This window comes from Lemur catta, chromosome 10, assembly GCF_020740605.2.
Source record: "Lemur catta isolate mLemCat1 chromosome 10, mLemCat1.pri, whole genome shotgun sequence".
Taxonomy (NCBI): Eukaryota; Metazoa; Chordata; class Mammalia; order Primates; family Lemuridae; genus Lemur; species Lemur catta.
The window spans coordinates 52,202,611-52,334,129 of NC_059137.1; the positions used below are offsets into that span (position 1 = coordinate 52,202,611).

The 131,519-nt window shown below is 39.5% G+C and overlaps 1 protein-coding gene across 2 annotated transcripts; it reads left to right on the top strand.

Annotated features, from left to right (window-relative positions):
- Nucleotides 1-4,347: 4,347 nt before the first annotated feature.
- On the top strand, nt 4,348-103,478 carry TTC39B (tetratricopeptide repeat domain 39B). 2 transcript variants are annotated; one of them, XM_045562173.1, is made up of 20 exons: nt 4,348-4,596; nt 30,945-30,979; nt 52,864-52,956; nt 58,490-58,600; nt 61,430-61,561; nt 62,553-62,629; nt 67,519-67,586; nt 70,484-70,548; nt 77,775-77,880; nt 79,316-79,381; nt 80,936-81,044; nt 81,620-81,687; nt 81,778-81,837; nt 83,295-83,456; nt 84,079-84,170; nt 87,981-88,107; nt 90,914-91,022; nt 97,395-97,512; nt 99,785-99,901; nt 102,808-103,478. In XM_045562173.1, exons 1-20 carry the CDS (start codon nt 4,555-4,557, stop codon nt 102,896-102,898), a joined length of 1,848 nt encoding a protein of 615 aa, XP_045418129.1. In that variant the 5' UTR covers nt 4,348-4,554; the 3' UTR covers nt 102,899-103,478. The 2 variants fall into 2 exon arrangements, with proteins under 2 accessions (XP_045418129.1, XP_045418130.1); XM_045562174.1 differs by lacking the exons at nt 97,395-97,512; nt 99,785-99,901; nt 102,808-103,478 and adding an exon at nt 92,677-92,922 and having other exon boundaries at nt 4,429-4,596.
- Nucleotides 103,479-131,519: the final 28,041 nt, after the last annotated feature.

A 131,519-nucleotide genomic window follows, 5' to 3' on the forward strand; every position in this document is an offset into this window, starting at 1 on the left:
ATGAAGTGAGCACATGCTGTTGAAGAAATGGCACAGGTAGACTCATTCAACACAGTGTTGACACAAACCTTCAATCTGTAAAAAACACAGTATCTGTAAAGCACAATAAAGCAAAGTGCAATAATATGAGGTATGCTCGTAGTTGCATAGTTGTTCCAAGTCAGCTGTTTGTTCTGGTCCAACATTGATCAGAAGTTCTAAAATGATTTTGCTCGAGTGAGTGGGGGCGGGGTGTATGAGAACCCAGAATATCTAATAACATGTAATAGAAATCTGGAGGTTGGTACTTCAAGTATTTTGTGGGAGCACCACAGATATTAGGAATCCAGACTTCATTTGCCTTTGTTCTACTCTTCTAGCTTAAGGCTTCTATTCTCAAGGTATTACCTCATGGTCCAAGAGGGCTGCAGCAGCTACAATCACCACGTTTTAGGCAGTGGGAAGGAGGAAGGGCAAAAGGGGAAAGGGGCACATGCCCCCAGTTGAGTTATTTCCCTTCCAATGTATTTCCTAGAAGTGAAATATATTTCACTGGCCAGAATTCAGTTACACCAGCCATTCCTAATTATGCAAGAGTCCTTTGAAATTAGTCTTTTAGCTAGGCAGTATGCTGCTCTTTATAAAATTAGGTTATCTTACTAATGAAGCTAGGGGAGAATGAACAGGGGGTGATAATGAGCTGCCTCTGCCATAGATAACCTATTTATTCGTATTGGTCTTGTTTTTAAATCTTCAGTGCTCTGCCCTGAGATTGCATGTTGGCAAAGTTACTCTTTGTGTTGTTGCTCTCTTTCTTCTTTGGGTCTCACTTTCCTCATCTGAAAAAACAGTGTTACTCTAAAAAGATGTTGTGAAAATAAATAGGAAAGCAACTGGAAAGATTTTATATATATGAAAAAAGTGAATAAACAACTGTTAGGTAGAGCAAAATTGATGTTTACCCAGCTCCCAGTCCCTGGGACAGGGATATTCTGAAGGGAAGATTTCAGCCTCCATTAAGGGATGAGGTTTTTTTTCCCCCTAATATGGAAGCCTCTGCTAGGGACGTGGATATTTCTCTTTAGATCACTGAGGGACTTCTAAGTGCTTAGCGCTTATATAATTTTGAAAAAATGAGTAGGTATTAAAGATAGTCATCATGCCTGCCACATTACCCTAGAAAACAGTATTTACATTTTAGACTACATGTAATTTACATTCTTTAAATCTCCCTCATTATTACTGGATTATGCTAAAACATTGGCATTTCTAGGTCTAAACAATAATGCTTAACATACTATGAGCTTTTCATACTTTCATGCATTCATTCAATAGCCATTTATTACTTATCATGTGTTGGGCACCGGCGTTTTTGTTATAGACACAAAACACAAGGTTCCTCCACTCCTGGAGCTTATATTACAGTGTGTGTGTGTGTGTGTGTGTGTGTGTGTGTGCACGTGCTGTTGTTGCGGGACACAGACCATCAACAAATAAACGAACGAGAGTTCCAGGTAATGATGAGTGCTCTGAATACAGCAGGAGGTTGTGACAGAGCCTGGCTGAGAGGGAGGAGTTGTTTTGAAGGGGAAGTTTTCCTTGAGGAGCTAAACATGAATGTGAGACAAAGCCATTGACAAACACGAGTTACAATGAGCACTTATTTCATGGATTTGAGCTTCTCGTACTAAACAAATCATGAAGATTCAATTTTTATTTAAATCAAGCATCAGCAAAAAACTCTACATCAGCTAAGGGTAACAGTTCAGGAACATTAAAGATTAGATTGTGTGCAACATTAGATTTATTTTGAAACCCAAACAGCTCCTAGTAGGTGTGGCTTCAAAATGAACCAATTCACACATCCTCTTGCTTAGTCTCTATGCTAGTTGCTTCTGGGAAATGGAAAATCTGAGTAATCTCACTTGACTGTTAGAGTATAATGTTATCAGTGAACTGGCAAGGGGGAATTCTGTTATGAAAACAAATTCTAATTTCTCTTTGAAAAAAGCTGTTTTATATTTGTGATTCATGATCTTGTAAAATCACACGTGTAGGAAAAGAAAGCTGACATCTTTCTGGAGCAAAGCAAATTTGATTAGATGTTCCAGTGGCCAGAACACATTTATTCATTCGGTATTTATAATTGAAACATAAGTGGTGTTCATCCTGTGACATGAATTTAAAACATAAAGCGTTTTAGATTAGATTCTTCATATAAAAAATTAGCAAAAAATCCCATCAAATTTCATCAATAAGTATAGACTTTTGAAAAATTAGACTTGATTCTCATTATAACATAATCATGTCACTAGTTAGAGCCAAGTTCTAAAATTTGAAGAGTTGAAATTCATAAGACAGAATAACAAAACATTTGGGATAAGAAGAAGCCACTAACAAGATGGTTTTATGTCAAAAAAATGTGGTATTAATTTAGGAACCGATGAACTTTAAAAAACAGAATCATGTGTGAGTAATACAGAGTAGAATCTGGACCCAGACAGGAAATCAAACCTCAAAAAGTGAAACATAAATAGGAGGAGGTAGGAGTGGGGTGGGGGGTGGGGGAAAGAGTGGAAACTTTTAGGGTTATTGAAATTAAATGACATCTAGGTCCCTTCTAGTCCATCTGATTCTAAATATCCAAAGAATATGTTAACCAGTTTTTAAAAACAGCTTTATTAAGATATAATATACATAATCATAAAGTTCAACCATTGTAAGTATACAGTTCAATTATTTTTAGTAAATTCAGAGAGTTGAGTAACCATCACCACAACCTAACCCATTGTTTTGTGGTTTTGGGGGTAGAAACCGTTTTATTTTTCTATTATAAAGGTACATAGTGATTCATTAAAATTGTAGAGCATGTATCAAGGATGCAAAGGTGACTTACTGCAAATGTGTGTAATGGACATGTACAGGCAGCTGCTCTACTGAAACAAAAAGGGAAAAAGGGAGGGAGGGTGGCTGAAGGCAGTACAGAGCAATGGTTATCCGCCAGGCCCTAGATCAGACTGCTGGGATTCAGATTTTAGCATTCCTTCTTACTTAATAGCTGTGTGGTCTCAGGCAAGCTACTTAAACTCTCTGAGCCTCAGTTTATTTATCTGAAAGATAATACTACCTTATTTTATGGGGTTATGAAGAATAAATGAGATAATATATTAAAGGGATTCAGCATAGTCCTAGCATATAGTCAGAACTCAATAACAGCTATTTTAATAATGATCACTGGATGAGTATTAAATAGCCTTTCGTGAGCCAGACATAAAAGATCACATGCTCTATGATTCGATTTCTGTGAAATTCTAGAAAAGGCAAAATGATGGCAATAGAAAGCAGATTAGTAGTTTCCAGAGCCCAGGGAGTGGGCGTAGGAAATTGACAGCAAAGGGTCACAGGGAACTTTTTGGAATATTCTATATTATGATTAAGATAGTGTTTTGTAAATACTTGTCATTGAATTTACACACTTAAACTTGGTGAATTTTTTTGCATGTAAAATAAAGCTGACCTCCCCCCAAATTCTTAAAAATGTAGCTTTTAATTTTCCAGTTAAATAGTTCAATTGTTTTACATGTCAAAAGGAAGATTCAATTTCTGAACTCAGCCAGCAAATATATGTGGAGCACTTGTTATGTGCAAGGTACTGTTCTAGGTGCTGGGGATGCAACCTTGAAGCAGACAGACACCATCCTACCCTCATGGAGTTTATAGTTCAAGCACAAATTATACACATGTTTGGAGCTACAAAGGGGTCAGTGCAGGATGCTATGGAGAGGATAAACGGGACCGGGTGGGGGAGGTAGAGGAGCTCTAAGTTGTATAAATCTCTGTCCTGTGGTTTTTCTATTTATAAACATACATATGAGCAAACACAGCATCCCTGTATCTGAAGACGATGCTCTCAACCTACTGTCTGGGCAGGTGGCGTGTCAGAGGCCTCTAGGTGACCATGACCCAAGGCTGCCCTCTGGCCACACCATCTGCGAGATGCGCTTCCCACCTGGCGAGGGAAATGGCCCGGCACCGGACCAAGGATCAGGTGGATGGGAGCGCAGCTTTGACCTTGGCCTCATCAACTTGGCACTCTCGGGGTTCTAGGCGCGCTCCAGTCTCCGCAGAGCACAGGCAGCGGTAACCTTGGAGAACCTCCCCAGAGCGGGGGCCAGGCCTAGTCCCTCCAAGACTCCATCTGCAAGGCGACTCCGCCCGCGTTAGGGGGGTCGCCGGCTGGGGGCGGAGGCGCGTTTCGGGAACCTGGTTGGCTGCTCCCGCGGGAGCGCGTGGGGGGCGGGGCCAGGCCAGAGGGGCAGGGCAACCGGGGCGGGGCCAGCGGGGGGCGGGGCGCCCGGCGACCGCTCGGGAAATGGATGCTCGGCGGGTCCGCCCACGCGGGGGGCGGGGAAAGCGCTCGCTGAGCCGCGCTCGAGCCCCGCCCGGGACCCGGCGGGAGCGCGGGGCGGACTTTTTCGTCCCTCACTAGCGCTGGGCTGAGCCCGCGGCGGAGGCAACGGAGTCGTTTCTGAGTTCCCCGCTCGGTTTCGGGGCGGCAGCGGCCGGAGGAGGAATATGGCGCTCGTAGGCAGCCGAGCGGAGCTGGAAGCCGACGAGGTACTATCTGATGGGGCGTGCGGGCACGTCCCCTGGGGCCCGGGACGGGAGTCCGGGAGGGATGAGAGAGCTCGGCTGGGGCGGCCGAGGTCCCGCCCCCGTGGTCCCCTGCCTGGGACAGGCTACGGGTGGGGGTACCCGGCCTTGGCAGGTCTGTCCCGGCTGGAGCGCGGAGGGGCCCTGCGGCGCGCCGAGCGGGGAGGCTGCCAAGGTCGGGGCGCCAGCCCCGGGGGGTCGTGGGCTTGGAGGACCCCGCGCCCGGCGGGTGCGAGCGAGCGGGACCCGACGACCGCAGCTCGGAGCTGTTCAGAGTCTCTCCAGGGACTCCTGGGCTTTACGAGGTCTGACCCTGAAGTCCCAGCTCTGGCCCTCCGGGGTTTTATGGAATCGTCTCCCGATATGAGAATCTCACCATCTTTGGAAGTTTCCTGGTGGCAGGACCAACAGGTTCACGATCTGTGAAAAGAGGGGGACAGCGGAGGGAGAAGGAGTCGAGGGGTATCTTCCCGGACGGCAGGGCCGGGCCGGACTGCTGAGAGGCTGGAGGGCTGGAGGGCAGAGCGGCAGCCCGGGCTGTGGGGCTTCTCCCTCCCCGGCGCCGGGCCCGGGCGCTTCCCAAGCAGGTCCCCAGTGTCCGTAGTTGACGGAGGGAAGGAGCTTTGAGATGCGAGTCCGGCCTCCGGTGCTCTCGACTGTATTTAAATAATTAGCTACTTCCTTCCGTCGCCGCGCGCCCGGGTCTGAGCACCTTGGGGCGGGCGCGCTAGACCTGTTGATGTACGGACTGCGCCTTTCAGCACTTGGCGGCTGCGGAGAGAGCGCGCTCTCTGGCGCTTGAAGTTGAGGCCGCTCCGGCGGTTGTAGCAGCACCCACGGCGGCCGCTGCCGCTGCTGCTGCCATTTTACCTGACTTGAATTTTACAAGTCGCTGTCTTTAGAAGGCTTTGATTTCAAATGATGCAATAGTGGATGATCTGGAGGAGGCAGTTACGATTCCTGCCCATCTCTTTAATGCCAGGAAACTCTTGACAGCGAACACTATGCTTGAAATGTGGACCTTAAAATAAAAAGAAAACAGAAGGTGAACTACAGCTCCTATACATGACTGGCAGACAAGAGGCCGGGCTGTCCAGAACCTTTCTGATAGCCTATCCCTTGTATTGAGGGCCACCCCAAGACCACAGACCAGTGAACTAGAGTTTGTTCAGCTGCATCTATTTATTGTTGAAACTTTTAAACTACACATAAAGGCAAATGATGAAATAGTAGATCTGTAGCTATTTTCATCTGTGACAACCTTTATTTATAGCTTTAGGCTATCTTTTTGGTATGACCTGGAGCCAGCCGTTTTCATTCGTGTTCTTCCTGTCCTAGTTCTCTGCAATCAAAGTAGTAATGCTTTCCTGGTGCTTTGACCATACATTCTCTTCCTTCCTCGAAAGTTTTTATGGGTCCTTTTGTATGTTAAATTAAATAGTCACGTTTGTAGCATGCAAGGCTCTCTACAGTATGGTCTTCATCTCATATACCCAGCTTGTCCCCAACAATTCCCTATGTAAAACTATTTAGCTTAATCATATTATAAATGAGGAAATGAGACTGTAGAGTGAAATATTTAAATCCTGGTCTGCTTGTCAGAAAAAATTTGCTATGCCTAGGGCTATATAATTGCCAGACCAGGGCATTGTTGAGGGGCTGCTATAGTAATAATTAACACGGGGACAATAGGGAACAATAGATGTAAACTGGGACTGTTGCAGACACACTAAGACATATTGTCACCCAAGCTATGCCCATTACCTATAAGTTGAACCAAAGTATTGACATGCATTAGCTGATGAGGAAGGCTCTAGCTCTGTGTGGGAAGTTAGGTTTTAGAGCAGCAGATAGCCTGGCACACAGATCCTTGGTAAGTATATATTTGTTGAATGAATGAATGACTGCAAAAAAGATGTTGCTTAAAAACTTCTCAGTTTTTGCTATATCCTTTATTTTTTTTTCATTCAATAACTGTTAGGCTTCTATTACATGCTAGGTACTGTAACAGTCCTAGTAGATAAGCAAAGTACAAGCAGAATTCTTTGTTCATCCCAAATTCACTTTTGTCCTTCATGGTGTACCATTTCCATTGGTATGGATTTAGCAAGCATTTATTGAGCATTTGCCCTGTGCTCAAACTTGGTAGGTGCCTTAGAAGATACAGTTTTGGCCCTCTAGGGTTCTCAGTCTGAGTAGGGAGCTATGACATGTCCACAAGAACTCTAGAAAAGAGCTCAAGTCAGGGTAAGCAAATAAGAAGTAGTGTATTGTAGACTGGGTACCTTGGATTTATTTGTAGAAAGTCCCTAACTTTCTGTAAATGGACTGAAGAACCCTACTCATGAGTTAATAAGAACTTTGTTCTTTAATTTTACTGGATGTGTAAATAGCATATTTCAGCTAGGAAGATTTTCATACACTTAAGAGAGAGAGTCTAGTAGTCTTTGTAGCCACATTTGATATTGATAGTATTTGTAGTTATTATTCGATAGTCTTGGGAAGTAAATAGGGACAAAGGAGTATAGATGGAAAAGTACTAGGCTGGGAATTAGGAAATCTGTCTCTCTGCTCTCTTTGCCCTACAGTCATTCATCATTTATTTGTGGAAACATCTGCCTATCTTAGGTGCCAAGCCCTGTGCTAGCCTGGTGATACAATAGTGAACAAGACAGACAAGGTCCTGTCCATGACTAGTGACCTTGATTGAGCAAGTCTCTTAACCTCTGAGGGCCCTTTCTGTTTCCTCATCTGAAGAAGGAGTGGCTGGATGAGCCCTAAGTATACTTCTAGCTCTAAAGGTGTCTGCTTTTGTAGGGGAAAAAAGGAGGTCCTTTTTCAGAGAAGAACTAATAATATGGGAATCCTTTTTCTTTCAAAGTACCCAAGGAATGATAGTAGAAGCTTTCATGGTAGCTATGGGATGGATGTTTTCTTGGGTAAACTGATTTTTTTAAAGGTGCTAGGACAATAAATGTGGGAGCACAGATGTTAGGACTTGTATCCTCAATGTAGGCAAAAATTGGTTCTTGGGGGAAAAAGCATCTTAGATATTATAATGGTTTGTGGCCTCCAAAGCTCAATTAACAAAATCTTATTTCTTAACATTGAGATTTCTCTCGTTGGGTTTTCTTGGGTATTGCATGAGCAACATTGACATTGAGTTCGTGGAAGATGTACAGAATTTTTGCAAGGTCAATACAACAATTTATGGCAAATATTAAATAGATGTCTATAGTTAGAGGACTTTCTCTCTTATTAGTTGCTTGATCTTGAAGTCATATCTTGATTGGTGACCTCTGCGTACTTATGGGCTGCCTTTGGCTGCCTTGTGGGTGTGCCTTGCTTACATTCGGCCCTCTGTGTTTTTGTGTGTGTGACCTGGGATTTGAGAATTAAATGAGAATAGTTTATATTTTATTATTTAATTGTATTAAAGTTATTTAACCTGCTGATAATTATGTCAAGTGGTGAAAAGGAAAATATTGATAATATCTGAATATCTTGCAGCTAGTTAAGTTGAAAATTGTTTTCTCATATGAAACAAAAACTTAATTAGAAATAACTCTAATTTTTTCAATTGTCTTACTTTTGCTGGAAAAATAACAGTTTTGAATGTTTTTCAAAAATTTGGTTACACTGCTATTATATAGTTATAGAAATTGATAATTTACATATACAACTTGATGCATTATATTTTATATTATAATTACATTAGAATACTCAGCCAATACAGTTATAAGGTTAAATGTTAATAGCCTTAAATTTTTAAATTTTACTTTTAACTTAAAATTTTTATTGCATCATTCTGAACCTATTATTGAATAAAAATAGTAAGCTTTATACTTAGGCTCCCTAAGGGGGTGATAATGAAAAAAAGTTGAGACATACTGAGTTAGGAAAAGAAATGGTTTATGTGACAGATGCTTTCACGGCCTGCTTTTTGGCCCAGGAATTTTTAGATCTAGTTCTTATTTAGAAAATTTCCCCTTGGAAGTTTAGATGAAGTTTTGATAAAATTGATTACCACAATTTTCTTAGAATCAGAGTCATTCTTTCATTCCACCAGTGTTCATTGAACACCACTCAGGTGTCAACAGTCTTTAGATGCTGGATATACACACGAAAACAAGACAGTTGTTGCCCTGGCAGAATACACAGTCTAGTAAAATAGTGACATAGGTAAGTAGTTATATTTTTGTGTCAGGGTAGGTTTTGGGTAGGAGGGCAGTATGGCTTATCATCCAAAGCATCCAAAGCAGTGTGATTTATCACCCTATGAAAGTAAATGGGGTGCTTTCAGTAGTTACCCCGGGACAACAGGTGCAGTCAGGGATGGCTGGCCTCCCTCGTATAGGGGCTGCCAAAGGCCTGAAAGGAGAGATGGTGTTTGAACTGGATTTCGAAGGGTGAGCAGGGTTGTGTTGGACAGAGCCGGTGGGATAAGGTGCAGGCCTTGGAGGAAGTTGAGATGGGCTGGAATGAGAGCAGCACGTTTGGCACAATGGGAAGGGGAACTGCTGAGGGCTGAGATCAGAAAGGCGGGCTTGGATCACGTGATGCCGTGTCTGGAATGTCAAGCAAAGGAGTTTGGGTTATATCTCTTAAACAATGGGAATCTGGAAGGTTTTTAACTAGGCAAGTGTGATAAGATTATTTTAGGAAGATAAATCTTTAGGAAGGGGATGTAGCCAGGTTGTGGAGGTGGCAGCAGGAAGGGCAGGAGGCTGTTGCAACAGTTAGTGTGGGAGGTGGTGAGGACTGAAGTGGGGCAGAGGCTGTGGGTTTGGAGAGAAGAGGCCAGATGTGAGGAACTGCTCGATGAGAACATGAAGGAGGACTTGGCTTGGTGACTTGTGCCCCAGTTTGAGGGTCAGTGATGCCGGGAGGGACGTAGGGAGGAGTTAGTTGTTCAGTGATAATTTTGGGTTCCTTGTGTGGCTGGGCGGGGTGCTTTCACCTATGGAGGAGGAGTAGGGTTAAATCTCATCCCCTTTCAGGGTGCAGAGGATGGGGAAGGATGAAAAGCAGAATAAATAACCCTTGTGGCTCATGGCGAATGTTCTTACTGAGGAGCATGTGCCATTTGTTCATGACAGAATGCATTTGGAAAATGTGAAGGAAGGATGTTTGTAAATTGGTAATGCAGGTTAGTGGAAGGAAACAGCATCACTTTACCATCAGTCCCAACTCCAGCTCAGGTTAACAAACAGGCAATTTCCCCAAAATGTTTGATTTTGAATCTCTCAGAATCACATCTATTCTTTGAATGCTGCTTTCCCCAGTGAAACTTTCCCTCAGTTTCTATTCTCCTGCCCTGTACCTGGGTAACCCCCTTCCTTCCTTTCAAGTCCGGTAACACAGTCATGCTTCTGTGGGTAGTGTCAGTTCTTCCCTGTGTTAGCTGTTTGTCTTATCTCAGTTGCCTGCCCAGGGTGCTGTTACTAATTATCCACAGTGTGAATCTGATACTGCCCATTCTGTGAGACTCAGGGTTTCCATCTAGCCATCTGTTGACAGCCCCCAGCCCCCACTGGCCATCTCAGGCGGAAGAGTCTACTGAAGTTACTTTGTGCGTACTTCCCAAGATGTGTACCCGGGGACTCCCATGGGTGCTTTTAAGGCTTCCTGGAGGGGGGGGGATTTCCTTTTTCAGGCCTGTCACCAGGCTCTGACTGTGTCAGAACTCTCCTCCTCTACCCCTGTGCTTACTGCTCCCTCCTAATGTACCACATCTCTTCACATGCAGAGCCACCATGGGCAGCCAGCTGCATTGGTAGGGTCATCACACCTCTCTTAGGGGACTCCTGCAGTGTGGAACACCTGGCAGTTCCTAATGCCATCATGCATGTTAAGTTCTTTATTAAAAGATTGTGGGTGTGCTTTTTTCCTGTGTTCTGTGGACACATCCGTTGGCGTTGCTGATATCATGCTGACATATAGATAGGGCCTACGTGTTTTGAAATATTTCAGTAAAATGATACATTGTATATATTTGTTGGGTCTAAAGGTAGCTAGTAAGTGGGAATGATTCAGTCTGACCTGAGGTGTTGAGAATTGTGCTGGGCACTGGAGAAGCAAGCACAGCTCCTGCCCTGGGTTCTGGTCCAGTGCGGGGTAGGGGCAGCTGTATGCTGAGAACCACAGAGGAGGGTACCTCACCTGGGGGGAAGGGTAGTCAGAAGTGGCTTCCTGGAGGAGGCCATTTCTTAGAGATTCTGAGTCTTGTAGGGGTTAGCCATGTAGAAGTGATTTGGGGATGAGGAGAGCTCTTGAAGTATGTTGCAGGGAGAGGGAATAGCAGGATTGGGTATGGAGGTGAGGGAGAGCCTGTGGTGCTCTGGGTGGCTGGAGTGGCAAGGGACGAGGCTGGGGGGTAGTGTTACTAGTCAGGGTTCTCCAGAGAAACAGAATGAGTAAGATATGTAAATATATAGATGGATAGCTGAGAGGGGATTTATTAGGGGAATTGGTTCACATGATTATGGAGGCTGAGAAGTCCCACGGTGTGCCATCTGCAAGCTGGAGAACAAGGGAAGCTGGTAGTGTGGCTCAGTCCAAGTCCAAAGTCTTCAGAACCAGGGAAACCAATGGTGTAATTCTCAGTTTGAGGCCAAAAACCTGAGAACCTGGGGGACCGCTGGTGCAAGTTCTGGAGTCCAAAGGCTGGAGACCTGGAGTTCTGATGTCCATGGGCAGGACAAAAAGGGTTTCCCAGCTCCAGGAAGGGGGAGGGGAGGGAGAGAGAGAAAGAAAGGAAGAGAGAGGATGCAAACTCACTTTCTTCTGCCTTTCTGTTCTATCCAGGCTCTCAGGCAATTGGATGGTGTCCACCCACTTTGGGTGAGAGCAGATCTTCCCTACTCAATCCATTGATTCACATGCCAATCTCTTCTGGAAACACCCTCACAGACATACTCGAAATACACAGAATAATGCTTTACCAGCTGTCTGGGTATCCCTGATCCAGTAAAGTTGACCTAAAGTTAAGCATCAGAGGGAGGAAGGGCCATTCAGAGTCTTTCATGCCAGATTGTCCAGATCATGGTGTGCACTTAAGGCTTTCAGCCAAGGTGTGGCGTGGAGAGATTAGCACTGTAGGTGGCTCTTTGACAGGGCATGGAGGCTGATTGGAGGCAGGTGATTTTCTGGTGTTATGTTTGTTAGTTGAATGACAGTTGTAGCCCTCTGAAGGCGCACTATATGCAAGGGTAGCTGTGTTCTAGGATAAGACTATAAGTAAGATACGGTTTGAGCCTCTGTGGAGCAGACAGTCAGGAATGTGGACACAAACAACTCTAACCTGGAATGTAGCAGAGAGTTTAGAGAGAGTTCAAGTGGCCTTGTGCTCCCAGAAGAGAAGAGGGCTCTTACAGAGCGGTCGATGGGGACATTTACCCTGCCCACCCCACCTGCCTGGGAGTCAGCTGACTTGGTTTCCAGACCAGCCGTGTGACTTAGAGCAAGTCCCTTAACCCTTTTGGGCCTTGGTTTCCTCAAAGGCAACATGAAGTTGATGATCTGTCTGTAAAGTTCCTTTCAGCTTTGACATCTGTCAGCTAGAAGGTGACACTTGATCTGGGTTTGGAGGGGTGGAATTTCAGCAGGCAGTGAGGGAGAAGATCACCTTCATTCTCTGAGGCTGAGGAAGTAGCAGGGTAGCATGCCCAGGCCTGGCTGTAGTGGGCTGGAGGCCTTGTGGCCCGAGCAGAGGACCTGCAAGAGTTAAGTGATTAAGGCAGGAGAGCTGCAGTGGGTGTGTCCCAGCCAGATTTTGATAGGCCTTGTATGCTTAGCCGAGGAGTTTGGCTTTTTGTTTTGTTTTGTTTTGTTTTGACAGTGTGTGTGTACTCTCCTGTATTTGGGGAATATTTTTCCTTTTCTTCTCTTTTTCCTCTTTTTTTTTTTGTGATAAAGGAGGCAACGATGATCCCATTTCTTTGGTTTCGCTTTCCCTTTCCTGACCCCATTTCTAAAGTGCAGTTTTAAACTGATGACTCTAAGCCGAGACGCAGCGGTTAAGGAGACAGACAGGGTCAGACACGTTTGAGCAATTCCACAGGCTTATGTGTCATCACATAGACTCGCCCTCGGCTTAGTTCTGAGCTACAGAGCCAGCCTGACCCAACACCCTGGTGTGGCCAGCAGACCACTCACGGTTTCTTTGCGGGTGTGTTTGGTCCTCCCTTCCTCCCTCCCTTCTCAGACCACTTTGTCCTGGAGTTCTGGGGCTCCTGGTTTTTTTCAATGCATGAGTCATAGTCCTTCCACTCAGAACTGAAGGAAACAATGCTCAGATTTCCACATTGTTTTTCAGGTCAAATGGGGTATGATCTTTTTGAGAGGAGGTGGACAAGACAGATGAGCACAGAGAGGGAAAGTGAGACCTGCCTCCAGAAGTACTTATATGTCATCGTCTCTGCAAAATCATTGATCAAGTGCTCTTTGACCAAGACCAGCCACCTCTGTGCAGGGCAGTGTTGAGGCTCTGAGGGAGCAGCTAGCTTGGGTTCAGATCCTGACTTCCCGTTGCTGTCGGGCCTCGGGCATGTTATTTAACTTCTCCAATGCTCCTCATTTATGAAGGATGAAATTGCCTTATACTTTGCAAAGCATCCGGCACATAAAAGTCCTCCTAAAATGCCAGTTCTCATTTCCCTTATGCTTTTACTTTAAGGTATTGTTGCCACTGTTCATGTTATTTATGGATTTGATGAAGAATTCACAGCTAACCTTTTGGTGTGTTAAAATATATTTTTACCTTACTTTTGCAGTCAATTGAGAAGAAAATTCTGCAGAAGTACACATCTTAGAAACAGGAGGGAAATGATTGGCCCAAGGTCACTCAGCTAGCTTAGGCACAGAAGGATTAGAAGCTAGGTGCCCTGACTTTAAATGCAGTGCCCTTTCCACTAGGTCAGGGGGCCACAAACTTCACCAGAAGGCCAAATGCAGCTTGCACCTTTCCTGCCTAGTTTTGTAAATAAAGTTTTATTGGAACACAACCATGCCCATTTGTTCAGGTGTTGTAATACCTATGGCTGCTTTCCCACTGCAATGTATAGTTGAGTAGTTGGGAAACACACTGTATGGCTTACACAGCCTAAATATTTAGAGGTCCTTTATGGAAAAAGTTTGCTGACACCTGCTAGGTGATTTCTAGGCGTATATGTGAGTTTGTTCCTAATGTGCTGTAAGCTTTATCAATTAAATTTGCTTATTTCCTTCATACTCATTAGGCATCAAAAACTGGGAAAACTAGAAGTTGATTTGACACATCCCCTGAAGTGGTGTGGTGCCAGTTCTGCAGTCAGATAGACGTAGGTTTGCGTTCCTGCTTCTCTATGTACAGCCTTGGATAAACTAGCTAATCTCTCAAAGCTTCAGTTTCTTTATCAGAAAAATGGGACTAATAGAACCTACTTTATAGGGTTATTGTGGGGATTAAAGGTCGATGCAGCGCTTAGCAAATGGGGCTCAAACCTTGGCTCTCAGCACTATTTTTGTGAAGGCTACACTCTGTGGCCACTTGACATTGTTTTACCAACACTGTAAGGAACCGGTATTGTATAAAGGTTGGCCCATCCAGGGTCCTGCACAACAATCCTCCACGCTGGGTTCCCGTGGATTCCTGTAGGATAAATACAGTTACCTCTCAGGCTAACCCAGGACTCCAGCTGGGTAAATTCTGCAAGTTTACAGTCCTTTCCTTTCCTGAGGGGAGAAGGGAAACCACTTAACACAAAAGAGTAGTAAACAGGGCTCAAAGGGCCATCTGTTCTAGCTCCCTCTAAAGCTGAACACTGTTAATATTTGTCAGGGAGGGAGGTGGCAATGTCAGTGATATTTTGGGAATGACATTTGCTGACACATAAATGGTGTTGTAACCTCTGGTTTCTCCAAACATTTAGTTGTGTTGTCCCTTCTTTCCACTGGTAAATGTCATGAAGTTCTTGCAGGGTTTTCGTGTAGCTCCTAGATGTTCGTAGGAGACTATGGCATATGAAAGGTATGTTTGTGCTCAGTTACTGAGTATAAGACTTTAAAAGGTAATGGGAGGTGGCAGTTGCAAGCACTTCTGGGGGCCTGGAGGGACTCTAGGGTTCTTGCTCTGTCCCAAAGCAATCTGCTGGCTCCCACTGCTCTTAAGTGCAAGTCCATTCTCACCTTGCATCTGAAAATCTGTCTACAGCTTCTCATTGCCTTTGAGGTAAGATGCAAACACTTTAGCATGGCATATAAGGCTTTACTTGCAATCTTGCTCAGTGGTTTTCATAAAAATCACGGGGCTGGGGAGCAGGTGGCTTGTGAAAATGCACATCCCTGCGTCCTGCCACCAGCGATTCTTCCTCAGTAGGTCTGCAGTGGGTCCTGGGCTCGTGTTCCTAATGCAGACCTTTAACATTAGCCGTTCTGATGTGCGATGTGCTTGTAGTTCCTCTTCTCATGCCTCGTTTCCCAAAAGGTCTTCCTTTCTTACTTCGCACCCTTTTCATTTGCTGTTTCCTCACCTGGCCAATTCTTCTTCTTCTTCTTCTTCTTTTTTTTTTAAACATTTCAGACCTCCCTTAGGTACCACTCCTCTTCCAGCCTTTCCAGATACTACTTCTTTCCTTCCCGTCACATACTCAGTAACTACAGTCATGCCTCGTTAAACGTGGATATGTTCTCTGGGAAATGAGTCATTGGGCAGTTTTGTCATTGCGCAGACATCGTAGAGTGTCCTTACAGAATCTAGGTGGTATAGCCTACTACACACCTCAGCTATATGGTGTAGCTTATTGCTCCGAGGCTGCAAACTGTGCAGCATGTTACTGTACTTCATACTGTAGGCAATTGTAACATGCTTACAAGTATTTGTGTGTCTAACCATATCTAAACCTAGAAAAGATGCAGTAAAAATATGGTATAAAAGATACAAAATGGTACTCGTATATAGGGCACTTATCATGAATAGAGCTTGCAGGACTGAAAGTTGTTCTGCGTAAGTCAGCGAGTGAGTGGTAAGTGAGTATAAAGGCCTAGGGCATTACTATACAGTTACTATACACAACTGTAGACTCTATACACCGTACACTTAGGCTATACTAAATTTATAAAAAATTTTTTTTCTTTCTTCAGCCTTAGCTTACTGTAGCTTTTTTACTTTATAAACTTTTTAATTTTTAAAAACTTTTGGCTCTTGTGTAATAACACAGCCTAAAACACAAATATGTTGTACAGCTATACAAAAATATTTTCTTTCTTTATATCCTTATTCAAGCTATTTTCTATTTTAGAATTTTTTTATTTTTAGTTTTTACTTTTGAGACAGGATCTTGCTCTGTCACATTTTTTTACTTTTTAAATTTTTTTGTTAAAAACTAAGACACTAACACACACATTAGCTCAGGCCTACACAGGGTCAGGATCATCAGTATCACTGTCTTCCACCTCCACATTTTGGGGGCAGTAACACACATGGAGCTGTCATCTCCTCTAATAACAATGCCTTCCCATGGAATACCTCCCGAGGGACCTGCCTGAGGCTGTTTTACAGTTAACTAATTTTTTTAATAAGTAGAAGAAATACACTCTAAAATAATAAAAAGTATAGTATAGTAAATACATAAACCAGTAACATAGTCATTTATCATTATAAAGTATTATATACTATACATAATCATATGTGCTATACTTTTATATGACTGGCAGCAAAGTAGGTTTGTTTACACCAGCATCACTACAACCGCATGAGTAATGTCTTGCACTATGACCTTACGATGGCTACAACAATGTCACTAGGTGATAGGAATTTTTCAGCTCCCCTGTAATCTTGTGGGACCACCATCATATGTGTCTGGCACATGAACCATAGCTATGTGGCACATGATTGTATTTAGCATTTCTGGCTGCCTTGAAGAACTGTTTCCTCTTCGGCATACATGCTGTGGCATTCAGCAGGGATGGGATATAGGTGCTCCTGTGTTCTGGCAGGAAACCGTGGCCCTTCTCCTCTGTAGAAAGTAGCAAAGAAACTGCTTTTAGTGCTTTTTTAAATCCTTTCAATCTGGACGGAGAATTACCTCCAGGTAATCCATTAGCATTAGAGTAATCTATTAGCATTATCTTAAGACACTTAAAAACACCCAGCTTGGCATGGATGCAAAGAGAAAGGAACACTTACACACCCTTGGTGGGACTGCAAACTAGTACAACCTCTGTGGAAAGCAATATGGAGATACCTCAAAGAACTAAAAGTACATCTACCAATCCCACTATTGGGCATTTACCCAAAGAAGAAAAAGTCATTTTATAAAAAAGACAACTTGCACTCAAATGTTTATTGCAGCACAATTCACAATCGCAAAAGTGTGGAATCAACTCAAGTGCCCATAAATACATGAGTGGATTTATAAAATGTGTTGTATGTATACCATGGAGCACTACTCAGCCATAAAAAAAAATGGGGAACTAATACCTTTTATAACAACCTGGATGGAACTGAAGACCATTCTTCTAAGTGAAGTATTGCAAGAATGGAAAAACAAACACCATATGTACATACTATTAAACTGCAACTAAACTGGAACTAAACTGGATCAAAACTTATATGCACATATGTAAGTAAAACTCAACGGAAATCAAGCAGGTGGGAAAGGGGAGGAGGAGTTGGGTAAATTCACACCTAACGGGTACAATGCACACTATCTGGGTGAGGGCACACTTATAACGTTGACTCAAACTGTACAGAAGCAGTACATGTAACCAAAACGTTTGTACCCCCTTAACATTCTGAAATAAAAACAAATAAAAACCACCTAGCTTTATTGAGGTGTGATTTACGTATCATAAAATTTGCTCCTTTTAAGTGTTCAGTGATATTTAGTAAATTTACACAGTTGTGTAGCCATCACCACAATCCAATTTAAGAAAATTTCTTTCACCCCATAAAGATTTGTCATACCCATTTCCTCTCACCTCAGTACTCTGTGAACACTTAACACAATTGAAAAATTAAAATCACCAGGAGAAAACAAAATTTCCCAGGCAGAAATAAAAATGAGCAGGCATTATATATGATGAGGTTACAAGTGTTAGGCATCAGAAAACAAAACTGGAGAGTAGAGTGCATTAGTAGGAGTCAGTGGTTGGCTTTGCTCTCACAGTGTGACACTGTCATCAGAAGAGAGGGCTGAGAGCTATATGAATTACCCTTGCCCACGTGAGAGAATTCATTCCATTTGCAAGAAAGCAGACGAGGTATGTGTAGTTCATATGGATGATGGTTTTTCCTGATTTTCTAGTTCAGTCCTTAAAGCAGGTACTATGTGTCCAACATGTTTAAATTCATGCTGGGAGGATACACAAATATTTGCACTTCTGAGCCATTACCAGTTGAATAAAAGGGACTGTCATTGTATCCAAAGTCTCAAGTAGGACAAAGAATGTAACAAAATCAGCCTCTTTTCTTGCACACCTGAATTTCAGATTTGTTGTGCCTGTTCCTAGCAGGGCATGGATGGGCTTGCAGACATGAGTGGAGTTCTGCCCCTTGCTGGCAGTATGACCTTGAGCAGCTTACCTACCTGCTCTGTGAGCCTCAGTCTCCTCATCAAACAGGGATTCTCATGCTCATCCCATGGCTGCTGTGTGCAGCTGTGACATGGCACTCAGTGCCTGGCATACTGTAAGTACTTGTTTGCAGCCATGAATTTAATTGGCAATTATGTATAAATTTTGCTGTATGTTCATATAGCTAGAATTTTACAGAGCAGGGAAGAATCATAGTAAGATTGTTTTAAATACTGCAACTAGCCGTATTGAAATCTTGGTATTAAATATTCATTTACTGATAGAAATTTTAAGATCCACTTTTAGGAGAAAAGGTTTTGTTTTTGTTTTTATTTTTAAATACAAACAGCAGTAATTGTCCTTTTGGAGGACTGGCGCAAGCCAGGTAACCAAGGTACTTAGAACCACAGTCTCCTCATTCACACAGTGGTGCTAAATGATACAATGTGTGGGACTTTCTACCTGGGGCAGATAGGGAACACTCACAAAATGAAGATAATTATAATGTAAAAGCATATAATAAAAGGTTTTAGAAGCCTGAGGCGTTCACGTTTCTAACAACTTGCTCATTTAGTAATAATAGCATATGTACACATATGGTATTTCTCGTAAGTTTGATAAAAAATACTGAGGTTCTTGAAATTCTTTGTGTCTGACATAAAGCAAACCTAGTTTGATTTCATAAATGGTAGGGATGACTTTGCTAAGGTGTGGAGCTCTGTAAGTCTAATCGTATAGCTATTATATTGAAATTTAAAAAGTAAAGCCTCTTACCAGCTTAGAAAGAATCGTTTGTTCTAAAGGTTTTCCTTTCTTTACCTCCCTTTGTGGTTCATGGCGGAGGTTACATTTTAACTGAAAGGAGAGTGCCCTGTGTGATGCGTGCGGGCCCAGTCCAAGTGGGGCTTCAGGGCTGTGAGCTTGGGGAAACAGGTACCACACGGCAGTGGATCAGGCTCTGACATTGAAGACTGAGGGGCATGTGACGTCGCTTTGTTAAAGACCGCAGAGTGTTCCATTTCAATTGTGGCAGTTGGAGATCATCCTTTTGTAACTTTTAGGAGCAAATACAGGGCTTTGGGGAGCGATTTAAAATAGCATTGCTCAGCCAACAATAATACCCTTTCCATGCCTCATCCTCGATTCTCCCTTTCCGCTGCCCTCTACCTGCCCTTCCTCCACCACCACATCTCTACCATCAGCTAGTCCTGTCCAGTCCGCCACCCAGCCAGTCCACTCCACCAGCTTCTCATGCCTACGCTCCTGGGAGAGCGTCCCGCTGGTCTCCCAGCTTCCTCTCTGCCCTCTGTAATCTGCTCTCCACTCTGCAGCCCAAGTGCTGTTTTTCAGATGTTAATCACATGTTACTCCCTCACTGAAAAATGTTAGTGGCTTTCCGTGGCATTTAGAAGAAAACCCATGTTCCTTCTGTGCCCTGCACGGTCTGGCTCTGACCTTCCTCCTCCAGCACACCTGCGGCCCTTCTCCCCCTCGTTCCCTCTGCTGTAGCCACTCTAGCTTCCATTTGATTTCCCGAACATGCCGAATTCTCCCCCACCCTGGTGCTCTGGCGTGGCTGCTTCCCAGCCTGGCTGACGCAGCCTGACCAACTCCTCGCCTTCCCATCCTCACTGTGAAGGTCAAGTTCTGAGTAAGCCTCTCCTTGGGTCCCGTCTTCAAAGCCTCCCTTCTCTTTGCTCTGCTCTGCATCCTGTTTATCTCTTCTCAGCTATGATCACAATCGTGTGATCTTGTGTTTATTTTCTTCCCTGTCATCTATCTTGTTCTTGGCAAGTTTCAGTTGCAGGAAACAGAGACTGCTCTAGGTAGTTTAAGAAAGAAGAGTTAAGAGAATCAGGTGCTTACAAAATGCGAGGAGGGGCTGAAGGAGTGGTTGGTTCTAGGCTGGTATCCAGGAGTGACCCTCAGTTGATCTAGAACTAACCCACGCAGGGGAGGTGCTGATACTCTGTGGCCAATGATTATAGAGGTAAGAGTTCACCGCACTCCACAGGAGCTGTGATCCAGGGACTGGGAAGCCCAAGTCAAGAGACTTCTGTTGCCACTGCCTTGCACACACAGGAAGCTGGAGATGCTGCTGCTGAAACAACCTCAGTTTGCCCACCCCTGCAGGACAGCAGAAAATGTCAGAAAGGGGCAGGAAAATGACCTCAGTCCTCCAGATCTTGCACAGGGAACCTCATTCACGGCGAGTCAGTTCACTTCCACAGCCACAAATCTGTAAGGCTCTCAGGAGCTACTGTTTGTGATTTTTACAGAGTTCCTCAAATTTCTGTTTTATCTCCAGGACTCTGTTATGATTGACTTGTTCTGTTGTCTCTAGCTATTTCTCAGCTTTCTTAATTTTGTCAGTTCTTTGTTTTCAGATTGGCTGTGCATCTTTGCCAGTTATTACTATAGATCTCTCTCTCTCCTTCTCTTTCTCTCTCTCTCTTAATTAAAAATAAATGATTTTAAGAGACTGGGTTTTAGAGGTCTGCATTATGATTCTCATACAAATGCTGATGGCCCTTGAGGTTCCCCTCTAAGCATTAGAGCAATGAGTAAACAGATCAGAATTATAATAGTAAGGAAACTCAGTTTCAGACAGCAGCACATCATTTAATATCCCCATCTTAATAAAGTCCACTTTGGTGTGTCAAGTATGTAAGTCAGTGGCTACATACCTCAGTTTTCATTAGGAGAATTGGAAAAATAATTGAGTCTTACTGTTGACATTTATCTGTGCCTTAACCTTATAAGATTACTTGATAAACCAGAATTCTGTTAGTAAGCAAAGTCTGTGTATTAGAATTTTCCGAGGGGATAAACCGAAAAATTTAAAAGTTGGCTAGGCCAAATTTAGGACAAGTTGAGCACCAAGATACTTAAGGACAGTCATATATTATAGACCATTGAAAATAATAGGAATCCTTGCACACATATGAATGATAAATAAATAACTAGATAGATAAATGGAGGAGACAGAAGCTTTTGCTTTAGTAGAATGCCAGAGGCAGATTGGTAGAAGTGGAGGGAATGTTGTTGGAAACCCAGTTTTCAGCTGTCATCATAAAGATTGAGTTAGGCAGGCGTCACCCTAGGTGCTAAATCTAGGGGCACAATTGAGTGAGAAGCATGATGTTTACCTGATTTTACACTACTACCTCACCACAGACTCCTTATTAATTCAAGAAGGAAATAGTTGACTATGCAGTGGAGAAATAGAACAATGCCTTGACCCCAGATGACCAAAATTAACATCACAGGTGGGGGTATGTGAACATCTGTGCCTGGGGATATAAATATCCCTTCTGTAGTAGGCTAAGCTGACTCCAATCACAAGGAAACATTAGAGGAACTTCATTTTTTAATTTTTGTTTTTGAGACGGCATCTTACTTTGTCCCCCTGACTAGAGTGCAGTGGCCAGATTACAGCTTACTGCAACCTCAAATTCCTGGGCTCAAGTGATCCTCTCACCTCAGCCTCCTGTGTAGCTGGGACTACAAGCACATGCCACCATGCCTGGCTAATTTTTGTATATTTTGTAGAAATGGGGTCTTGCTCCTGCTCAGGCTGGTTTTGAACTCCTGGCCTCAAGCGATCCCTCCCACCTTGGCCTCGTAGAGTGCTAGGATTACAGGCATGAGCCACCGTGCCTGGCCAAGATTGACATCCAAATAGACTGTAGCATCAGACAGAATAGGCTCATTTTCCAGCATCTCTGCCAACTGTGGATATTATCAATCTTGTAAAGTTTTGCCAGTTGTAGGGGCAAAAATAATACTTTTAAAGTGCACATTTCTAAATTTATTGACTACTGGATTTTTTCTTTGTGCTGTGAAGAGTATACTTCACACCGTTTATCTGTTTGTTTTGGTTGTCTATTTCTTATTTTCCTGTAAGAGTTCTTTTTATATTCTGGATGATAGTTTTTTGCCTGTTAAAGATGCCTTAATTACTTTCTTCTACCCAGTTGCTTGTCTTGGAAGTTTTAAATTTTTATGTAGTCTTATCTTTTTACTTTATGGCCCTGGTTTTTGTGTCTTGCTTAGAAAGATTGTCTCTGTTTCAATATTGTAAAAACATTACCCATACTTTTTTTATTTTTATATATATCTCTTTAATCTATCTGAAAATTTATATGTGGGTTTAATTTAATTTTTGCCACAATAGGTAACCAATATGCTCAGCATCATTTATTAAATAATTCATTGTTGTTTCTTCAGTGTAAAATCTTAACTGAATAATAAAATAAATTCCTATATGTACAGGAATCTGTGTCTGTATTCTTTATTATGTTCTGTTGCTCTACTTTTAAAAATTAAAAGAAAATTTATTTTATTATTGTTTCTGCTGAATATGTGGAACTCCTAGTCTTTTCTCTCTTAGACTGCCCCAGAGAACAAATTTCAGTTTTCAGCATTTCTGCTAGGTACTTTGCTAGTACCTGCAATCTCTATGAGGATCGGTACCATGAGAGGGAAGGAAGGTACTGTACGAGTGGTCCAATATTTGGACACACAACTTTTCCCTGCAGTAATTATGATGAAAGTTGTAATTTAATGAAAGCTGACATTATTGAGTACTACTGTGGACTAGGCATCATGTAAAGCCTACATACATTTCATTTAATGCTTTCAACTCCATGAGTTTGGTCCTATTGTTATTCCTGTTTTACAGAGGATGAATATGAATCTTGGAGCATCTAAGTAACTTGCCCAAGGCCACATATAGTTGATCAGTGATGGAACTGATGGTGGGACTCTACATTCCATGATCTTAGCATTATTTCTCCCTTGAATTTAAAGCTTGAAGGCAGTGGGTTTTTTTGGACAAAGAATTTTTTATATCTGCCAACCCTTTACACTTTGTTTTATAGATTTTTCATATTTTTTTCTCACTCTATCCTCAAAGAATCCAATGGGTTGGGAAATTTGATGTTTTATCCACTTGTGCAAAGGTGGGCAAACTTTCTCTATAAAGGGACAGATAGTAAATATTTTCGGCTTTGAGGACCATGTGGTCTCATTGCAACCTATTCAACTCTGTGATGAGTACAGGAAAGCAGCCTTAGACAATATGTAAATTGTTGTGCTGTGACCCAATAGAACTTGATTTACAAAAACAGGCAGCAGGTGGAATTTGGCTCAGGCTGTAGTTTGCTGACTCCTGCAGTAGTAGACATGTCAGCCACAGGGAGGCACAACCTGGATTCTTAGTGCTAAGTATTGTGCCTTGTCCACTTCCTAACCTTCTCTGCGTTGCAGCGCTAGTACTACTCAGCAGTGCCTTTAGAGATTCAAGTTGCAATGATAATCGTGATAACAACTAATGTTTATGCTGGATACATTGTTGTAAATGCTTTTCACATGTGACATTTAATCTGTGGACAAGCCAGTCAGATGGGAAACTGAGGCACAAAGAAGGAAAATAGTTTCTTCAGGATCACAGAGCTAGTGGGTGGTGAAACTGGGGTTTGAACCCAGGCAGGATGATTCCAAGCCTGGAAAGCTTGAGTTCCCTTACTTTCTCCTGCATTAGGGGGTTTCTCAGTTTGAGGTCACCTTTGAAGCCTTATTCTTTGGGAACTGCTTCTTATGGGCACTCATATTAAGTGACAAGGTTCTGTGTTCTCTGACATTTCCTGTGCAGTAGAACTACAGGTGAGGGAATGCTAACTGCCACTATTATAGCTGGAAAGTTCAAGGATGGAGCAAAATAGTGTAAGTTTTTTTTTTTTGCTCATCCCTGGGCTGCATAGAAGACTTTCAGCTGTAGAACCACTTTAATAACAGTAGAGATTATTTATAGAGTGTCTGTTGTGTCAATAGTGTGCTAGGCGCATTAAATATTATATGTTATCTCAATTAAATCTCACAACAATGCTGTAAATTAAATGGCATTATTCCCACTGCACAGAGGGAAAAACTGAAGTTCAGTTATGGATAAGTTAACTAAATCTCTGAGTCTTAGTTTCCTCATTTGAGCATTATAATAGCTCTATCTTATAGAGTCATTATGAAGATACTATGAAGATTAAATGAGTTAATGCACATTAAGGATTTAGAGCTGTGCTTGGCACTTAATAGTGTTACCTGTTATTGTTTGTTGCTATTATTATTATTAGAACATAGTAGTAGTAATTGTAGAGGTGAAATGCTCACTTTTTATGATTATTTGTGAATTGGAAATAAGCTTATAAATATCCAACTTAGTGCCTGGGTATTAATAGATGGAATTTATGATCATTTTTCATAGGAAGAAGCTATATAAAGCTCTATACTTTTAATTTAGAAATACCGCTACTAGTGATTATTTCAAAATTAAGTAGTTTAAAATGTTAAAACTCAGTCTCTTTTTCTGTTTGTTGTTTGTTTTGTGGAAAATTACTCCCCTGCAAAAATAGTATGCCCTAGTTATTTCTCTGTTTATAGTAAATTAGGCAGATAACGTAGGGTTGGCAGTAGAGGACAGGAGTGCTGGATATATTAAGTAATTTACAGGGTGCATTTTATAGCCATAAAAATAGTAACTGAAGACTCTGTACAAGGGAGTAAAATAATTTGCTCATTTATATTAAACAAATTCAATATGCAATTGTAAAAAAACTTATTTTATGTATGCACTTATATACTGTACATTACTGTGCACATTTTATGTTTGTATGTACTCATTTGTCTATGGGTTATGTCCAGAACTATGGGTATTCCTATTATAATGGCAATTTAAAGTATTTGTTCAGTGTTAATTTTGACTATACGTACATGATTTTTCTTTTAGGTACTGACCTTAGAAAAGACCTTAATTGAGGTACAGATTAACCCCTGCCTTAAGCTGTACCTCATCTCTGTATAATGAAATGCAGAAAGGGAAGATTTTTTTTCCCCCTTTCATGAACATTTTTTAACACACTAATTCATGTGTTAGAGACTAAAGCAATGCTATCCATTTCCAATTTTTTTGTGAGAGCGACATCTGGTGGTTCTTTTTTAATTCTCATGGTTGGAAATTCCAAAGAATCAGGTGTGAATGGCTTTGCTTGGTCCTCAACACCAGCTAGCTATTGAGGATCAAGTTAGTACCACTGATGGGGCTAACCTTTGAAAAGCCCAGCGGTCCATTTGGGTGAAGACCTTCCCTGAAGGAATTTAGTTTTAGCGTGTGTGATGGACAAATAGTTGCCTTGCAGAAGATTTCTGTTTAATTCAGAGAATTTAGGATTTTGATTAAGAGATGGCATCTATGCTAACCTTTCTGCTTTATTCATGAGAAGGCTGGAGCCATGAGAGGTTGAGTATGTTGGCCAAGGTCTCACTGTGTTGGCCAGTGTCACCTGTTCCATGCCTTCAGAGAACATTGATGCTCTCTCATGCAATAAGAATTTAAAAAATGTAGCACTGCATATAAGATGTTACTGGTGGTAGCCCTCAGGATCCAGTTGAGGAGTTTAAATGCTCCAGAAGGCCATGGGCTACTTTTTGAACTTGACAAATAGATTACAGAGAATTGAATGGCAGATATGAACAGAATGGAACATTATTCCTGACAGATGAGCTCAGGGTACATATATTTTTTTAAAAAAATGTTTTCTGCCCAGTCTTTCTTCTGAAAGTCATTCACAAAGACATAATAAATGTATGTTTTAAATTAATTTATCCTGATTTAGAAAAACAAATACTTCACTTGTTATTATAGGGAGTGATATCACTTAAGTGTACATGTTTCTCATATGATTCCTTTAGCAATGTTCTCTTTCTCTTTATGTGTGAGAAGATTTACCGTCAATATTTGAAGAATACTCCTGGTGTGTCACTATGGTAATCGTTATAATAACTGCTGTCAGTCTGGTTTCCCATTGTGGACATCGTGACTCACAGAGGTGAATGCCATGTGGAGTGGTGGCAGTCCTTAGGACCCTGACACCCATGGTGCCTACTCCTTGCCCTAATCTGGGGTGGGTAGGGGAAGCTGGGGCATCCTCTTCATGTCTCACCTCTGTGGGAATGGTCCAGATGTGCCCCAAAGCCAATCGTAGAATCTGTGACTTGTCAGAGTTCCCAACAGCTCTAGAGTTCTTTGAGTCCGTGGTACCACATGCACAGCTTCATTGGTCAATAGATAGAATGTTGGGTGAAAGTTCCAGTGAGGAGTGGTCTGGTTCTGGGGGAGTGGGTGGGTGGGTGGTTCTCATTGAGGAGGAAGGTGTCTGCAAGCCCCAGCAAACCTCATCAGCTCTGCTAAAGGGTAATGGTTCAGTGAGCACACGGTAGCATCTGCCCTTAGGCCCATGACATTATCCATATGAAAAGGAGGGAAAAATAGAGGATGGGGCTGAGGAGGAGGAGGAAGAAGAGGAGGAGGAGGAGGAGGAAGAAGAGAAGGAGGAGGTAAGGGGAGAGGAAGAGGATGTTCTAGAGAAGTGATTCCACTTCATTGATTTGCAGTTCCTAATTTTAATTTTTGTCATGTTATTTCCTACCTCCTTTTCCTTCTTGGAGTAATATTTGTCACACATTCCTTTTCATACCACAAAGTGAATTAAATTTCTGATGGGGAAGCCTGAAAATTTGTAAATCTACTTGGTCCCTTTGGAAATTAATATGGAGTATTGAAATTATTACCGTTAACAGCATATCTGTCATCTTTACTGCTTGGTTCTCCTCCCGACAGATAAAAATAATGTAAACATTTTATCATTAGTATCTTCATTATTTAAGATTCTTAAATGAAATAAACATTTATTAAGAACCTACTGTCACTTAAATGTACTTGTATGCTGGGTACATAAACAAGGCCCTTAAAATGTGCATTTGCATGCATTTGTGCTACTCAGAATATGACAAAATTAACAAGTTAAGATGGAAATTTTTTGGAAAAGCCCAAATAGTTGGTGCAGCACTCTGTCAGCTTTGCTCACTCTGTGTCAGTTCCTTGCGTGAGGAAGGAACTGTTTGAGGGCAGGGGTAGGTTGCAGGCTATCCTCCCAGCAGGGAGCAGCCTTATGTCTGTCAGCTCATCTAGGGAATCCTTCACCTGACAGGTTAGCCCATTTGCTAATATGCAACATGAAACTGCTCAAGGTGAGGACCTTCCACCTCAAGACAAGGGTATTCAGCCAGCCAGTTTGTGAACAATTATCTGCCAGGAGTCTGCGATCTACAAAGTACTCTGCTGGGCTATAAAGTAGATTCAAAAAGAGTTTAATGGGCCCTTGACTCCAGCTAGGGAGAAAAGGTAGGCTCTTTGAGAAACTAGGTACCGTTGTGAGGCAGCGTAGGATTAGGAGCCAGGTGTGGTTCAATTAAAACATTGTTACACCATGCCCAATGGTAGTAGCCCCTGAGGGTTGGTCCCAGCCATTGGCATGGGGGATGCAAACGCAGCTGCCTTCAAGGAAGGAACTAAACACTGAGGGTTTCCTGTGAACACATCGTATCTGCCAGCAGCGTAAGCTTTCCTATCTTAATTTCCTTAAACTGGTAGTAATCTGTATGCTTCTCTGACTGTGCCTGTTTTAACTTGAGTACCCATGGCTAGCCTACCAGTCCTGGGGGACTTAAGGGAAACCAGCTTATGGAAATCACTAGGGAATGGAAACCAATGTGGCGTGGCTCTGGGAAGTTGGTGATGAGTGTGGAGAAGCAGACTATAGGTAGAAACACCGAGTTATGGTCCTGAAGAATATACTTGGGAATACTTAGTGCTGGGAGGGAGACATGGACTAGGCTGTTGGAGATGAAGCGCCAAGCCTAAGGGTCCTGTTGGGAATCCCGCAGAGGAAAGGAGCTTCCTGAGGCAGCAGCAGGAAGGAAAAGGAAAGCCATTGTCCTTGGGGCTGTGGTGAGGGAGGCGTGAGCAGAGGGTCTCTTTGCCTGCTGGCATTTCGTCACCCGAAGGATGAAATCCACATCAGTTTTCCCAAGGACCTGGGAACCTTAATCGCAGGGACCCAGGGAGAGAGTGGGTTGTTGCTATTCATGTCCAATTATAATTTCCCCAAATTGGAAATATGACTCTCGTAGAGACAAAATGAACATGTCAAAATTTAATTTCACCCACCAATGAGGAAACCAGCGAGAGGGTAAACTGATTCAAAGGGTATTTGAGGAACTAGTTATTTATGGGCTTAAAAAAGAATGTTAGATTAAGATTGCCAGGCTGGAAATAAAGCTGGGTAATGGCGTGCAGGGCAACAAAGCCATAACCTTCGAGGTAATCTTTTCTACCATTCAGAAGTCTGTAAGTTAGCATGTAACTTCACAGTGTCTGGGCTCTGATCAGAGAGCAAACAGCAAAATCAAACACAAGTAAGTCCTGCTGGAGTGGCAGCCAGTCCTGGGGGTGGGGGGCTTGCTAACAATGCGCAGTATGACATTGAGAGCATGTGCTACCCCTCATCTCCCACCCCCAACCCCTCCCCATCCCACTCAACTGTCTCATCTCCACGCTTTGGGTAGTTTTTATGAACATAAAAAATGCTTTGAAGTTCAAGAAACCTGAGATTGAACCCCAGTTCCTTCACTCACCAGCTGTGTAATGTTGGGCAGGTAATTACATGCAACTGGGTTTACTTGCTGTAAATTGGGAGGAGCAAATGAGGAAGCTTTTGTTAAGTGCCTGGCATGTGATAGGTTCTCAGTAAATCTTAGTTCTTCTCTTTACCATTCCCCTTTTAAGAACTGAAAAATCTTCACTGTTTGGCCTTTGTGGACAAAGTATGCTTTAGTGAGAGAACTCTCTGCATTTGTTTCAACAAAATGGAGAGATGTTGCTTAAATGAAGACAATTTCTTACTTGATTTTTTTTTTTTTTTGAGGGTGGGGATGGGAGTATTTCTTGTTTAAATGGAAATAGTAGCCTGGTCTCCTTTACTTGGGCACCGGGCTTCCCATGTCATCCCTTGTGAGCCCCCTCAGTGAGTACTTTGGTGTCTCTGCGTTGAGGTTTGTGAGGAGTGGGGAGAACGCACGGGGGCCCTCCAGGAGCGCACGGTTCCCGACCCCCTTACTTGGTCAAGGGAGGTGCAGGTGGGGTCAGCAGAGATGCCAGAGGGATTGTGAGCTGGTCTCTGGCACAGGGGCTCAGTTAGGACAGCCAGATTTGGGTTTCTGGAGAGCACATTCTCTCCCCTTCTCCGTAATTCTTCACATGATAACCTGCGAGCTGGCCTGGATTTTATCTTCCTTGCAGAGTGTGATATTAATGTAGATTAGTAGGCCTGGGATTCCGAATTCTAAACTCAGTTCTGCCACTCTCTGTAACTTTGCTTCTTCTTTTTAATATTTAGGTCTAAATTGTTCATTATTAATGGTCACACAAGGAAAAAAATCTCTAACTCTGTTTCCTCATTTCTGCATCATAACTCTAAAGGAGGTGTGATATCGTAAGTCTCTTCACAGTCCAAGCCCAATTCATTCATTCATCAGGCCGTAGGTATTGAGCAACAACTCCGTGTCACGCCCCCGCAATTTTTCTGTGTGCGTGATAAGCGAGAGCCTGCTCTGATGGAGACAGATAGTAACCCAGTAAACAAGGACGATGATTGGAGATTACAGTAAGTGATATGAGTGAAATAAATCAGAGGATGAGAAACTATAAGCAAGCTGCTATTCTTAATAATTAGGGGGATCAGAAATGGTCTCCTTGAGGGGGAGGCTTTCTAAGCTGAAAACTGAAGGATAGGAAGGAGTCTGCCATGGGAGGAATGGGATGAAGAGTATGCTGAGAAAGGGGACGATGCAGAGAGCTGTGGGATGAGTTTGCCCTGTGCAAGGAGCACAAAGAAAGGCGGGTGGGTGGAGATGTGGTCAGGCTGGTGAGGCCGTTTGGGGCTGTGTAGATGGTGGGAAGCAGTGGGGGTTTATTCTGAGGGCAATGGAAAGCTCTGGAAGAGGGCTAGGGCCCTGGGATGATGTGTGCTTATTCAAAGAATAACTCTGGCTGTGGTGTGGAGGATTGAAGGGAGGGTGCCAAGCATGGGAGTAGGGAGCCCAGTGAGGTGGCTTTTGCAGAGGTCCTTGGTCATGATGGTGGTGGGGATGCTTTGAGGATTAGGCTGGGTTATGGTGGACCCCAAATTTGGATGAGGAAGTTTGGTTTTTGTAGCTATGAGGGAGCTGTTGTGTATTTGTGAGTTTTTGAGTGAGTGCATGTGTGCTTGTGGGCATGTGTGTGACTGTGAGATTGTGAGTCTATGTGAGTGGAGAGTTTGTGTGTGGGGTTCTGAGTGCATAGGAGTGTGTGTGTTTCTCCTGTTGCAGCTTGTGATGAGGCCAGTGGCCTGAAGGACAGGGCTGTCCTATGTGCACAGAGGAAGCTGGGGGAAGGCCGGTGGCAGGAAGAACAGCTGGGAGGGTGGTGCAGTTCCATGAGAAAAGGCGGCCCAGAGGAGGCTCACTTGTCTAGCTGTGGAGAAAAAGAAGACTAAGTTGGGCAGATCCTGTTATATATTATTTTATTCTATATCTGGGATGAATGAGACTGAGGAGTGAGAGATAACGCAATTAAAGAAGTCAGACCCTAAATTAGCCCAGCTGGATTGCCCACTGAGTATTTTACCAGTCTTAATTAAAAAAAATTAACTTCATATGCTTGATTTCTGTGAACAGAATTCTGTTAATCAGGGTTAAGTTGAGTGATTCTACTGCAGGGTCTACCCTCCCACCATATTGTTCCTCCTCATACACATAATTCATTTTCTCTTTTACATTTAGAACTCTTGAGAAACTCATTGTATTTTTTATTTCCCCCTCAGGACATCTTTGAGGATGCCTTGGAAACCATCTCTATGTAAGTAATATAATAAGAAGTATACAGTAAAGAAAAATTGATCATTTTCTTACATGAAATATAAATATTTCATTCTTGTTTTTTTGAGTACTATGGTGGCTACTGTCAGAGAAAAATCCCTTCTCTGTAATCGAAGAGTTAGGATGTGATTATGCTTAAGAAAAGATCTGTCTAATGTTACTCTCATACATTTTGGAGTATTTTTTCTTGTAACATTAATTAAATTAAAACGTTTTCCAACTAATTATTTTGTTTATAACCCTTTTAATACTTTATTTACATTATAGCCTCATACTGTAGATTTTTGCTTTTGATTTGTACTTAATTTTATTACAAGCATTTACTATAACCCAATATAGTTTTTGTAATAGTTTTACATGACTAAATCATATTAAATCAAGTGGAATACCACAATTTACTGATCTACTTCTCCATTGTTAGACATTTAGGTTGTTACTGGTTTAAAATCTTAAAACTAAGTAATGAATATTTTCATGTGTATAGCTTTGTCATATTTTTGAATTATTTCCAAAGGTTAATGTTACAAATGTAGGATTACTGCATTAAAGGAGAGGAATATGTTTATTACTCTTTATATATCTCAAATTACCTTTTTGTATTAGTCATTTTTAGCTACTGTAACAAAATACAGTAGACCGAGTTACTTAAACAACAGAAATTTATTTTCTCACAGTTTTGGAGGCTAGAAGTCTGAGACAGGGGTGCTAGCATGGTTGGGGCTCTCTTACTGGCTTGCAGACTGCCACCTTCTTGCTCTGTCCTCACGTGGGAGAGAGAGCGCAAGACAGCCAGTGCAGGCACAAGCTCTGTGGTGTCTTTTTTTATAACGGTGGTAATCCGATCATAAGGGCCCTACTCTCTGACCTCATCTAAACCTAATTGTTTCCTAAAGGTCCCACTTTAAATATCATAACATTGGGAGTTAGAGTAGGGGTAGGGGGAACACACAATGCAGTTTCCAGCACTTTCAAAAGAGGTTTATCAGTTTACTTGACTACCAATACTATATAAGAGAAATGGTTTAAACTCTAGCATTACCATCACTGGGTATTATTTGAAAAAAGTTTTGCAGCTTAAATGATACCTGTTCTAACATTTAAATTTTTTCTTTACTACCATTATTTAATATGTTGCATTTCCTTTTGTATGACTTGTAGTCTTCTTTTGCCTGCTTAACTTTTTTTCTCAATGTTTTCCTTATGTACTTTAAATTATATGTACCCTAACCTTTTGTCATATTTGCTACAGATATTTTCCCCGAACTGCTATTTTTCTTTATGTTAGAATTAAAATTTTTATTTTGTCCAAAAATTTTTCGTGTTTATATTGTTGAACGTTCATATGATTTTTTAAAAAACCTAATTGTGATTAAGATTTTAAAAAAACGACCTTTTTACTTCGGAACAGTTTCAGATTTATAGATTTATTGTGAAGGCAATACAGAGAGTTCCTGTCTACCCTACACCTGTTTTTCCCTATTATTAATTTTTTAAGTTAGCATGGTACATCTGTCACAATTAATGATCTAAATTCATACATTATTAACTAAAGTCCATACATTATTCAGATTTATTTAGTTTTTGCTTAGTGTCCTTTTTCTGTCTGAGGATCCAAGCTAGGATACCATTTTACATTTAGTAGTCATGTCTCCTGAGGATCTTCTTGATTGTGACAGTCTCTCAGACTTTCCTTGCTTTTGATGACCTTGACAGTTATTTTGCAGAATGTCTCTTAATCGAAAATTTGGTTTTTTCCTCATGATGTGACTGAAGTCATGTGTTTTTGGCAGCAAGACCACAGATGTAAGGGCCGTTCTTATCACATCACAGCATAGGTCCATGATATCAATGTGACTTACCACTGTTGAAGTTGAACTTGGTCAGCTGGCTTGAGGTGGTGTTTGCCAGGGTTTTCCACTACAAAGTTAGTCTTTTCCCTCTTGCCTTTTCACACTGTACTGTTTGGAAGACAGCCTGTTTATATGATTATTTAAAAATTGCTTTTAAGGTTAGCAAGTTAGCACCATCTAGAAATCCTATAATTGTTCAACGCTGCCCCACCCTGGCTGTTGCTCCACCCTGGGTGTGGACAGGAACCGAGCTTGGGCCATGATGGGAGACTGCAGTCCAGGTGACGTGCCGTGGGGCCAGTGATTGGAGTTCCCCAGTGGAGGGACTGCTGTCCCCAATGAGGATCTAGAATGCCAGACACACACCAGAAAGGGGCTCAGGCCTCACAGAGAAGAGCAGGTCTGGCCGACATGAGCAACAAGACTCATGAGCAGTGCGCATTAACACTTATGTCTCTCCAAGCTCTCACTGGCTCCAGCAGGCTGGCAGTGGCTTTACCTTTGGGATGTCTGGAAGGCACTGCGAGTAGTTTCTAACATCTATTAGTTTTTAAAAAAATCAAATCCTAGGAAAACACCCCAACAAAACAGAGCCCTGAATTTGACCCAGCTGGAGTTAGTTTAGATTCCTATCTCACACCAGGCCTAGAATTGCTAGCCCACAATTCCAACACCATCTGCTAAGTCCATGAAGGAAACAATTTATGTATGATATCTCCTTTATTGAATAAGTTCATTAAAATAACACTCTGTTTCTGGGCTTCCTATTCTGTTCCTTTGATCTATATGTCTGTGTTGGTATAAAATTGACTCTTGTTCAACTGTTTCAGAGGTTTTAATGTTAGCATGATTGGTTCTTACAAGAATAGCATCCAAAAATGACTCCTGTGATGGAGATGCTTTTGATTCATGACTATCAGAAACCTCTTCATGTAACTTTTTTTGTTTTTTATTTTTTTAAGTAAATTTTATTGTGTACATTTAAGGTATACAATGTGGTATTATAAGAAAAAATAGTAAAATAGTTACTATAGTGGGACAAATGAACATATCCATCATCTCACATACATACCCATTTTTTCCTCCTGTGACTAGAGTAGCTGTAATCTAATTTAGCAAAAATCCTGAATATAATACATTATTATTCACTATATCCTTCATGTTATACATTAAATTTTTCAGTTTGCTTATCCTACATATTTGCTAGAGAGACCTCTTGTGTACTTTTAAAATGAGGACTTCTGGAAGCCTTGTGTGTATTGACTTCTTTTATTCTGCTGTCAACTGTGTTACAGTTTTTCTCATCCTATAAACAATAGCTCCTTAACGCTGCCTCACTTCCTAATGATGGAACATTTTCTCTTCATTGCCACCTGAGCCTCACTGTGGCTGCATTTATCTGCCAGCATTTTCTTTCTTTTTTTCTAATTTTAACTTCCCTGTCCTGCTAAGTTTAGCAAATCTACAGATTTTCCCATTTCAGAATGTATCTGGCTGTTTTAGTTTCTGGTATGCATTATTTCGTGTGTCCTTTAAGACTGTCACTTAAATTTTTGTTACCTTTTCAATGTTGTTGAAATGTCCAGCTGCTCTCACCATGGTTGTAACAACGATATAGTATTAATAGTACTTCACCTAATAGAGAACCTCACCTATATAAAATAGAGCCCAACACCAGAAGGGGTAGCCAGAGTTAGATATTAGAGTTCATGCTCTAAAAATCTTGTCCTTTACTTGTAGTAGAGGCCTCCATCCATAGTCTATAATTGATATTGATCTAATTCTAATAAACTTTGCTTTTTGATCTTTTCATAATTTTGACATACAGAGTTCTGGGAGGTATTGTAAGGGAGTGATTTTAGAAGCCAGTTTGTTCGTAATGGCAAAAACTGGCAGTGAAAGAAAAAAGAAAATATTACACACAGCCATAGAACTGCAAAGCCCAGCAGTGTGGTTTCACTTTGCCCAGGAGCACACGAATACATATACCTTCCAGGAGAGGCATGGCAGCAGACTTCACTGTCAGACTTGAGCTACAGTCCCTGCCTGCCATTTCCTGGCTGGGAGTCCTGGGGCCAGTTTCCCTGAGCTTCAGTTTCAGCAGATTTATTGAGAGCATTAAGTGAAATTTAATTTAAATGTGATAATGGGAGTAAAAAACACATAGTAGGTGTTCAGTAAATATTGGTACTTTAGTGCCCTTCTTGTATAATATTAGTCTGGGTTTTCTGGAAAAATAGAACCAAAGGAGATATGTATGTCTGTATGTGACAGGATTTACTCTAAGAGATTGGCTTAGGTGATCATGGAGGCTACGAAATCCCCAGCCCTGCATTTGGCAAGCTGGAAACCCAGGAGAGCTGATGGTATAGCTCAGTCCAATCGAAGACTTGAGAACCAGAAGAGACGATGGTGTGAGTTCCAGTCTGAGTCCAAGTCCAAAAGCAGGCAAAGACTGATGTCCCAGCTCAAAGACAGGCAGAGTGAGAGAGAGAGAGGGAGGGAGGGCAAGAGAGAGAGAGAGGGAATTTTTTCTTATTCAGCCTTTTTTGTTCGGGCCTTCAGTGGATTGGATGAGACCACCCCACACTGGGGAGGGCAGTCTGCTTTACTCAGTCTGCCAGTGCAAATGTTAATCTTGTCCAAAAACACACTCACTGACACACCCAGAGATAATGTTTAGCCAAATATCTGGGCACCTCCTAGCCCTGTCATGTTGACACCAATCCACACCCCCTCCACTCCAGGTGCTGACTGTCTCCATGGAGAAAATTATCTTCATATTGCTGTCTCTGAGACATTGGGAAAAGGTTAAATTATATCTAGTATATTCCACTTAACAAGATAGAGACTTGTCACATATACTAAGAAAATTTCAGAAGGACTAAAAAATGTTTTACAATAATGTTTTGAGAGTTAATAGGATATACTCCATTCACAGGGAAAGCCCACTTGGATGGTTCCTTTTATTTCTCCAACATAGGGTATGGTATTCCTGTTCTTAAGTCTGTCTCCTGCATTACTAAACTTTTTTGAGATTGAAAATACTGCAGAAATAATCCATTATTCAATATTTTAAAAAATAGTGTGTGTTTTTCCTCTGATTATAAATATATGTTAATTGTAAAAATTTCTTTAATTATTTTTATGTGAACTTTTCGTTTGTCCTAATTTCAGGGTTTTTCAATATTTCTCCCTCATCTCCTCTTAAATTTGTGATGCCATCGCATTCCCTTTGTGAATTGCTCATTGGAGTTCTTTTTCTTTACTCTGACTGAATCACACATTTGGTTTTATGCTTCTAGTGCAAAGAGTAATACTTCAATCTCTCTGTATCAAGATATGATCCTCTTGTCAACCTGATGATTAATTTCTTCCAGTGAATATTTTCTCTTGAATTCCTAATGAAAAGATTCATACTAACAGTTGAGGGAGGGCTTAAATTGTTTCCACAAATGAAACTACTTTCCTTTTCTGCCTAATTGATTTGCTACCCCAAACATACATTTTCCTACTCCTGGATCTTTGAAGTAACAATTTTATTATTTTTACTGAGTAATTAATTTTGAAAATTCTTAGTTTTGCAAAGTGATAGATCATATAGAAATCTCCACCATTTAGAACTGGAGGATAAATTAGAGATTAAAAAAGTGGCACACTGACCATTTTTTTTAAAAAAAAATTAAAATTGTTTATGAACTTTATGACCTGTTTGGTATAAAGACCTCTTAGGGAGGGACTGTAAATTAGTCACATCTCATGATATATAGAAATTTGCCACAAATAATATGCAGTTCTCGATTAACTCTGCAGTGGTCTCCTGCTTTCTAATTTAACCATTCCATGCTGGTTTGTGCTTCTTGGCACTCTGAGGACTACCCTTTTTTTCCCAGTGTTTGTGCACAGTTGTCATCTCTGACAATATAGTGGTGGGTTTAATAAAAGTCTGTTCATAAATTACCTGTGACGTGACACATGAATTAATGCAGTGTTTTGAGAGTTGCAAAAGAGGGCTGTCTTCTGGTTGGGAGGTAGAGGCAGCTGGCCTATGCTTTGGGTTTTGAAGGATGGGTGGGACTTCAGTTGATGGAGCTGGTGCCGAGGCTCAGAGGTGGGGACAGGCTAGAGGGACAGCTCTGAGGACAGTGGCCAGAGCACGGAGCAGTGGGTGTGGAACACCAGTGGGGCTGTGGATGCAAGTGAAGTTGGGTCACGGAGGATTCCTGGCCTTGTCTAGTGGGGAGAATGGATTAACCATTTGGAATCATCCTGGCTTGGTGGTATTTTTGATTAACCTATTTCTCAAACAAACTGCAGTGGGCAACAGGACAAAAATTTAACTAAAACCTGGTTGGGGTACTGGTTAATGAAGATTTTGTTTTCATGGTAGTTTAGAGAAGTTGGGGGAAATGAATTTATGTACAAAGACTGTTAGAACAGATGCAGGTTTAATATATTCTCAGCAGTGGTCTCTGATATTCCACAGCATCTTAGGAAAATTTTGAATTTATCCTTACATTGAAATCCTTACATGTGTTTTTATTGTTGTTGTTGATTATTTGTTTTGAGATAGGATCTCGCTCCCTCACCTAGGCTGGAATGCAGTGGCCTCATCATAACTCACTGCAACCTTGAACTACTGGGCTTAAGCAACTCTCCTGCCTCAGCCTCCTGAGTAGCTGGAACTACAGCCCCATACCACCATGCCCAGCTAATTTTTCTATTTTTTATAGAGACAGGTTCTCACTCTTGCTCAGGTTGGTCTTGAACTCCTGGCCTTAAGTGATCCTCCCACCTCGGCCTCCCAAAGTGCTATGACTATAGGTGTGAACCACTGTGCCCGGCCCAAAATCCTTACGTGTTTAATGGAGTCCTGTGATAGTGTGAATACAGTGGGGATTAATGTGTTTATGTTCAAGAACTGCTGTGAATTTGTACTTACCTGTAGAAGATGAAATAGGGAGACATTTGTAGCCAGGTGATTAGAAGCTTACAATGGAAATAAAAATATTTTGTAGCGTAACATTTCTCACTGACAATTTCTTTTTTCATACCTCTTTTGAACCATAAATTGTAAAATAGAATGAGATAAGGCTTTTAGGGCCATTTTTTCCCCCTCATTAGTTTAGATCAATTGATGATACAGTAGTTTGTCTGTTTTAATTAAGGGTGATTATCAGTGAATGATAGTTGAAAAAGATCTAATTAGTATTTTTCTTCATAGTGGTTAGATTATAAATAGTAACTACAGGCAGAGTTCGATTAGTTAAAAAAAAAAGCGTGTATGTACATAAAATTCTGTGTGTCAAATCTGCCATTGGTTTAAGAGATTCTTTGCCATTTAAAAATTTTGGCCCCAATTTAAAAGAAATTATACCTACAATATGTAGTTTCCTTTGACTGAAATAATTCTATGTAATCACTATAAGAAAATTAAGGCCATGCATGATTGGATTTTTAAAGCATATGTATTTTAAAAGAACATTCTCATTGTCTCAGTACAGTTATATTGTTTGGATACATAGACAGATCCTATATTTTCAGTAGAACTTAGTCACAAAATTGTTAAGGGATGTCTTTTCAGACAATTTCATATAAGTAAAAAAATTATTTTATGATATATGTCTTTAACCTATTAAATAATTTATTTGAAAGCATTCTGTAAAACTGCAAAGTGTAAAGCAAATGCAACATAATATATATACCAGTTACTTAATGTATAATGCCATATTGAGGAGCATTGCTATTTTTGTAAAGCCATTATTCCTCCCAAGATGCAAGACATTTTGATATAGCTATTTCATGCAGCCTCACAATGGCTACCTCAAACTATAAAAACACTTTTTAAAAAGTAAAAAAAAATGCATTTTGTTAAACCTGTATCTAAGAAACAAGATAGCAAAGAAATAAGATATCTATGTCTAAGGTATCTATATCTAAGAAATAAGAGTGAGTGTTATCCCTGCTTATTTCCCCATTTCTGAGAGTCACTTCAGCAGACCAGGGAAAAGGGGAGCGTGCTTGCTTTCATGATGTTTTTTTCTTTTAATGCTAGTTTTATGAATTTATAGACATTCTAGGTTTAACAAACATTTGTTGAACACAGTCTCTATATCAGGCAATAAGCTAGTTTGGGGGCAGACTTGACAGAGGGGGCGTGGGTGTGGATGGGAGTCTCCAGGAAGTCTCTAGTCTTCCTCCTCCACACTCATTCTCCAGCCGCGCCTCAGTGTTGACACTGGGGCCAGGGTTGAAGGGTAGAAAAACACAGGTGTGGGGATGTCTGGCTTTGCATGGTTCTTAATAATAAAGGAAAACAGCCAGAGATTTTATTAAGTTTTAAGATCAAATGAAGGCAAACAAGTATATGTTCTTTGGGTAGGAAAGTATGTTTTAAGCAGGGCACCAACAGGAGAAAAGAATGACAGTTTTGATCATTAGGATAAAACCCTTAGAAACCCATTTAGAAGAGAATTAACGAAGAAAACCCATGAACATATATGAAAGAGAGTTGACACTAAAAACAGATTAAGAAAGATGGAAAAAGTGATAAAGGGACGTAAGCAGACAACTGAAAAGAAGAAATAGAGGTCATAAGGCTGCAATATTAGTTTCCTATGGCTGCTGTAACAAACCACCACATGCTTGGTGGCTTAAAACAACACAAGTTTATTGTCTTACAGTTCTGTCAGTCATGGTCTGAAATGGGTTCTACTAGGTCAAAACCAAGGTGTCCCATGGCCATGCTCCCTTGAGAAGTACTGGGGGAGAATCCATTTTCTTGCCCTTTTCTAGCCTGTAGAGCTGTATTTCTTGCACTCCTTGGCTCATGGCCCCTTCCTGCCTCTTCAGAGACAGCAGCATGGCATCTTCACATCACTCCCTGTGTCCATGGTCACATCACCTTCTGTCTTTGGTGTCAAATATCTTCCTACCCCTCTCTTGTAAGGAAACTTGTGATTGTCTTTCCCACTCTGAAATAGTACAAGATAATCTCTCCATTTCAGGATCTTGAACATCTGTTAAGTCTCTGTTGTCATATAAGGTACCATTCATAGGTTCTAGGGCTTAGGACCTGGGTGTCTCTGGGTGCCATTTATCCAGCCTACCACAGCCACCACGTGGTGGAACAGCATATAGACATATGTACATCTGCATATGTGTGTGAATGAAGCCCACACAAGGACTCACATACATACAGTGTGTTTTCAATTGGAATTACAGGGTATTTATAATTTTCAAAGTCTCATAACTTTTTGGTATTGACAAAATTTTTTTGAAGTATATTTTATTAATGATCAGCAAAAGCAAAGTTACTTTCACTTTGGGAAAGATCATTTTTTAATAGACTTAATTTTTTAGAACAGTTTTAGATTTACAGAAAGTGTTCCTATCTATCCTACACTTAGATTCCCCTATTATTAATATCTTACATTAGTATGGTACATTTGTTACAATTAATGAACCAGTATTGGTACATGTCACTAACTAAATTCCAATACTTTGTTCAGATTTCCTTAGTTTTTTACCTAATAGCCTTTTTCTGTTCCAGGATCTCATCGAGGATACCACTGGACATTTAGTTGTCAGATATCCTTAGGCTCCTCGTGGCTGTGACAGTTCTAGACTTTCTTCATTTTTGACGACCTTGACAGATTTGAAGAGAACTGGATAGGTATTTTGTAGCGTGCCCTCCTAGTGGGATTTTTTTCTCATGGTTAGACCGAAGTTATATATATGGGTTTTTGGGAAGAAGACCAGAGAAGTAAAGTGCCATTTTCATCATATCCTGTCAAGAATATATACTATGGCCAGGCGCAGTGGGTCATGCCTTTAGGAGGGTGAGGCGGGAAGATCACTTGAGGCCAGGAGTCTGAGACCAGCTTGGGCAACATCTCTACAAAAAATTTTTAAAAATTAGCAGATGTGGTGGCATGTGCCTTTTGTCCTAGCTACTTGGGAGGCTGAGGCAGGAGTATCCGTTGAGCCTGGGAGTTCTAGGCTGCAGTGAGCTGTGGTCACACCACTGCACTCCAGCCTAGGGCAACAGAGCAGAACCCTGTCTTAAAAAAAAAAGAATACGTACTATCAACATGATTTATCAATGGTTTATCAATGATGTTGCCCCTGATTGCCTGTCTGGGTAGTGTTTGCCAGGTTTTTCCACTGTAAAATTACTGTTCACCCCCCTACCTTCCTTTCATATTACAGTCTTTAGAAGGAAGTCACTATGTGTAACCTACACTTAAGGAGTCTGGGGAGTTGTGCTCACCTTCCCTTAGAACAGAGTATCTTCATACATCATTTGGACTTTTTTTTTACTCTTAGATTACATCAAGATGGTCACGTAAAAAATCCATGTCATGTTGTCATGTCTCTTCCAACATTCTCACAGGAGTATTTTTAGCCTTGCTGAGATGCTGAGCATGTCTCAGTTAATTTAAGGTTGGAGATTGCTTGAAAACCTGTGGTACCTGACCATTTAAAGGCTATCTGAAATTATATGGGTGGCCTACCTTTTGTAGTTTCATAAAGATTATGTTCTAATCGATTAAATGCATAAAATTTACACAAATTAGATCAATTATTCTCTTACATATAATACGTTATTCACAAAAATAAGTTGGAAGCTGTACTTAAAACGTTTTTTGATATAGAGAAAAGAATAAATATTAGATGAGAGATATTTACATGAATGGCAAATGAAGGTGTGAAATACACTGTACTAATAATTTTGCAGTTGGGTTTGTAGTTCTCTCTTCCTTTCTTGAGAAACCCTGACCTTTCTAAAAAGTCTGTAGTTCTTTTTTGTAGTTCAGTAGCCATGGTAGTTGCTGTCATTTGGTGAATATCTAGCATCCCAGCTGATCTGAGAGCTCCAGGGGAGCACGGGCCATGTGTGCTCAGCTCACCACTGTGTCCCCTGTGCCCAGCACATAGTAGGTACACGGGTATGTAGTGACTGTCATTGCACATGCCAATTCTTCTGAGCAGTTTTAGAAATATCGGTGGTTAACAATAGTTCACATTTTTGGATAAATAACCATAATTCTGTGTGAAAGGGTAATATAAAATGATAGTATCAAAGAAAAAATACATTTAGTTGTCATACTTCCTTAGTTGTCATGTCCCTTCCATGTGATACATACATATGGAAGAAGACTAGAAGTAAATTATTATAAAACATTAATAATTATTATCTCTGGATTATGAAATTATGGCAGGTTTTAATTTTTTGTTTTTCTATTCTTTCCAAGGAGTTTATTATTTTATAATTTGGAGATCCCAGAATATGTTAACTGGCTTTACTTTTATGATCAGAAAAACTAGTGAGCCCTGTAATAAAAACGTTTCGGTTCTAGTATGTGCAAGAGCCCTTAAGGCAAGACAAGAAATTTGTCTAGTCACTGACCATCTCATTGCCATGAGAGCTCTTTTATCTATTAAATATTTAAACCAAAAAAGTGCAGCTGAACTTTAGAATTGTGTTCTATCCTAGAATCATTGAACTAGTGTTTGCTAAGCCTACTTTTTTTTAGTTTCATCAAAACCGCTTTAAATTATTATTTATCAAATATTAATTTAAAAGTATAGTTTTCCAACTATATTGGTGTCATATGTATGTTTAATTCCCTTCACTAACTTTTGTGCATTAGTCTAAAAACTTTAGAGAAATTAATTTCCCCTTATTTAGTGTTTAAAAAAGTCCATGGGATATAAAACTCAAGTCTAACCTGAGAGTAACAGCCTATTCCTACATTTTCCTTAAAACAAAAGAGGTAATTCATTTTATTCCTCAATTGACCTTTATTAGGTAGGAGTTGAATCCCTGGATTAGATGAAAAATCATTTAAAGATCCTATAGTTTTTATAAATCCAGGCCATTTGTATTTTTCTAGCCTGTTTCTCTAGGATAATTAAACAGTGATGGATTAGAATTAGGCTGCAGCAGAGATTGGGGGAAAAAAAAATCTCCCGGCATCCCTTCCTGCAGAAGCATCCGCTACAGCAGTGAGTGTAGCTGCCACTTTAACTGACATGTCTTAAATTCTGCCCTGGAAAGCTCTGGGATGCTGTCAACAGCCTCGGCGGCAACTACTTTGCTTGTGCCTGATAATTGAGAGTCTCATTGGAGACCAAGGAATAAAACAGAAATTGAGGATTTTTGTTGGCTTTTAAATTGAGGATTGTCTTTTCTTTTTGTTGGCTCTTTAAACAATCTGGTAGAAGAGAAGGAAAGACATCTTCATAGTGGAACTGTATTCATTCTTCTTCCAAAGTTACAGCTGCTCTAAATCTGTGAGTATGTTGTATTTATTTAGCAGTTCCTGGGGGTATGATTACAATGTTCTCTTTAAGTCTGTGAGAATTTAATTTAAGGAAAGCTATGTAAATTTTTCAAACCAGAGTTGCGTTTCACTGGAGCCCTGTAGTTTTTGTTAGATGACATTGTCTTCATCAAAGGCTTCATGTCAAGCTTGCTAGGGCTTCCCCTCCAACCTCCTTCCCCCCCTTTTTTTAACTTCTAAGGTGAGTGCTGAAATTGGAGAGAACAGCATGCCTTGCCGCTGCAGAGGATCTGGTCTTTCCGGGATGCCATGGCTGGTTTATTGCTGCTGCAAGGTGTGCATCAGGGTTGCGGAGACTCCCTGCAGCAGAACAATGGCAAGATGCTGATGCTTCACTTTGTATTTACTGTGTTTGTCTTATGTCCCCCGCTGGCTTCATTGTAGGGTTTTGTTTCGTTAGAGTAATTAAAACCTTAAAGATTAGTAAAGTAGCTTGTCCTAAGAATTAGTGTGTGTTGAATCCTCATAGACCCTCACCTCTGACCTTGCTATGTTGGCTTCAGCGGGTCCCTTTGTAGCAGATTATAGTCAATATGAGCTACCAAAAAATGACCTTTGCCTGACCCCCTTTTAAAGTTGTGATTTGGAATCATTGCCCCTTTTTTTGTGTGTGACGCAGACCCTAAAGTATAAACATCTGTCCTTAGTCATCATGTCCCACTTTCCCCCTTTGGAATTCACAGGAGACTAGAACTGTGTCCTTGCTGAATTATTAGTGAATGAATTTTGAGCATTTTGTAAAGATAGAGGTTAACTGCTGTGTCCTACTATAACTCTCATATGTTCTTGATTTGTCTTTGTTGAAGAAAAGTCTTATTATTTTAGTGAACTGATTTATATAATTTGGTTACTGATCTCATTCCTTTATCTTAAAATCACATTAGCTAAAGTGATTTTTAAAAGTTGTTATGTTCAGAGATCAGTAGTCAAAATACTTTTAAACACCAACTGGTAACAGTCATCTTTATAGATAGAGAATATATTTGACTTAGGCTGACTTATTATATGAGCTTTTTGGGTGCCAGTATTTTGGTTGACTTCCTGCAGCATAAAATAAATCAAAGATTTTAAAGAGAGAATTTTTTTCTACCACCCAGAGATCAAACATCTGCTGTTTTTATTTTTAAACATTTTGTCATACCTAAATGTAGCAACTTTGAATTTGATTAGGAAAGATTGCTAAAATTAGGAAATTATGCTTTACTTAGACTTGCGAAGAACTTATATTCATTTATTCATTTCATTGATTCATTCAACAAATGTTTACATTTGTTGTGAAGCTCTTGCCAGGCTCTGGGGATATGATACTGAACAAAATTTATCTGCCCTCATGGAACAGATATTTTTAGCAAGCGAGGGAGGCATTCAAAAACTAATTACCTACTTATTTTGTTACAATTGTGGTAATTTTTCAGCTATAGAAGTATAGGTACTTTGTGGCCAAACATATATAGGACATATAAATACTTGCAAGTAATTCTGCCCCAAATCTGAAGCCAGAGATCCCTAGAATGCTTGAGCCAGAAAGAGATGTTGGAAATAATTTAATTAGTTCAACAAGCATGTGATCAGCACTATATTAAGTGCTGGATTTAGATCAGTGAGTAAGAAATGGTCCCTGCTTTGGAGGAGATAAATCTAGTGGGAGAGAAAGGGAAATTGGTTATGTTAATATATTCTGTCATCATTTTTCTATCTTTAGTGAAGAGGAAATGAACTAGATTCTTTTTTAAATGTCTTCTGTGCCAGGTCCAGTAGCTATGGTAAATCTGGTTTTTCTTCTTCTGTTTTTTTTAATCTTCATTAACCACCATGTGATTGGTCTTGTCACTCCCATTTTACAGATGAGGAAAATGAAGTACACAAGGTTAAATCAGCATTCAGAGTGCTGATGGTAACTCTATCATGCTAAAAGTTGGCAAATCCATGCTCCTCAAAGCTGTTGTATTATGTCTCTTAGTCATAGGTTGATTGGGGAGCCCCCTCCTTTTTTCTCCTCTTCTTTTTTTTTTTAAAGCCACAGCATACTACTGGATATCATGTATGATGAAATACGAAAAATGCTTTGTTTTTTTGGTCTCATGCCCAGAGATCTTCCTAACATTTTGCACTTGCTTTCCACTTGTTAACACCATATTTACACTTATGTCTTTGGCTCATTTTAGAAACGGCAGGACTGCATACATGGGCAGATTATGCTTTAGTGGCAGGCCAGTTAAGGAACATGGAAAATGTACATCCTAGAAAAGGAATGCTAATGGGAATAATCAAGGGTTTCTTGAATTTTAGGTTCAGGATACTGCCCATCAACATCAGCAATTACCCACAGAGCCAGAATATTCAGAGTTACACATAGGACTAATAGGCTGGAATTCCAACTAATGAGTTGGAATTCTTGCAAATTTGAGAATTGATGAGGGTAGAGAGTTAACTTTTCAGTAGAGATATTCTAGATCTCCCTTGATTCCCAAGGCTGTGCATCCATTTCATTTCTGAAAAACAATTAGAATGTTCTTCCTTAACCAAGGTAAGCTTTCCCTGTCTGCATCCTGTGACCCACTGATCTTACCATAAAACCATTCTAATATTTTTACAAAGTAGTCTTTCAAATATGTGAAATGTTCTCCCCACCTCCCTGGTGCATCTTGGTATTTCCAGGCTAAATATGCTCAGTTCTGTTACCTCTTCCTCATGTGATATATTCTAGACCATTCTGATCTCTTTGCATTTGACCTGTCATAGTTTCTAGATGGTGACAGCCAAACTGGACACTATTCTTGGTAGAGTCTGATTAGCTGAGAGGACAAATGAATCATTTCTTCTCATGACTCAGTGTACTTCTATTAATGCTGCCTGTGCTACTTATCGATAGCTGTGTAGCAAATCACCACAGAACTTAGGAGGCTTAAGACAACAGTGGTCATTGATTTGGTTATGAATCTGCAATTTAGGCAGGTCTCAGAGGGGCTGGCTTATCTCTGTTCACTTGGCATTACCTGAGGTGGCTCAGCTGGAGCTGGAGCAAGAGCTGGAGGATCCGTTTCTATGATGGCTCATTTACTTGGCCGGCCAGTTAGTGCTAGTCATCAGCTGGGAACTTAGCTAGAACTGTTGGCCAGGGGCTTTGTTCTTCTCCAGGTGGCTGCTTGAGCTTCCTCACAGCATGGCAGCGTGGTTCCAAGCTTTAGTACTCCAAGTGACATGAAGTATAAGCTGCTAGTCTTTAAGACCAGGGCCCTCAAACTAACACAGTATTGGTATTGGTCAAGTAGTCACAGAGACCATCCCAATTCAAGGGGAGGGGCAAGAGACCCTGCTTTGATAGGAAGAATGATAAAGAATTTGTGGCCATCTATTAATATAATCTACCACACTTACCAAATTATTAGTCCCTGTGCTCCTCCCTCTTCTAGCTATATTAGATTCCTTAAACTTGTCAACTAAAACCCAAAGAGTTATATCTGAACTCTTGTTAAAGTATATCTCCTTATCTTGTATTTGGACAATTATTTTATACATGACAATTTTGTTCTTCCTGGGTTCCTCCTAGAATTACAATTGGCCCTCTGTATCCAAGGGTTGTGCATCTGAGAATTCAACCAACCTTGGACTGAAAATATTTGAAAAAATAACAAAAAATAACACAACAATTAAAAATAATATACATAATTAACAATATAATATAACAATTTCCATGGCATTTACATTGTGTTAGGTGTTATGAGTAATCTAGAGATGATTTAAAAGTATATGGCAGGATGTTCATGGATTATATGCAAACACTGTGGCATTATGTATAAGGCACTTGAGCATCCATGGATTTTGGTATCCTTAGAGATCCTGGAACCAATCCCCATAGATACCAAGGGATGATTTTACTCTTTTTAAGATTATTTGAATCTTGACTCTCGTGTCCATCATGTGAACTATCCATCCTGCAACTGTACAGCCACAGATATCATAAGAATATTTACTGTGTCCTCACTGAAGTCATAAAAATGCTGGACAGGACAGGCCTGTGATTATTGGAGACTCTTCTCCAGACTAACATCAAGACATTAACCTAAATGTTGTGTGGCTCTGGTGACTTAATCAGTTAAGAAATGACTTGATAGTGCTGTTCTATCCACATTTTCTGACTTAGACAGAGAGACTTAGGTGTATAACTGAAGAAGACCAAACAGAACATGAGTTTGATGTGAATTTCATGCATGATTTACTTTTCTTCTGCTATTTCATCAGTCCACAGGTGTGGAAAGTCTTTAGTGACCATTCAAGTGGTATGAATGGATTTCTTTGGTGATCACTTCAGATTAGTGTGTTATAGAATACCTTATTTCAAGTCATTAAAGGTGACTGTATTTTAGAAAGCAGGGAAGTATGGGACCAAGACTTGAATTTCTCTTGTGGTTTGGGGCTACAGTCATCATCTTCTTAGTTAGTAGTTGGGGCAGAATTTGAGCCTTTTCATGACCCAGCAAACCAGGAGCCAATATATAGTATTTATTTGCTATGGCCCCTCCTTAATATTGAGCTTAGATGTTTTTTAAAGTGATAGCATCCTTGTATAGCAAAATCATTTTGTGTGCCTGCTTAATGCCACAGGTGGAATAAATACAGCACATCATCTATGAAAACAGCTACATATTGAAGAGCTAAAGAAAATTAAACTCTGGGGTTTAATTACTTGAGTATTTTTATTTCTCCTTCTGTTTCGTTTGTCTTTTCTACTAATAGATGTTTGTGGGGAAAGGCCTTGAATTTCCTGAGAGCTGCTTCTTTGTGATTGAAGGTCTCCGTGATAAAATATTCATGGGTACTTTCCATGATCTACATATGTGACATAAAATGCTAAGTAGCAAGACTGTATTTGGTGCAAGGATGCTAAAAGAATCAATAAAAATGTCATTCATTCATTGAGCATTCATTGAACAGCTCTGGGCTAAGACAGCTCCTGTCCTCAGGAAGCTTGTAAGATGCTCACCACATCTGAAATGGAGACCGATGATTGTACAGTTGTAAACTCCAACCTAAGAACCCAGAGAAAGACACTGTCTAGCCTGATAAAGTGACTTTTAGGCAGCCTTTTTTTTTTTTTTTCTTTTTTCCTTCCTCTTGTGGATCATGAGGCGAATGAAAGGAAAACTTGTTTTCAGCATTGTTGTTAAAAAGATTTCTTCTTACTCTTTGTCTTGGGTTGTGATGCTTTAAAAGAAATGGTAACACCTTCCCCACGTTCAGTGTCAGACTGAAAACCTGTATTTGCTCTGCGTCCTGAAAACACCTGCATTCCCACTGGGAGGGACATAATGAAAATGGCAAAGGCTGCCTAAGTGGCCTCTGCCCTGTGACTGCAGGAAACATTAGGCAGAACTGCTGAGTAGCGGGAATGTGTGGTCTGTTTAATGGGAAGTTCTTGGCTCCCATCACTTAACTCTTCTAATAACATCAGCGCCACTTACATCCCCTTGCATTTATGTGCTGTTTCAGTTTAAAAAGTGATTTTATAAAACAGAACACATTTCTTCCTCGTAACATCCCTGTGAGATAGACAGGGCAGGTATTGTTCTCTCTCCTCTGCTTTTGTGGGTGAGGACACAGAGGCCAGAGAGCTGAGGGTCCAGTCGTACTGCTTGCAAGTGGCCGGCACGCCTGCGACGGGAACTCGGTGTGTTGTCCTGTGTCCCTGCATGCTTATTCCTTACTCACAGTACAGTCATGTGGTGAGAAAGTATAATTAATAGGTTAGGTCAGAAGTTTTCTGTTAGAGATAAGAAAGCCCTTTAGTGGGGAAAGGATTGTTTGTTTATTTGTTTGAGACAGGGTCTTGCTCTGTTGCCTGGGCTAGAGTGCCATGATGTCATTACAGCTCACTGTAACCTCAAACTCCTGGGCTCAATCGATCCTCCTGCTCTAGCCTCCCAAGTAGCTGGGACTACAGGTGAGCACCACCACGCCCAGCTAATTTTTCTATTTTTTGCAGAGATGGGGTCTCGCTGTGTTGCTCAGGCTGGTCTTGAGCTCCTGGCCTTAAGCTACCCTCCTGCCTCGGCCTTCCAGAGGTTTTTTTTTTTTAATTAAAAAAATCAGCAAAGAAAACCAGCACAATGAAACAGAAGTCATACATATCTCTTGCCAATCAAACATTCTGTTGTTTGTTTTAAGTAATGTGAAGGAGTATGATTTGCTTTGTCTAAGAAAAATTTGAAAAGATACAGGCTCTGGTTTGGGTTTCCAACTTAGTAAATTGCTGTGACTGTGGGCAGTAGCATCTGCTGGTGGTAATTTCTGTTTTCTTGAAAGAGATAGAAAGCCCTACCTTTCATTTTCTCAGTGAGGATGGTCTGAGTCACACTTTATATTTTATGTGAAAATGAACTTTTATTCTTTTCAGCTGTTCTCACTGTGCTCTGGAATGCTCAACCTCACTGAGGACAGAAAAACACATTAAATTTTCAATTAAAGATTACATAGGCCAGGCGTGGTGGCTCATGCCTGTAATCCTAGCACTCTGGGAGGCTGAGGCAGGCGGATCGATTGAGCTCAGGAGTTCGAGACCAGCCTGAGCAAGAGCGAGACCCCGTCTCTACTAAAAATAGAAAGAAATTATCTGGCCAACTAAAATATATATACAAAAAATTAGCCGGGCATGGTGGCACATGCCTGTAGTCCCAGCTACTCCGGAGGCTGAGGCAGTAGGATCGCTTAAGCCCAGGAGTCTGAGGTTGCTGTGAGCTAGGCTGACGCCACGGCACTCACTCTAGCCGGGCAACAAAGCAAGACTCTGTCTCAAAAAAAAAAAAAAAAAAGATTACATCATCTGTTCAGATTCCAAACAGTCTCTTTTGGAGTGACTCAGGTTTTTGGGGAAGTGTGGGAGTGGTAAATGCCATGAATCTGCTAATTTATTAACTAATCATTAATCATTTAATCTGTGAATGTCCATGAATAAGTAAAAATTTATACTCTGCATCAGGCCTATATCTCTCCCTTCTTAAAGGGTTTTCCCCTCTTTCCTGCTTCCAAGGTGACGTAGGGTGCAGGAAGAAGTAGGGTAGGGGTGGCCTTGGTCTGGGTACTGCCCCTTGGTTGAGGGCCCCACCCTGTTGTCTTTGCATTGGCTTCTCTCCTTGCTGCCTTTGCCACTAAAGCATCTGTGATCGCTGGACTGTCTGTGTGCCCCTGACCCTGAGACCTTGGCATTCTCCACTGGCATTGGTTGGTCCACATATGTCTGAGATTCAGTGGCCACTTGCATTCGATCCCTCTCTCTGCCCTTTGTTACAGAATCATCTTTATACTAAGCTATCTTTAAGAAAGTATCTTATTTTGCGATAATTTCAAACTTACAGAAAAAGTGCAAGAATAATAGAATTTTTGAATACCCTTAATCCACTGTTAACATTTTGCCACAATTGTTTTATTATTCTCTCTATATACATATTATTATGTATCTTTTCTGAGTCATTTGGGAGTAGGATTTCACTCCAGAAAAGGTGGTCTAGAAGGATGAATCAGAATCTTCCTTATAAACAAGGGGGCTATTCTTTTGTTTTCTCTGCTTTCTTCTGACTCTTCTGTCTTCCAAGTTAAACTCCACTTGCTTGAACTCTTCCTTCTATTGAACTGTTTTTCTCTCCCTGGCTGTTCTGTTTGGTTGCATTTCCCATTGTTGATCTTCTTAAAACAGTATGTCTAGAACATTGGGTAGGCCAGGGGTAGCTGGTCTGACCAGAAGAGAGTAGTGTTATCCTTCATTTGCTCCTTTGTTCATTTATTCAGTCAACTAGCACAGTCTTATTGAAGGTTTGCTCTTGCAAGACATTGTGCTAGGTGCTGTGTTATAGTACTGCCTTCAAGAAATTTGTGCTCTGATTAAGAGACAATTATATTTCTTAAGAAAGAGCTATATAAAAGAAACTTAGGACAGATTATCATTTTCCTCATTCTAGATACTATACTTCTATTAATACAGCTTAAGCTGCATCAGTGTTAATATTCTGTTGTGTTCATAAGTTCCCTTTTAAATAATTCACACCTTCGTCTTTTTTTTTTTTTTTTTTTTTTTTTGAGACAGTATCTTGTCTGTCACCTGAGCAGCTAGAGTGCAGTGGTGTCATTGTAGCTCACTGCAACCTCAAACTCCTGGGCTCAAGCGATCCTCCTGCCTCAGCTTCCAGAGTAGCTGGAACTATAGGCTTGTGCCACCATGCCCGGCTAATTTTTCTATTTTTGGTAGAGATGGGCTTGGGGTCTCACTGTGTTGCTCAGGCTGGTCTAAAACTCCTGGCTTTAAGCAATCCTCCCATCTTGGCCTCCCAAAGGGCTAGCCTTACAGGCATGAGCCACAGACCCTGGCCAGTAAAAAGTTTTTGTGATGGAAATAACCTGCCTTCAAACTACGTTTCTCTTTACCTGTGGAGTTTTCTTCTCTGACCAGCCCACACCTAACCACCACCCTTGTAAAAAGAACCTCAGTTTCTCCCTACCTTGTGTATAAAATTTAGAGAACTTGATTTGTCCAAGATAACATAAATGCTGAATGTAAAATATTACAGAGCACTGGGGAGTCTGAAAGGTGGGAGGTAATCAAACTCCACTTAATTGAGAGCATTGTACATCTTACAATTAAAAAAAAGAAGCTTCCCCAAAGGGATGGTCAATAACCCTTTCTTTTGCCTCTTTTGTTAATGACTCTAGCTCTTCTCTAGGGGACACTTACTGTTAAGGTGAATGGAAGTGGAAGGAGATTGACAGTTCTGTTATAAAACAGGGTAGGCCTTATTCTTAAAGTCTTTCTGGAAGTTTCCTTCTTTGAGCAGACCTGCCCCCTTGGTGTGTCTGTGGGATATCTGTGGGTTTAAATTGGCCTAAAATTCTGTGGACCAGATTGGTCTTCACCTTCTCTGTGTTACCTCAGCTCTCTACTGTGTGTGTATATATATATGTATGTGTTACCTCAGCTCTCTACTGTGTGTGTATATATATATGTAATGGGAAATATATATATATAATGGGAAATTAGGCAGTTTATTAAAAATAAAATACCTTACAAAATACGTGTCCTTGGTATCAGGAATTTTTTTTCAGGAAATAATCAGGCAGGTGAGTAAGGGGCTTATTACAGTAGTTTGTAATACCAAAACTTTGGGAGCAACATACGTATCTAAAAATGGGACAGGTAACAAATTATGATATTTACATTCAGGAGAATGCTAGGAGAATGCTCTGTAGACACTAAGTGTGATAAGGCAACTCTGTATTTATTAAGTAGAAAAGATTCAGGGTAATTACAATATGTAATAACTTATTATAATATCTTTAAAAAGTTTTAATGTGCATAGATATACTTGGGAAAAGATCTGGAAGGATATATATATTCAAAATACAACGCAATCTTTAGGTGGAGAGCTACAGAGTGGTTTCAATTAATTTATTTTTTGTGTACTAGAATAAAAAGAAACAAGTTTATTTTATTGGGGCTATATTTCAGGAATGTTCAACACATAACAGTAAACTTTCGTTACTTGATTTTTAAAATTGATAAGAAAAGGAGGTGAGATGTACAAAATAATTGAAGGGCTTGTATTGTGTACTTGCATTTGTGGAGATTTTTCTCACAGGACAAAGAAATAAAAACCTGACTCTGCCTTTTCAATGAACAGATCTCGCTCAGATATGGCAACAAGCGGCCTTCACTTCACGCCGTGTGATACAAAACAGCCATCCAGACATCGAGGAGCATCTGCCGTGCGCAGGTCAGGAAGGGGGTGTGGGCATTCCTGGGGACCAGGGAGAACAGTCCAGCCCTTCAGGGAATGTCATACTGATAATCGGAGAGTGTTTTGTGTTTGACAGACTAGTGGGGGGCGGGGAGAGGCCCAGGCAAGTACAGTGCCCATTTTACAAATTAAGGGACGCAGTGAGTAGCTGCTGAGGGTCTCAGAGAATAGGTGGCACTGTTATATAAAAGCAACAACAAAACTAAAGTTTTGGGGTACAACTTCCTTTTGAGTCTCTAAAATTTTTTAATGATTATTTTTATTATAAAATAACCACATTGCCAAGCATTAGGGAAGGTAGGAGAAAGGAGAAACATTAAGTGTGATTATGACCACTTTAACACAGACTGTTAGAATTTTGGTGTATTGCATTCTGATCTTTTTCCTAGGCCTGTGCTTCTGATATAGTTGTAACCATAATAGATTTTTGTTTTTTTTTTAGACAGGGTCTCCCTCTGTCACCCTGGCTAGAGTACAGTGGCGTCAACATAGCTCACTGCAACCTCAAACTCCTGGGCTCAAGTGATCCTCCTGCCTCAGCCTCCTGAGTAGTTGGAACTACAGGCACACACCACCATGCCCAGCTAATTTTTTTCTATTTTTTGTAGAGATGGGGTCTCACTCTTGTTCAGGCTGGTCTCGAACTCCTGGCCTCAAGTGATCCTCCTGCCTCGGCCTCCCAAAGTGCTAGGATTACAGGCATGAGCCACTGTGCCCGGCCAAGGTTTTCATCGTAAAAGTAATGTGAAAAGAATTCAAATAATTTGAGAAAAGGAGGAAAAAGTCACTAATTATCTCCCTACCCAACATAAATCAGTAAAAATTGTGAGTTCTCAGAGGGTAGAGACAAAATATCCAGATAAATAATTGAAAATGGTATTGGGAGTCTGCGATCTGGTTATCTAGGTCCACAATGTTAGTGGAATAAGTACATTATGGGAAATCTTACAGCTTGTCTTAGTCTGTTTTCTGTTGCTTATAACAGAATACCTGAAACTGAGTAGTTTGTAAAGAAAAGGAATTTATTTCTTACAGTTTTGGAGGCTAAGTCCAAGGTCCAGTTGCCACACCTGGTGAGAGCCTTCTTGCTGGTGGGGACTCTCTGTAGAGTGTTGAGGTTGTGCAGATCACATGAGTGTGTTAACATGCTGCCCAGGTATCTCTTCCTCTTCTTATAAAGCTACCAGTTTGATTCCCATGGTAAGCCATTAATCCATTAATCCACCAGTGGATTAATTCATTTATGGGGGCTCTGCCCTCATGACCCAATCCACTCTTAAAGGCCTCCACCTCTCAATGTTACCTTACTGGGTATTAAATTTCAACATGAGTTTTGGAGGGGACAAATATTCAAGCCATAGATGGCTCTTGAGGCAAAGCAGGAACTTTCTCTGGATACACTTAGCAAAGGATCCAGAATTCCTGTCTTCTTTTTGCTCCCTTGATCCATAGTAGTTCTCTCCTTCCACACACACATATTTCAAATCTTTGTAAATAATGACAGAGCAAGACACTGTCTAAAAAAAAAAAAAGAAAAGAAAAACTCTTTAGAAAATGTTGCTGAAGCAATGATGTTCTGAACTTACTTTTATTCATCCTCTCTCTTCCATATTGATATTTTATTCTTTCTCTGCTGTGCTCATTCCTAACTTGTTTGATCCAGTACCGGTTGATTAGATAAATGAAGAAAACAGGTTATTATTCAAATAAATTCCTTTAATTTTACTTAACAGCTCTGAATTATTGAAGAGTATTCAGTTACTTACAAAATAATGATGATACTAGCTGGCATTCCTTGAGAACTTGTATGTAGCAGACACCACTCTAAGCACACTGTGTGTATTAACAGCACAGCCTCTGAGGTGGTTACTTTTACTAGATCCATTTTGCAGGTAAGGAAACTGAGTTACTGGGGAGGAAAAGTGACTTGCCATGATCATATATAGTGGAGTCAAGAAATAAATAAAAGGATCTGATTCTGGAGCCTAGATCTTGCACTCAAGCTTATTAAGTAATTAATAAAGAAAGACATGGAATTAGAATGTAAGTGATGATAGTACCAGTATAGTCCCAAATTTTTATGTATTTGTTTTGTATATTTTTCTTTTTTTAAGTATAAGACTAAAAACTCATTCTGTCTTAAATTAAACATATCTTCTACATTAGAAACAGGAAGGACGAGTCCTCACCTCCACTGAAGAGATACATATGTGTATATGTGAATATAAAGGCACCTGTGCAGGTCTTCGGCAGGCCAGGAATGTGAATAGGTGGGCTGAGCACCCACGGCTTTTGGAAAATGATACATGGTTAATTTGCATAGGGCTTGAAAGTTCACAAAGCACACTCTTAGCAACGATTGCCTTTGTTTTTCCTGCAGACATTGCGAAATAGGAGGACGTTTCAAAGATGAGGCAAGGGACTCAGGGAGGTTAAGTGGTTTTCTGAAGGTCACAGGGCTAGAGAATGGCAATGCCGACTTCTGTTTCCAGTCCAGGAAGTTTTTTATTGCATCATGCCAGGCTTGAGGGGGATGCCGTGTTGATGAGCCTCCTGCGAGATGCTTGGTTATTTTGAAACAGCTTTGCTCACCAGTCCAGTCTGGTTGGACAGGTGTGGTGGGGCCAGAGTTCCACTTCCTGTGGTAGGTGTGGGTCGCCATTTTAGGTTCTTAGTCTAAGGAGGCAGTATGAGGAGCATCTATTTTAGGAAGAGAAGAGTAGTCTGAGGATGAATTAAAGCAGAATTAGTATCATTTGGGGATTTGTCAGGCCCACCTCAGGCCTACTGAGTCAGAAACTGTGGAGGTGGGGCTCCGCAATCTGTTTTAGCAAGTCTTCCAGGCGAGTCTAATGCATGCGGAAGTTTGGGAACCATGGAATCAAAACAGTAATCGTCGGGAAGCATTCTTGGAGAGAGTTGCAGAATTCAGGCCTGAAGTGATGGGTCTCAATTAATGTGACGGCAGTAGAAATGGAGAGAACAAGTGTCTCCAAGAGATGCTTGAGAGAAGTCTTGGCCAAGATGAAAGTTGCTCTCCTGGTTGTTCCTCACAGAACACATGGTAGCACTGGTGGGGTGGAGAGGGGTGTCAATTCTAGGTGAACGTCGTAGTAAACCACTTAGAAGGCTTGAGTTTACCATGTTTGGAGGTGCTGAGCTGGCAACTTTTGTGTTCCCTCTAAGCTTGGACATGTATAGTGTATCCTCCCAGGTGACAGTGTGGCCAGCTGAGATGCAGAGGTGGTTGTTTGTTTGGCAAGGGAGCCAATATCTGTTTGCAGCCCATTTCCTGGTAGTAAAGGATGAGCTGTAACCTCAGAACTGGTAGGAGTGAGGATTAAGAGAACATGTGAGAATAAAACTGGAAACCTAATATTTGAAGGGAAGTGGTGATTAGAAGGAGGATTCTGAGTCAGTTGTATTTCCTTTTGTTAAAATAAAATCTGTCCTCTTTGAGACTATGGTTTCTGGCTTTTGCCTGTTTTCTATCTTTTGTCCCACTTGCTGCCTTGCTTATATTTGTAGTTCAGAAATCCCCTTTGTCCCCCAGCCTAGATGTTCTCATGGCTGGCTCCCTCGTACAGGACTTGGGTGTCACCTTTTCGAAGAGCTTTCGTTGACCATCCTCCTTAATGTTGGGCCTTTGCATCCCTGCCCCTCCCCCAAACCAGGTTCTATCCCAGATGGCTTATCCCAATCTGAGATGACCCCAGTCAGTGCCTGGTCTGCTTGGGTAAATTTGCCCTCCCCTCCCCAGTAGAATGACAGCTCCTCGAGAGCCTGGGATCCTGTGTATCTCCTTCGTTCTCGTATCGTCAGCACCTAGAAGAGCATCTGACATATAGTTAGTGCTCCATAAATATTAGATGAATGGATTATAGATAAAGATTTGATTGGGGGAGTAGAGGTAGGCAGTGAGGGAAGAAATGGGTCCGCTGACACCATGCAACACATGAGGGCTAACTTGGACCAGGTGGTAGAGCTGAAACAGGATAAATTCCAGGGACGTCCAGGAGGTAACACTGACAAAATCTGGTGATGGACTGATGTAGAAGGTATGAAGCAACTCTCTGGTGAAAAATCTTCCTGTGAGAGGTTTGTGCACTCCATTCTTATTTGATCTCTTCATTTACTAGAAACTTAAAGGCAAAGCAATTCTTAGCTCTCTAGCTACCCCTCCATCAAGAGCTTGTCTCATTTCTACTCCACCCTAGATTAGGTGCTTCAAACTCTAGGCATGAGGAATTTTGTGTTTTTACTCAGAACAACTCTACCCACCCACCCATCCACCACTCAGCAATATTTATTGAGCACGTACTATGTTCTAGGTGCTCCCAAAGGCACTGGTGGCACAGTAGTGACCAAAACAATCTGCTCGCATTTATGTCCTAGAAAGGATAGATAAGCATGTCCACAAATACCACATGCACAAGATACTTTTGGATGGTAATAAGTTGTCTGGAGACAGGATGGGGTAGGGTCAGCTAGACTGGTCTGCATTGGTGCTACACTGAGATCTGAATAACAAGAAGGAACCATGACAAGACCTGGGGCGGATGGTGGCTCCAGGAAGTGCCTTCAGAACCCATTTCTGGTGGACTAGAGTAAGCGACATGGGACTCATTTTTTTACTGAAATATTTTCCTATTAAAAGTTGCTACGCAGAAAACATTTTAGAGATGTCTGTAGTTTTAAAGAACAAGATTTCTGTCAGCCGTAAGTGATTAACAGATAATTTTCAAAGTAGGATAAAATGACTCATACAGATACAAAAAATGAACACATATTAAAGATTTTATTTAATCATTAATGATAACTGATTAATTATTAATCAGTGAGGACACTTGGCAGATGTTATAAAAGGTTCAAAGGAGAAATCAAAACAGAACAAATTTGTATGGAGTAAAGGAATGTCGAAATGCATGTGCAAATTCAGGAAAATTAGCTTCTTCCACAGTGGGGGAGGGAAGTTGTTGAATCTCTGCTGGCCAGGACAAAATTTCCACATCTATAGACCATTATTTTGTGCTGCTACCAGTTACCTGCAATTTACAGAGTTGTGATAGCTCCCATAGAGTCAGAATCACATTACCTGTAGCTGTCTCCTCTAGAGTCTAGACAATACATAGTTTTCCACTGAAGCGCCTTTTTTTCCGTATATAATCAAACTGAAACAAAATGATCTGCCTCTTCCCTATGAACAGAGGTACATAATTCCTACACTTGCGGTCTTTGGAGTGATAGGGAAGTATGGTCTGTTTGGTGCCTGCTGTGAGCCAGTATTTGTCAGTTTATCTCATCCTCACAACAGCCCCGTGAAGTAGGTGGTGGTGGTCCCATTTTACAGATAAGAAAGTTGAATCTCAGGGATGTTAAAGACACAGTGAGTGGCAAAGGTAGAATTCCAACCTGTCCTCCTGTCTCCAGAGGCCACACACACTTCCTGGGACAACTTGCTAATAGTAAAAGCTATAGAAATTCTGTGTATTTTTTTTCTTTACTTTAGTTCATCATCAGCCAAGGTGGATCTCAAGAGTGGCCTAGAAGAATGTGCTGTGGCATTGAACTTATTTTTAAGTAACAAATTTACAGACGCCTTAGAATTGCTTCGTCCATGGTAATTAACTTTATTTCTTTTAGATGTAATATTTTTCAGTTGTTTCTGATGATTCTTTGATATCATGCTTATAGGTTACTTTATCTGTTCCTACTTGAATATTTATAAGCTAATTTGGTTAAGACCCTTTACTTTTTATCAGTTTTAAAAGTCAGTCAAGAAATCTGGTTTTTCAAATTTAATCAGTAGAAGATATCTGATTCTTTCTCATGTTTTAATTTCTATATTTGTTCAGATATTGTCATCTTATGTAGTTTTGCGGGGCTTCAGTTTTGCTTTCTTCAGTGAAATATTTTTATGGATGTTCCTCTTCAAGTTAAATATCATTGAAAAATATTTCCTTTACAAGGAGAGGGGAAGAACTAGAATGTGCTAAAAAGAAATTTAAGACAATAAAAGTATTATTGGGATTCCTTATTTATAGGATATATAAACTAAGCAATTTAATTTCAGTTAATAGTTAATTTTTGAAAATTTTCAAATGTGGCAAAAAAAACCTGTGCTCAGCTTGTTTACTAGTCTTTTAGGTTGGCAAGAATAATCTTACATTGTGCCTTCAAAACAGTCACTTCCTTGAATGAAGCTTAGACCTCATATAATAACTTGCTAGAAGATTATTCCCCACAAGAGTGGGGAATCCCATTCCTTGCTTTCAGTGGCCTACAGGGTGACCTGACTGTCCACTGACTTTGAACCTTAGAGGCTAATTTACCTACTGAGGATCTGCTGTGGGAATTCTGTTAAGATTTGGAAAGCTGTGGTCAGGGTTGGGCAGTGAGCATCTCACAGGTTAAGAACAAGTGATGAGATAGATAGTGAAGCCCGTAGTCTAAGGAAGTTGACCAGTGTTGTCTCCAACACTTGTGTCATAGTCTCCACCTTGCCTGTCTCCTGCCTTTTCCCTCTGTCCTCAGTCCTTCAGACGTCTGTCTTCTGATTCTACTTACGTTTGTCGTCTTCCATCTGCTTGTCTTTCTCTCTCTCTCTCTCTCTCTCTCTCCCTCTCTCCCCCCCCCATCTCTTCTCTCAGCCTATCTCCTTTGGTTTTGTTTTTGTATTTTTTATTGACATATTATAGTTGTACGTATTTTGGGGGTACACATGGTATTTTGATGCCTGTATACAATGTGTAATTATCAAGTCAGGCTAATTAGGATATCTATCACTTCAAACATTTATCTTTTGTGTTGGGAACATTACAATTATTCTCTTCTAGTTATTTTGAAGTATACAGTAAATTATTAACTATAATTTCTCTACTATACTATTGAACACTAGAAGTTATTCCTTCTGACTATATGTTTGTGCCCATTATCTCCTATGTTTTTAATTCAAACAAGTCTCCTTTATTTCCCCTGCCACTGTCACCCTGCTGGTCATCGTATGGAATGAACATGAGTTATTTACTATTATATTCAGTTAAGGTTTATATTCTCTGATCTTTGTGCATGTTTCACTGTTAAAAATACTTTTTTCTAACTTGAATCCTTTTTTTGCCTCATGGAAGAGCTTTCAGTTAAAAATGTGAGGTTTGAAGCCACAATTAATGATTAACTTTGGGCTGCTCTTATTCCTTGTGGTTCTTTTGAACAGGCAGTGCCCTTAATGTTCAGGACAAACTACTAATTTGCAAATTATTATACCAAAGGATGTTTATACTGTTTCCATGGGGAGAGAAGAATAATGTGGGTTGCATTTATTTTGCATAGCAGCAAGCTGTTGTGCATTAATATTTAAATTAAAAACAAAACCATGCATTGCTATTTTAAACCTTTTAAATAATTAATTAATATAACTTAGGGTTTTTTTTTTTTTTTTTTTTGAGACAGAGTCTCACTCTGTTGCCTGTGCTAGAGTGCCATGGTGTCAGCCTGGCTCACAGCAACCTCAAACTCCTGAGCTCAAGCAATCCTTCTGCCTCAGCCTCCCAAGTAGCTGGGACTACAGGCACACACCACTGTGCCTGGCTACTTTTTATATATATTTTTAGTTTTCCAGCTAATTTCTTTCTATTTTTAGTTGAGACGGGGTCTCCCTCTTGCTCAGGCTGGCCTTGAACTCCTGAGCTCAAATGATTCTCCTGCCTCGGCCTCCCAGAGTGCTGCTAGGATTACAGGTGTGAACCACCACCCCTGGCCAAATTAATATAACTTAAGTTTTGAGAAAAGAAATGGTGGTGTTTTCACAGCCTGAAAATCTGGATATCTGCCATACATTAGGAATAATTAACATCCTTAAGAATCCCAAAGCAATTCTCACTGATAACCTGATAATTTGGATTATCAATAACTTTAATTAGGAATCTCAGATAATAGGATTAGATTAGACTAATTTATTATAAAAATCTTCCTTTTTCTTGACCTCTGGCTGGAGAGAAGAGGGGATGATTTTAAATGAGCCTTTATCTTCCAAAAAAAATCAGAATCTTTCACAAAATACATTTCCAGCAGCTTGTATTTTAGCACTTATTTCAGAGCCAAAGACAGTGCATTGCCCCTTGTTCAACTGAAAAAAATTGGTTTGCTTTGAATCCACCGGCTGCCCCCTTGTGCTGAAACAGGGAAAAGCATATTGTCCACTCCTGCTTCAACCTGGAACATTTTGTTCTGCCTATGTGGGTTTAAATTGCAAAGTCGTTGACATTTGAGTTTTTAAGAGCATACCTCTCATAGTCCATATCATTTCAGGGATTATGGTGAAGGAGTAAAGGTTATTACTGTGAAAGTCTGGACATGCATTTACTAAGATTTCTTATGATCAGTATCAGACAAAACCTGGAATGCTTTTTCTGTTGAATTAAAATGTACTAATTCCCTGTGTTCTCCCCAGGGCTAAGGAGAGTATGTACCATGCCCTGGGCTACAGTACCATTGTGGTGTTGCAGGCCGTCATGACCTTTGAGCAACAGGACATCCAAAACGGCATTTCTGCCATGAAGGATGCTTTACAAACCTGCCAAAAGTATGCCTGAGTAATTAAATGCTTGAGATATGACTGCAAACTTTTATGCCTGTGTGACACAATAAATGCTGTTTGCCTGACTGTGTTTGAAGTTGGCCACAGTTACAGAAAAGGACTTCGGCCTCAAAGCTTCTCAGCCTCATGTAGTTTTTGATATAACAGTATTAAAAAAAATTCTATTAGGAATTATACTAGCATTCCCATTTTACATCTATACCTTCCACTTTCTTTTTGATAGCTTGGGGCCCGAGTTACAGAGACGGTTTGAGGGCGATTTCAGTGGAGTTAGCAGTAAGCATCTCTCTAAGTCTTCCTTGCATGCTGCACCGAGCCGAGCAAGGAGCATTCCTGTTTTCTGTGAGAGATGCTCTGAGTTCAGAAGGGAATGTTTTAAGACGGACGTATTTGAAGACCATAGTTATACAGGGGCTTTAAAAAGAAAGAGGATGCCTTTGAATACTTTGGGTTGGTCAAAATGAGAAGGATTTTTAGTTTATTTTAAGCTTTACTCTGTATGTATAGGAAGACCTTAGCAAAACCTATTATTAGCATTGGTGAATTTTAACATGGGTAAAATTACATCCTTATGCAATTATGTCGCAAACCCCTCAAATGAAGAGTTTCTAAATATTGCACTTTAACTCCTTTTTAAACTTTTTTTTGTGGAAAATCTTATCATGGAAATACTGATTTTAGACATAGAGATAAGGGTAGGTGCTTTGCAGGTTTGCAGGTTTGCTATTCATTGGTGTGTGTGGATTTTCCCACACACGTGTCCGGTAACATGGATTGTGTTCCCATGGTTGCCAGCCAGTGCTGGGTATAGAGTGTTGGAAGAGGACGGTCTCTGCCCTGCACACTTTAGGGTTTAGAGTTCCAGCCTGGTGACTCTTTATTGTGATTGTGACTGAAATGAATGTCAAATGAAAATGAGCACAGCCTGATTTGTTATTTTTTTCTTTATATTTTCATCTCCTATTATTCAATGCAGATTTAGGAAAAAATTCACGGTTGTAGAATCTTTCTCAAGTCTTCTTTCTAGAGGATCACTGGAACAGCTGAGTGAAGGTAAGAGTTATTTAAAACATTACTTTTTTTGGTAAAATTAAAAAATGATCTCATAAATTCAATACTGAAGTGTATATAGTAAATGGAATCTTTTTTTCTTCCTCGTCTTGCTCACTCTCCAGAAGTAACCATTGTTAATAGTTGGTTTTGAAGCTTTGCAGACTTTTCTGTGTACATATACAGGTATATACATAAGGCACACATAGGGTTTTTGTTGCTGTTCACATATTGTTCATTTTTTTGCAAGCATAGACTCACATAATATGTGTTGTTCTACAAAGTGATTTTGACATTGACGTTTTCCCAGGTCAGTACATATGAATGTATACTTCATTCTGTTTAACAGCTATGTAGTATTCCATAGGATGGGTGTACGTAATTTACTTATTTTTCTCTATTGTTTTTATTTTTTCACTGTTATAAATAATGCCATCCTAAAATCCATGTGCATATGTCTTCATGCATTTTTTTCAAGTATTTCATAGGATAGATTCCTAAAAGTAGAATAACTGGGACTGAAGTTTTAAAAATTTTAAATATTTGTAGGTATTGCCAATTTTTTCTCCTAAAACTGAGGTCAGTTTTTAGTCTTACCATCCATCTGCAGTTTTCCACAAGCTATTAAAATTTTTTTCCAAGGTAAAAGTAATTTTGATATCGTTTAAAAATGATAATGGAAGATGTTTGATTTGTGAACATTTAGAAATATTCAAGAATCCAGGAATGCCTACAGCACCCTGGTGAGATGGATGGGAGGAAATGACTCCTATTGTTGTCAATTGCTTAATGTTCCCACTGAGATTAGGGTAGAAGTTTCATGATCAGCTCTGTTTTGTCAGTGTTACACTCTATTCAGAATGGTTCACAGGAAAGGTGCATCCAGAAAATCCTGTAGAAGAAAAAAAATATGTCCTTCAAATATGGCCGTTGTAGAATAAAGCTTATGCCATCCCAGGAGAATTTGTGCCCATGTTGTCATTGTCAAACTTGTTCTCTGGAATATGTAGCACAAAATACTAGAAGTAACTTTGGCTGATTAAAGCAAGAGCAATCCTGGATACTACTGGCAGAGTCATTCCTGATGGTCAAGTGTATGTCAGATACATTTCTGAGTATGTTTTAGTACAAAGTTTTGTTTTGTTAGACAAGTACTTTCAACTTGTTAAGGACACTGGAGAACTTGGGAACATTTGCATGATGTGAGGCTAGCGTGTTGATTACAGCAGGGGATTATGAGACATATCACATCTTTGGGACTTGTTCCAAAAGGGTAGGATGTTGACCCCCAAACTGGGGTAAAACAGAATGGCGTTTCATTTGTCAATCCAGGCAGCTGAAACCCGTCATCTTTTTCTCCAGAAACGGACCTGCAAGTATTCATAAGAATTTATTTATCTCCTTGATTTCAGATAGAATATGTCTTCATATTTTACATGTTTGGGCCATTTATGTAAATTGGTCCCAGCAGGTCCAAAGTCCACTAAAGTGGGTCAGTGGGAAATTAAGTAGGCCCCAAAGAAATTTGACACTTTCATTTGCATTCTCCTTTCTGTTACGTCTATATGGCTTTTCTCCAGTCGCCCACGGACCCCTGCCTCTGTTTTCCTTTGTAGTATGAAGGCTGACATTTGAGATTTTTTACCTTAGTCTTGGGAAGAGTGATATGGTATTTTTGGTGTGAGTATAAATAGTAATTTTAAAATAAAATGATAATGCCCCATTTTTTAAAAGCTGTGGCAGATGCTGTCCTTGGTGCCTTCTTAACATTAGCCAATCTAATCTGTGTAACCTCCTCTTTACAGACTAGGAACTGATGTTCAGAGAGATTAAACAAATGGCCAGGGTTACCTGCCGAGCGGGGGGCTGGGGGGTTTAAATCTGATCTTCTTTCCCTGAGCCACGCTCTTTCCACTGTAACGCACGCATTCTCCTGTAGGTGGGTAGAAAAGGGCACAAAATGTATCCTGTCTGGATGAGTGAAATGTTGAATTATTTCTGTGTTGGATGTCTTGAAAATAGATGATATTGTGTTCTTTTTATAATATCTTTAGTTAATGGCACTTTAGGAAATCTGGAAAAAGGTAGAAAATTACTTTTTACTAATTATTTAAAAATAGGCCAGGCGTGGTGGCTCACGCCTGTAATCCTAGCACTTTGGGAGGCCGAGCCAGGAGGATTGCTCGAAGCCAGGAGTTCGAGACTAGCCTGAGGAAGAGCGAGACCCCATCTCTACAAAAAAATAGAAAAAAATTAGCTGGGCTTGGTGGCGTGTGCCTGTAGTCCCAGTTACTCTGGAGGCCGAGGCAGCCGTGGGAAGCTGATCTTTTCAGGGATTTTGAGGTTGCAGTGAGCTATGATGACGCCACTGCACTCTAGCCTTAGGCGGCAGAGCAAGATCCTATCTCTAAACAAACAAACAAACTAGCTTGTGACTATAGCCTATTCTAAAATGCAGGTTTGTTTAGACTTTTTTTTATCTAAAGGCTGTACTTAGCTAGCATTTCAGTGCATCATGAAGATATTTTCTTTGTGGACTAAGGAATTTATAACTGAGAGTTATTCTGGTAGGTACGTACTCATAAATACCTAATGGCTAATTCTGAGAACTAAAGTACTGTACAATGTAAATCAACCGTGGTGAAAGAATAAGACTTACAAATCAAGTTGCATTTCATTCCTAGTAAGTTTGGCTGTCACTGCAACCCAAACAGACTTTGTGTTCGAGGGAGCATGTCAAAACATTGTAGCTTTAGTGTGTGATTTGTTTTTCCTCTTGGTACTTTTCATTTACATCCTTGAGTGTCTCCTTGTCTGCAGGAGTGTGTATATTTCATTAAACTTTTCATGGGTTTAACGTGAAATGCACCAACTCTTTTCTCTTGTGCCTGGCAGATTGCCCTGACTGGGTTTCAAATTGCCTTTAAAAACAGATACTTATATGCAGTGCCTAGGATATGAAAGGGATTTACTGTGAAGAATACTTGTTTGTGGAATACAGAGTTCAAACTCTCCTGCCTTTTCTCTTTGCCTTCTTGTTACATCCTTTGTGCTGCTCTTAGATTTGTCCATCTGTAGCTTAACTCTGATCTGTCCACCCTTCTGCCCAGATCTCTGCAAGGACTCACTGTTGCTTACTGAACCAAGCCCAGACTCTGACATTCAAGGCTGACCACAAGTGAGCCCCAGCTTTGCCTTTCCAGCCTCATTGCCCTCTCCTCCCTTGACACAGCCTGGCCTTTCCCCGTAGGTGCTCTGGGCGTTCCTTGCTCCATGCCTTAGCTCCTGCTGGTCCTCCACCACCACCGACCTCATCCCCTCTGCACCTGCCCCAAGCCAGCAGTCTGTGCTTCCGAGCACACTTTCCTAGTTAATAATTCCGGACAATTCTCACTTTGTTACCTAAGGAAGAGGACCTTCTGGTGGCTATGTCAAAATATTACCAGTTTGTGTCCCACTGAACACACCAAGAAAATCAAGAGGGCACACTTGAAGGGCAAGCATTCCGAACGACCAAGACCCTGACTGTGGATGCTGCTAGAATGTGCACAAGTTGGTGCTGTCATGGGCTTGGCCCCATCTATCTGTGTGTGGTGGGGATCTTAGCTGCAGAGTTGCTTCTTTGTAAATTAAACATTTGGAATATGAGTGTGGCAGCAGTTTGGACCAATTTGTGAGAAGCAGTGGGTTGTGTTTGTGTAGGGTGGGGGTGGGGTTTGTGTATGTAAGTACAAGAAAGCAGTGTTCTTGTCTAGTTGGATTCAACAGCATTCCCAATAACACAGAAATACCTTATTTTCCAGCTACTTATTCAACATAAAAATGATTTCTGCTTTCTGGGCTTTTACCAAGAAGCACTGACATGGCCAGGGGTAATAATCTTAGTGAAAGTACCTAGCATTTATCAAGTGCTTACTCTATATAGCAAGCTCTGCACACAGTGCCTCGTTTAGTCCTTCCGCTGTGAAATAGAGATGTTAGTGGCCTTTATAGATGAGGAAACCAGCAGAGAGAGGTAGGCTAGTATGCTCAAGGTCCTATAACTAATACGTGGTAGAACCTTTCCACCAACCTAGGCTATTGAACACCCAGGCTCATTCTCTTAAATACCATGCCACAATTTGCATCCCATGAATCAAGCAGGAATCTACTGACTTTATGTATACAAAATGCAAAGATTTGACTCCCCAATCTCTGCAAGTATAATGAATTGTTTATGAAGTAAGGACATGTGTTTTGGGGCACTCCCCATGTCCCTGCAATGTATTTAGCTTTACCTAACCCTGGTGCCTTGTTCTTGTGCTAGACAGCTAAATGATGAAATTAGCCTGAAACTGGGTTAGTGCTAACTCTTTATATCAAGCCAGTCCTAACTTGGGCATGGAAGACAATTCTTTTCCACTGGACTCTAGAAGAATGGCTGCTTTCTCTTTAGGTTAATAATGTGTCTAGTCATTGTCATAATTATCACACCTTCATACTTAAGAAGTTAGAATTCATAAATTTACTTTTTCAATCTTTTTAACTGTGTTAAACTTTCATGTTACTATTAAGTTAAAAAATAAGTGGTTTCCTTTTTTAAAAAAGTGCTTTTAAATTTTGGTTTTCTCTTATGAGCTGAGTTTGAGTCTCTGACACTAAGTACCTGACTCTTTGCAGTTATGTTTGAATGGGCCAAAGATGACTTCCCCAAACATTGCATATATTCCAGGAAAATCTTGCTGAAGGACCAAGAACTGAGGTTATCATTTTGCTTTTATGGAAGAACCAAAGCAATCTAGGTTTTTGTGTCTCTCTTGGGTTCATTTATCTACCAGTCTTTCCTGAACATCTCAGAGCAATTACGGTGGACATGGGATTTTCCTTAATATGATTTTATTTGTTTTTAATAGAGGAAATGCATGCCGAAATCTGTTATGCCGAGTGTCTCCTGCAGAAAGCAGCACTCACGTTTGTGCAGGTAATGAACGTTGGCTTAGAATTAGTATTGGCTGGGAAGGCTGCCAGTACTGCAAAGAAAAATGTGGCTCATTCTATGTTGGTGCTTCAGTTCTTTTGACTTAGAGTGGTAATGAAAGATGTTTGTTATTCTAATAAAGGTTGGCTGTAAAGAAGACTCCAGATAGCTTTATTCTTACTCAAATGCACTTAAAGTCCATTTAGAATTTCAATCTGCTGGGAATCACTGCCCTTTAAAGAAACTGCTTTGCAACTGCTACACCTAATTTCTGGGTGCTTCTGTGTGAAAACTGTGATATTATTCCTCTTTGCGCTTGCTACTGGTAGAGGATTTATCTGCAAGGGAGTGGCCCAGGTGGAGGTGGAATCCTTGATACTTGGCCACTCCCTTCTTGCACCATCTCCTTCAGCCAAGTTCACTTATGCATGCATGGATAGCCAGACTTTCCACGTATACTTCAGATTTTATTTTTCCCTTTTTTTCTATTCTCATTCGCCCTTCTTGCTTTTATTTCTTCTTTTGGAAGAGCAATTTTAAAAAGTCACTAAACAAAACAATGAATCCTTATGTGACTGTTATAGTCAGTACCTGCCTATTTCTCTATCTTCCAAAACTTCTAAAAAACAGATTTTCACATAGGGTAGTGATGGCTACAGTGAGGGAGTGGTGGGTGGAGATTGTAAGGAGTCAGAAAGAAATTCAACAATAAGATGGAAAATCTTCCTCAGTCTCAACCTTTTAATTGTTTTGGGAGTTACTTCTTTCTTTCTCTGGAGGTTGACCTCTTAGGTTGGATTCTGGTTTCATAAAATTCAATCAACGTGGTCCATGACCCTGTTTCGTAAAACCCTACACATTACAAAGGCTGGTTGATAACAGCGGTCTTAGTGCCTCAGTAAACAAACATTGTCATGATAGTCATGGAGGCCCAAAATTGTTTTCTGATGTGTTTTCCAAATGGGGATTTGGCAATCAAATCTGGGGGTGGACAGCCTATTTTATATGTGGGGACTTGAAATTAAACATCTGGGAGATTGCCATGATTTTTCCCTCTTCCTCATGCTCCCATACACAGTGACTTTCATTTTCATGCTGCTTTTGCCTTTTGTAGATTTCACAGTTCCATCTCTTTTCCTTTCTATTCTATCATTATTCTAGTAGAGGTGCTCGTGTAGTAACTGTACGGCAACCTGGTGACTCTCTGTCCGTAATTTCTTTCACCTCCGGTTCATTGTCTATTCTGCAATTGAGTGCCCTCTCAAAAATGAGACTCTGGCCTGGTCATTCCTCTACTTAGCATTTAGTAGCTCTGGTCAACTCTGGCTGTGTTCTGTATCAGACTGTCACAAACAGGGTGGAGTTCGAATGAAACTGGTGCCTCTCCCCAAATTCCCTACTCCCCATCTTACAGATGTCCTCAGATGCCCCCAACAGGGGTATATCGCATACTTGAGTGGCATGGGTGGAGGTAGTTGTCTTACTCCTTGGTCATTCCCCTCTTTGCGATGGGTTGTTTAGCAGTGCTGAGTTATGTACACTCACATGACCAAACCCACCATGGTCTTTAATGCTTTCCTGCCTTTCCACCTGAGTCTGCCTTTGCTTAGAGTTCACATCTGCTTTACTTCTCTTCACCTGGCTGCTTCCTAACCATTTTTGTGCTTTAAGCACATGTGCTTCCAGGAGGTGTTTCTGGGTCTCTGCAGAAACGTGCTGTCATGATATCCTGTGCATGCCTCCTTCCCTCCTGCCCTGTGCATGACTTCATCCCTGAGCACATTGTATTGCCTTTGTCTGTTTTTGCATTTGGGTGCCTGGTATAAAATAGGCTTTCGGTGAGTGTTTGATGAATCATGAAATGAAATACTCTTTTCTGAGGCAGATTTTAAGCTAATTTAAGAAATTCTTTCTTGCTCAGTATTGGATCTTATGTAATCATAAGACTCCTTAGAATAAGATAAATATTTAAGTTGTATAGTGAATTTTGTATCTATTGAATCTTATAATTAGAATGTTAAATATTTAAGTGTTGAATGAAATTAGTAACCTAAATTCAGTTTTTCTTTTGCTTCAGAGGGATGCTTAAGTACACAGGAAGTAAATACCTGAGCATCTTTCTGATATCAGTGGACTAGAAAAACATTATCCTTGGAAATATGAAACATGGGATTGTCTCCGCCCCCACCATCTGTTAGAGTAACTTCCTTCAAGCAGTTATATGATATAATTTATTGAGAGCATTAGAATCCTAGAATGCAGACCCTGAAGATGCCATTCATCGAGGCAAACTGCCTCAATTTTATGGTCAGTGACAATCAGACTAGGAGAAGCAAAGTGGTTTTTGTTTTTTTTTTCCCCCTAAAACAAAATTGCATATTAGTGACAGCCACTTTAGAAACCAGACCAGTTATTTTTGGTCTGAAAATGTGTATGAATGAAATTCACAATGTTAAATAGACTTTCCCTGCTAAAGTACTCTGTGAAAGAAGAACCAAGTTCTATTTACTGGATATGATGGGCTGGAAAAGTTGGCCTTAGAATAGATCCTAAAGTCAACCATTTTGGATTCTGTTGAACCCAGAAGAGAATTGCTCAGTAGATATTGTTGTTTATTAAAGTAGGTTTGGACTACATATGCCCCCTAATTGGTGAGGATTACCTCCTTAGTAATATAAAGTAATGCAAGGGTTTTTAAAATATTTTTTGTTATCCTCTAGCTTGGAAGAAAAATTACAAAAAAAATTTCACATTTCTTGCATGTATAGCAAGAAGAATGTGCTAATTTCAAAATCATGTCCTCAAAGGATAGGTTTATTTTTCTAATCACAGAAATGCACAACTGTGGGAACAGTTTAAATATTTTTGGTAAATGATCTAATTGTTTGAATTATTTTCAGGATGAAAATATGATCAACTTCATCAAAGGTGGACTCAAAATTAGAACAAGTTACCAAATATATAAGTAAGTTTAAAAGTAAGATATTGTTTTTAAGTGATTTTGTGCTATATACTATTTTGTTCTTCAAAATTTTCATAAACTAAGTATGACTAGGTTTTTTTTATTTGGTGTTGGTAGAAATACACTTAATTATTGGCTGAGTATGTATTCAGTGCCATAGTACAACATATTTAAGTTTAAATACAATTTTAAGAGCAGAATAGCTGAAAAGAAAATTACTGACATAATATCTTTTTTTCTGATATAATTTCTGATTAGATGATCTTAGTTTCTCTCTCCTAAGAGCAATTTATAAATTTAAAATAACAGGTATGTCTTTGGTTCAGACTCTGGAGCAACACTACCCAATAGAACTTTCTGCAGTGGATAGACATGTACAATTAAGATGGCTCATAATGTTGTTCATATCTTCCATATCCTTACTGATTTTTATCTATTTCTGTCGTTTCCTCAGTGTTAAAATCTCCAACTTTGAATCTACAGTTATCAATTTCTCACTTTGGTTCTGTCAGCATTTGCCTTATAGATTTAGGAGCTCTATTGTTAGGCTCATGTATTTATAATTGCTCTGTCTTGCAACCTTTTTATCATTATGAAATGTCCTTATTTAACTCTGATAATATTCTTTGTATTGAAATCTATTTTGTCTCATTAGTATAGTCACTTATGCTTTTTATAGTTAGTCTTTGCATGGTATATATTCTTTTACTTTGAGCCTATCTTTGTTATTATATTTTAATTGCATTTCTTATACATGCACATAATTGGGCAATTGATATGTTTGCACTTGTGACTACCATTTTGGTTTTTCTCTTTGCTTCATCTGTTCCCTGCCCCTTATGCTATCTTCTTTTGCTTTGGTAAAATTTTTTTTAAAAATAATGTAATCCTTTATTGTCGTCTTAGCTATGTCTCTAATTGTTTCTAGTATTTGCTCTAGTGATTATAATATCCTCCTTAACTTATCACAGTCAATGTAAAGTTAATATGATAGCACTGAACATAAAATACAAGAACTTTGCAAAAGTATAGTTTTGTTTATCACCTGTTGTCCTTTATACTATTCTTATGATATATAGCACATTTACATATCATAAACCCTACAATACAGTGCCAAACTTTTGCTTTGAATAGTCATATGTTATAGTCTTTCTTTACCCGTATATTTACCATTTTTGGTATTCTTCATTCATTCCTGTTTACTTTCAGACTGAAGAACTTCCTTTAGCATTTCTTGTAGTGTGTGTCAGCTTTCAACAAATTCTCTCTGTTTTATTTCTTTGAAAATATCTTTACTTTTGCCTTCATTTTCAAGGATATTTTTGCTAACTAGAGTATTCTGAGTTGACAGGGTTTTTGTTGTTGTTGTTTTTTCTTATTTCAGCCCTTGAGAAACTGCCGTTCTACTTTATTAAGGCCTCGGTTATTCATGATCAGAAATCAGTTGTCATTTGTATAATTGTTCCCTTATGTCCCTAATGTCATTTCTTCTGGCTTTTTTGAAGCCTGACTATTTTGTGTCTTTGGGTCTCAGCTGCTTGACTTTGATGTGTCTAAGTGTGGTTTGAGAAATGTATGGTTATTATTTGTTCAACTATTTTTTTTTCTTCCCTATTCTTACTCTCCTCTCTCTGTCTGAGACTCCAATTATACATGTTAGTCTGCCTAATTTTGTTCAATAAGTCACTAAAGTGCTGTTCATTAAAAAAGTTTTTTTTCAGATTGGATATTATACCAACATCTGGGTCATCTTGAAGTTGGTTTCTACTCATTGCTTTTTCTCTTGACTATATGTCATATTTCTCTATTTCTTCTCATATTCAATAATTTTTTATTGTACACCAGTTATTGACACATTATAGAGAGTCTGTGTTCTTTTATCCTTTCTCTGAAGAGTGCTGATTTTTGTTCTAGGAAGCGTTTAATTTGACTAGATTTAGACTCCAAACTCTTACTCTCCAGTAGTGAGCAGCATCTGAAATCTGTGTTTCACTCTTTCTGCTATCTTGCTCCTGCTTTTCCTTGGAGTCTCCCCAGTGTTCACATAGTTCATGAGTCAACCAAGCATTTGAGTGGAGTTTAAACACAGATTTTGGTGTTTCCTTCCTGTGTGGTTCTCCCATATTTGGACGTTTTCCCATCACCTGACAGCCACTCTGGCAGTCTTGACCTCTGTACTCTGGCTTTTAAAGCCAGTAAGATGGTGACGTTCCATTTGAGTTCTAGGTGCCCCACATTGAATAGATTGGGGAATGCTTTGGGGTGAATAGCTGTGTAAGTATAAAGTTCATACAATAGTTGTTCCCTTCTTTAAAGGTTTAATTCTTCTCCAGTTTCCTTCTGTATATATTTTTCTCCTTTGCTTTCTACTACTTGCAAATATACTTTAAATATATATTTTATATTTTTTCCAGAGTTTATAATTGTTATTTGTGGGAGGGTTCATCTAATATAAGCTACACTGCCATTACTGGAAGAAGAACCAAAATTTAGTGTTTTAAGTGGTAATTTTACCTAAAATCATTTCATAAAATTGTGTTCCATTCAAAATCCTGGAAGGGGTTGGTAGATTTTGGACACCTGAAATACTATTTTTAGATTTCTTCTTGAAATATGTTTAGAAGGTACAAAAGAATGTTAAATTGAATGTTAATTGCTGTTCTAATCCTCAAAACTTAGAAAAACTAAAGGAATGAAAATAGTCCTATAATGGCAAAGACATACAGGCATACCTCATATTATGGCTTCAGTTCCAGACCACTGCAATAAAGCAAATATCTCAATAAAGTGAGTCACTCAAATTTTTTGGTTTTCTGGTACATTTAAAAGTTGTATTTACACGATACTATAGTCTATTAAGTGTGTAATGACATTATAGCTAAGAAAACAATGTATATACCTTAATTTAAAAACACTTTATTACTAAAAAATGCTTATGAATATCTGATTCTACACCAAGCCATAATCTTTTTGCTGGTTAAAGGTCATACCTCTATGTTGATGTCTGCTGACTCATCAGGGTGGTGGTTGCTAAAGGTTGGGGTAAATTAGTTGATTGAGAGAGGGTCTCACTCTGTCACCCAGGCTGGGGTGCAGTGGCACTATCATAGCTGACTACAGCCTCAAACTCCTGGTCTCTAGTGATCCTCCTGCCACAGCCTCCCAGATAGCTGGGACTACATGCATGTGTCACCACCCCCAGCTAGTTTTTAAATTTTTTGTAGAGATGGGGTCTCCCTGTGTTGCCCAGGCTGATCTGGAACTCCTCACATCAAGCCATCCTCCTGCCTTGGCCTCCCAAAGTGCTGGGATGATAGGCATGAGCCACCGTGCCCAGCCAATTTATTAGAATAAGACAAAAAAGAAGTTTGCTGAATTGATTGACTCTTCCTTTCGTGAAAGAATTCCCTGTAGTGTGCTATGCTGTTTGATAGCATTTTACCCACAGTAGAATTTTTTTCAAAATTGGAGTCAATCCTTTCAAACCCTGCTGTTGCTTTATCAACTAAGTTTATGTATTATTCTGAATCCTTTGTTGTCATTTTCAACAGTGTTCACAGCACCTTCACCAGTAGTAGTTTTCCATTTCAAGAAACTACTTTTTTGCTTCATCCCTAAGAAGCAACTTCTTGTCCGTTCAAACTGTATCATGAGATTGCAGCAATTCAGTCACATCTTCTGGCTCCACTTCTAATTCTAGGTCTCTTGCTATTTTCACCACATCTGCAGTGATTTCCTCCACTGAAGTCATCCTCTCAAAGTCATCCATGAGGGTTGGAATCAACTTCTTCCAAACTTCTGTTAATGTTGCTAATTTTACCTCCTTCCATGAATCACAAATGTTCTCAATGACATCTAGAATGGTAAATCTTTTCCAAAAGGTTTTCAATTCTCTTTACGTAGATCTAACAGAGAAATCACTATCTATGACAGCTATAGCCTTACAAAACACATTTCTTAAATAATAAGACTTGAAAGTCAAAATTATTCCTTGATCCATGGGCTGCAGAATGGATGTTGTGTTAGCAGGCATGAAAACAACATTCATCTCCTTCTATAGCTTCATCAGAGCTCTCAGGCGACCAGGTATATCACCAATGAGCAGTAATATTTTCAATGGAATCTCTTTTTCTGAGCAGTAGGTCGTAACACTGGGCTTCAAATTATGTAAACAATGCTATGAAGAGCTGTGCGTTCATCCAGGCTTTGCTGTTCCATTTATAGACACTGACACAGTAGATTTAGCATAATTCTTAAGGGCCCTAGGATTTTCAGAATGGTAAATGAGCATTGCCTTCAACTTAAAGTCACCAGCTGCATTAGCCCCTAACAAAAGAGTCAGCGTGTACTTTGAAGCCAGACGTTGATTTCTTTCTAGCTATGAACATTCTAGATGGCATCTTCTTCCAATAGAAGGCTGTTTCATCTGCACTGAAAATCTGTTGTTTAGTTAACCACCTCATCAATTATCTTAGCTAGGTCTTCTGGATAACTTGCTGCAGCTTCTCCAGAAGTGCTTGTAGCTTCACTTTGCAGTTTTATGTTATGGAGATGGCTTTTAACCTGAAACCTCAGAAACCAACCTCTGCTAGTTTCTAACTTTTCTTCTGCAGCTTCCTCACCTCTTTCAGCCTTCATAGAATTGAAGAGAGTTAGGGCCTTGCTCTGAATCAGGCTTAGGTTTCAGGGAATGTCGTGACTCATTTGATCTTTTGTAGAGACCACTTAAACTTTCTCCATATCAGCAATAAGGCTGTTTCATTTTCTTATCCTTCCTGTGTTCACTGCAGTAGCATTTTTAATTTTCTTTAAGAACTTTTCTTTTTCATCCCAACTTGACTGTTTGGCACAAGAGGACTAGCTTTTGGGCTGTCTTTGCTTTTGACATGCCTTCCTCACTAAGCTTGATCATTTCTAGCTTTTGATTTAGAGTGAAAGGTGTGCCACTCTTCATTTGAGCACTTAGAGCCTGTTATAGGGTTATTAATTGGCCCAATTTCAATATTGATGCCTCCAGGATAGAGAGGAGGGGGGGGAATAGCTGGTCAGTGGAGTAGTCTGAACACATACAACATTTATCAATTAATTTCACCATCTTACATTGGTACAGTTTGTGGTACCCCAAAACAGTTAACAATAGTGACATCAAGGATCACTGATCACACAGAGATCACCATAACAGATAAGATAATGATGAAAAAGTTTGAAATTTTGTGAGAATTACCAGAATGTGACACAGAGACATGAAATGAGCACATACTCTTGGAAACATGGTACAGATAGACTTTCTTGATGCAGGCTGCCACAAACCTTTAATTTGTAAAAAATACAATATCTGAAAAATGCAATAAAGCAAAGTTCAATAAAACAAGGTATGCCTGTATATATTAGTAAACTGGACCACAGGTTTTGAAATAGCACGTGTGTGTGCTCACATGTGCTTACAAACATGTGCGTATGCACGCAAACATTTCTGGGAATTTGAAATATATTAAACTACTATATCTATATTCATAGGTCCCTTTCAAAACATTAGGGAAAGATAGGTACTTTAATAAATGTTTTTGGGAAAATTGTTCATTTGGGGGGAAAAAAGACCATTAAAACAAAAATTAAGTCCATATAAATTTAATATTAAAATACTTTTCAAAAATTCTAGCAGGAAACATAGGAAAGTATTTTTATAATTCTAAAATATAAAAGTCTTTAAACCTTTTATTTTTTATTTTATCTCCTTTGAAATAATTTCAGAGTCATTACAAGGAATTTCTGTGCATCCTTCACTCTGATTTGCAAATGCCTGCATTTTGCAGAACCACAGTAGAATTATAAAATCAGGAAACTAACATTGATACAATATTAATAACTACATTATCACCCCCATGAAGAGCTGAAATAAAAAAAAAAATAACTACATTATGGCCCTTACTCCAATTTTTCCACTTGTCTCATTAGTGCCCCTTTTCTGGTCCAGCATCCAAACCAGCATCCTGGATGTTGTATTTAGTTGTTGTGTCTCCTTAGTCTCTTTTAATCTGGAAGAGTTCCTCAGTGTTTCTTTGTCTTTCATGATGTTGACATTTCAAATGAATACTGGCCAGTTCCTTTGTGGAACATCTCTCAAGGTAGATTATATAGTGTTTCTTTATGATTCAATTCAGATTATGAATCTATGGCAAGGATCCCATAGAAGTGATATCAGTGGGTACATGATATCAATTTCAAAGGCCTTTTTAACCATGACATAAAGTCAGAGATTGATTGACTTGACCAAATAAACATTCATGTTTTATCATGGCAAAATACACCATAGTAAGTACAAATGGAAATGGGTTATAAATGACAGCGTGGGATGCTCATAGGTTGTTGGGCATCTAAATTGGTTTGTCTTAACCTTTTTTTAAAATGGAAGTTAGGTCTATAGGCTTGCTAAATTCGAGTTAAAAGTATTTGGTTAGAGTATATTCTAAGTGAAGTTGCCGGCTTCATATTTGCATCACACCAGGTGATACATGGTGTCTCGTTATTCCTTATTACCTTTACAATATGTATTTGTCAGTTTGATAATCAATTCTCAGTTATTAATAATTTTATATCTTTGTCATTGTTTTATGTTTCTTAACCATTTGAAGTTGATGTGAATGGGAAAGAGAAATGCATAGAAAAGAAATTACAGTGAGCAATTGGAAAGATTTGCATGGATGGAGCAGGAAGAAACCAGAGGTCACATGGGGCAGTTGTGATGGCCTTTCCTTTCTTCTTTGTCTTTTTTTGTCCCAAGCTCTAATTTATTTAATCTGTTTGAGACCATGGCATTCACACCGAAATTCAGGTCTTCTTGCCAGGAGCATCTCAGCTCCTAGGTGGAAGGTTGGGTTGCTGAAGTGTGCACAGCGACTGAGGAACAAAGCACTTCTAGGAGGTCTACTGTAAGATGTGAGATCGCAGCCCTGTGGGCTGTGGGTCCTGGGTCATGCTTGTTGGTGGATGAACCCTCTCTTTAAGCCCAGAAGGAGGTCCTGCTAAACACCGTACAAATGGGTGTTCCTTTTTCCTTGGTGATGATTACCCCATATCCTTAATGGCAAACTCAGCCTGACATCATCCATTTAAAAGTTCTGTGGTATTTCAGCTAATAACATTTATTTTATAATGTGTAAGTGTGAAATTTGATTTAATATTTATTTTCAGAGTTATGGTAAGCTTATACCTTTTTTTCTTCAATCCAGAGAATGTCTTTCAATCCTGCATGAAATTCAGAAGAACAAACTCGAGCAGGAATTCTTCTATGAGTTTGAAGGGGGTGTCAAGCTTGGCACTGGGGCCTTTAATTTGGTAAGGAAAAAATTATATAGAAACTAGAACCTTTAGTAGAAGAACCTAAGGTGAGGGAGCGATAAACTTTGAGGAATATTTTTTTTTTTTATGATTTCTGGGGAGATGAAGAGTCTGAGTAGAAATCTGTCAAATTCCAATGTATTATTTAGAGATTTTGTTTTTTTTTTTTTTGAGACAGAGTCTCACTTTGTTGCCCGGGCTAGAGTGAGTGCCGTGGCATCAGCCTAGCTCACAGCAACCTCAGACTCCTGGGCTTAAGCGATCCTACTGCCTCAGCCTCCCGAGTAGCTGGGACTACAGGCATGAGCCACCATGCCTGGCTAATTTTTTTGTATATATATTTTTAGTTGGCCAGATAATTTCTTTCTATTTTTAGTAGAGACGGGGTCTCACTCTTGCTCAGGCTGGTCTCGAACTCCTGACCTCGAGTGATCCACCCACCTCGGCCTCCCAGAGTGCTAGGATTACAGGCGTGAGCCACCGCGCCCGGCCTATTTAGAGATTTTGAAATGTTATTAAAGTTTGACTGGAACTAGTGAGAAAATAAAGTGGTAAAGAGAATCACATGCATGAGTGTATGTGTCACTGTGGCCACTTTGTTCATGAGCCTATTGGGCAGTGATCAGGCGGCTGGGGAGAGAGTCTGACTGGCATCCATAGAACAGGTCATCCTGTCATCACTTGGTTATTAAAATCCTCCTTTGCTGAGGTCACCCTTTGGTGAGCATTCACAAGGGGCACAAATGTATTCACATTTTCTGCCCATTCAGAGAGATCTGTCCACGTGCTTCTTCCCCAACCCTCTTTGTCAATAATTTTCTAATCACATTCCTTCCAAGCCCCTGACCGTCTAGCCAAACCACTGACCGCAGCCCGTGAATCAGTATATAATCACACGTATGTGCATATGCTCATTTCTCCTTCCAAGCAAAGTTCATAACCAGGCACACTGCCCAAGGTTCTGCCCACTGGGAGAATTTCCCATCACCCCTGTCCTTCAAGGATGTCCCAGGAAAGGGCTAGCTATAGTGCTGCAGCGGCCCTGTGGTACCTGCATGTTGCACAGAATACAATAGATTTTTGCTTTCTGGGAAAGGAAGCTGAAAAAAGCCCTTTCTGGAAGTGAGCACTGGGTGTTGCCTTCTCACCACCTCGTCACTGCACATAAAAGGTGCTGGTATTCTTTAGAGAATCCTAGAAAGGCCAGGCTTAAAAAAAAATTTTTGTTGTTAGTTTCATTTTTTTAGCTAAATGAAATTAACTCGTAAGTAATGACTACATTATGTGATGATTGAGACGTAGCTAGTGATTTAAACTTGTTTCTAATTTTTCATATTATTGAAGCATTAAAGCTGTAAGTTTAGAATTTAACATTTGTCTGTGGTTAGATACACTAACACATAAGTATACTTGTATTTTTTTTTTCTTACAGATGCTGTCCCTTTTACCAGCAAGGATAATCAGACTACTAGAATTTATTGGATTTTCTGGAAACAGGGTACAAATTTAATTTTATCTTAATTTTGGCAGGGAAGATAAAACATTATTTATTGAGTGTGAAGGCAATACTACCTGTCTGCATAACTAGCATGATAATTATAGGAAATTTGTTTACAAGACTACAAAGAGCCATTTGTCCTTGATCATATTTTTTGTAGTTAGATATGATTTTTCTGTTGAAAGTTAAAATTTTTTACCTTTGTTACCTAAATTGTGAGATTAAAAATTATATTTTTAAAAATAGTTTATTAGATCTTAATTACTGTTGTGTTAAAATATACTTTGTTAACATTTCAGCAATCCCAGAGTTGCCTTATGTAAAATGAAGAAATTAGGCTATACTTCCACGTCTAATATTTTGTGATTCCAATGTATCAAATAGCATAGATCCAATATAGTTACAGTATTTTGGATTTCCATATGTTTTTACAAGTTTTGCTATAAAACTAACTGAGGAAATTCATTTTCCATGTTATTCATGAAATTTCTGTGTGGTTGTGGTTTTATAATGAATATGTAATATTTATTAATCATAACACTCAATATGGCATTACAAGAGTTGCCTCACCACAAAAGCTGTCTCTGTCAGTCAGGAGAGCAGGTTTTGAGAAAGATTTGAGAACAAGTATAACAAGCTATAAGTTTTTTCTGTCTGTTTCACTGTCCATATTCTTCATTAACTCTTTTGTGTTTATGGTGATCCCTTTATGATATGTTCTGTCTATTCTGACTCTGTATTTCATGATCAGCCTTCTCCTTAACCATTCAGCTTCTATCTTATTCCTTCAGTGGCTCCAAATTCCCTCCTCAAAGTTCAAACTATAACATGGCTTCAGGGACCCCATGGTCTGATTCTAGCCAGTGCTTCCAGCCTTAATGTCCATACTCTTCACCTTCCCAGTACTCCCGTTAAACTGCTCAATTGATTGTTCCCCACACAGGCCCTGTGCTTCCCTGCTTCTGTGCTTCTGCTCTCTGTTCTGGATGTTTCCCCCAAGCAGCCGCCTCCCAAATAATGTTCTCATGAGAGCCTTTCCGTCTCCTAGGTTTGAGATAAATGTCATCTATTCCACAAAGCTCTCCCTCATACTCTTCCAGTGAGGCTCAAGTACTCTTGACTTTCAGAATCATTTATTTATCTTTCTTACAGCACTCCCTGTATTCTAATGGGATCACATGTTCATGCACTGTCTTCCCTATTTGATGGAAAGACCTTCGAAGACATAGGACCATATTTGTTCATACCCACCATGGTGCCTTGTACTTAGATTGTCAGTGTGTTTTAATGAACTAATATTACTATCCGAAATACAGCATTTCTATGTAATGAGTGCTGCCTTTTTCTCTCCCTACAATCACATGTATAAAAGGATTCGTGCCAGTTTAAAATGTAAAGTTTGTTTCTAGTTAGGCATTACCACTATTCTAAGCTCTTGAAAACTAACCTCTACCTTCATGGAAGGTGGGGATATATAAACTAGCGTTTTAAAGTTTCTGAATATAATTTTCCAATCATGTTTTTTTCCTTCTGAAATCCATTTAATTCCCACAGGAGCTGGGCCTCCTGCAGTTACGGGAAGGTGCGTCAGGAAAAAGCATGAGGTCTCCACTGTGCTGCTTAACCATCCTGGCTTTTCATACTTATATCTCCCTGATACTCGGTAAGGTCTGATGACATTGTGCTTCATTGAAAGTTGATTATCTTTGATCTGAATAAGTAAAACTTTAGAAAAATCAGAGCTAGTAATCCATATCTGTTTCCCTTTTTTTTTTTTTTGAATAAAGAAGGAAAACAGTGACATTTGTCATAGTGACATTCAGCAGAAGGAATGGGGTGGTTTCTTTCATTGAATATTTTTCTTGTGTTCTCAGCTAAAATTTGTGTATTAAGGTGATCTATTTAATCATATTCATATTAGATTTCTTTTCTGAAGAAAATGAAATTTTTGGCTAAAATAAGTCAATATTGCCATTGAAACCAGAAATTCTAATTCAAATCTAAGACATCCACCTCCATTCTTAAGAATTAGTCTTTCTTAGAACTTTGATCTTAACTAAAGTTTTAGATGAGACTTGTGTTTATTTTATTTCCTAGGTATAAAAATGTCAAAATAATAGTTTTCATCATTTCTATGAATAGGCCTTTGCTATATATATGTTAATGAAATTTGGAGAGTTAGTTATAAATATCTATCATGTTTCATGACAACTGAAGCTTTTCCTGTTAAATTTCTAGGGACAGGAGAAGTGAATGTTGGGGAAGCAGAGAGCCTCCTTGCACCCTTCCTGCAACAGTTTCCAAATGTATGCTTAGTATTTCAAGTGCATATTTCAACCAGCATTAATCAGCCAGCGTTGATTGTTGAACAGTGTGTTTTCTTCCTTTTTCCACAGGGCTCACTCATGCTGTTTTATCATGCCCGAATAGAGCTGCTAAAAGGGAATATTGAAGAGGTAATCTATTTGGCAGTAGTGATTCGGGGGAGTTGTCTGTATGGTGGAGTTGTGCCACACACTCATTCAACCAAAGTAAATTTAGCTATAAGGACTAGACAAAAGTAAAGGGAAAAAAATAATGTAATTAAAAAGCCAAAATTTTAATTTGTATATACATTCTATTATATACCATAGATTACTGAATATAGTCTGCATTGACACATAAAGTGCATGAGGCAATTCAGGGCAAATCAGGTGGGCAATCTAAGGGATTTTCAAAAAACTTTTGAGTATTATCAGTTTCTGCATTACACATTGACTTTGGAGTCCAGCCCCTGTGTAAGATACAGCTCCACTCTGCTACGTGCGGCTCCTCATCAAAGGAAATTACCAATTCCCTCAAAGAAGGAAACACTGGGGTCAGAAGTAGAAAAATGAGGTGCCATTCATATAAATACACTAACAGTTTTCTTCCACATAAATGGGCTCAAACGTGTATTTTTCTGTAATTTGTTTTTTTCTATTTACAATACATCTTGGATCTTTTTCCAGGTCAGTATATTTAAATCTCCCTCATTCTTTTGATGTCTGGGTTTCATTTCATGGGATGGACATACTGTACTCACTAGAGTGGTCCACTGTTCATAGACATTTGGCCACTATAAACAGTGCCACTGTAAACGTCATTGTATGTGTATTTCTGTGCACAGGTATATTTATTGAAGACAGATTCTGAGTATTAGAATTTCTGGGCCAAAAGATGTTTGCATTGTGATAAATCCAGCCAACTTGCCCTCCTTACTTAAGGTTGTTCCAACCCAAATTACCATAAAGTTATGATAATGCTTGTTTCCAATGTTCTTTGCCAACTCTGGACATTATCCTTCTTTTAATTTTTGCCAACCTGATGGCTAAAAATGAGAATCTAATTTTTAAATTTATATTGCCCATTTTTAAGTTTCTTCACATGTATATTTGTCATTTATTTGTATATTTTTCTTATTTGCCTATTTATATGTTTGCTAATTTTCCCATTGATTGTCTTTTTCTTAAAGGATTTTATAGAATTGTCATATGCTAAGGGGTTAATCTTTTGCCACTTATATAGATATTGGTATCTTCTCCCAGTCTGTCCGTTGCCTGTATCTTTGTTTAAGATGTGTGTTACCCTGTGGGTGTCCTAACTTTATCATTGTCAGTCTTTTCTTAAAGGATGTTTATATTTTGTATCTTGCCTGGAATGGAACTTCCCCACTCCCACATTATAAAGTTCCAAGGCCCCTCACAAAGTTAAATAAAGAGGCAGAACTTAACTGTATCATTGTATGTAAGGAAAGGAACATATCGTCGTATTGAGTGGTTTAATAAGCGGTAATTTTGTTCTTTTTGTACAAAGTGTTTTATGTATTTTTCCATTAGGTTATTATCTCCTTGTCTAATATCTGGATGATCAGCTTTATGCAATTGACTTATAGGCACAAGAGATATTTCGAAAATGCATTTCAGTTCAAGAAGAATGGAAACAGTTTCACCATCTCTGTTACTGGGAGCTAATGTGGATTTATGTATACCAACAAAACTGGATGCAGGCGTATTACTATTCAGATCTGCTTTGCAAAGAGAGTAAATGGTCCAAGGTAAAATGCAGTGCTTTGATTAATGTCATTTGTTTGCTAATAAGTGGCCAGGATGATTTTCATTTAGGACTGTTTGTTCAATAGTGTGACATCAACACTGTTTTTGCAATTTGGAGATCCACAAAAGGAGGAAATGTGCATTAAGTACCTACTATTTACAGGCTCTGTCCTCAGCAGTATCTGCTTTGAAAGCTGTCCAAAGGGTTCTTTTCAAGAAAAAAGTTTTACCTCTAAAGATGAATTGCATTTATATTTAAAGTGATTAAATTTCAATAGTCTTGATAATTTTGTGTAGACTTCTCAATGCCCTGATGACCTAGATTTTCATGATAATAAAAATTAATTCTATTCCACTTGTGAAAAGTTGGGAAGAATGAGATAATGATCTCTTGTTCATTCTGTCTACTTTCTTGCCCATGAATGCTGTAGTTGGGTAATAGGAAAATGGTCTAAATTAATTGAAAAGTATTGGTCTTATTTTGAACAGGCAATATAAAACTTTATTTCCTTTGATTTCTTTGATGCTTCTTAACATTCTGTCTGGAAGATTTGTAGGTCATTCCTGATTTGCAAGGTACCTAGGGATGTTCTATAACAAGATCTTTTTCTTCATTTTCTTAAGGCAACATATGTGTTCTTGAAAGCTGCAATTTTGAGTATGCTTCCAGAGGAGGATGTATTAGCAACTAATGAGAATGTGGTAATGTTATTCAGGTAAGCAAGATACTATTTCTATAACAAAGACCCTGGCTGTATAAAGGAGCACATAATTACATCTTCCTTCTTTTTTTCCTGAATGCTCTCCCATGCTTCACTTTCATACTTCTGTAACTTTTCTACTCATGTGATGTGGGAACCCTTAAAAGAGTACCGTTAGCCAAGAGTCAGAATGTCATTCTTTTAGTAGGATTTTGCAGATATGCTGGTATGATTAGGAATCTAGAGAAGACATTGTTGTATTTTAGGAGTAGAATTTTATTGTTGGGACTTTGCTACTGCATTTTGAAGACAGTTTTCTAAATTGGTGTTGTTACAAAAGATGTTAACTATTGCTGTGAATCAAAGGTATTCTGTGGAAACTTAAACACAGTATAACATATCCATAGTGCTTATTAGTATTGTTAAAGATTTGTAAAAACTCTGCTGTGAAGTAATCTGTTTAACTCTATTTTATCTACCCATCCATCCATCCATCCATCCATCCATCACCTTTTTGTTGAGCACCTACTCTGTGAAGGGTACTGTGTTACATGCTGAATAAGCAGGTGTGTGACCCCTGTCTTTGTGGAGTTTGTAATCTTGTAGTGGAATCAGACATCAATGAAATAATCACACAAATAAATGCAAAATTACAACACATGGCTAATTTTTTCCCTTAGAATCCATGTGTAGGAGCACATAGGGAATGCCGGCCCAGGTGGAGGCTGACGGTGGAGTGGAGCTGCCGTGGCAGCGGGGAGTGGTGGCGATGCAGTGTCAGAGCAAGGGAACAGCACAAGAGAGGACCTGTTGCAGGAAGGAGCATTGCATATTTAAAGAACTAAAAGGTTATGATGGACAGGACATAGTGCTCCATTAGGTGTGTGTGTAGATATATATATATGTAGGTCAAAGGAAAAGAAATGTCAAGAATGACTATCTTAGTTCAGGCTGCTATAACAAAATACTAGACTGTGTGGCTTAAACAACAGAAATTTATTTCTCATGGTTCTGAAGTCTGGGAAGGCCAGATAAAGGAACTTGTAGATCTGATATCTGCTGAGGACCCACGTCTTGGTTTGAAGATGGCAGGCTTCTTGTTGTGTCCTCACATGGTAGCCAGCAGGGAGAGAAAAAGCAAGTTCTCTTGGGTCTTTAAAAGGGCACTAATCCCATTCTTGAGGTCTCCACTCTCATGAACTCTCATGGAACCTCCCAAAGGCCCTACCTCCTAATCCCATCACATAGAAGGTTAGGATTTCAACCTAAGAATTTTGGGAAGGCACAAACATTCAGTCCATAGTAATTTCAACACATATTCCATTTTAAAATAAGACATAATATGTATTTAGTGTTACAGGGGTCATTAGTAACCCTAGCAGGAGCTTATAAGATAAAAGAATGGAAGTGGAAACCAGACTGGAGTTGGTTGAAGACTTAATGAAAAACAAAGAAATGGAGAGAGTGAGCATAAATACATCCCTGAATTACTTTGACTATGAAGGGGAGGGAAGAGAGAGTGATAGTTAGAGGGAGATGTAAGGTCAAAGAATATTTTGATGGAAAGATTGAACCATTCCCAAACTCTACTGGGAAGGATCCAATAAGGATAAGTTGCACAAATAAGCAGGAAATGAGATAACTGATATTGTAAGGTTCCTGAGAAGGCAAGAGGGGATACAGTCCATTCATTAGTGGCAGGATTGGCTTTATCTAGGAGGAGGGTCCAGTCCTGGTCGTCCATGGTATCAGAAGGGAAAGAGTCAAGAACAGGTGCAGAGGTGGGCAGACTTCTGGGTTACCACCCAGCATGAGGTGAGGAGTTCCCACGTCATAGTGTCTGTTTTCTTTATGAAGTAAGAGGCAGGGTCATCTGCTGAGAGTGAGGGAGAAGGGAGAGGGCTGGAGGACTGAAGAGGGTGGAGAACTAATTCATTGTGTTGCAGAGAGTGGGACAGCGAGGTGGCAAGAGAAACACAGTAGGGGGAATGTCAGGCAGTGCAGGGGCCCATTGGAGGTTGATGATGACTTGATAGTGATGCCAACCTGCTCTCGGTGCAACGGCAGGGGAGATGGGCCCTGAGTTTCATCCAGGGCTGGGTTTGTGCCACACAAGTGTCAGGACTAGGCTGTAGACAGGAGAGTTTAGGGAATGGGCCAGACAGGAGTGCAGCAGTAAAGGCAAGTGCAGCCCAAGCAGGAATATGAAGGGGCAGGGAGAGAGGAGGAAGCTGCTAGACTAGGAGACAGTTGAAGGCCAAGGGGACTGAAAGTCTTAACGGAACGGGAGTTAGAGTGAAGAGAATGGTGTTCCAAGGGTGGTGGACTTGAATTTGTGCTTTGCAGTAGAGAAGTTGCAGGTTGTGGCCTACGGTGCGGGTGTGAGTGTGGCGTGGGAGTCCCTGAGGTAGAAAGGAGGAGACACCATTGGAGATGAGGAAGTCAGGGAACCGAGAGGCCCCACTGCATTCTTCGAACTTGATGACCACACCTTTTAAATGGAATACTGTATTCTGTAGGCCACATTTCAGAAATAACAGTTTAGCTGAACCCTCTGGCTTACCAGAACAAATTTGACATTTTGTCAACTCCTTTTAAAGGCTCTTCTTAAAAAATAAGACCATGGATACTAACTGTAGCATCAACATGAATAGAAGCCATGGTATGATAAATGTCGCCTCTTACAATTAATGGAATTGTTAAAGTCTTTTAAATCTCCCTCTATTTCCTCCACTTCAGATTAAGTATTCTCCATATCAAAACATTTATGGGAAAGACGTAATCATTCTTATTTTCAGGAGAAAGCTTGAGGTCTGCTCTTTGACAGCACTGTTGTTGGGATAATGAGAGGAGAGTCCTAACAATGACTGTTCTCTTCACACAGACGATAAGATCTTTGGACCACAAGGGTTCATGTCTAAGGCATGCTTCCCCTCCCCCGGCCCACCTCACACTTCCACTGCCTCTTGCACTGATGTTAATGAACATCAAATGATGGAGCATTCTAGTCCATACCCCCATATTGTGCCCAGAAATAGCCTAATACAAGCTCACCTTATACTGGATTTTTTTTTGTCTTATTTCCTCTTATTCTTTCTTTCAGTGTTGTGATTGGATATTTCCTTCAATCCTTTCTCAGCAACTTGTTTGATGCATTCATAAAGTTATATACATGAAAGTGCTCTCAGGAACATGTAGTCTTCCTGTACACTGTCGATTTTATGTGCTTGTGAATTTTATAATTGGAATTCCTTAGAATTTTGAGAAGTTTGTAAACATGGCACATATCCTAAGCTGATTATTTCCAAAATCACCTATGCTTGGGAAACATTTTTTCCAATTGTAAATCAATCAATGGCTGTCTTTTGAGGCATATTATTTTATAGATGTCTGTCATACTTACAAATAGGAACAGTTAATATTCCATGTGTCTTCTTCCCTCCCTCTGGGCATCCACAATATAAGCAAATACTTTGGACTTGTGCCTGTTTATTTATAGAAATTACCAATTTCACAACTAGATTACCCAGACCGTATTTGATAAATGTAAGACATTAACTAAGTTGACTAGAGAGAAATACGTGTCAGTCAGTGGTTCGCAAACTCGAGTGTGCATCAGAATCCCCTGGAGGGCGTATCACAACCCCGGTTGCTGGGTCCGCCCCTGGAGCTGCTAATTCAGTAGTAGGTCCAGGTAGGACCTGGAAACTTGCAAGTCAAACAGGCTCCCAGGTGCTGCTGACGCTGTGGCGTGCACGTGACAACCACAGGTGGAAATAATGTGTGTGTTCTCATGACCTCTCACTGGGGCCTGGCTCTTCGCAGACAGGTGGACGGCTTGAAGCAGAGGATTGCTGGTAAATCACTCCCTACCGAGAAGTTTGCTGTGAGGAAGGCTCGACGCTACTCTGCCTCCTTGCCTGTGCCTGTGAAGCTTGTCTTGCCTGCCCTGGTATCCACTTTCATCTTACTTACTGTTCATGTGCTAGAAATGAGTTATCTATTCACCGCTGCGGGGAGCTTATCTATCTTTGGTTGTGAAGTTCAGCCTAATTAAAAACCATCATGAGCGTCGTCGTAAGGGAAACATTTATAAATAATAAGTAAGAATTGTAGCTAATGTTTTCTGACTAGTTGGTATGTTCTAGGCATTATGATAAAGCTGTTAAAAGCGTATCATTTAATTTTTATAATAACTCTGAGTATAGTTTTTTTGGCCCCATTTTATAGACCAAGAGTGGTAAAGTTGACTTCATTGAAGTCGGGTTGAATTACAATGCAAGCCACATATATAATTTTACCTTTTCTAACTTTCTAATAGCCACATTAAAAAAGTAAAAGGAAACATGAAATTAATTTTAAGAATGTATTTTGTTTTACTCAGTATATGCAAAATTTTATCATTTCAGCATGTAATTGATAAAAACTTAGGAAATATTTTACATTCTTTTATATTATATTAATTCTTTGAAATCTGGTGTGTCTTATACACTTGGAGGACATCTCAGTTTGGACATTTCATATTTCCAATGCTCAAGAGCCACAGGTGGCTGGTGTCCAACTCATATTCTTTATTGGTATGCCATTTTAGGTGAGGCTTCTGTGAAAAGTGCAGTTCCAACTTAAATTTTCTTAATGAAGTCTTCTTCAAAAAATACTGAACATATCAAATTACTATGACTCTTCCAGGGCTTTAGTTTATGCATAGGTAGTCAGCACAGGAAAGTTACTTGATGCAAGTGACGCTTGTAGTCCTCCTTTGGGCTTTCCTGAATCTTTTTTTTTTTTTTTTTTTAATTCCAGAGTTTATGTAGTTATTCCCCTTTACAGTTATTTAGGGTTTTTTGTATATGTGCATATAATTCTCTGGGAAAGATTTCTAGAACTGGAATTCCTTGTTGAAGGGTATGTATGCATTTAATATTTTGGTAAATATTGCCAAATTTCGCTCCCAAAAAGTTGTCCCTATTTAACTTAGTACCAACAATGTTTTACCATTTCAGTTTGCATTTCCCTGTTGCTGTGATGCAACATCTTTTCACGTGTTTATTCAGTCTTATTTCTTCTATTGTAAATTGTTCATATTCTTTCTAAGTTTTCATTGGGTTGTTTATTATTGACTTACCAGAGCTCTTTAAACGTTCTATGAAAAAGAAGATTGCAGCCCCGATAGGTGTCAGTTAAGAGCTAACCTGCAACTAGCACCTAGGCCCATGTGTTTCCTGCTGATCATAGACAACCTCAGAGAACGCTGACGTCAGCCAAGTTCCATTCTGTGACTGTGATGGAGCGAGACGAAAATATGACCATTCTGTAATTATGCCTGAGCACAGATAGAAACAAGAATACTCTGTAAATCACAGAAATAACCAACATCCCACTCTTCCAGCTCACCTGAGAGCCTGCTCCTGCTGTATCAACCACAGCTTTAGCTCCATGCCAGATTCATTTTTATCAAGTGATTTGCACTGGGAAAACTTCTTTCTCACAGAACTTTCCTGAAAATTTTCTAGACCATCATTGTTCTTCCTCTGCCCTAGCACTTAGATACCAGTGTATACATAAGTGTATCCTTCTTTGCCTATTAAGAATCTTAAGGAAGATTAACTCACTGCACTTCTTTCTCCAGGTCTAGGGATACAGACTGTGCAGGAAATTGGCTTGAATTAGCAGTACCTAGGATTTCTTTTTTTTGGTACCTAAAAATTTTACCAAAAGCCTCTTTTTCATAAAATCTCAGACATGAGCTTGCCTCCTTCTGGTGTAAATATTCCATCAATAAAATTTTTTTAAAGATCATCAGCATAATTAAAAAATATTCTGTTAGTTATTGAATCTAGCTCTTGCTCTTTGAGTAATAAGAAGTTGTTATATGTCAAATGGAAGGTAGAGTGTCATGATCATAGTTTTCAGTGCCATAAAGTAAAGATAACTTTGCTGCCACTCTACCTGAATGTCTTCTTCATTTCTACTACTTCCCTGGTAAGAGGCTTTTCAGGCAATATTTTTTATCATATTTTAAAATTCATTTATTTCCAAGAAGATACTAATTACCCTTATTTTGTACTCTTCAAAAATATGAACTGCACTATCAGGAACATTAGAAAAATATTTTCAAGTAAAAGCGCATTTGCTTTTGGTCCAAAAAAAAATTTCTCATCTGTTAGCCCATTAAATATAATCTGCAATGAGAAATCATTAGTTTACATTTTCAAGAGCTGTCATTCAGCCATATGGCCTTTAAATGAATGCAGTTTTCTGCATATTGGATTGCATTACTGGACTGTCACATGTTTTTAATGGTATAAAAGAACCTAAGCCCAGTAAAATATCCCAGTGTTCATTTCCAGTGAAATTCTTGGAAACATTTTATGTAAACAACTGGCAGACATTTTAAAATATTTTCCTTTACTTTAACAAAAGTTTACATTAAACAGAATTGTTCATAGTAGCAGTTTAAAGTATTTATTTCTGTATCTGTATTCTATTATCTTCCAGAAGAATCAAATAACAGTAGGTACTTAATGAGTACTTGTTATATGAATGAATAAATCAATGTTTCAGTAAAAGCATAATATATATATGTATTGAATTTATTCACAATGTAAAAGGCAAAAGGTAAGTAAGAAAAGTGATCTCTAAATACTGTCTTGAGAACTCTAGCAACCAAGGGAAAACATACATACATAGTTTTGTGATCATTAAGGACATTGAATAACCTCACATGATTTTAAATGGTTTTCATTTTTCCTCATCAGGAAATGATGTATGTCTGGAATGGTTTTTCAATAGTGAGCAAAAGAAAAGACCTTTCTGAAAATCTGTTGGTAACTGTTGAAAAGGCTGAGGCAGCTTTGCAAAATGAAAGTAAGTATGAGAAGTAAGCACCTGGAAGTCTTTGTGCTCCCTTACCGTTCTCCTGTGTTCCCCTGTGCACGTCTGCCTGTGTTCATCTGTGTGCATCGTGAGGACAAAGAGCTTGAGCTGCAGGTGTCTGGGGGATTGCAATCCAGATGAAGGGAGACAAGTTACATACTGCATCGTGGATGAACCTTGGAAACATTGGGCTAAGTGAAAGAAACCAGCCACAAAAGACCATATTGTATGATTCCATTTATATGAAACATACAGGATAGGCAGATCTATAAAGACAGATAGTAGATTAGTGGTTGCCTAGGGATGAAGGAATGGGGGCGGGGGTGATGAAAATGTTCTAAAATTGATAATGGTGATGGTTGCACAACTCTATACAAAAACCACTGAATTTGGCCTACTTTCAGTGGATAAATCATATGGTATGTGAACTATATGTTAAAACTGTTAGAAAAAAAGATGGAGGAAGACAAGCATTAGAGTTCTAGAGCAGCACAAGGACAATGTACCTTCCTTCTGGTTTTAGTTTGCCTTTCCATGCCTCCTTATTGCTAACAGCTAGTGTGTTTCTGCAGATACCGGGAAGAGTTTTCAAGTTGGAATCTTATCACAATTTAATGATTTTACTCATTGCCTTTGGTTGTGCTGGAGGCCTCCCTCCAGTTTACTGGAAGCTCCATTTCCTGGAAGCAGCTGACATGGAGAATCAGGCAATCTGGGTTTATAGTCCCCGCTCTGCAGTGGTCAGACTCTGGGGAACACATCTGGTTTCTTTTGAAAAAGAGCAGCGTGGGGCCAGATAATACACAAAGTTGTTTTCTTGCTCTGACTCTTTTTTTATGTTCATCAAGGAGAGCAGGAGCTCTGGCATTTTTTGATTCTGTATTTTTAATAGAGGCTTTATCTTTTGATAATGCCATAAATGATAGTCTTTATTGTATTCCTTATCAGTACCAAGTCACTTAGGTATATCCTAAGATGTAATGTTTTTTTCTTTTTGAATATTCTAACCCCAGAAGTAAAATGAAAACTTCTGTGGTTATAAACATGGTGAAGGGCATAGAAATTCAGGAATAGTGGGGGAAAATTTTAACAGTTAACTCATTTTTCTTAATTGGAAAAAGATGGGCATTCCAGGAGCCCTGGCTCCATCCTCAATATACTCCCCAGAGCGGGGATGAAATGATTGGCTATGGCTCCAGGGATGAGGATTTCATTTGGGTCTTTTCTTGTACTTGTAGCTGTGGTATCAAGCTGAAATGTTTAATGAGATTTCTCTTTACAATTATTCTTTTAAAGTTAAACACATAATTCTTAGGTATAGGTAGAAAAAAGTCACTCGTTTTGCTACTCTAGCACAATTAATTTAGAATTTCTGTATATTCCATTCTAGCCTTATTTTTATATAAAATATAAAAAAATATATATCTAGGCACAGTGTACCTAGATATATACTAGTCTAGTATTTTTTATTTAATGTATCATAAGCTTTTAAAGTTTCGGTAAATAGCCTTTATAAATTTCAAAAGCTTCATAGCACTCCACGAAGCTAATGTATCATAATTTAATCAGTTCTTTCAGTATGGGGCCTTTAGGCTGCTTTACCTATTTAAAATAATTCTAGCTTTAGATTTCTGTCCGTCAATAGGAGAAGAAATATAAAAGAATGAAAGCTGAGTCAGTGGGCTTATCTACTAGCAAGGTCAAGGTTTCAGGCTGGACAGCTACAGCATCAAATAGAACAAAGAGAACAGTGCTTCCCTGAGGCCACAGACACTCTTCTGTCCTCTCCTCCATGAGCCATCTTGCAAATACAGACCGGTGGTCACAGGGAGACCAGGTGAGTGGAGTATTCTACTCCACCATTGAGAAACAGTCACATGCAAAGCTCATCTGTTGATGAGGGGTGAGTAATATCACCTTTCTATATTAAAGGTGGCACTTTTATAAAAGAACCAAGGTCCCCTTTTTCTTTCTTCTTGTTCCCCCATTCACAGTAAAGTTATATACTTAAAAATTTGTACTGTTTAACGAAGAACCATACATACGAGCAGATGTCTAAGTGTAGACTACACATTTGCTCTGTGGACATTTCAGACTTTCTTTGTGTGTTCTTCTAGATCTCCAGTACTAACGTATTTTCTGTATGTTACTTTCTATTAGCATGGAGTTGTGATAAATTTTCTTTTTTTTTTATAATCGTATCTTTTTATTAAAAATTTTTTACATTTAATTATGGTAAAATACACATAATATAAAATTCACTGTCTTAATCGTTTGTAAATGTACAGTTCCATAGTATCAACTATATTCACATCATTGTGCAAACAATCTTCAGAACTTTTTCATACCTATTAAACAACAACTCAGTCCTCCCTTCCCGGCCAGCCCCTGGCAGCTCCCATTCTGCTCTCTGTTACTATGAGTTTGACTACTCTAGATACCTGATGTAAATGGAATCATAAAGTATTTGTCCTTTTGTGTCTAGCTTATTTCACTTAGCATAAAGTCTTCAAGGTTCAACCATGTTGTAGTATGGGTTAGAATTTCTTTCCTTTTTAAGGCTATGTAATATTCTATTGTATGTATATACCACATTTTGTTTTCTCCATTCATTTGTCAGTGAACATTTGAGTTGTTTTTACCCTTTGGCTATTGTGAATAATGCTGCTATGAACATGGAAGTACAAATATCTCTTCTAAACTCTGCTTTCAGTTCTTTTTGGTATATAACCAGAAGTGGAATTGCTGGATCAATTGGTATTTCTAATTCAATTTTTTGAGGAACTACTATACTGTTTTCCATAGCAGTGGTACCATTTTACATTCTCACCAACAATGCATAAGGATGCTAATTTCTCCATATCCTCACCAACACTTTTTTTGAGAGTAGACATACTAATGGATGTGAGATGATCTTTGCTATTTTTAATGTGAAATCATTTCAGAAAGGAAAAATATTTTCTTTTGACTTGAGTGGAAATCAGCATATCATTTTGATATTTAAATGAAGTGCAAATATCTGAAAATTCTTAAAAAATGAAATTTCACAAGATGTGTTGCAGTAAAATCCATTTGGGCTTTTGAGCAAATTTACTGGTATTCATTTTTATTCAAATGATTTGGCTACTTTCATTAATTAGGTCATTTGAACACCCTTAGTATTTCATACAGATATAAACTTATAGTAGATAGAGGAAGCATTGTTCCTGCCCTTAAGGGAATTATCTATGATTAAAACCCACACATGTGCAAACTAAATGAATAGAAGAATATGTTTTAAAATAAGCAGATATTGCTGAGTGCAGTAGTCCCAGCTACTCTAGAGGCTGAAGCAAAGAACCACTTGAACTCAGGAGCTAGAGAACAGCCTGGGTCACATAGTGATACCTCATCTCTAAATAAATATTAATAAGTCAGTAAGTGGATATGTGAATACTGGGAGCCAAAGGAAAACCTCTTTTTATTAAGTGAAAACATTTGTAGGGTACCTTTCCCCCCAGAAGAACAGGCCAGCTTGTATCTTCTGTTTTCCTACAACAGTGAGGATTTAGTAGAATCAATTCTGATGTTTGAATGTCCGTTCTGGATAGCATGGACTAATAGGTACCACCAGGGAGTGGGGCCTTGGTGTATCATGAGGTTCTGAAATTTGTGAGAAGGACTATTAGAATTTTCTCTATTTGAATGGCTCTTTACTCCCTACTCCAGTTTATTTTGCCTCTCCATTAGTTAGGGGGGAAATTAGAGGAGAAATACATGCATCAGACTATGTACTAATAAAATGCACAGGAAGTTTAGAAAAGCAAATCCCTCTTCTCCACCCATTACTTTTTCTTCTAATGACAAATTGAGATGATGGGTTTAAGAGGATATTTAAGCAGAGTCGGGGGAAGCTGAGACAGACAGACAGAAAGACACGCTATACTTACCCGCAGTCGTCTCTCTGAGTGAAACGATTAGTTTATTTTCTGAAGATCACCTTTGCCAGATGTTGCATATGAAATTTATGATCTCATCCAGGACTGTTTTTTTGTGCAGGAAGATTATCTTTCCCACTTCCCCCTCTACCTTGAACTGTTAGAACCTTTTAGTAATTAAGCTCCTATTCTTCAGAGTAGGGGGGAAAAGGTCCATAATTGGAAGATGGAGTGAAGTTGTAAGCCTGAAGTTACATCATCTTCCACCCTACCCCCATCATTAGAAAGTGGATGTGTTTTTGCTTCTCCCAGCTTTGGGAAGTATGTCTAAAGTAAAAGATGGTAGAGGATACAACTGATCCTCTACTCTGGCAGTGCTCTGGCCATAGTTATTAAAGGCTGGTCACCCATACAATGGGTAGAACTCTGAAGACAGACAAGCACGTGGTAGCATCCATGGAGGCAGCATTTGGTATTAATCTGGATAGCTGTTTCATTTGAGATCTAACTAAATGCAGCATATAGCCAGCAGTTGGTACAGCAGTTCCATTTCGACTATTTGTTGCAGTTAGTTTGCTTGGTGAAATTATGTCGCAAATGTAATCAGAGTTCTGTAAAAGGAGAAGTGCTACCGACTTTATGGCTTTTTACTTTCTAAATCTGTTTTCAAAATTTTCTTTTAGGGGCATTTCAACTAGTTTCTAAGTTCAATGTAGATATTTTTGTAGGTTGGGCTTCAAACTTCCTTTTTCCTCAGGCTACCCACCATTTTATTATTACGTTCAGCAGATCTTTTGTGATAAAATGTGCTTTGGCAACTTTATCTTGTAATTTTATTTGAATGTAAAACAGAGAAAGGTTCATCTGTGAACTCATTCACAAGGTTGAAAACCATGACAAAGCATTTATATTTTAAGGGAAAATAATTATCTGGCAGATAGTAGTCTGTAGTCTGAGGAAATAATTGTTTTGCTTCCTGAGGTTTTTAGAGGAATGTGGTATTTTTGAACCCATTTGCCATATCCCTAACTCAAGAGCTACATAAAAGTTAAGTGTGATTTTACTGATACTTTAACTTTCATGATGTTGTGTCTGTTCCTCAGCAAAATCATCATTCACTGAGCACCAGAATGTTGTCATAACACAAACTGTTAATAAAATGTTACAAGAAACGCAATAGAATGCACAAAAATGATACCAAAAACTAGCATCCAATATGGACCCTATGGCTTTGGTCCTAAGAGATACTGCTTCTTCAGTGTATATTTCAACAAACATCCATGATTAGAAGCATGGATAGAATATTTTTTTGATAGAAACATTGTCCTAAATAAGTAATAGAAAAAGTAATGTGGTATTCGTATCTGTGATTTTCTTGGTGAGTGACCTCTCAGAGTTTGAAAGTTAGAGGTGAATATCCGCTGTTTTCAGCACCTAGAAGTAAAGTGACCCTTTTCCAGTTGGCTTAGTAGCATCATTAACCTCCCATAGACGAGCAGGGCACCAGCTAAAACATCAGCATGTGTTGATGGTGAGTTCCGAGGTTTGTACTAAATGCAGGAGGATTTGGATATGAGGGACTCTGAGGGCCTCATTAGTTCCCTTTCCTGCCCCCTCCAAACACCGCCCCCCCCCGCCCCGTTGTCACAGCCTGAAATGTGTAAATTATCGGTCTGTCTTGGAATGACTTCTTAGTTGCATGTTACTTGCAAAAAAAAAAAATGCAAAAGTGGTAAATGCAGAATGGCTACCTTTGTCAGATAGATGTCACATGTGATATGGTTCCTTCTGTTCACAATGTATTTGCTGTGGGCTGTAGAAGGCAAAGAGCCATTCTCAAAAGGGAAAAAAGCGGCGAAAGAAAATCCTTTCTATTACCCTCAAGCAGTTAGTTTGTGGGGATTTTAGGTGCCTTTCATGTACTTCAGAACCCTTTTGTCTAATCTTATGGTATGATTTCCCCCCAAAAGAACATAACCTGGGAGAATTGTTAAGTTGTAAACATAATGATCTGGAGAGGTATTCTACTTCCTGAATTTTTAATGGGTACAGGGCCATCTGCTTCTCCATATGGAAGTGTTATCCTCTTCTGCATTGAAGCCAACGCAGAAGCCAAAACAACAGGAGGAGGCAGCCTTCCTGTTCCTCGTGGCTTTACCTTTTATAGAATTAATAAAGCTCGTAGTTAGAGTTCAGATTTCCTGTTGTATAAAAGGTTATAAAACTCAGAGTGTTGACCGCCTGAAGAATGTTTTGTACTAATATAGTAAATTCAGCATTCTTTTAATTTAAAGTAATTTCATTGTATTTTAGTTAGTGAAGCATAACAAATGCTAAAAATATTTTCCTTGTTTTTAAGTGATGCCTCTGAAACCTAATAGCTGTTAGTTCTTCCTTTTAATTAGGATTTTTAAAAGAAATTTTCTTTGTGTGTCTGTTTTTTAAGACTTTCATGACTTCTCCGTGGATGACGAGTGCTTAGTAAAGTTACTTAAAGGATGCTGCCTCAAGAACTTACAGCGGCCCTTGCAAGCCGAGCTATGTTTTAATCACATTGTAGAAAGGTAAGGACAAACGATAAAACCAACCTGAACACACATGGTGGTTTCTAGGAGTTGCTGTGAGAAAGTGATGCGAAATGCTTTTCTCCCCCACTGTTAAACTTTCACTTTGTGTTGCCAGAAAGAGGATCCAGTAATGTTTTCTTTGTTCCTTGTAAATGAAATTATGGTCTAAGTTGGAGCATGGCCTTATGCATTTCTACTTGACGTTTAAAGATGATTCACAAAACTAAATTTGCATCCTGGCTAACAGGTGTCTAGCCAAACTCTGGAAGCATCATACTGAACCTCTGATACTCTTAATTCATGCATATTTTTGCTTGTCCGTTCATTTATTCCATAGAGCTTTGAGCATCCCTTGTGTGCAAGAGACTACTGGATTCTAGGGATTCAGAGTTGAGTAAACAGAGTTGCCATCATTGTGATAATAATTGGGCAGGAAAGACAGACATGTGACAATAACTATAACACTTCTCTGTTGGCAAAGGGCACTTCTTCTGGATATAACTGAGTTTGTCTTTTTCCTCCTAATAGCATTGGCGATGATGTCCTGTTCCTTTAGTAACCATAGGGTTGAATCAAGGTTCTGATGCCTGGCTCTCTTCTTTGTATCACAACGGCAGATACCTACAGGGCCAGACAAGTAACCTTACTGAATGAGGCCCCACTGCGTGGTAGCAGGTGTAGGTATAGGGGTTGGTGGACACTGTAGTTTAGGGAGATCGTGTGCCGCTGCTTTTTAGCTCTGATTGATTATTGCTGCACACAGTGTGGGCCCAGTAGCAATAATCCCTACTATTTTTAATGAAAAGCCTGGAATCTGGATTTTATGTAAAGTTGCTTGATTTTTAAATATAGGCTCAAATGTTTTGAAAACACTGCAAGCCACAGAGATCACAGCTGCAGACTGCTGGTTGACATCCTGTACCTTTCCATCTAAGCCACCTGATCCCTTTCTTCCTGACAATATTAATGGGAATATAGGAGGACCAGTGCCCATATAAGAAAGAAGACGGTATCTATTTCCCAAATAAGTAATATATTTAGTAAACATGTTAAAGAAGTATCCATGGAGTTCTATTTTATTTGACGTTTTTGTAAGGATTAAAAGGATTATTATAAATAAAAGGATGACCCATTGTGCTGTTTTTATATTTATTGAATTTCATAGTGAATTGTTTGCTCATGTGTTTCATTAATATGATTTTGGGTTCTGAGCTCACCTTGAGTGGGGTTTTATCTTTGAGGCTAGATTGAGGAAGAGTCTCTCTAAAGTGATTTTGCATTTTATTTTTGTCGGTTCCCTGAAAGCTTTTCCAGCCCAGGACCACTTTCATGTTAATTTCATTCTTTACCAGTTCTTGGATCATTTGGGCAATGTAAATTCAAATTGCAAATTCATGGGAGGGCAGGCCCGTGGGTTGTTAATTTCTCAAGGAATGGTATTTTTCTTCCCACCTAAAGTGCTGGCCAAGGAGACAACTGTCCTTGTCTTCCTCCTATGCCAGTGAGTGGGTTTTTTCTCATCTTCCCTTCAGGGATCCCAGCTTTAAATAAAGGTCTCAGTTTCAGCTTCCTGCCTTCTATGGGCCCAAGGCCTCATCTCCTGCATGGATATTAAGATGTGAAGCCTTGGATGACTCAGAGGGAAGCAGATCCTAGGACTCATTCTGCAGCATCCCACATACGTAGAGTTCTGCTTTTTTAGTTCTAGCTCTCTTTTTGGCACCTGAGAGTTTTTTCTTATGTTCTGATGTGAGCTAAGCTGTGCATTTGCAATGGTGTTACTTACATATTTTTTAGTGCTTCTGGATGTTTCGTAGCCAGAGAGTTTTCATAATGGTGCTGAAAACGGAAGTGTTGACTCCTTTATTAACATTTTTAAGTATTATAAAACTTTATAATACAAAAGGACTTGAACCTTACAGCTTTCTTATTTCTAAATGGAGTCATTTCTTGAACATATACATGTTTAGAAAGATGATCTTGTCATTTCCAGGATTAATCTTTTTAAATCTGTACACACTCATCTACCTAAGGGACAGTAATCCATCGTTGGTGCTGAATTTACATTAAGGAATAAAAATATATTAAAAGCACACTATTCATTGTCATAATTTAGTAAGTTCCATAACTGTATAATGGCAGCTTCTCTTTGGTCATAGGCTTAGTGTTGCACCTGTTTTCTGAGGAATGAGGAATAATATATATGTTGAAGAAAATGATATGTTTCTTGTTCTGTTAAGATTTGATTGCTTTTTCTTGCTCTTTTCAGTGAAAAGCTACTGAGGTATGATCACTACCTAGTACCATTCACTCTGTTTGAGTTGGCATTTTTGTATAAAAGCCAAGGGGAAATTGACAAAGCTATAAAGGTCCTAGAAACCGCAAGGTAAGTGATGAAGGGAGCTTTTCCATGATTGCTATGGACTCAGGAATATCAATACTGATATAGCAACATAATATTATACACTTAAAAATTAATTAACACCAGATTAGTAGCAGTGTTACTTTTGTTAACTTATGCTTGGTTTATGCTCATGACTTTTGCTATAATTGTGCTGTTTCCAACCCTCTTACTGCCTTACTCTATTTACAGATGTGATTGTGGGCATTGATTGGAGAGATTTCTGACTTATTCTGTTCTATATCAGGGATTGGCAAACTTATCTATAAATGGCCAGATAGTATTTTTGGCTTTACAGCATAAGGTCTCCATTGCAACTACTCAATTATATCAAAAACAGCCATAGAAGATGTGTAAATAAATAGATGTGTTCTGGATTTGGCCCTTGGGTCATAATTTGCCAGCCTTTGGTGTATTCAACCATATCTATCATCTCCTCGAAGAGCCATTGATTTCATGAAGCTCTCTGATCTTCCCCTGACTTTCTCTTCTTTCTGTCTCCTTTAGCAGTTTCAAAGTATTTTTATCACGACAATGGCTCTTATCATGGCTCACTTAGGTGAGGCAAAAACTCTGTGGTCTGTTTGCCTTGAACATTTCCTGCAGTGGAGAAAGAATGCCATATTAGCTCTAGGTCATACTTATTTTAGTGATTCATCAGTTTTTTCATTTATTCAAATTGAGTAAATATTTGCTGAGCACCTATTATGTGCTATATGCTAGTAAAGGCTCTAGAAGGGACTGCTGTAAATAGGCAATGTTTCTGTTCACTGAGATGGGGGGAGGTTTTAAATAAACAAAAATATCAGTGGTATGTGTTTTGCTGAGATTTACAATATGGTACAGGGTGCCTGGGTGTTGCCTTAGATTGGGTTGATTCTAGAAGATTTCTTGAGGAAGTGATATTGTAGTTGAGATTTGCATAATTAACGCCTGTCCTGAGAAGATCAGTCACCAGAAGTCACCAGCTGGGTAGGGAGGGTTCCTGACAGAAGCCACAGCTAGGGAGCCTCTAGATGGTGGGCTTGGGCCACTAGGTTGATGATGATGCTTTTTACTGAGCTGGGGGATACTTAGAGCAGGTTTGTGGAGAAAAAGAAGCATAACTTCTGTTTGGACCATGATTCTTTGAGAGGCTTTTAGGTAGATGGCGAATTGGCAGTCAAATATATGAACGTGGAGTTCATTGGTAAGGTCAGGGCTGGATGTAGAGATTTCAAAGTCACTAGCACAGAGATAGTGAGCCGTGAAGCCATGGTACTTGATGAGGTCATTTTGGGAAAGTTATATAGCTGGAGAATGAGGTCTATCACAGTGCCTGGGATATGCCATCTTTTTAGACGTTAAACAATAAGATTAAGAAGATTAAAATCTTACTAATACAGTTGAGTTAGGAAGACATCCAGGAAAGCTAATTGAACAGTATTTCAAAAGGAAGAGAATGGTCAGTTATGAGGGCAGCTGCTAGGAGGTCAAACAAGGTAAGACCAGAGAGGTGGCTGCTGAATTTGGCAGCATGAAGATCATTGGTGACCTTGACAATTGAGGTGTGGAAAGAAATAGAGTCCACTACTTTAGGCTACCCTTTTAGGGTGTTTGTTGTGAAGAGAGCATAGTATGAGGCACAAGCTTCAAGGGCATGATAGAGCCAAGAAGGGTTTCTTAAAAAAAAAAAAATCTATCTGTCTATATGGGTGGTATGAGGGCATGTTGCTTTTAAAGTTAATATGTTGGGAGTGAAGATGATTAATATTTCAACTGTGATATATACATATCTTCCAATCTAGTTACTGGAAAATTATGGACTATAAATACTTTTGCTAATATTCATTATTTGTACTATTCGGTGCTATTTACGTGATGTCCAATTAGGCAAATTTACAATGATGAAAATAAAAGACTAGTAATCCACTACCAAAAAGCAATCGAAAGCCACCACTAACTCAAGACAGTATCGATGCGAACATTAAGGTACTTCCCAATAATTTCAAGACTGTCAGTTGTCTACAGTTTCCCATATGTGGTAGGAGCTTTGCCAAAATCAGTGGCCAGACATTTAGGAAAATACTCAATTGCATCCTTTGGTAAACTCTAGTAAGATGTTGATTTTAGTTTATGCATAATACATTTTACTAACCCTCATCAAGGTTACCAGTAAGTAGCCCTTAGACCTATGTAAATTGAAGGGCTGCAGAAATACATGCCACTGCAAAGAAAGAGGTGAGAGCCTGCCCGTGGGCCAAGGCAGTATGTGAGAGTATTTCATTTTGCTGATTCCTAACAATTCTAGTAAAAGGAGGTAAACATGAATGATCTAAGTCAGGATTGAACTAATTTTGGTTTTAAATATGGTCCCTTCTGATCTATTATTATGTAATTATTGACCAAACCACCGATATTTGCATGTAAGAATTACAATAAGTAATTTTGGTGTCATTAAGTAATCCTGCTGTCTTTGTTGCAGTTATTGCTTCATTAGGGTTTCGAGGGTTTTGTTTTTGTTTTTGTTTTTGGTGTGATTGATCATGTTCACCGTGTTTATATGAACCTGCCTTAAAATTTCCCAATTTAAAAAAGGACTATTAATAATTCACAAAATTTGTTAGGGCCTGCTCATAACCTTGCTGTGTTTGTGAATGATTTGCTAATTAAATAGAACCTTGCTACTCAAAGCATGACCTTTAGATTACCACCAGAAAGATATGAGAAGTACAGACTATTGCTGTCCCTCCCCACCCCACAGAACCAGAATTGCATTTTACCAAGATCCACTGTTATGCATATTACAGTTTGGAAGTAAATAAGGAGATTAGAGAGAGGAAGAGAAGAGTGGTGGTACCCTGGCATACAAAGAAATTTTGACTGTACAATTTTATTGTTATTGTCTTCAGAAACAACTACAAAGATTACTCCTTGGAGTCCAGACTACACTTCAGAATTCAGGCAGCTCTTCACCTCTGGAAAAAACCTTCCTCAGATTGAGCAGAACATGAAGGATGGAATTTTTCCCTCAATTAGCATCGGCATCTGCTGTATATTAGACCTTATGTTAAAGTGGAAAATGATCTTGTGAATAAGAGACAAAAAACTATTTAGTTGTCAATATTTTCTATCATCTGAGTAGTTTACTGTCAGTCTACATAATTTTTTTTCCTATGGAATGATGTTCACTACTATCTAGAAAATTCTTATATTTTGCCTCTCCAAAAACAATTTCATATTAGATTTGAATTGGTGGGGGGTGAAAAAGTCTTTTAAGAGACTTAAAGGTACAATAAAGTCCTAATTAGATTATTTATTTTTTTAATGTGAAATTAATATTTAAGTAGCACATAGCTTACAAGTTGAATCAGTTTTAGATTAGTTGGTCATTTAAACTTCAGAGATATTTTGTTGCCTAGTATTTATATTTCAAAGGGGAAATAAACATCACTTAATTTGAAATAGCTTGACAATGACCTTCTGAAGACTTCTGAAAAAGGCAGAGGGCATGAACAGGGATGTGATAATGTACTTTGTAGGTTGAAAAGACCTGTATCTATAAACAGTGATGAAATATTAAGTTATTGTTTTTTTACTCTTCATGTTGGTTAAAGGTGGGGACACTTTTGAGAAACTATCCTGTTTTTGAATGTACTCGTCTATTATAACACAATCCAAAAAACTGCTGTATATCTAAAGGGAAGAAAGTGTCATATTTTAGGAATTATTCTTAACTTTGACAATGAGAGCCTAAGATATATACACTGATTATTTTTCTTATGGGAATCAAAGTTCCTGCTGCTTTAAATGATATGTAAAATATTAATAATTTTTACAGTTATGATATTGGTAAGATCTAATTTTCTAATCTCTCTAGCATTGTGATGGTTCCTTGTAAATATTTGGACTGAGTCGTTTAATTGGAAGGTAGAATCAGGGCATGGAGAGGAAGAGAGCTTGACTCTGTATGGTCCTGGCTGTGCTATGGGTTAGCAGTTAACAGGGTGACCCTTGGGGAGTTCCCTGCTCTGTGTGCATCACCATATTTTACAGATGACTTTCAAGGTCTTTTCAGTTTTATAACTGTGAGTCTCTATATTAGGTGTTTTCCACAAATAATGTTAAAATGTTGAATCAAAACTATTCCCACTTGGAGTGTATTTTATTTTGCAATCATCACTGTTCCCCCCGCCCCCCATTTCCCCATATGTATGTGTCATGGCTAAGGACCAGATTGTGTCCGAAGTGAGCAAAAACCATTCATGAGTTGATGAATCTGGGTTTTGTCCTACTTCTATTTCCATTTTGAAGACTAACTTGACATAGAAGCCTCTGCAGTTTAACAGAAAGAGCCCCAGAGTAGGATTCGGGAGATCATCTCTGTCGGTTAATGGTTCCATGACATGGAATAAGTGACTCACCTTTTCTGGGGCTCAGTGTCCCCTGCGTGGATAGCAATGTAGTATTTGGTTCTTGTGATAGCTCAATTAGGTAAGGTGTATGGTAACTTTTCTGTAAACTGGGAAAGGCTATGCAAGCATGAATTATTGTAATAATCATGGTTTTTATGCACTGATTATAGTATCAACATAAAAGTATTGGCTGAGTCTGTGGACTCTGTTGCAAAATGAAAGAAGCATGGAAACTCAAATACTTTTAAATCTTATTCATGTGTTTGGCATTGACAATAGCCCAAATTTTCCCTGCTACACGAACTTGTGTCTAGCAGTATTTGGTGTGGTATTTTCTTTAAAGTACTGATTTTTTGACCAATACTGAGGATATATTTCCAATGAAAGATGATTGATATAACTCGAGTCACAGTACCACCCCTTCAGATAATATGGTGGTAGATACCAATGTGTTATTAATATTATATAACTTTAGGTACGGACTAAAGAGGAAGTAAAATTAACTGCCATTACAATTAGTAATGGGAAGTATGTTAAAGATTATTTGTATATAACTTTGGAAAATATTTTATAAAGTCCTTAGAAGAGCTTTGGTAGCATTTTTTAAAGCTTATACACCCATATTATTACTGTGAGAAGCTAGCTGCAAGTCAGAGCTGAAAATAAGTAAAAAAATTCTCTTTTGGGTATAAAATGAAAAAAATTTTAAGAGGGTTTTAAAATTTTATTTTAACTCTGCCTTATCAAATATAAAAGAAATTCATCTCTTCCATAAAAATTTTTCCTTTTTTACTTTTCTTATTTTATTATTACTTCCTGTTCATTATATAGTTACCTGGTAATATGGACAATCTATCCAGTGGATTTGTAGGTACTGTAATACCATTAATGTTACAAATATTTATGTTTCCTGCCATATTCAAGGTATTTTAGTGACAACGAGCTCTTGTGACATCCACTAATATTAAATTGTGGAATTATTTTTTTGATTTAGGGTGTCCTGTGAAGAACGAGTACTAAAGTGAGTGAGTTTTATCTGCTGAGGGACATATGTGATGGGGTTGGGTTGCCAGTGTGTCTGCCAGTGCAATTTGTGTACTTCCTGGTATTAATATAATTGCTTTTTTTTTTTTTAATGGAGACACAGGGTTCTGGTGCTTTGCAGGAATGTTGACAAGGAAGACATGATTTCTGCTTGACAGTTAATGAAAGATTAAATATATCAGTTTTTATATGGACGTGTGTTTTAATGTTGTCTATGCTCCTGGATACAAGAGGTCCCAAGTTGTTAAGGAAAAAGTTCATTGACTTTCTGTATCCTCAGAGGGCAGAGATGAGACAAGTGGGTAGAGACTGTAAGGAGGTGAATTTCAGATTAATAAGAATCAAGGAATATTTTCATCATTGGAACAATCCAGCAGTATAACCAGTTCTTTTGGAAAGGGTTCCAAAAGAACTGGTTATACTGCTGGATTCAGCAAGCCTGCATGACTGTCATTCCTGCCTGTCCTAGAAGCTTGGACTAGTTGAATTTTGATGTCACTCTGATTCTTAGATCAGGGCTCAAATCAGTGGGGTGTGTGTAAAGAGGACAGTGCCCTCTCCTTTCCAAATAGAAGTGAATGTTTTCTCCTTTGAAGCTACTATTTGAAGTGGTTGTGATAGATACTGACAGTCCCTGCTGTTAATATTCAGTATGATTCCACTTCTTATCCATTCCTTTAAAGTGAGTCTGTTGATCTTTGTGAATAGGGGTTTTTCCCCTCTCCTTGAACATTAAAAATAATTCTTCAAAAGGTCTTTGTGACCAACTGGAAAAATTTCTGGAATTACTCTGATTAATTCTTCATTGATTTTCCCACCCCCCATATTTCTGGTTTTCTTTTTTTTCCCTAGTTGTACTCTCTATATTTAGAAATCTTAAATTCAAGTACATTTAGTTAAAATGAGTTAACAAAGACTCCAATGATCATCTTGATACCCTAAGATTTTGTGATTCATTGGGCCTGGAACAGATCTTAGGAACTTATCTTGTCTTCTGCAGCCTCTAAACGGTGTTGTTTCTCCTTCAGTCCTGCTTTGTGCAGCACTTGTGGCTACTGAGGTCTTGTCACGGCCAGGGCGCTTGTTGGAATGATGCTGAAAGTCCAGGGAGCATCTGTTCGTACGTGCTGCACTTACTTAAAGGCCTCCCAGTATCCTGCTTCCTGGAGTTCTGGCTTTTACTTGCTGTCTGCTGTGATCACCAGATTTGTGCTTCTAATACCTCTCTGTGAAGTTTGCTTTTTCTGTTTAAGTGCCCTTAAACTTTCATGTCATTATGTTTATTTTGCAGATGACCAAAGTCATTGGCATTTTTGAACATTATTCTGCCTGCCCCCCTGAGCTCCTTATATATTAATAACAGACTAAGAGACTTTATTTTTGAGATTACTATTTTAATTTTATTTTATAGATATTCTTTGCTTTTTCACAAAGTGCAACTGTTAGAGAGGTAGAGGCGTGACTCTCCCCTTTGAGGTGTTAGTTGATTTAATTATTAATATTTTCCAAGATAACATTCTGAAAAATTTAGTGAAACCTTTTCAATCTCTCTGTTATCAATGTTTAAACGATGTTACTATTTAAAGGTTTTTAGACACATTACCCACTTAGAGAATAATTTGGCAGGTGGTTTATTTAAAGTTATATATATTATGTCTTTTGCTGCCTATTAATCTTTTTGAATGTGTATCATACATACCTAGGTAATATGTATAAATATGTTTAAGATATTTTTAATCTCTTTAGACATTTCTTAATCAGATATATCTATAAATAAATATATAAATAAAACAACTTACAGATATTAAATAGACCATGTTTTAAACTGTTCTTTCAGAAGGAGTGTGGGATTTTCCCCAGGTGGTTCTCCCGCCCCCAATCCAATTGTTGACATAGTTTTTTCTTTAATTGTTAGATTGCTTGTTGTAAAACTCTATTCCTCCTCCCCATTTTGGTAGTTTTGTACATTTGCTGTTAGATTTAGTTACATTAGAAGGTTGAACTTGAAATGTAATGAAAAGGACACATCAGAATTTATCACCAGGAAAAATATCTTTTGTGTTGAACTGTTGCTATCTGATCTTGACGGTTAGACCCTATTCTTAAGAGGGGACTGTTGAAGTCTGTTCTGGTCTGTTTATAACTTCGTAACTACAGAAAGAAATGGTGCAAGGACTGTTGAGTGGACTGAGATGTCTGAGCAGGATCTTGGCCTGAATCGTCCAGAAGGGATATGTGGATCCAGCTGCAGAGGAACCAGGCAACAGCCTGGTTGCCTCCTGTTGACAATGTACTCATGACATGTGTTAAGCACAGTAATGCTGTAACAGGATTTGCATGGAAAAATCAAAGCAGCTGCCTCACTGTACTTAACTACTAAAGAATGCTTACAGATGTCTAAAGATTGGATATTTAATAGGGAAGGTCAAGGGACTCTAATAACACACTTCATTAAGTGAAACTTGAATATTAACATACAATGCACCTTGTATGTTAATCCAATAGTTCTACAGACAGTAATTTAAATGATGAATTTAAGGGATGCTGGCATATCCCAGTGGGAGTTTTTGTTTTATTGCTACCTAATATTTTCTAGTAAATTGGTCTTAATTATTGGTAGTCTGTTGGGCACCACCGGGTGAAAAAAATGAAGTTGGTCTCAGTGTAGCCAAACTGATAGCCAGCGAAATTGAATGAAAAATTAGTACAATAAAGAATATTCTTTATCATTTCATTTTTAAAGGAATTACATTATTTTCAAATGCTGGAAGGTCTTAATTTGAAGGTATGACACACTGTGGTTTGGAATTCACGCACACATTTTAATTCATTTCTATTTTTAATGGACACAAATGTCCAGATAGCAGTTGTGGGGATAGTAAATGAGTACAGTTTTCATTAATTCACATTTTTTCATAAAGTGATTTATTTTTCATAGTAGATAGTTGCTTTCTATAGAGTGATTTTTTTTCTTTATGAAAGTAATTTACATGAAAAGAGAGATTACAGTTAAATTTAATGGCTTAAGCATTGTTGGGTTCTATTTAACAGAAGGAGAACACATATGTTTCACCAATATGTGTGGTCCAGAAAAATTACTTAATTCTCAACAATATGTTGCATTTTCATATTGTGTTAGGAAAAATTCTATATGTAGTTTATTTTTTATTTTTTTCCCTTTGCTAACTGTTGACATCCAAACACCTGAATGAAAACCAACTGACTCATTTATATATTAGTGTTTTAAAATATTTATTTGCAAATGTTCATAGAACACTTGAATTTTTTTGATGCAAGTTGGTAAATCATGTAAAGGCAAATATATATATTTAATAAGTGAGATATATATATAATAATTTAGTAATAAGTATTATTACTAAAATTTATTTCCAAAGCAAATTTATTTTGTAGGTGCTTCATTTGGGAAATTTTGCTTTGCCTTAAAACATACAAAATAAACCTGTCTTGTGATATGACAACCTAAAAACCCCTGTTAACTTGATACGTAGGGGGACTTTGAAATTCTTTGATAATGTGTTTTTCACTTTTGTTTGGATTAAACAAAAATAAAATTAGAGGCCATAGTATTTTGTAAACCAATGTGAAGTTTCCTGTTCAATCATCAAAGCTACCTGTATGTACTTTATAATTCAGTGTTCTATCAGTAAAAGTTGTCATCATTTTATCTCTTTCTCTTTTCATTACATTTGAGTTCAGTCTCCTATCTTTCCCATTTTCAACGATCACAGTTTTTACCGAGCAAAACATTTTTAGAAATTGAAGATGTGTGAGTTCTATGTAAAATGAATGTGTTAGTAACATCCATCTGCTGATCAAGTAGGCATTGGATCTGGTACCAGAAAGTGAAATAGATTGTAGCTATAAAAGTATTTTATCAATATAAGTCGAGAAGAAAGAAGAAAACTGTGAACTTCTCATATTTTTAATATAAAAACTATGTTCCCAATGAGTATTCTCTTGCTGATTTTGTGTTAATGTTATCATCTATGATTTGTAAGCTAATGCTGACATAAAATCAAAAATTTCAACATGAAGGCAGCAGTTCCTGGAGCCTATTTTTACCATTAAGATGTTTTTAAAAACAGATGCAATCTTAGAAATTATATATTTTTAAGTGCAAATAAATCATCCTAACTTGAAAGTCAACACATTTTATTTTTCATTCCCTGGTATTACTGAGTACGCTGCATTATTAGATATGTGTTTAATTTGTCAGATTTTCTTAGAATTCTATATTTTCATATTGCTACGCTGGTTTACCTACAACATGCAATTGAATTGTTATTTAAATAAATTATACTTGATGGAATTGCATTCTTATTCTGGTTGGTCTACATGTGGAAGCAGTACACAATAATCACGTGCCAAATAACCACACCACAGTATGTCTAAGACATTACTCATTCGCACTGAATTGACTAAACTTAATATTAACTTGAGTCAATACCGTCTCTGGAACTGATTTGTGTATTAGATTGGGCTAGGATATGCTATAGTAATGAACAGTCCCCGAGTCTAAGTGGCTTCAAATAATAGTTTATTTGCTGCTGTACACTGTATGTACATTTTAAATCAGTAGAGGACTGTGTTCTGCATTGTGGAAGCCATTGGAACCTCCAACATCTAGAATGATACTCATTGCAAAGGGAAAGGAGTTTGCCAAATTGCACACTGGCTTTAAAAAAACCAAAAATGCCTTTATTGAGGTATAATTAGAATGCCATTAAATGTACTCCTTTTAAATATACAGGTCTGCATTTAGTAAATGTATACTTTTATGCAACCATCACCACGATCCAGTTTTAGAACACGTCCATCACCTCAAAAAGTTTCGTCTTGTCCTTTTGCTGTCAATCCCCAATCCCAACCCCCTAACCCCAGGCCAACACTGACCTGTCTGTCTCTATAGTTTTGCCTAATGCAAAAGTTATATAAATGGAATCATATAATATGTAGTCTTTTGCTTCTGGCTTCTCTTGCTCAGCATTGTTTGTGAGTTTGACCCATGTTGTTAGATGTCTTCATAGTTCATTTTTGTTAAGTTGTATTTCATTGCATGAATATACCATGTGTTGATTATCCATTCACCAGTTAATAGGCATTTGGGTTGTTTCTAGATTTTGGCTTTCACCAATAACAACACTTTGAACATTCACAAACAAGTTTTGTGTGGACAAAAATTTTCATTTCTCTTGGGCCGATACCGAGGAGTGGAATTCCTCGGTCATATGCAAGCCTATATTTAACTTTTTAGGATACTGCCTGTCTTCCAAATGGGCTCTATCATTTTTCATTTCCATCAGCAGCGTAGGAGAATTCCCATTTCCCTGCATCCTCACTGACACTTGATGTTGTCAGTCTTTGTTGTAACCGTTCTGGTATGTGTGAAATTACATTTCATTGGTGTTTTGATGCTTTTTTTTTTTTTGAAACTGTTGCTCAGGCTGGAGTGCAGTAGCCCCATCATAGCTCACTGCAGCCTTGAACACCTGAGCTCAAGTGATCCTCCTGCCTTAGCCTCCTGAGTACTGGGACTACAGGCACATGCCACTATGCCTGGCTAATATTTTAAAATTTTTGTAGAGATGGGGGTCTCACTATGTTGCCCAGGCTGATCTTGAACTCCTGGCCCCACATGATCCTCCCAGCTCAGCCTCCCAAATTGCTAGGATTACAGATGTGAGCCACCATGCCTGGCCCATATTGTTTTCTTAAAAAAATTGATATATAGTACATATAACATAAAAGTCACTGTTTTAAAGTGTACAATTCAGTGGTTTTAAGTATATTCACTAGGTTGTACAACCATCATTCATCACTCTAAAAGCAAACTCTGTACTCATTAACAGTCAGTCCTGATTCCCTCCTGTTTCCATCACCTGGCAATCACTAATCTAGTTTCTGTCTTTATGGATTTGCCTATTCTGGACATTTCATATAAATGGAATTACACAATACATGGCATGTAACAGTACTTCATTCCTTTTTAGAGGCTGAATAGTATTTCATTATATAGATATAACACATTGTCTTTATTCAGTAATTGAGGGACATTTGGTAGGTTCTCCTTTTTGCCTATTATGAATAATGCTCTACAATCATTCATGTACAAGTTTTTGTGTGAACATACGGTTTCAATTTTCTTGGGTACATACCTAGAAGTGAAGTTGCTGGGTTATATGTTAATACTGCATTTAACTTTTTGAGGAACTGCCAAACCATTTTCCAAGTAGATGTATCATATTACATTCCCACCAGCAATGTATGAGGGTTCTAATTTCTCCACGTCCTCCTAACCCCTGTTATTTTACAGTTTTTAAATGAATAGCTATAATAGTGGGTATGAAGCGGTGTCTCATTGTGGGTTTTGATTTGTGTTTGTGTAATGACTAATGAGGTTGAGGATCTTTTCACATACTTATTGGCTATTTATATATTTTCTTTAGAGAGAAATATCTATTCAAATCTTTTACCCATTTAAAAATTTGGTTGTCTTACTAGAAATTTATCAAATATTTGATTTGCAAATATTTTATTCTATTCTGTGGATAGTGTTTTCATTTTCTTGATAGTGTCCTTTGACACAGAAATGTTTTTAATTTTTATGAGGTCCAATTTATCTGGGCTTTTTGTTGTTGTTGTTGCTTGTGATTTTGGTGTCATATCTAAGAAACAATGGCCTAATCCAAAGTCACACAGATTTACACCTATGTTTTCTTCTAAGAGTTTTATAGTTTAGCTCTTACATTTAGGTCTTTGATCCCTTTTGAGGTAATTTTTGTACATGGTGTGAGATAGGGGTCCAACTTCATTATTTTGCATGTGGATATCTAGTTGTAGCATCACCATTTGTTGAAAAGCACACTGGCTTTTAAAGCTTCCACCCAGAACTTTCACATGCATCATTTCTATTCATATTTCATTGGTCTAAGCAAGTCATGTGGTTATGCTCTGCTTCAAGGGGACAGGTGGTAAGTATAATTCTACCATATCTATCCATGATTCCAAGTTCACATGTTAGAGTTCTGTGACTGTCTTTCTTAGCACAGGTTCCAAGTCCTTGAAGGGGGAGTTTTTATTGGTCTGGCTTGGGAGAGGTGATGTGACCCTCTCTTCAAACAATTGTGACCAGGGGAATAGGGTCATTTGGAATGGACATGGCTGCTGGAAGTTCACCCCTATGGACTGGAGCATGGGACAGTTAATGAGAAAGGATCACTATAAACCCCCAAAATATCATCTATGGTTTTGAATCTAATTCTGGTTTAGGTTGCTTAAAAAAAAACTCATCCACAACTGTATGTTCCCCTATTATACCTTTGTTTAGCAAATACTTACTGAGTTTCTGCTGTTCCTTGACACTCTTCCAGGCACTTGGAAAATACTAGTGAACAAAACAGAGATTGCCTTCTTCGTGGAGCTTTTATTCTAATGGGATGAATAAGTTATATAATGCAGGGTTGGTGATTTAAAGCAAGGCCCTCAGGCAGGCTGCCTATTTTTATAAATAGTGTTATTAGGACACAGCCACACCCATCCTTTACATATTATCTATGGCTGCCCTCCCACCACAGTAACAGAGTTGGGTAGTTCCAACAGAGTCCTTAAGTCATGCAACCTTGAAATATTTACTGTCTGGCTCCTTAAGAAAACATTTGCTGACCCCTACATAATCTGCAGAAGGTGATGTGTGCAATGGAGAAAGGAAAAAACAGAGCAAGTAAAGGGAAGTGGGAATGTTGGGGCGGAGAAGAATGTCAGTTGTGGTTAGAGTGGTCAGAGTGGGCCTCATCCAGAGGGTGAAGTTAGAGCAAAGACTTGACAGAGGGAAGAGCTAAACAGATATCTGAGGGAAGAGTATTTCAGGCAGAAGACAAAAGCCAATGCAAAGGCATTAAGGAGTGTGCCAGCTGTGTTCAGAGAACATCAAAAAGATCATGCGACTGGGTTGAAGGAGGGGACTGTAGCAGGAGATGCGTCAGATTGTGGCCAGTACTGAGTAGGGTCTGAGACTTCACCCTGCTTGCAGGCTAACAGATTCAACCTGCACAGTTTTGTGGATTCTGGCAGAAGACATGAAACTCCTGAGTCAGATACAAAAACAGTTTATTACTCATGGCACAACCAGCAGCATGAATATCAGCACGTTTGCTTCAGTTCCTCTTGTCAGCCAAGTCCCACGAGGATGAGGAACACAGGTGGCTGCTTCACCCCCAGTGGGGTTGTGTCACAGCTGAGGAGCCCGAAGCTCAAGGAACCTGAATCTTTCACACCGACCACAAGCAAATCTTCCTGCCCTTTGCTCTGGAGGGAGACGGTCTCTTTGTCCCACCGGGCAGTAAACAGGCCTGTCTTCTGCTCTGGAGACACTGCGTCTTCCAAAGCTGCTCACTCTCTGAACATTTCTAAGAAGATAATCTGGAACAAAGCTGGTCAGTGCCTCTTCCTTTGAGATGTGCAGAAAAGCAAGAGACTGTGGAGAATTGTCTCCTGATGGTAGGTTTATAAGTCACCATTGGAAGGCAATGGTAAAAAATCAGAATGGTAAAAAGCAAAAAAACCTGTGACTTTTACCCCAGCTGGAATGAGGAACCATTGCAGTTTTCAGCACAAGAGTGGCGTGAGCTAACTGAGGTTTTGAAAAGATCGCCCTGGCTGCTGTGTTGAGGGTGGGGTGCGGTGGGTCAGGCAGAAGCAGGGAGACAGGAGGCCGCTGCAGTGACCCAGGCTGGAGTGTGGTGTCTGGGGGTTGGGCCTGAATGAGCAGAGGGTGCCTCGGCTGAGAGGGGCAGATTGGGGGGTAGTGCTCAGAAGGCAGTTTGGACGATGAGTTTAAGACCTCTATTAGACGTCTGGATCATGAGTGGGCAGTTGGATAAATGACTCTGGAATTTGGAAGAGAGGTTCGGGTTGAGATAAAAAGTTGGGAGTCCTTGGCGTACAGATGGCGTTGAAAGCTGTGTGACCGGAGACTTACAAAGAGACCTCAGGGAACGCCTATATGATATTTCATTGGGGATTATGATTGGGGGTGAATTATATGCTCTGTTCACCCTCAAAGCTAAATTTGGCCTGCTGGGGTTCAAACTGGATAAAATGTAATGTAGATGAACAGTACTAAGCACACACTTAAAAATGAGGTCTTCCGATGAAACAGGGCCTTTGTCTGGCTTTTTGAAGACTTATCATATCGCCTAAAGAGGGAGAGTGTCATTTGAGCTTTAAGTGGGGATAGGGGGAAGCCAAGCATATAAAATCCCAAATCTTAATTAAGAAAATTTGACAATGTTAAACAAGAAGCAGCTGCAAGGGGGAAGATTTGTGTGCATTTTTAGCCCCACTTTGAAAGCCTCAGATTGATTGTCTTTGGAGCAGAATGGAGGAAATTGTCACAAATCTTGTTTTCTGAGAAACCAGTTATACCAACATTACGGCACGCCGCTGCCACTGCCGGCATGCCAAAAATAACATGAAAAGGAATGGCCGCAAATCTACTTAGAATTAAGCCAGTAATTATTGCGTTTGTGATCATTTCCAAGAATTGTTCCTACCCAAATATTAAATGGAAAATAAGGAGCTCATTCTAGCCTTGAAAGTTTTCCATTTCATTTTTCTCCTTTTCTTCACTTACTAAGGATTTATGTTAGTAAACTATTAATAGTTTTAAACAGAGCACTTCTATGTTAAAAGTCATTTTAATAACATTTCGGAGACTTCACAGTTTTCTTTATTAAAAGGGAAAATAATTTTCTCTCTTTGCTTTTTATTTCTGTGTCTGAAATTACTTATAACACTAAAACTCCTTAAAATCCAGATTAAAGGTATGTGTTCATTTAAAGTCCTGGGGGCACCAAATATTTCCTGATCTCCTCTCTATTATCAAGTAAATAAATCTTAATTTGGCCAAAAATCTATTTGGCAAACTGTGGGTGAACATGGAGGAAAAAGTGGTACCAATGGAACTGATGTAGCAGGGAGATAAACCCTCTTTAATTTATCTATAGAATGGCTTCTCTGAAATTAGACAGAATCATTTATTCCAGGAAAAAATATTTTTTAAAATGATTATTGCATAATTCTTTAAGAATTACTCAGTATTTCTCTAGTTCCTTCTTCCCCTGTTCCCTTATTCCCCCTACAAGTTAGGTACATCAGCAGATCATGTACATATTTATGGTGCTCATTAATCTAGTAGGAAGCATGTATTAATATATTCCAACATTTCATTACCTTGGGAGATTCTTTTTTTTCTAATCCTTGTCAAAGGTTTACACATAACTTGCATCCAGTGGGAAGAAGAACACATTCCTCTTCCACCCTTTCTCACCCAGCTGATCTTCCTGAGGCCACATCAGGCAGTGTGACCACAAAAGGTGATTTACTGACTAGCTGTCAGAAAGATGAATGCTTCTTTTAAAAATAGCTGCATGATGTTCACTGTCAACAAAACTGTGGGTCTTGGAAAGGACATTATATTCAGAACTGTCTGGAAAGGTTCAGCTCATTGGTAGAACAAAGACTGGTGCCAGACCTTGTCCCTCAGCCGTTTGGCAATCTGTGTGTGGAGTACGAGCTGCAGTGTGGTGCAGTGGTTCTCAACTTTTCACATCTTGAACTCTACAAATCTTTTTGGGGGGGTGGGCGGAGGTGGAGAAGAGGCGCAAAGCCATCTTTAAATATGATTGCTGTCTAAGCAGAAAGTGAGGTGGCATGGGGAGGGACAGTATTTCAGCTTAATACACAACTATGTACCTCCAGGGCACCCTCCTCCTTATCTTTCCAGAGGACCTCTCTGTTCCCTAGACTTAGTTTACACAAAAATATAAAACAGTAGTAAGTGTACAAGATTTTTATTATCAAAATCTATGGCTGGATAATCATTGTTGGATGATATTGTTGGGTAGAATGTGGGGACTGAGAGAGCACAAATTCTCAATCATTGAAATTAAAACCCGTGTCCCCCATTTGGTTATGGAGCAACAGGTCAATGCCAGGTCAACAAAATCTCCTGTAGTTAGAATCCATTCTCATGGCTCTTATACAAGCCACTGGGAAGCCCACAAACTCAACGATTGTTCCATCTTTCCCTCCAGATTAACTTTCCTTTTTCCACATCCCCCACAGTGATTTTTCGGTTACCATTTGATGTTCAATTTTCATTTCCTCTAACATTGGTCCCTGGAAGTCTTCCCAAGTCTCAGGAAATGTAATAGATTTGATTTCACCTTGTTCCTTTCTCACCTACTTCATCATAAATTTGATTTATGGATTTATTTGAGCAATCTTCTGCCCTCCAAAGGAAGGGTCTATAAAGCTTAGTCCAGAGGAAAAAGTCTCCTGTTCTAAGGCCAGCTAATTTCTCCTTCCACGTGGCCTCTAGCAGCCGGCCACCAATTATCCTCTTCATACTGCCTTTTGTTGGCTCTCCCATGGATGTCTCTCACCATCCCTGACTTTCCAGCCACTTTTAGTTCTGGCAGTAGCCCCTGCCCTGGGGAAGACCTGGAGATGAAGCTGAGGCTGCTTTTTCCCCTATCTTGGCTGGACGTGTTGCAGTGGAACAACACAAGTAGTTCGTGTTTGCCCTGGTCATTATACTCAGGTTGGGCTTCCAAGCTGTTGTCTGGAGCAGTCAGTGAGGTTGTGCTTCTTTATTCTGAGTTGTGGCTTGGACATTTATTTATCCTTATGCTAGGATTTAGAATGACTAAAGGAGATTGTGTTAGACTACTGTGCACATTTATAACTGTAAGTCATGCTTTCCTTACAGGCCGAGAGTGATGGATAGGAGGTAAGCTGGGAAATCCCACGATTTCTCAACCTGTCCTCAAATCCCTGGGTTTAGACCTCAGCTTACGTGTGATGTGGGTGGTCGATGATTGCAGTGGCTGTTATTTTTATTGTGTTGTTCCGAGCAAATATCCACTTTGTTTCTTCTCTATGTTTTGTCATACCAGATTGTTCAAATAATGCTGCGTGGTGACTGTCCAGGCACCTACTGAAATAAGAAGGGTTTTAAACAGGAGGCAATTATACAAAATCAAAAGGATAAGAATGGCTATTAACGGAAGAAACAGATACCAAACATGAGATACTGAGAAAGGAGTAGAAGAGTCTACTAGCAGGACATTCCATTCTTTAGTTTGGGAAAAGGCCCTCATGCACCATTTCTGGTCAATTGCCAATGGGCATAGGTATTTGTTTCTTAGTTCCACAACTTCTTTTCTGAGTGGGCCTTACCCAGATAACCCCAGCTTCACAGGTATAAGTTCAATAAAACAAGATTTAAATTCAATAAAACAAGATTTATCAACATTTACCTCCACCCCTTGACTGAGTGGGGAAAGGGGCAAGTAAGGTGGGTTCCATACTCACCATTCAGGCCACAAATTGCATCGTTGGGATCTGCGTGGGGCAGGTGGCTCTCACACCGTGAATCTCAGAGGTGTGCATTATCAACCCCATCTGCTCAGGAGGGACAACAGTTCTTCCAGTCAGACTTTGGGCAGGACACATAACAGCATGGACCATAGTCTGTTATTTCCAGATGCCCTGGGGAGGGCCAGAGGGCTCCTTCTGAGTGGGGCTGACTGGGGGCAGTCAGGGCTTATCTAGAGTGACTAAGCTTTCTTGGAGAAGAACACAGGGGCACAAATACCCTACCAAAAACCCAGTTTCACTCATAATTCAGTGAAATTCCACTCACTGAACTTTAACCAATGAGGTATCGGATATCCTTTTTTGTATACTAAAGCCTGTATAGACTTGAACCAATTCAGAAGATAATCTGTTGGCCAAAGGGAAAAATCCACATCACCAGGTAGCATTTTCTTGAACTTCCAAGGCACCACAGAGATTATTTTCCCCCTAAGATCACTACCAGTATGAAGTATGTATATATATGTGCATTCTTGTGCCACACACATGCACACAACACCCAATGGAAGAGTCTCTTTGCCTTGTGCAGAAACATTCTTATTGTTCCAAGATTAAATGGGCTGCCGTATGGCTTTCCCGCTTTCCCACCTTGTCTTATGCCTGCATGAAGCTCATGTATGGAAGGAGGCTGCCCCACTGGAAGTCTTCCTTTTGGTTTGGAGCTGCAGGGCCAGCAGGGCCAGGCAGGTGCCTAAGTCCACTTTGTCAAGCTTTCTGCTATATTCCAGATGGCCTGGCACGCTCCAGCTGGGCCAAAACACGAACGTCCCCTTTCAAATGTCAGTGGGATTTGATCAGCAGGGACAATTTGATGCTATCCTTTGGTCACCTTGCAGGATTTCCTTTATGTCAATAATTTACTGAGGCAGGGACTTTCAGAACTTTTGTAGTCTCTTGCAAACAGCCCTGGCAAAGCTTGTGCGTTCAGTGTGTGTTGAATGAACCCATGGATTACTGGTGTCAGGAGTCCTTTTCTGGACTTGCCTTAGCTTGGTAGACCTCAGGCTGTGTTGCCTTCTGGGAGATCCACATTGGATAGTCAGAAAAGAGAAGTCTAGAAGGCTCCCAGAGGCTTGACACAGGACTAAGCCTTTACATAGAGAGAGGAAGGTGCCAAGTGAAGTCGGTTTCCTCACTAAGACAGTAGCTGGGCAAAAAAATGGTTTTATAAGCAAGCTGGATGGGCTGAGTGGGCTGTTATGGGGATTGCTGAGGAGATAACTCAGGGAAGATTGTTTTTGCTGCTATTTGAGAGCCGAGTCAGGGTTCGACAGAAATCACACTAGGTACTTTAAGAAGAAAAGGATCTAATACAGGATATTAGATGCTTACAAAATCATTAGAAGTATTGGTGGAATAGGTTCTATGTGTGGCTTCCAGGAATGACTCCAGAACACCACAGAAGTGACCCACCAGGGGACACAATCAGGAAGGGGGAGAATTAAGTGGCTACCACATTTAACCATGAGTTGGAAAAAAACCAAACCATGCTGTTTAGCTGTAATGCTGGGATCAGGAAGTCACCTGCTCTCTAGCTCTGTACACAGAACCCTGCTGCCGAAAACTCCCAGGTCTCTACAACCTTGCTTGCCAGTAGGAACAGCCCAAAGTCGCAGGAAGATGGTGTCTGCCTCACTTCTGCCTCCAAATCTCCTGTTAGGGCATCTGATTGAATTTGTATCCAGATCTGAGGCTGCAAGAGCATGTGAAAAATGCAGTTTTTAAGCTTTCCAGCTCCTTCAGTTCAGGAAGTCACCATAGAAGGAGGCTGGGATGGGTGCTGAGGAATAGCTGTCTAGAATTCAACATGTCTCCCCTGTGGGCCCTCCACCTGCGGCAGCTTCAGCTCCCCAGCAAGGTGAGAGAGTGTGAGCTCACTGGGCTGTTCCTGGCAGGTGTGCCTGAAGTGGTTCACCAGGGCAGACGTACACAGGCCACATGGACATCTGGGACAACAGCAGGGATGGAGGCCGAGGCAGTTACTGCCAGGAAGATAGCAGCTTCTGGCTGGGTGAGTGAGAGGCCACAACAATCCCTTCAAGGTTCGTGAGGTGACTCCTGGCACCATGCTTGGTATTGGAAGCTCCTGTCCCGCAGTGCACTTTCTGGTAGCAGCTTCGAGGCAGCAGGGTGCGCAGGCTGTTGCAAGGAGGGTGTTTGCTGACTAGCTTCTCTCCAGAAGTGCTGACGGCTACATTCATCACGTGGGCTTTTTCATACGTGTGTGATGGGCAGATGGGGAATTGAGGTTGTCGTCTCCTGGGGCCTGCAGCTTCCTTTGGTGGTGCTGGTGGCTTCAGAGCCAGCCTCTAGCACGAAAAGTGTGTGATGGGCAGGTGGCCTGTGGGGGTCAGCAGTCCTTAAAGAGTAGTGTTTATGGACTGGCTCTCCTAGCACCCTGAAGTTCCTCTCTGGCTGTTAGGCCTTGGCCCTGGCCCCAGGGCAGGAAGCCACGTGATCACATGGAGAGGGCAACTTCCTGGCAGGCCCAGGGGTAGTTGCCTTCATGCAAGATCATGTCAATGGCTGCTCTAAAATCTCCCATGGCTTTTGATTTGCATGAGGCCAAAGTTTGACTTCTGTATATGGCTTCTAAGGCTCTGTTTGATCTGGGCCCTGCCTAACTCTGACTTCAACTCCTACTCCTCCTGGTTCACCTCATTCCAGCCACACTCGCCTTCTCCTTATTCCTCTAACATGCCAACTGTGTTCACCTCATAGACTTTGCACTCACTGTTTGCTGTGCATGGACTAAACTTCCCTCACATCTTTGCTTGGTTAACTGCCTCTCATCAACTGAGTCCAACTCTCAGCTCCTCCAAGGTCAGAGTATCTAGTTCTTCCCTTAACAAGAAATGGCTGAGTCCTATGTAAGGAAAGTCACAAAATTTAGTGGGAGATATAGTAGAAGATTTTAATAAACCAAGAGACACCATATTTGTGAATAAAAAGATGAAATATTGCAAAGATATCAATTTTTTCCAAGTCAATTTCTCATTCCCAATCAATATATCAGTGGCATGACAAATAGATTTTAAAGTTGAGCATGGAAAATAAGCAGGTAGTCTTTCCCTACCCTGAAGGTGGGTAGGGAAAGTCCTGATTCCCTACCCACCTTCAGGCTCAGGAGGAGACAAAGGAGTAGTGTTGGAACTGATAATGTATTACAAGGTGAGAAAGAATAACCATTCTGCTGTCTCACCCACCTCCTTCGTCTGTTAGATTCACTCCATTCCTGCCCACTGTGACTCAGGCAAACCCCCCTCAGACCCAGAAAAATTTGAAAATAATTTTATAGTATTAAGAGTGACTCAGGAACATACAATTCCTTTTATTACCTAGAGGACGTTAAATTTTGCATAAATAAATATTTTATTATTTGATTTTAATATTGCCTCATCGTGAATGGCCTGTGTGTTTCATTCTAAAAACAACTATTCTCTGCTACAAACAAAATTCCAGAATCCGGCCCCACCTGCCTAATTCTGAGAAAGTGGTTCCTGGAAGATGCTGGGAACATGGTGTGTATGAACATCAACACAAAGTTGGGAAAAGCAAGAAGTGGCCTTTTGTCTGTTCCTTGTCCTTGCCGTCTAGCTAAGGTTCAGTCAGGATAACAAGGCTGTTCTATCAGAAAACCACGCTAATGAGTTGCAATTTCTCAACATCTTTGGGTTTCTTCTGAAAACTGATTACTGGGAACCAGAGAGTGTAAGCGAACACTCATCCTGTGGATATGTAGTTAACACACACACCTTTCACAGGCCCTGCTGGGACAGGCTACTTAATTCCCCCAAAGAGGATTCTCTGCCTTTTCCCCTCCCCATCTTTTAAGTTTTTCTTTTTTAACAGCTTTGTTAATTTAGGTTAAGTGGTTTGGTTGTCATGGAAACCAGTATTCCTCTCAGGCTGATTGTGTCAAAGGCATCATTAATCTGTTTTCAACTGCCTCTTCCTCATCCATCTAATTGCAGTCCCCTCCCCCTCTTTGCATGACATCATTGTGGACATTTTTAGGACACCATATGTGAAATTCAGCATGATTTATTTTCTATTCAAGTTCCATATCACTAAGTTAATTGTCACATTCCCACCCCAAAGTAGTAAGGTGGCTCCCCCAGCCGGGGGACACAACATCTCCAAAGGTGAGGCTAAAATTCACTTAATTTAGTATGCCTCAGGTGCAATTTAGTATCCCAAATAAAGGAGGTTTTGATGCCTTGCCTCTCCTCATAGCCTGAGATTTCTTTTTATAAAACAGATTCCAAATAACTGTTTTTGTTGTTGTTCTGGAAACCATGATCTTTGAAAGAGTAAAGAACCTGCCTTGTTGGGATAAGGAGGAGGAAAGACAGTTCAGGTAAGGATATGGCACCCTCTTACTGATTTGGCCTAGAACCTGATGAGAGAACATGGAGCTCAGTATAAGGTCTGTTCCTCTCAGAAAACACTCAGTGCAAAATGCTATTTCATTGTGTTCTTTTGCCTTGGTGTCCATTTTCACATGGATCTGCCCAACAAGGAAAAAATATGGTTTGACTATGGCAGTTGGTCCCCTACAGCTCTGATCCATGGAAATATTCTCAAGTGATTTGTTCTACCTTAGTTGGTGGGCAAGGTTTTTCTTGTATACCTCTGGCTTTTTGTAAGGTTTTAAAAGTCTCTGTCCATTATTATGACAGTCGTATGAGCAGCAGCTGGCGTGGGGCCCAGGCCCGTGGGGTGTAACATCTGAGGACAGTTCAGCACATGATCCATTCATTCTGCTTCCTGGTCCTTGTGATGGAAGAATTTTGAGAATTGCTGGCCTTATCACCTTCCTCTTGGGGAAGACAAATCTCATCTTTCTCCAGTTTTTGTTATGGTTTTATAGGGTGGTGTTGAAAAGCTCGGAAATAATGTTTAATTAAATATAGTCACGTATTGTTTCCTGATTTCATAACAGCAGACACAATTATATTCCTTACATTTGTGTGTGTGTGTGTGTGTGTGTGTGTGATATTTACTTGACTCTGAAGGTTCACATCCTTTTCTCATCTCTGTTCCTTAGGTAGGATTCACTGTTTCTTCCTCTGTTTCCTGATGTTTTTCATTTATTATAGGATGCATACCACTTAATTACAGTTAATTTGAAAGTATGTCTCTTCAAAGCAGTTATTTACTTAAGTTAACCACATTCCTTATCCTTCTGCACAGCAGAGTGCCTGACATATTATTTAGTCAAAATATTTGTTGGATAAATAAATTTTGACTCAGGACTAAAACAATTTTGATTTATAGCCAAATCAGTTTACAATAGGAAAAAACACTTATTGGTCTTGATTGTCAACAATGGTGATAGAACTGATTAGATAATGCGTTAGCTCTCTAAGAAGCATTTTTATTTTAGGCCAAAGGAATGAAGCAATATATAAAGGAACTACACAAAGCAAGTGATGGCTAAGATTTATGCTTCTGACATTTTAAGTCACATTTAGTGACATCAAATTGGATATGAGGGAAGAGAAAGGGACTAGAATGACTCCTAGCTTTCTGGCTTAGGTTCCTGGGAGAAAGTGTCACTGAAAGTTCGGTACTTGTCCCTGAGGCCAAATCAGAACAAAGAACAAGGACAAGTGGTTTGAGGAAAAGGAAAGAGAAGTTTATTAATTTGCTGACAAATGAGGAGGGTGGTAGACTAGCATCTCAAAAGGCTGATATCCTGTCTTTAAGCAGAAAAACAGGGCTTTTTATTTTATTTTATTTTTTTTGAGACAGAGTCTCGCTGTGTTGCCCGGGCTAGAGTGAGTGCTGTGGCATCAGCCTAGCTCACAGCAACCTCAAACTCCTGGGCTTAAGCGATCCTACTGCCTCAGCCTCCCGAGTAGCTGGGACTACAGGCACGCACCACCATGCCCGGCTAATTTTTTCTATATAGATTTTTAGCTGTCCAAATCATTTCTTTCTATTTTTGGTAGAGACAGGGTCTCACTCTTGCTCAGGCTGGTCTCGAACTCCTGACCTCGAGCGATCCACCTGCCTCGGCCTCCCAGAGTGCTAGGATTACAGGCGTGAGCCACCACGCCCGGCCAAAACAGGGCTTTTTAAAAGGGGGTTTTTCAGAGGTTGGACTCAGGTCCATATGACAGTGTTGCATGTCATAGCTTTGGGCTATTGTTGTTTAAGTATAATTGGTGATTTCAATAGATCTTGTCTGCTGTGATGATGGATCGTGTAGCCCTGGGACAATTCTGTTGAACCATCTCCTGTGGTTTAAGATACTAGAAAGCAAACAACAAAGAACATTTTTTTCTACCTCTTTGATTTCTTGGCTCGGGGAGGAATGCAAGTTTTAATTCCCAAAAAGGATGGGGATTTTAGAAAGAGAGAAATGTTGTAAAAGATTTCCTTGCCCTTTTTCAGACCTTAACCTCTGTTACAATTTCCCTTCATTTCCTTCATGCTTTGTGGCCTGCGTACATTTATTCCATTCTTCTTTCTCCTGGCCAGGTTTGTCTGTGTCCTCATAGATTCTGCTTCTTCAAAACGTTGTCTTGTACAAGGGCCATTCTGGCTTCCCGTCTACCTTCTGGGATATTTCCACCTTCAACCCTCTAGATAAATGACATTGCTTTTGATTCTTCCAATTTCAGAACTCTTAGGAGAGAATCCTTATTCATTTCATTTCTAAAGTCACAGTGTGGGGGCCACAGTGTGGGGGTGAGGGGTACCACACAGCAAACCACGGAACTCAAAACTCCACTCAGACACATGCCACACCCTTTGCAATCAAAATAATTGGGTATTTCCCTAGCTGCTTCCCCAGTAGAAACAAGGATTTATATCATAACTGTGCTTTCATTTTCATTTTTAATATAGTGAGCAACCTAAGCATTCAGGTGGATGTTGTTAAATCTTACTGTCTGAGGTCCTTTTCTAGAACTCATGTAATACCTTTATATTTTCACCAAATATTCCTTGCTTAATATCCAGGCTTTATTTCCTGCCTCAAGGAGGTGCAGTAGGACATAGAATCCACCAGATGTCACTATTGCAGACAGCATTCCAAATCCCCAGCTTGCAACTGATACTGTCAGTGCAAATATTTCAGTAACAGTTGACAGGCTCCAAGAAGTCATCTGGACTGTCCCTCCTGACAGGAAACCACAGTGAACAGGTGAGTTGGGCAGTTTTCCTTTGAATAATCTTCATATAAAAAAAGCAAGGTTTATGAAAACACCCATTTCTGTGGGCTTCTTGCAGGGCAACCACCAAAACAAACTTGCCTCCAAGGTCTCTTAAACACTGAACATCTATGAAACTGCGATTCTAAACCAGATGGATATGGTTTCTGTCCACCACGCAGCATTTGTGTGCTCTGTTTTTGTTAAGATCGAGTCATTTTAGTAGATGGTATAGTATATTAATACATTTAAAATCATGGTAAGACAATATTAAGGATGCATTCCAGGGATGGCAAAGATTTGCTGTGTATGTGGGTGACTTCCCGTGGCTAAGGTGGCTAATGCTGAGAGGCTGAGAGCCCAGAAAAGGCTACTCTTCAGGTCACTGGTCAGTTGCTCTGTAGGAATACCATCGCCCATGGTTGGAATGCAGCTCAGCTCTGAGATTACTGTGTCAAGGTGGAAGGTGGGGTGTTCATTTTCACATCCCTTCTTGCCACGTATTCCTTCTTGTGTTTAAACTTTTTTTCTCTTTCTTCTTGTCTTATATTTTCTTGCCCTTTCTTCTCCATGCCTCAGTTATCCTTTCATCTTTGCCTACAGTTCCCAGTACCTCTGAAGGCATTTTCTTAGCTCCATCGGTAGCAACTGGCATTTGAGAAGTTACAGTTTTAGAACCTGGCTTCTTGCCTTTTCTCCTCTTCTCCTTATATTCTAGATCAGAAAGAGAAGATGAATCCCTGCTACCCAAAACGGATGGCAACAAGGAAAGCAGCACCTAGAACACCACTGGGCAAGTACGTGGGCAAGTGTGGCTGGCCTAGGCCAGTGCTTTTGGAAGTAGGCTCAGTAAAATGTCACTCCTTAAGATGTATCATGTAGAGGCAGTTCCATGCAAAAGGGAGTTGGAGAAATGCCACAACCCATATGCTCTTTGGGGAGGTTTACGAGGTATATGGTGAAATAAAGTTTCTAATATGTGTTCTAGCACAGAAACTAGTTTAACTTTTCTTAGCCTGGCATTATCCACTCTAATTTGACTCCAGAACCCATTTCATGCCATCACTGATTGTGCATACAACCTAGTGACCTGCAGAATGGATGTTCTGTGAAATATACTTTGCGGACTGTTCCTACTCCAGAATAGTTTTGTAAATCCACTCTTCCCAAGGAAGTTAACTTGAATGCCTCTTCTAGAGCAGGCTCAGGCTTTGATTTTTATGAGATGTCATATTTGAAGCTAATAGAACAATATATAGGGGATACAACTTTTCTATGATGTCATTTATATCACAAAAAATGTTGAACTACTGAGAAAATTGAAAAACTTTCTTCTCTTTGGAGGATTTCTTGCTACCTGAAATAGTTATGGCTTTAGATAGTTTAAGCATTTATTGAGTGCCCATGTGTGCCTTGTACTGTTCCGAGAATGCAAAGACAAATAAGATGTAGTTCTTGTTCAAAAGAAAAGCCAGAGGTGAGTCTTACCATTTTATACTACTGAACTCTTATACTCTGTTAGATCTCATTTACTTGTAATATGCTTAGCACTCTATCTAGAATCAGGTAAGCCTTAAATAAATAATGATAGGCATTATTAGCTATTTAATTAAATGCTTTGAGTTGAAGAGAACATTGTAGATAATTTAGACCCTTCAATCTTCTTTACCCTGTCATTTAAGAACACTGAAAACAAACTCCAAATGGATGGTTTCCAATCTTGTGGTCAAGGTTCACTTTAGTATGTGCAATGTGCCCTAGAGCTATAGGAAGCACCCCTCTGCACCCTCACCTTCCCTAAACTCAGGCAACTCATCTGATTTTGGGGGTAGGATCATTTTATTTCTTAGAGTGATTGGTTTTCTTGCTGGGGATGTGGGCAGTGAGTGACTCCAGCAGATCACAAACTTGCCTTCTCTCTCTCACTAGGACCCTCTACCTCTCCAGGGTAATCAGTACTATTTTCTCAGGTTTTGGCTGAGTGCAGTATCCAGGTTATGCCATTTCACAAGTATACTGCCTTTTTACATTCACAGTGAATAGGGAGTGCCCCTCATTTGGATTTATACAAGACCTTAAGAATAATTCCTCTCCTCCTTGCCTTTCTCATGGTTGTGCCCTCCAGTCTCAGATGCGGTGGACTATGGGAGTGAGGGCCCTCAACGACTGTCCCTAGGGGCCTACCCTGGACCAAAGACTCCCATGCTGCCACTCTGATAATTAATCACAGCACATACCTGGTAGCTGTGGTTCAGGAATCCTGGTCTTTCCAGGAGATAGTCCTTCATACTACCCTTGTTGGAATCCAAGAAAGGGAACCAATATTTTCTTATTACAATTAGTTCTGCAGAGAAGACCTACTAAATGTTTATTGAATTGACCTTGAGATGTTATGATAAATCCCTAGAAATGTTCTCTTCTTTCAGAAGAAATTTTGTAGAACATTGGCAACTTCTTTGTAGGTAGATCTATGATCTTAAAAAGGCATATTCCTTCCTACTTGAGACGAAAGCTAATTTGCAATGTCAGTCAAAGTTTAGTTCACGGACAGGATAAACAAATTCTAAATAGGCTTTAAGAAAAACCATTTTCAAAGATTCTCATTGATCTACAGACCTTATAAATCTGACCCCTGGAAGATAGCATGTAGGATTATGGAATTTATTTTGTGCATTTGCAACAAGGATGCAAAAGAGTTTTGGAATTATTGAGGCCCGACGCAAAAGGAAATTAAATAAGCTCTGTGGGTGAAAAGAAATGTTTAAAAAGTGCCCTATAAGATATATCAGGTAATAAAGCACCAGGGCCAGATGGATACACAGCTGTATTGCACAGAACATTCAGTCATAAATTACTTCTAATTTTAGAAGAGGTTTATAAACATGCTTCAGAAACCAAAGAAACTTCTCCCTGTTCCAATTTCACTGGCAAGAAAAGATAAATGTATGGGATATAACTCATTTTATTCTTTAACTATAACCAGAAAACCATGATTGTTAGATTTATAAAGCAGTATATTTACCATTATCAAGTGAATTTATGTTATGGAAAATTTCTGGAAAATAATATTTACTACCTATTTAATATTACAAATACGTGTTCGCTAAAAAATAGAAATGGATAAGGGCTTCACCTAATGGACAGAAGAGCTGAAAAAAGCACTCATCTCACAGGAGCAGTCACAGAGGGTTTTACAGAAATACCGAGATTATCTTGAATCCAAGCAGAATATATATGACTTCTTCATTTCTATGAATATATCTTTGAAATAATCATGGACACATCAAATTATTTGACATCACAAATATTTCTTAATCTGTCATTGAAATAGCAAAAAGGAAAAAATATCCAGAATGAGATTTAGTAAATTATGATATGTTCATACTATAGATATGCAATTATTTCAAATAATATAGAATATTTAATACCGGAAAGATAGTCATAATATTTTAAGCAATAAAAGTGGGTTCCAAAGCAGTCTACTTAGGATGACTCACTTTTTGTAAACCAACAGATAGATAAACGTGTGTTTGTGTATCTGCAATGCCCATCATGGGGTCTTGTTGGACATTGAGACTCAAGACTGTCAGGGGCTAGGTTTGGCCCAGGTTGCCATGGAAGGTGTCAGCCAGGAGCCAGGGCTCATCTGCAGGCAGCATCCTGCATTCCTTTCAGTATGTGTCCCTGCAGCAGTACAGGTCTGGTGCAAGGAGAGGGGACACAAATTAGGCGAGACAGCTGCCATGGCTTGGAAGCCTTATACTTCACAGTGGCTAAACATTTCTTGTAACAGCTCAGGAGGCTTCCAGGGCCCCCAAAAAACATTTCAGTTAACTAGAGTCACCATACTCAGGGAGACACACAGCTCTGTTGTCTGATCAGGTTTGTAGAGTTCCGTATGGTCTTACCCAGTCCAGATGCAATTTACCAACTGAAGGACATTTTTATCGCTAAGCAATGCTGCTTAGTATCATAGCTGACATTCTACTTGTTGAGCACTCAGGTATTGAGGTGGTCACTTTAACAGAAACCAAATTGAGAGTCACATCAAGCCTTTATTTATTCACTGTGACTGTATAAGCATGAGGCAAAAAGAGAGGCACCTGCTTCTCAGTGTTGTATTTTTCCCCATGGAACCAGACTCCGCACCACCTTTATCAGGTCTCCAGAAGAACAGAGCAATAATGTTAACTGAAGGACCAATTTTCATAGAAAAGGGGCTTTATCCCTTTTAATCCATAGTGGTTGTTTTATGAACTTTCTTTATTTGCTCTTTCTGGGTCTTTTCATTGTTTCTGCAGATTCAAGTTACTTTCTTGTGTCATTTCCTTTTTATTTATTTGCTTAGTGATTTGGCTAGAAGTCTATTTCCCCCCTAGTGTAAAGCCTCTGATATTGCTGCCCAGGGGTTGCAGCCTTGGGCATGCACACAGTCACCCTAGGATGACAGCGGTTAGCAAGGCTTGCTCTGTGTCTCCCGGATCTCTCTGTTAGTCTCTCCACCTCTGTTGGTATCACCCCAGCTGTGAGGCTCCACTAATTGCCAGCTGATTGCTGTATTGTCTTTGACAATGCCCTGGGACATAAATTGCTCCACAGTCTTATCTAATTAAATTTGGGCCTCTTAGGCCCACCAGCTCATATCTGTAATCTTAGCACTCTGGGTGGCGCAGGTGGGACGATTGCTTGAGGATAGGAGTTCAAGACCAACCTGAGCAAGAGCAAAATCCAGTCTCTACAAAAAATAGAAAGATTAGCCAGGTGTGGTAGTGTACACCTGTAGTCCCAGCAACTTGGAAGCTGAGGCAGGAGAATCACTTCAATCTTTCTGTTAAACGTCTACTGTTCTACAACTTAGCTTATTTCTCTTATAAACCTGCCAGCCTCCTTTTAATTTCTTACTGCTAAAATCTTTACCTTTTTTAACAGTGCCCTTAGGGTTGAACTTCCCTACGCTCTGTTCCAAATGAAACCATTCCTTTGAGCAGAAATTCAAAGCTTTCTGTTCTTATGGCCGCGTCACCCCCTGGTCAACCTCTGTGTCACTGCTCCCAAGCATGGGGCAGGGACATTGGCCCACACTTCTCAGAGTGACACTTCTGCTTGATGAGCAGGATGCTGGTGGGAGAGTCTTTCCCTGGCACAAACTCTCTGCCCACAATTTAACTGGGATGAGTGTGATTGGGGCCCCATTACTCTCAGACCGTCATGCCTGGGATGGAGCTTCTGCTCTGTGAGGAAGTCCTCTCAGATGCTCTTGGCTGGGATAGAGCTTCTGCAACACAGACCTGGGGGGATGAGAAATGCTGGCGGTCTGGGCCTCCTGGGGAGGTTCTTACGGCAGCCCCAGACCGATAGCCGGGGAAGTGGGAGCCCTGTGTTCCTGGCTGCACCAGCCTGCATTAGTGCCCCCAGCATGCTGAGCTGCGAGTGCGTGTGTGTGAGTGTGCAACAGCACCGATTCTTACTGTTCTTATGAGATTTAGTAGATTTTCTTGAATAAATATTTCTCCATTTGCTGTATGTCCTTAGGAGAATTTCGTTAAACATTAAAATTCTTTAAAAACAATTTTTACCAGTTATGGTTATTCTGCTGGGGAGGAGGTTTGCAGAACTCCTCACACTGTCATTCCAGAAATCTATTCCCCTTTCTTGTTTGTAATTCATATATATCTCAAGGACCATTTGCCTGTAGTCATTTCATTAATACTGTGCACTTATGTTGACTTGAATGTTCTTGTTTTGCTTATCTGTATTTTTGGCAACACACCTGTTTTAACAAAATGAGAAAAAAAGCTTTTAATGAAAGAGGCAAATAAAAACAAATAATTTTTCTTTGGGGCTAGGAAGGAAAGAGCAATACATTCTCTCCCTTTTACTGAGAGACCCCCTGGAAAGCAAGGTGACTATGTCAAATCTCCTTATAAACATGATAATGAGAGACCTCTCGGCAAACACACTAAAGAACTCATGGCATTCACTGGTGGGAGAGTCCTTAACCATGAAATGTTTTTAGCATGGCAGGATGTACCTGGTCTGTCTGAAATGGATCATGGTGAACACACTAGGAATTTATGGATTTATGGGTCATGGCCCCCTGGGAAAAGTCATATAAGCCATATTTCATAGGAATATAAAAACAAGATATTTTCCGACAAAAATGTCTTTCTTTTGTGAAAACGATTGTGCATGTGTTAAATATTCCATAATGAGGCAAGAAAGGACCTGAGAAGTCGTTTTGAAGGTCTGACACCTCTCCCTGCCTGCTCCAAAAAGCCTAATACTGGGTAAGAGCTCAGACTCTGATGAGTCTGATTTGAGAATCTAATCCTTTTATCGTTTCAGTGTCAAATTAAGAAAATGAGCTACTTTCTTAGGAGCCCTTGTGAATTTAAATATAAAAAATAATGTCAGCTAACATTTATCATAGGGGTACTATGTTTTTGTCATTGTGCTAAACACTGTATGGGGATTTTATCATTTAGTTCCCACTACTTTCCCCATTTTACATACCAGCAAACCGAGACTAAGAAATAAAGTGAT

Bases quoted from the DNA above. Each gene is read 5' to 3' on its own strand.
- TTC39B (XM_045562173.1), top strand. From the start codon at position 4,555: ATGGCGCTCGTAGGCAGCCGAGCGGAGCTGGAAGCCGACGAG. The intron at 58,601-61,429 runs GTAATTAACTTT...TGTTCTCCCCAG, and splicing joins TTAGAATTGCTTCGTCCATG to GGCTAAGGAGAGTATGTACC. The intron at 81,838-83,294 runs GTAATCTATTTG...ATTGACTTATAG, and splicing joins TAAAAGGGAATATTGAAGAG to GCACAAGAGATATTTCGAAA.